Source organism: Thermobia domestica, chromosome 9 (assembly GCF_964235325.1).
Source record: "Thermobia domestica chromosome 9, izTheDome1.hap1.1, whole genome shotgun sequence".
Taxonomy (NCBI): Eukaryota; Metazoa; Arthropoda; class Insecta; order Zygentoma; family Lepismatidae; genus Thermobia; species Thermobia domestica.
Genome location: NC_137462.1, coordinates 221,534,934 through 221,679,112, shown reverse-complemented (window position 1 = coordinate 221,679,112; position 144,179 = coordinate 221,534,934). Strand labels below are relative to the sequence as shown.

At 35.3% G+C, this 144,179-nt stretch overlaps 2 protein-coding genes across 4 annotated transcripts; one reads left to right on the top strand and one right to left on the bottom strand.

Moving 5' to 3' along the window:
- Window positions 1-38,910: 38,910 nt before the first annotated feature.
- LOC145661156 (uncharacterized) lies at window positions 38,911-40,911 on the top strand. The gene is made up of 2 exons (XM_081726606.1): window positions 38,911-39,537; window positions 40,198-40,911. The coding sequence occupies exons 1-2, from the start codon at window positions 38,911-38,913 to the stop codon at window positions 40,909-40,911; spliced, it is 1,341 nt and encodes a 446-aa protein (XP_081582732.1).
- A 30,326-nt stretch (window positions 40,912-71,237) lies between these two features.
- Window positions 71,238-141,509, bottom strand: LOC145660610 (uncharacterized). Of its 3 annotated transcripts, none has more exons than XM_081725871.1 (7): window positions 89,600-89,974; window positions 85,904-86,138; window positions 84,317-84,541; window positions 82,712-82,942; window positions 76,261-76,502; window positions 74,659-74,818; window positions 71,238-72,813 (listed from the first exon to the last, which is right to left on the bottom strand). In XM_081725871.1, exons 1-7 carry the CDS (start codon window positions 89,687-89,689, stop codon window positions 72,584-72,586), a joined length of 1,413 nt encoding a protein of 470 aa, XP_081581997.1. In that variant the 5' UTR covers window positions 89,690-89,974; the 3' UTR covers window positions 71,238-72,583. The 3 variants fall into 3 exon arrangements, with proteins under 3 accessions (XP_081581997.1, XP_081581998.1, XP_081582000.1); XM_081725872.1 differs by lacking the exon at window positions 89,600-89,974 and adding an exon at window positions 141,141-141,509 and having other exon boundaries at window positions 71,239-72,813; XM_081725874.1 differs by lacking the exon at window positions 74,659-74,818 and having other exon boundaries at window positions 72,610-72,813; window positions 89,600-90,052.
- Between the last annotated feature and the right edge of the window lie 2,670 nt (window positions 141,510-144,179).

Genomic DNA, 144,179 nt, shown 5'->3' with positions numbered 1-144,179 from the left:
TTGATGTTTTAACTAAATTTCCCGGTTAGGTGGCTATGATCAATAAGTTACTCACCTACTCAATAGATGGTGTTGCATGTGGTATGTTTCAGAGTAATAAAAGCTAGAGAGTTGCGGACAGATTTTGTATCAAGAATTTTCTTCAAAGTGATAATCTTGAATCGAAAAAAGCGGGACAGACAACAAGCCGTGACAGCTAAGACAGACAGCCTGGACAGACAGCCAGGACGGACAGTTTTGGTGTTGTTATTATTACATACTCAGAAGTTCCAATGTTAGTACTGGAATCGTTCAAAATGAATCAGTGACAGATCACCTGTTCCGAAGTTGTATGTATTCCTTCTTATTGAGTTTTTAAAGCTAATTATTAACGGATTTTTATGATTCAAGTGTCAAATGAAAGCTTATAAACTGGAGATTAAGATGCAATAAATATATTTTGTTTAGGATTCCATTGTAAGTTTTTAGATGTAAGTTTTTATGATTTTTGAAGTCAACACCGGTTATAACCAGATTTTGTAACTAGATTTAGTGATTTTTTGAAGTCGAAACCGGTTATAACCAGATTTTTGTAACTAGATTTAGTGATTTTTGAAGTCAAAAACCGGTTATAACTAGATTTTGTAACTAGATTTAGTGATTTTTTATTTTTAAACTAGATTTAGTGATTTTTTGTAACTAGATTTAGTGACTTTTTTGTAACTAGATTTAGTGATAGAATGCATTAGAAGTTATTATGAGTAAGATAGAAGTTATTTGAGATGTGATAGAAGTTATTTGGGGGATAAAAAGTGTTAAAAATTATTAGGGGGTATATTAGAAGATATTTGGAAGCAGGGGTGTGCTATGTTATTGAGGGGTGGGGGTGAAAGTGCGCTAGAACATACATTTATCCCCTACTTACCTCATATAGCCTTGGTGCAGAAATGTGTACTAAACTTCAACCATCCAAACAAAATAATACACACATCGAGTCACAACAGTAGACATGTCATTTAATCTTCTCTTATAATATTTGATTTAAGTGAACTTTTAAACCTTGCCTCAATGAAGGGAAGTATTTACGTTTGCTCGAGGTCACGTATTCTAATTTTTATTATAACTTCTGCATTAGCTTCGCATACCTGTAACACTTAGAGCTTGACCATATTTCTGACCGAAATATGAATTTATTTTACGTTCACAAATAATAATAATAATAACAATAATAATAATAAACTTTATTTTTACGTGCTGAGAATAGCTAAAATACAGCACTTTGTCTTATTCTACATTATTTTAGCAATGAATATATAGTACAAATGATAAAATTATGATTACATCTATAACAAATTATTAATAATAAAAACAACAAAGAAGTGTCAAAAATTAAAAGTAAAAAAATAAAAACTACTAAGTGATATTTAAAATTCTAAAATAAAGTTATATTTTAAGATATGCATTCATTATAACTTTTTAAAATCCTACAGATTAAAATGTTTTCTATTATGCGGTTGCAATAAAATTTTTACCCTTGTACCATATGTTGGAACTTTAAAATCAACATTTTTTAAGATATAGTCTGAGGTACATTGGTTGTCAAGTAACTTTTCTACAAATACAGATTCAATCAATTTTCTCTGTCAACCAGTTGTTCCAAATTAAAATACGTTATCCAATATTCATACGTGCTGGAATAATAGTCAAGTCCTAACTTAAAACAAAGTATTCTAATAAAACACTTTTGCACCATCTCGAGTTTGTTTACGAGAGTTTTTGTTAGGCTGTTCCAAGTCACTGATGCATATTCTAGTTTCGACCTTACCAGTAATTTATATAAGAGTACATATGTATTTCATAGACAGAAAGCAGGCCATTGATTAAACAGGTAACCAATTATTTTTCTTGCTTCATTACATACATTTTGTATATGATCACCAAAGCGTACTGACCTGTCAAATGTTATACCTAAATCCTTTATTGCGTCAACTTTCTGTATTACAGTACCTTGTATTTCGTATTGACTTACATAGTATTGCCAGGGATTTATTTGTAGCCAGGGAAAACTGGGAATTTCCCCCCTTCTAAGATTTGGTTTCCCTGTCTCTAGGTTTAATTATATCTTCCCAGCCTGGGAAGATATTTTGCATCTTTCTTAGGCTATACAATCTGTTTTAAAGTACAATAATTCAACTCTATATTTTAGTAACAATTCTTTACTTTTTTTTTACTATGTTTATTGTCGCGAGCTATGCTGGTCTTGTTTATAGAATTGTTTCCCGAAAAAAATCTTGCAGCTGATACCACTGATTATCATACTTCATCTGAGTAGCACAGTAATAATAATAATAATAATAATAATAATAATAATAATAATAATAATAATAATAATAATAATAATAATAATAATAGAACGTTTTCAGTTATTAGTGAGCAGTCACTGCAGTTGTGAATTGGTAGTTTCTTCGTTGACAAGCACCTTAAAAAGAACATAAGGAAATGGATATTAGACTATATTTTAATAAAGGAAAAGCTCCTGACGGTTAAAAGTCAAGTAATTCCGGTACACAAAGCAAGAAAGTAGGAGGCTTTTGTGTTAATTGTGAATGAAATTCGTGTTAAAAAGACAACTGTGATATTTAGAACTGCCTATGTCATTGCGCAAAATCATCTGTCGTTTACCGTGTATCTTATTAAATAGTAAGAAATAAATGGAATGAACCTCGAACAAGTTCTCTACTCTAATGTTACGTGTTCAAATATTACTGACTTTGTAGCTACAGAAATGAACGAAAAATGACCCAATATCTTGCGAATTCCGATGAACCCTTCGCGCTAATGATGGACAAATCCTCTACTGTGTCTCATAAATCTGTTCTCATTGTGTATATCCGTACTGTAGTTAATCAGGTGTGTAGCAATATATTTTTAGGTTTATTTGAGTTATAGGTAACAATAGTCAGAGAGGTTTGTGATTCCATAGTTAAAATATATGAAAGTATGAATCTTTCCAAAATGATATTACGGGAAAGACTTATAGCAGTTTGTATTGATGGCGCAAATAACATGCAAGGCGAAATAACTGTTGCTGTGTCTTTACTCCAGCGAGAATTAGACACCAATTTATTGTGTTTCACTGCATGAGTCATAAGCTGGAACTGGCTGTTGACAACGTTGTAAATACGATTTCAGATATGGTTAATTTTCAAAGCCTTCTAGAGCGATTGCACGGTGTTTACTCAATGTCCCCGAAAACAGGAGAGAAATCGAATTAATATAACGAGAACTAAATATTCGTTTCTATAATATTACTAAAGTTTTTGATGTACGGTGGTTAGGCTCTTCATACCGTTCAGTAGAAGCATTGCGGAAGTCATACCCTGCGCTAGTGGAACACCTTCGAGAAGCTTCTACAAATTTGCAGAGAAGCTTTCAGCAGCGTGCAATACTTTCAGATCTGTACGTAAAAGTCACTAAGTGGAACTTTGTTTATGAAATTCCATGATCCAAGATGCGCTGGAACCTCTACATATCCTTAGCCTGTTTCTACAAGAAAGATCTGCATCTCTTGTACAGGTAATAAACAAAATAGAAAAACTGTACATATTCTGGAAGCGTTGAAAGAAAAAGGGGCATGTCCATGGAACAATTACGTCAGTTTAAAGAAACTGGTCAGTTTTGTGGACTCTCACTGGCAAAACCCTTATAAAATTCTCTTGAGAAGTACCAGAAAATAAGATTGCAAGGGTCTAGCAGATAACATAGCTCGAAGCGTTGAGTGGGGCCGAGGTTTGCTACAATCCAATTGGCGAGAAGAATTATCTGCAAGAAATTTAAACGGCGACAAAGAGGCAATGCATTTTTCAAAAATAAAATAAAATTAAATTAAAAAATAAAAGAATAAAAGAATTAAAATTTTCCTCTGACGATTCAGCCAAAATTCTGCAGGAATTTCGAGAGCATAAGACGAAACCTAATATTGGCCCAAATCTGCAAAATCTTAACATGGAAATCAGTGTTCTTCCAGTTTCTTCTGCAGAGTGTGAGAGAGGCTTTTCCAGCTTAAACTTACAACATACTGATACTAGAAACCATTTATCTGTAAAAACCCTCGAATTTATTCTTTTCATAAACGTTAATGGATCAGATATTACCTTGTTCAATGCAGAAAAGTATGCCGGATAAAAAAACGGACATCAAACTACTACAACAAACCAACTGGAAAAAAGACGGTATCCGATGTAAAACAACCTCGTATTGCTACACTATTCTACGTATTGCTAAAGTGAGATACGGTGTGAAAGTATTGTTAATTTCTAAAGACAGCGTTAGATAATATGCCGTAAATCATGCTTCAACTTAACCCTGTCTTTGTTCAATTCTGGATTCATTTTAATGCCAGTATGGTTTGTTGGCAAAAAGTTTACTTTTAGCAGAACATTGATAGCACACACCCCTGGATCTCATTTTATTGAGTACAAGGAGCAATATGGTACTAAAACTTATTTATGATAATGAGGTGAGACCTTTAGTAGCGTCTTTCCCCTTCTATTTAATAAAATTAGGCTCAAGTAATATGTGCACCTATCACTGTTCTGTCCAAAGTAAACTCTTACCTTTTGTTGTATTTATTGTTCGGGTGGGGAATTTGGTCTTTAAGGACCAAATTAGAACAGACTAAAGAATTACTTGTCATAGCAAAACCCTTTTACGTAGGAGTGTGACACTTGTTATGACAAGGTGTGCAGATTGCAATGCAACTATAGGGCTTTTACTGGATGCTCTACACTTGTCCTCAGCAGTAGGACAAAAAGTAGTAAGGTAACTAACGCATGCAATCTAATCTACCTAACCAAATCTTATCTAACGTACCTATCCGTATTTATCATAAAATTGTTTTTAAAAAAAGTTTAAAAAATGATGAACTTGGGGGTCTCCTGTCAAACCAGTACCATAATTTCAAACTAAGTAGGTATAAAAGTAACGTTGTCCCAACCCCACTTTAAAGTTGTTCTGTTATACGGAATACAATCTTGCATAAATATTCCCTCCTTCTACAAAATGCACAAATAAATCACTGAGTATTGCGATTTGTTACTGTAGGTCATGCACTTAGATTTCAGACAATTCATACTCATACCGGTATCCTTGCATTACATAATGATTCTATTTAAGTCATCTTGTAGCCTATCGTTATCCTCAATATTATTTACTACACTAAAAGCTTAATGTCATCAGCATAAAGTAAAACATTGGAATGATTTAAGACTGTTGGTAAGTCGTTAATAAAAATAGAGAAAAATAATGGGCCCAGAGGAGAACCTTGAGGAACACCGTTACTAATACTGGCTGAATCTGACATGACATTTCCAATTTTTATTTAGTATGTTCTACCAGTCAAATAGCTTTCAAAAAATTTTTAGATACAAGGGTGTTACACCTGTATTTGACAGTCTTTTTTAAATAGTAATCTATGGTCAACTGAATCAAAAGCTTTACTCATGTCAATATATATGACATCAGTTTGTGATCTACTTTTCATTCATAGTAGATAAAATCCGTTATTTCACAGAGATTGGTTACAGCTTATAATAATAATAATAATAATAATAATAATAAACCATCTCCGAACCTGTTTCAAACGAAAACATATTACAATCGGGTTTGGGTTTAACATCTTCTTCCAGCGCAGACGAAACCTATTGAGAAAATACCAAGCAAAATATACCAACCGATAAACAACAATTATATAGACCAGTCAAATTACATAAAAAGCGGGCCAAACCTAGACATTTAGAATAAAATGATGGGACCTTCTGAAATTTGTTCGCTATCTCTTCCTCATTAACCTCCAGGAAGTCCCAAAAGTCCAATTGCCATTTTGAATAAATAGTCTGCTATCTTGGATTTCTCACATGCACTTAGTTTCTGCCATATAACTTCTAAACTATTTAACGTCGAAGGATAATTCTTTCTTTATTAGACTTCTAATATTATAGGCAATGTAACAAGTTATTGTCACTTTTCTCCGAGTAACCATTTTTGCATAACTTTAGGATAAATTGAAAAATAGGGATCTGTAGTGGCTTACATATTCTTTTCATTGCCTCATACAACTTAACTGAGTAGAATATGAAAAAAGTGTTCAAATAAAAGCTGTTGGAAATATCATAAGCTTTAAAACGATGTGTATATATAGTCACTATATAAAATGTCAGAGATACACAATGAAGCTTCAAATGTCATCGGACTGCGCACAATTTCTGTAGAAACATATGAATGAATCATTTAACATGAAGGAAAAGATATTTAGTGATTTGAGAGGCTTTTCATTACAATTTCCGGTAAGTATCAACAGGTTTGGAAGTTCAGCTAGTTTAATAAATAGTTCGTAAACAGTGGCGCCGGCAGGGGGTGCACAAGAACCCTGAAAGTAGACTTTCGCACTATCTTTCTGTATGTAGGCGTGTGTGTCCATTGAAATTAGTGTTTGAGATAAACGTTTTAAAAAAGATGAAATCTATTGAATAATGTTTTACTGATCTTGTTATTCCACAATATTCCAGTTATGGGTTTTCTGCCTTTTTGAATAAATAGCTCTACTCCAGTGCAATTACAACAAAATCGACAAATAAGATTTTATAATATGAAACCTGTTAGAATATGTTATATGTGTTGATATTACACTAAAACAGTCCCAAAACTCTAGTTGTTGGTTTTCTATGATTTTTGCTGCCAATTATATGAGCAATATGTGAGGGTTTTCACAAAACATTATATTAAATAATGTATTTTGTTTGATGATTATGATGGCGGACCTAGCGTAAGGGATATAAAACACTGGACATCTTCAAATATGCCATGAATACAAGTAATCGTTGAGAATATCATCCACTTTGTTTGTTTATATCAACAGAAATTTCTAACACAAAGAACAAAGCCTATTGATATCACTTCTGACGAAATATCTCGAGAAATCTGGTTGTACCGTACATCAATCACCTGCAGATGTAGACACATTAGTTCTGAGCCATTCTATCCCAAATCGACCGAAGTATAAGCATTTTAAAATTTCATGGTGTCAGATTTTGATAATTTTTGTACATTGAAAGACAGAATTGAGAATAGTTATTTCCCAAAATAAAACTTTTCCAGCCCTCGTAGGTAACTAGTAATTAATTACGCAATTAGTTCCAAGGTCACGACTCAAACACTGCTGTTTCTGTGTTTTATTGTTTATTTCAATAACCATAAGTGCTATGAAGCTAAAAATTTTCATCCTCATGTAATTTTGTTTGTAGATTTCAAATCTGCAATCAAGACTAATGAATATTGTATAGATGTAGAGTTATAGCAGCACTTAGGTCCCAAGTTCAAGCCCCGGAATGAGCATGTGATGAGAGTTGTACATGTGTGAAATTTTAGCACAAGCTGAAGAAATACCTATATTTTGTGCGAACCGAATTTGCTTTTTGGTATTTGACCCTAAGGCCCCCCAAAATCTGATTGTGTCTTTTGCCTCTTAACGAGCTTCTGAAATAATGATATAGGCTATTGGATAGTATATAACTTTTAATACAACTATTCCACACATTAGCCTACAATCATGGGCACCCGAAGGGGGGCAGGCCCCCCTGGCTCACGTAAATGTATATGTAATATAGCAAACCACATATATTAAATACTAGACACAATATAGCAATCATGGAATGATCCTCCCTAGAAAATTTTCTTTGGGTGCCCCTGCCTGCAATTATAGTAAAAAATAACAATTGCCTTATCTACTAAAATCAGTATTGTGCAATGTATCAATGTTTACTGAAATACTTGAATAAGTCGTTAATTTTATTAACAGTCTCATGTGACATACTATGTGATCTTCCACTAGCCATGATAGAAATATGATATATTGCATCAATAAGAATGTGACCAGCTGGCACCCATACGATATCGTCGGTTCGATGCCAGTGAAAAGTAGAATCGGGCTCTGCAGGGTGTAAGAACTTCATGTTGTAGTCCTGATATCCCTTAGAATATTCCAGCACCATCCCAATCCACCATTTGCAGTGATAGACACACGCTATAAATTTTCCTGGATCCAAGACTTTTACTTCCGATGTTCTCTGTTTATGCTTTTATATCTACCCAAACTCTATGTAGCTTTTCCATTGATGTAGAGGAAATTAGTCCAATTTTTAAACTTATTTCACTATCAGGAATGAAAGTATGATAATTTCTTGTTCCAGGTATTGTTTTCACAGGGATAAACCTACTTCTTGAGTCATGTCATGCTGCTGAACTCTTCATTTGATACCAAAAAAAAAAAAAAAAAAGTATCTAATGGATGTGATACTGTCCACAGTCCATTTATGAAATTGCTGTGCATTTAATATTAAGTTCGCAGTTGTACTTTGTGAACTCGCACGAGTAACTAATCGCTTTGCCGTTCCACCAAAGCCATCGCAAACATTTTTACCATGTGAAGTGGCAAAGAAATACCACTTACATATAAAATCAAAATCTGATTTTTGCATACGAATGTTCCTGAAATTTTTACAATTTTTATATTGAGCCCCAGAGCCATCACTGAAATATGTGACATGTTTAAGGAATGGTAGTCCTTTTTTAAGTTTGAAAAGAACACTGCTAAGAATTCATGTACAGCCACACTGTCATATTTCAAATGGTCACTGAATACGCGATCACCTTCTAAGGCTCTTCTGGGTGATTTCCGTGGTTCATTAACCTGAAATAGCCATTTGAAGAATCTTGCAGATTCTTCCCTTGCAGATTCATTACTACTGAAAATTTTACTACATATTAGAAGTTTTATTTTTGCCCTTACGTTCAAATACCCAAAACCAAATTTGGTTCACACAAAATATAGGTATTTCTTCACCTTGTGCTAAAATTAAACACGTGTTCAACTTTCATCACATCCTCGTTCCGGGGCCTGAACTTGGGACTTAAATGCTGCTATAACTCTACACCTATACAATATTCATTAGTTTTGATTGCAGATTTGAAATCTACAGGTAAAATTACATGGGGATGAAATTCTTTTAGCTTCATAGCATTTATAATTATTGAAATAAACAATAAAATGCAAAAACAGCCGTGTTTGACTCGTGACCTTGAAGCAAATTCCGTGATTAATTATTAATTAACTATAAGGGCTGGAAAAGTTTTATTTTGAGAAATAACTATTATCAAACATGTCTTTCAATATACAAAAAAAAATGAAATTCTGAGATCATGAATTTTTCATCATTGGTTGATTTGAAGTAGAATGACTCTTGTGTTAATCGTAACAAATCTTGCAAAATCTGGCTCGTCAGTAACAGTGGGAAAGATTCAGATATTTTGGTTTTGATGGTAAGACTGTAACAGTCTAGAAGATGTACAGTAGTACCAAACTTCAGAGAGCATTGGGAGATATGATGAACTTCATTTTATTTCTGCATGCCTTCACTGGTTGTGATACAACTTCTGTACCACACAGTAAAAGGAAGAAAGTTATGTACAAAATACTGGGACAAAATGAAGAACTAAGTCGAGAAATGGATGTTTTCAACAACCCAACATCATCTGTTGATGATGTGGCAACTACTGGAGAAAAATGTTCTTAGCATTATATAAATGTGCAGAGAAAGAAAATCTGTATTGTACAAGATTCTGCATGTACAAAAAGGTCATATCCAAACAACAAATTAGTGACAATTTCAACTTAGCAGTACTATCTCCAATAACAGCTGCTGCAAATCAGAAAAATCTCCTTCAGCAGTGGAAAAACCAAATGGGGCTGGAGAATTTGTGGTGATTGCCTTCTTCTTCTAATAGCATTTAAACAACCAGCTGTAGAATATGTGTTAAAGTTTGCAGGATGCAACTGCCAGGCGAACTGCTGAAACAATTGGGTACAAAAAAGAGAGCTAGATTGTACACCATTTTGTGGGCAGAGTAGTAAACACGAATATGGTAATAGCACTACTTTAATTGAAGATGCAGATGAAAGAAGTGATGATGAAGCTGTCACCAAAACCAACTTCTTTGAGAAGGAAGTTAACAAAAACTGTGGATATTCAACTGCAAAACGCCATCGAGAAAAGTAAGTCTCAAAGTGCAATGGTAAATATAAAACTCCTGCTTAAGTACATTTATCATCGCAAGGCTTTTTACGGTGCCATATACACTGATCAGCAGTTGAATTAGAAACAGCAAGAGAATTGCAGAAGCCGCCCTGCAGAAGCTCCACCAGTGCATGTGAATGAAATGCATCGCGAGGGTACTGTTGCCGTGTACTTCCTCTTTCGGTATCCGTGTCAGTGCAATATGTGATGAGCAAGACGAACGACCTGAGTGAATTTGCCCGTGTTCAAATCGTAGGGGCCAGACGACTGAGTGGCTTGATTTCAGAAGTGGCTGCGGCCTCGGATATTCAAAGACAACTGTGTCAAGGGTGTATCGTGAATACCTGGCTTCCGGTAAAACCCATACCCACATGTACAAAGTGCCGCGGTCAGAGGCGTGTCGACGACAGGGTACACGCCGAGTGCTCGCATCATAACATCGATAGACGGGCCACAGTGTGTCAAATAGCTGAGAGGTTCAATGCAAGATAACAACGCCGTGTCAGCACCTACAACGGAAATATCCCTTCTAAGAGCACAACACAGGAAACAACGTCTAGCATGCACAAAGGAACACTGCCTCTGGATCGTGCAAATGTGGAAAAAGTTTGCCTGGACAGTTTCACGTTTTACATGCCGATGAATCCTTTAAGAGTGCGTCCCTAACCGCAAGAGGAAGTGAATCCATCGTGACAGCAGGGAACTGTGCAAGCCGGTGATGGTGGTATTCTCAACTGGGGAATGTTTATGTGGACTTAAATGAGTCTCCTAACACGTGCAACACAGTCCCTCACAGTTAAAGGCTACCACGATATTCTGGACGAGCATGTCATGCCATTTTCTTCGGCTGCTACATCCATGTGGTGACCTCATCTTGCAGCAGGATGATGCGCCGGTCCACCGCTCTAGGATGGCAGCAAACTGGCTTGATGAGCACTTCTCTGATCTGGCAACACATTCATCGGATCTCAATCCGATCTCACACATCAGGGAAGCCATTGAACGACGCCTTCAACTCTGGACCCTCTTCCAACTAACCTGCAACCTCTGTGGGAGACTTTGCAGCAGAAATGGATTGACATTCCACAGCAACAGTTCAGACACCTCGCGGAATCCATGCCGCGGATGACACCTGCCATTATCAAAGCGAAAAGTGGCGTTACATGCTATTAGGTAGGTGTCTATAATTCAACTGGTGATCAATGTATGTAGTCTTCCTTTTCATAACTACAATACTTGTGAGTTTAGAAGTTCAATAGATGTGCAGAAGAATCTAAGCACAATTATAAAAGCTAGTACCCAATAGTGAAAATCATGAAACAGGATATGATGGAATTTGCTGTAAATCGGATACAAAATTCATCTCCAATAATTCCGGTAAGTATATTTTCCTTCATTTTAAACAATTAATCGCTTGTGTAAATCATCATTTTTTTTATTTTTTCCTAAATTTATATTTTCAAGGACTAATAGATAAAATTTTAAGATAAACTGAAATTTTGGTAACGCGCAGGCACGTAGCCAAGAGGGAGGAAGGTCTGGTGGTCCGGACCCCCTTCGAAACAAGAAGTGACACATAGATCTACATAAATACAGAAAGTTGGTGCGAAAATCTTTCAGAGTTGTTGCGAATCCCCTGCCGACGCCACTGTTCCGAACTATTTATTAAACTAGCTGGACTTAAAAACCTGTTGATACTTAACGGAAATTGCAATGAAAAGCCGTCTCAAATCAATAAATCTTTTTCTTCATGTTAAATGATTTATTCATATGTTTTTACAGAAATTGTGCGCAGTCTGATTACGTTTAAAGCTTCATTGAGCATCTCTGACATTGTATATAGTGATTATATATACACATCGTTTTAAAGCTTATGAAATTTCCAACAAATTTTATTCGAGCACTTTTTTTCATATTTCTACTCAGTTAAGTTGTATGAGACAATGAAAAGAATATGTAAGCTAATACAGATCCCAATTTTTAAATTTATCCTAAAGTTATGCAAAAATGGTTTCTAGGAGAAAACTGATAATAACTTGTTACATTGCTTATAGTATTAGAAATCTAATAAAGAAGGAATTATTCTTCTACGTTAAATAGTTTAGAAGTTATCTGGCATAAACTGAATGCATGTGAGAAATCCAAGATAGCAGACTATTCAAAATGCCGGAAAACCCGCAACTGGATTTTTTTGGGATTTTCTGGAGGTTAATTAGGAAGAGATCACGAACAAATTTAAGAAGATTCCATCTTTTTATTCTAAATGTCTACCTCAAACATTATTTTGACAGCATTATATAATTTAAAAAATCGATTTAATAATTGTAAATATCTGCCTTATAGTTTCTTGAATCTGTTAAAGATAATCAAATAAATGCTTTTAAACAAAGCCTTGAGGCAATTCGGTCCTAATCATCTCCGAGTTCGATATCTCTGCTTTATACCCTGAGGGAAAACTGGTAGTAGACGATTCATCATGAATAATTTATTAGTAAGAAAATAACCTTTTTGAAAAGTTTACTAGTTAGACTTCCGCAAACCATGGAACATTGTTGTCAAACGATTCGCGAGCAATTCACTGCTTAGTTGAATACGCTAATATGAGTGTAACTGAAGCTGAAATTAGGTACTTCAGTTACCGGCATGTATAACACATCACGTATGAGGGATGACATCTATCGGCGACAACACTATCCGGGGAAGTGAAAAAGTAAGGGTGAATTTACCTTCTTCTCCCACATTTACCCTCTTGTGCTCTGGTATAATCGCTATTTTAAAATGTTTTATTTTAATGAAATATGGTATATATATTCTTTGAAGCTTTCAACTCATTACCTCTGTATGGAGCCCAGATCCTTGTGATGCTCCCTGTGTTCCCCGAACTATCTGCATATTTGCAATATGGGTTGTCTCACTTGTAAGAAATACATTTAAAGAAGGCATTGTAGAAATTCTATAAGATCATAGCTCAGTCCACGATTCTCATTTGGTTTAAGTCTGGTTTCAACAGGAATCCAATGTTGAATTAGTCGATTGGGGTTTTAGGTTTTTGATTTAAATTCGATGAAAAATCTACGGGCAAAAGTTACTAAAATACTACAAGAAAATTGGCCTGACAATCCACCAAGGAGAGCTGACGATATATTAGTGCTAGTTCTTGAAGCGTGGGAAGAAATTGCACAAGCTGTTATGTCACCAGCTTACTTAACTCTTTACCAAGGAGATTAAGAGCCGTCATAGAAGCTAATGGGTACTACACAATATATTAATCTTGAATAAAGCCTTCAATAATTTCCTAGCAAAGCCTAAAAAGCACGTTTTACAGCTGTCTAATTACATCCACTTTTCTTCTCACTTCACTTCATTTAAGACTTAAGACTTCCCACGTACTTCTAAACAGTATTATGATTAATTAGCATCAGGTGTTCATTCTTTATCGTAGATAAGTGGTTAGCGTTCTTGCTTTCAAAACCACAGGTCTATGTTCAAATCTTCGCGGGAGAAATTTTCTCGTGTGAACAAGAACGAATAACATTTGTTTTAAAATCATTCAATCATTTGTAATTTTGAATGTGAGATATTTGTAGTGAGAACATTCCAACAAATAAGAAAATCAGTGACCTTTCAATGTTGCCATTAGAAATGCCATTAAAATTCATAATATCAAGAAAAGAGAAAAACAAACTGATGAACTATACAAAATGTAAAAGATATACAAGAACACTAGAGTAATATATTGAAAAGATCAAACATATAACTGTGAGATAAGGGTTCACTTCTCTATCATAAGAACAAAGAAGCTATAGATATATTTTTTTCACTGCCAAATTGTCTGTCACTTGAAACAATGTTTTGTCAAAGAATATTTTGACAACCAAATCATTTCAACATGTTTTAATTATGACGTTGTGTATCAAGGAAATGAAATGAAATCTTTGAGTTTTACGTTCCACGATTATGCCGGTTAGGCTAAAGGAGACGGTGATGATGAGTAATGAATGAAATGGTGGAATGAAGAAAGTGGGAGGAAACGGGAGAACCCTGGAAAAAACCCACGCACATGGCGTTTGTCCACCACGAAGTTCACTTGGCGGGGGCTGGGATCGAACCCGGAGCCCTAAGCACCAGAGGTGAATGCTCTACCACTGAGCCACTGCGGCCCTAATTGTGTATGAAGATTTATACTTCAATTTCCTGCATTATCCACCCGCATAATATTCATTTTCATAGATTTTGCACTGAACACAAGTAGGAGTTCCAAATGCATATAGTATTTAATGGGCAAGGAATATGCTTATACATTTTCAGGAAAATTAGAACACACATCATGGATATGCAACGTAGTAATTGAGAGCACATAAACTGCCTTGAAACAATTATAACTCTCTTTGTCTATTATATATACTCTTATGCAGAGAGCAACACAGATAGTCTTGCGGAAATGCCTGCTCATCGCAGGAGAAGAACAGATTTATGGAAGACGTTTGCTATATGATTAACCTCTTTTGCTTCCCTTAGGAAGCTTACTAGAATAGAAAATGAAACAAAAAATTCCCAGCTCATACAAAACGCTAACTATTTTGTAAACTTTCATTTTAAACAGTTCAACGTTCCCCCGTAATATTGAGACACACAACGTTGATGTAATCTTTTATGTTGAAAAACACATTGTAGAAATTGCTCTCTCTCTTTCTCTTTTATCTGTTAGAAACGCAAGTTTCGCAAACGCTAGGCATATCCACTTCCTTCCAATAAGGATTTCATGTATCAAGTTTTCGCTCCGTAATATGAAGGGCTCGTGAGGAACCCTACTTTTGGTATGAACATAGAATCCTCCTCTCACCTTAATGAAAGTGAAATGATAAAAACACGACTCAGCCCAAGTGCTAAGTATGTTCACAAATTCATTCCAAAGGGTTAGTATTTTTCCAAACTAACAAACAACGTTGATTTCATTTTCATATAGCCAGATAATAACCATCAATAGTCCAGTCATTATTTATGGAAATAAATGGCCACTGTATGATCAATATCAATATCATGAAATTTTCGGGTAACCCTCAGGTTCTCTTGTTAAAGGGCCCTGAGAGGTAAGCATAATGCTCAAGCCGATTAATTCCCTGCCATTTTCCTATCTCAGTTTTTGTTTCAACCTTTTATCTTCAGTCGTTTCTGATTTATACGCACTGGGCGAATTCACAGACTCACCTTGTAGACACGATAATCGTAAAGAGGGCACAATGACTGAGTGATAGAACACTCCCCTCTGGTGCAAGGGGTTTCTGATTCGATGTCCGGTCACGTGAGTATGTGGTACCGGCGTTATTTTTATTAAACTTTATTCTCTTCCAATAAAAAAATTTTGTTTTAGATCTTAATGCAACAAGATTACGAAAAATAGAATTTGCTATCAAATAGTCCCGGAAGACGTGAGCTTTGATTGAGGTTGAGTTTGTGGTTAGAGAAACCATGGTGCAAAATCATATTAAACAGCTTGAAACCTTGCTCATATTGACTATTTCGCCTCGTGATTCTTAATCCAACTCTCTTGGAAGCTAGATAATATGCTGGGCAGCGACCTATAGTGGGAAATTCAGTCTTGCATGTTCATATTTGAAATTTTGTGACAGTTGTGAAGATCATGTTTTGTAAGAATTCTCTATGTGCTCTCAAATGATAGGACAAAATTGACTAATATGGCTAATGAAATGGCTAATGCTTGCATATGGCTAATGAAATGCTAAGCGAATATGTTCAATTTGTTTTGCAATACGGTTAATGCATATTTCGTGCAATCTTTAACGTTAACTTTTCAAAACTTGGAGAAACTTTCTATGTATAATTCAAACTTACAAGTCAATTACAAGTATAATTACACTCAATTACAAGGAGATCTCCAGCACCCAACTAAAGCCTCGTGGTTAAACAGCTAGCCTCTTCCCTTTCCGTGCCAGAGATATGAATTTAATGCCTGGTGGGAATAAATGTTGTTTGGAATTCACATGAAGTTGTAAGTTTACGTCGATCACATCGAAAAAATTGAATAACTAAGTAGCTATTCATGCACTGTTAATGAAGTACGCATTTTTGTTTGATTCCTGGTTCGATTCCCGTTTTAAGTACTTGTTGTTTGGATGAGCGTGAGATCAATGCCTCACAAACTTTGCTGCTAAAGAAGACTATCTGATGAGTAAAACTCCAGCAAAAGTAATTAAATAAAACTCATTTTTGTAGCTTATGGTTGCTATCTAGACATTCTATCTATCACGTAAAGCTTTAATAATTTTAGAAATGAAATGAAAGTGTTTGTTAAGCATTACGATTGTAGTAAAACAAAACGTAAATATAATATCTGGGTATTGAATCTTACTATTATACTGTGTTGTATACATTTGAAGATACAAGTTACAATAATAATAACCTCTCTTATCCCTCCTTCCCAAAATGAAGTCATTCTCCACACAATCTTCATTAAAGAATTTTTTTTAAATGAACATTTATAACGGCTCATATATACGTGAATGTAGACAGACTAAAGAAAGAATGATAGAAGACTAACTTTGTATGCTAAATACGTTTGGTTGGCTAGAAGTAAGTTACCTTCTAGAGCTGGTTCTCCGGATGCGTTCCAAATGAGGTGATTATAACGGCTAACACAGTCTGGGAAGAAAGAGACAAATAACCCTTGAAAGTTTGTGAAATCCTTGGGGAACTTTTCTCTCGTTATGAACGACATTTGCATGATAATTCTCGTTTCCCTTTCTATATCAAGATGAAATTGTCAAGCCAACGACGACTGCTTCTTCTGCTGCTTTTCCCTTTTATATACATTTTCATCTGACTTTCTTTACTTTGTCCTTTTCATGTTACAAGCAGCACACAATATGAAGGAAAAGGAATGGCAAGACCAGTGGCGATTTCCCTACGTTACCCGCTTGCCACTGATAAACATATAATAAAAATATAATTTATTATAAAATTCCTCAAAAAGAACTTTAAAATATCCCTGCTGCATTCATGACGTCCTCTGTGCTTCAGTTCAAGACAGATACAACTAACACAGTCTAGTGGATTAATAAGTTATTTAAGTACATCTCTACAGCACGGCGAGCAACCATCCTATTAGTGATGGGCATTATTGAATATTTTTTCTATCCAGTAAAAATTTGATTGTGGTGTTGAGCTATTGACAATATCACCCGATAGTTTGGAAGTTTTCATATTTACTCAGTGGTATTGTTTTAACCTGATTTCCTGCTGACAATACATTTCAGTAGTCTATCTCTTGATTCTACCATTTATTTTGTAATATCCATATACAAAACACGCTTCAAGTAAAGGAAGTTAAATATTTTATTGAATTACCTCATTATAAAAATGAAGTATTAGTTCTCCTTTTAACCAAAAATGTATAATGAAACCCTATTGATGAAAATGAGACAAGAAAGGTACACGTTTAGAAGGTAAAGGTTACTTGGTGATTGCTTTCTATGTGTAGTATCTTTTTACTTTAACTACAGTTCAGATCCATCCGATAATCTACAAAAATAGTAATAATATTGTTTTCCATTCAATAGTGTTATTTTAGTGGAGACCTTAACAACCTATTCCAGGCTCCTCTACTAACTTCGGGTAGGGGATAGATTATAAATTTGGGAGATTGTGCCTAATCATGTGGAGCGTGGGACGGACACCGCTGTACGTTCCCCAAATAATGCTTTGGTCACGGCAAGCAGAGGACCAGCAGTCACTGGGACACAAGTAACGTGACAAAAGTGTTTAAAAAGTGAAGATAAAAGTTACAAAATTTCAGTAAGCTCGTACATAATACGTACTGTAAAGAGGTCAGGCCGTATACCGTACGACTAAATTAATTTACGGGGGCCGCGGTGGCTCAGTGGTAGAGCGTTCACCTCTGGTGCTTGGGGTTCCAGGTTCGATCCCAGCCCCTGCCAAGTGAACTTTGTAGTGGACAAACACCGTGTGCATGGATTTTCTCGGGGTTCTCCCTTTTCCTCCCACTTTCTTCATTCCACCATTTCATTCATTTCTCATCTTCACCGTGTCCTTTAGCCTAACCGGCATTAACTGTGGGACGTAAAACTCAAAGATTTCATTTTTAAATTAAATTACCGAATGTGTGCGGTCATCCGGTCAAGACTGTACAACAATTGCCAACGCTAGACGAGGCATGCGTTTGAAATGGGATCTGGCTACTTAAGTGCGTTGATTCAAAATCCAACGAACCAACAGTATGCATTCTGGCCACTAGACTCTGAAGGTAACTTACGTAAATAAAAGAAACTAAATAATGTTAATAATAAACTATAATAGAATTTGTGACTGTAAGCTTGTTTATATTATGCATTGTATGACAGAGCTCATTTTTATTACTATGCTAAAGTTTCAATGCTGAATTCAAGCGTTTCTGCGTCAGCCTGCCCCACCAAAATGCAACGTTCATTCTGGTATGTTACTCAAAATATGAAGAAGAAAGGGCTCAGAGTGTCCAAGGCGTATTTAGAGAGGAAGTTGTAAGAGGAACTAAACAAAGAAATTTTCAAATTTATGATGCATAAAACTGCATTGTAAATCAGTTTTAAGTATTTTTCTTTAAATAAATACGATAACACATTCCTTTAGACTTTATGTTCTAAATTCGACCTTGATAGGATCAGGTAAAATTCTTCTCATAGTATTTACGCTCGCGTTATAAAATATCAAAAAGTAACATGTAGACTATCGAGGAATGATCTTGCGTTGTAAAGATTTTATTCTATATGAACTGCAGTAAACACGTACACATTTTCCGAATGTCGTCGGTATCACCTCTTTATGACTTTAGAGAAAAAATTTGTCATACTGTATCTATAGTCCAGGCTCCAGCCATAATACCGTAGGAACGGCGTGTCTGACGGCTGTTTTCTTCTAATTTGATGATCATGCTTAAAAACTAATCGAAAAATCGTGGGTAGACATTTTGAAAACCGGCGATTTGGTTGCAGTGTTGCTTTCTCTTACTTCGCATTTTTCCTCCTTGTCGGATATTACAGATTGAAATTTCCCTGCTATGTTCATGAATGGAATTCTCGCTTCTAAACCATTAAAAATAACCATGAGCAAACATTTTCAGAAAGCAGTTAGTTTGCAGTGTTGCCATCTCACGTCATGTTTTTTGCTCATCAGATGCTGCCTAAAAAATGTAGCTCGTTTTGTCCTTACTGTACTCTTCTGATCTAAAGTTTATGCCTCAAAACTAATGAAAATACGTTACTTAATATTTGGAGAACCATTTTCTACTTGTCGGATGCTGCACGAGAATTTTTAATCATTTTGTGCATTCCTGTTGTTAAGTAACGTAATTTCTTTGTGAAACTATTATTCAGTTGAGAAATGCCTTTCTAACATTAAATTTATAACACAAATGAAATTGTAGAGTCGTTAAATATATTCACTTTTACCACTTTTAATTTATATCTGGGACTTGAGAAAATTCAGAAAACAAAATAATAGTGGTAAAAGTGTGTGACAATTGTAGTGACACTTACAGAACCTATCCAAAGAAATAGTATAAATGCAGCACCTAATAATCTGTTCCAGATAGGAAATAGTAACAAAATATCGAAGAAAGAATAAATTATAGTTTGATACTTGTGTGTAACACTTACATCGGCTTCGAAAACCTACACATATTACTGCATATTACGAAACCTACACATTGGTACACACAATGGTGGGAAAATTACTATTAATATTCCATTTGAACCGATAGATGGAAACACGGAAGACTACTTATTTTTGCAGGAAAAGTCACACTTGCAGTAGGATACACAGAATGTTGACGATTTCCGGCATCGACGCCTTCTTCTATTGTAATGTTTAGAACCACACATTATTGTCAAATCGTCAGGTAAGATATTTAGGTTTGAATCGGGTAAGAGATCCATTTACAGAATTCCATCCGAAATCTTCCGGATTCAATCGTACAAATGACCTTATAGCGGATACACACGTGTACGCTTGGTACAACGAAAGTTTGATGTGGCCATGCGTTGTAGATGAAATAGGTAGTAGTGTGAACAGATTAACAGTCCTACTGGTTTGATATGTGTGGACACGTAATTCATCACCGGATTTACACACTGTGCCTGGTTTCATTACTTGGACGAAGTACTCCACCGCGAGCTTATAATCCTCATCTGTTGGTGGTATACGGGAACCAACATATCTAAAAAATCTCTCAGGATGAACCCTCAGAGCTGCTACTTTTGTTCTCCCCTTACTAGTCACATCACAACCTGTTAGTATGTGTGTCGCAAGGATGACATCACATAATTCGCTACATGAAGTCGCCAGGGTATGGGTCGGAATAATATTCGTTTTTGACTTACGGAACCATAAGTCGGACAAACCTATTCTCGGAACATTCGATGGAAATGAAGCAGTATAACAAGGATATCCGTATCGTTTAGCATTACTTTAATGCGTTGTACACCAGTTTTCAAAATGTGTAGTGTATGTGGGGTTATTCGCAAATCTGCCCTTTCGTTGGGGTTTGTCAAGTCTTCGATTGAAGTCTGTAGTGTAGTAGTGCTTGGAAGTAGGAGTTGGGGCATCCTTACTAGCTAAGTCACTAAGTTCTACATTATAAGATGAATGTGACATGTGAATGTCAAGGTATTCCAGTGCATTTTGTAGCATTACTTTATTATCAGATTAGATGATGCCCAAAACTTGACATCTGCACTGGCAGTTCAGGGTCTCATGTGAGCGCAGTAAGTTGTAACGGATCTACAGACGCTCTTCTTTTTCTCTCTGCATTCTTATGGAAAAAAGTTTTATGTCCCACGTTTATGCTGGTCAGGCTAAAGGAGACGGTGATGACAAGAGATGAATGAAATGGTAGAACAAAGAAACTGGGAGAAAAAGGAAGAACCCCGGGAAAACTCACGAGCACGGTGTTTGTCCACCACTAACTCCATACGGCGCGAGCTGGGATCAAACCAGGGACCCAAAGCACCGGAGGTGTGCATTTTTATGGAATGAGCTATATAACTATCAAATATATAATTTTCACGTTTACGTGGACAGACATTTCTTACACGATTTATGAGAACTAAAAACATGTCTGAAATTGTCTGAAGAGATTATGTTTGCGTTCGTCGTATCTCACACATAACATCTATTACAACAGCAGTGGATGTAGATGAAGAAAGTACTTGACGTGTCTCAATCTCCGGAAGTATCTTTCGTAATTCGATCATCAGAGCAGATTTCGCAGGCTTACTAGTCGTACCGTTAGTTGCGTTGAGTTGATTTTAGTTTAGCGTCCCTTTCAGCAGCGAGGCTATATGAGACGTAGGCCTACTGATTAACGTGGAATCCGAACCACATGAGCTCCTGCCGGGAATCGAACTTGGGTCTCCCACGCCAAAGGCGCGTATGCTAACCGCTTAGCCACGAAGGAGCTCTGTCGTACCGTTAGTGTTGATGAGGATAATGTAGGGTGTAAAGTCATATGAAATAATACCTCCTATTGACAGATCTCTCTCTTTAGCAATGGAAATAGATCTTCCTAGGCGAGTTACTTCCCTAACAATGTTCTCTGTTTCCTGAGCTACAGTTGTAGGTACTATCCGAGTTGTTGAAAGTATTGGAAGTTCGTGCTCATGCATCACAGCTGAGAGTGACTTCTTTCTAGTGCTGAATCCTTTTCCCCTGAATTTTAAGTATTCTGCGCTCGCATGAGTGACGTAATTGGGTAGCTTCTGTGAGCATCCCTTTGACAAGCATTCATTAGTCAAGACATTGTGAAGCATTGGTTCTGAATTATCGCTGTATGGATATGAAATGGTATATGCGTTCAACATTTTCCCAAACTTCCTTGCAAACTTCGTAAATCGTGATGTAATTGAAGCCAATAATGTTCATTCAATACTCCGAGCACTTCGTTGAAGCGTTCGTAACAGCAAGAACTTCATGATAAACAACTTCCCACTCAGCTGCATAACCCTACTGCCTTGTTTGTCCAAGTATGCGTCCTGGAGACTTCTGGGATCTGTTTATTATTTTATTGTATACACGACTCCAAAAGTACATTACCATCTGCAATTCTCCTTTTCCTGCATTAGCAGGCAACCCAAAAAGCTAGGCGATTGGGTTGGTTGCGGATTCGAAAGGCATTGGACCAAACCTCAATTTTGCAACAAATATTTCAGTGTGGCAAATTGCAAATAAGAGAATAAAACAAATTGTTAACAAAGACAATTTTATTATCGTGACGGAGTTGGATGACATCAAAAGGTACAAAATAATCATACATAAGCTGTTCAAACAATACGAATGACAACAAGCAAATATCAGAGGAAAGCATTTCCCTCCTTCCCCCGAAAAAAATTATTTCATAAAAAAGAAAAAAAGTTACATAATGTTGTTAATATAAAAGCCCAACCAAAATTTTGAAAGTTGACACCCGAAAGGCAAGAACAACTGAACCGAAGTGAATGAAACTGTTCACAGATAATGCAGACGTAAAACGAGGGATTACAGATTTCATATTTTCCTGGAAAAAAATGTTGGGTGGGGCACGGACCCTTCCAAACATTTGATCACGAATATCAAAAGTGCTAGTAACAGTATGTCAGATGTGTGTAAAGGACATGAAGAATTGCAACGAAACTTTGTGTATGGACAATATGCAAAAAATAAGTGAATTCGAGTTTTTATTTTCCGCGGAAAAATGGTATTGGGGCGAAACCTCCCACCCAAAATTTTGAAGGTTAACGCCCGCAGGAACATGAAGATGAGTGAGCAATACAATCATAGTCTAACTTACATCAAGATCGTAACAGAATAATACGATCTACACCTCAGGTGCGGTAAAACGTTCTGCAGTGTGAAAAACAATCGCGTATCCTGTAAATGCCGTTTTATTAAAAATATCTTCTTTTCTTCATGTGTTCGAAATTTTTGTAAGTTTCAAGAGATATATTGCTGACCAATACAATATAATTTCAATATTTTTCTTTAACCCTTAAACGCATGGCATGAAGTGTACCTTAGTTTCCATAACATGGGTCTTTATGATGGGTCCATGGGTCCATAACATGGTCCATAAGATTAGTCTGTTCAGAGTATATATTTCTAAAAAAATCCAATTCAAAGTACAAGACTAGTAGTAATAATACTACTACAAATATAATAACATTTTAGTAAAACAAATATTAATTTGTTATAGTAAAGAACTAATCTAATACTACTATAAAGATTAGTATTAGTATTATATACTAATACTAATATATAATAGTAATCTAATACTAAAATATACCGCGGGTCAGAAATGACCCATGTTATGTATACTACGTATAGAAATATATATAATAAAATGTAAAAAATAAATACAAAACCAAAAACTTAAATACATTATTTTTATGTAGTAAACAAACCAATAGAAGATGTCACGGAGAAAAACTACTGTGCAACAAATATTGCAGACAAAAATCTATACATAAATTACTGCTGGGTCATTTTTGACCCATGTTCTGCGTTCTAGGGTTAAGCAATAATTTAAAATAATCAAATTAGAAGGAAAACGTAAATATAGCAATAATTTAAAATAATAACAGTGGCTAACTTTGGTCCACTGTTAATATTTTAAAAGAGCAATTTCATAGAGAAAAATTGTACTAGTCAACGCTGAACTTTGAAACTTCTCTCCGAAGACCAGGACTATCGTGAACTTACATCTACATATGAAATATTTTATCGTCTTATTCACTTTTTATTTGTCATGAAATTAGTATTGGTATTGCCTGCAGTATCCAAATATTTGTATACTCGTATACTAACATGTATATATATATATATATATATATATATATATATATATATATATATAAAGTGAAGAATGTAAAATTTATATCGAAATATGCGAATAGCAAACCTCTCTAACTTCTTCCTTTGTAATCCAGCAAATGAGTCGTGTCAGCCAATATAAAGAGAGTGCAGCAAATAAGTTCCAGCATGAAGCTGAAGAAACCAAAGATTGGACACTCGTACCAACCACAGGGCTGATGAACACTTTTGACTCGAAGACACAAGTCATAGGTTGCCATAAGAATAATGTTAGATTGTTTTATACGAATAACGACGATGCACCTACGATTATTATGCCGCCGGTCTTTGAACTGAAGTGTGCACTCAGTATATTAGGTATATTAGCATACAGTGTGGCCATAAAAATCCCTTTACAATTTGAAGCCCGAGACGACGTATGTGACGAGAAATGTGACTGAATTTTTTTTTTTTTTTTTTTTTTTTGTATTTACTAGTACAAACGTTTGTATTAATAGTCAATTTGTGTATTTTAGGTAACATCATAATGAAAGAGAAGGTCCACATTTGAGAATGGCTACTCCCTAAGAAAAGGCACAATGTGTTTCGTTGTCCACTGAAACAAAGTCGGACACACAGAAGCAGAGAAACTTCAGAACCAAGTATGGAAAACAACTACCATCATGTCCATCAATTCCTGAACGACGCAAGAAATCCATAGGGACAGTCTCAGTTTTTGGTTAAAGGAAGGAGTGGACGAAAACGAGTTTTAGATGAATCCACTGAACCTTACCCTTTCATAGGTACCAACACTTATGACACCTAGAAGATTATGCAACCGACATTTCTTAAAAGTTTTGAGGGTATCATATGAAATTCACAGCCTGGTATGATTTTGTAGTTTTTAGCTGAGAAGTGTATTGAGGGATTGTTCTGAACTAAATGCTATTTTATTCTTTTGCATATGATGTTTTGATTACATAGTTAAGTATTGAATGTCTTGAAATTGTTCTTCTTGCTTTTTTAATTCAAAAGAATAAATAAAATATGAGTTAGAAAAACTATGAAATATTAAGTTTAGTTTATAGAATAGTAATATTATAGCAGTTATGGAGCTTGCTGATTTTTTTTGTTTTGTTTTGTTTTATGATAAAAAAAAGTATAATATACCGATTATTGAAACTACTAACTAAGAAAGAAATAATTATGATTTCTGGAATCCGAGGGTTCAACGCCGTATTCACAGAAGTTCGTCATTGCCTTTGGTCCTTAGTCAAATAGATTTAATTTCTAGTTCGAATTCCTATTTCTAACAGATCCATTTTAACATTGTCTTCATATCAGCAAATAGGTTCATAGATTTTCCATTTTGGCTACATATTTGAGGCTCTTAGTTTTGATAACCTTAATTAATGTTAGGTAAACGGTGTAACTTTAATAACTTCGTGTTTATTACAAAATAAACACCAATATTATTTAAAAAGTAGTTTACAAGGAGCCAAGGCAACATAATAAGTCATCAACTACCGTTGAGTTAATTCATCTAGCCGCTGCCTTAACTCAGATTTGTGGGATATTCTTGCCAAACTGTAGTTTTTATAGTTAGCAACACTGAAAATTCTTACGATTCGTATTTTCGGGTGTAGAATAATATTATCTATTATTGTGGTGAGTTCCATTTGATTTACGAAAAACGGACAGAAGAAAAATGTATCATTGTTAGTAGTCTGCCTCCTTAAAAGAAAAGAACTCGTCTTCCTCCTTTTAAGTAAAATCCACACCAATTTCTTTATGAATTTCTTTGGTATATAACTTTGAATAGAAATCAGACAGTCCGTTGAACGTTGTTGTTTCGTAATTTTTAAGGTATTTATATTATTATTATTATTATTATTATTATTATTATTATTATTATTATTATTATTATTATTATTATTATTATTATTATTATTATTATTATTATTATTATTATTAGCTTTGACAACTTCGTTCCTCAGATGCAGCTGTAATGGAAATGGTGAGGAAGAATGCGATAAGCTACTGTCATATAATATTAGGATATAAGAGACAAGATAAGTAGCGAATAGTTTAGCATTTGATGTAGGCACGTATGCACGAATTTATAACGAATGTTTTCCAAACTTTCAGGGGAATCCAAATTCATCATAAGAATAAATTAATAAAATCTGTAAACAGATTTTATTAATTTATTCTTATGATGAATTTGGATTCCCCTGAAAGTTTTGGGAAAACCATTCGTTACTCAACTCCGTGCATACGTCCCTGATTCTGTGCGACAATGATTGAAACAATAGCTCCAATGTTAGTGTACAATAAACTCTTGGCGAATTCCGTTGCTTAAATCCTTTGTAAAAAAAAAAAAAAAAAAAAAAAAAAAAAAGTGTGAAAGTATAGTGAAGTGCCTTACAAAATGATGGTTCATCATCTCTAAATGTCTTTATTCCAACAATGAATTAAAATAAATTGTTATTTTTCTTAAACAGTCTATCTCTTCCCATGGCGTTAAACCCAGTGTTTCTTCGAGACATGTTTTTCTTTGGGGGGAGGCATAATATAATATAATAATAAATAGAATACTACCAACAATTGCCCCCCGGAATACTAAATGTACCCCCCGGAACACTTTTTCTGAAAGAACGACTAGTTAAACCTATACAGCACAGAGTGTGGAGCGAGCGCCTTTAATTGTTTCACTCACGGGATGTTCAAATTACAGTATTTCAGGACCTGTACAACGTTATTCACAGATGTAAGTAATTAAATCTTTGGCACTAGCTCTTTCAAAGAAAGATCCGTAAGGACCACAAACGATTTCGTTTGATGGTGAGTGGAAATCAAGTAGGTTTGTTGTTTGTATGTTAGCTTGTCACTGTATTAAGAATACCATCATAGAGAGAGAGAGAGAGAGAGAAAGAAGTCGCCCAGATATGTTTGTTATCTGTATCAAATGAAATGAAATGAAATCTGTAAGTTTTACGTCCCACGGTTATGCCGGTTAGGCTAAAGGAGACGGTGATGATGAGTGATGAATGAAATGGTGGAATGAAGAAAGTGGGAGGAAACGGGAGTACCCCGAGAAAACCCACGAGCACGGTGTTTGTCCACCACAAAGTTCACTTGGCGGGGGCTGGGATCGAACCCGGGACCCCAAGCACCAGAGGTGAACGCTCTACCACTGAGCCACCGCGCCCCCCTATCTGTATCAAATAAAGGTCCAGTAGCACTATATGAAAACGGTTAAACATAAATGAACCAAATAAAAACTCAAAGAGGAAAGCCATGAGGCAAATCGAATGATGTCCTGGTGATCCCAGGGACGCCTTTCATGGGGGTCCAGGCCCAACTTAAGAATTTTAAACGAAAATATGGATCAAGTGATACCTCGTTCGATAGATTTTCAAGCACTAAACAGCGTTGTGGCCAAAGATTGTTCATATGGGTCACCGTTTCTAAAATTGCCGCCAAGACATGGTGCTTGTATCAGATAAAACGTCCAGTACCACTAATATGAAAACAGTTGAAGATGGTAACGGATGAACAGAATAAAACTCCTATAGGAAATCACTGAGAGTATTTATCATTCCACGGCTCGAAAATGTTGCAACAGAGGAGATGATGATTAGAGTAAAAGTGCCATAACACGGAGGAAATCTAATTCCTAGAAAATCATCGTTCCAACGTCCTCCGTAAATGTGTGAAGCGGGAAGGGAAGGAACGGTGAAATTGGAAATGAGAACCTTAGTTTTTGCAAATTGTATCAGCACAACAAAATTATCTGAAGTGTGTTTTTATAACAGATAGATGTCTGTAATGGCAAAAAGTAGGTAAAATTCTTGTTAAATGGTATTTTCCATTTTGGTTGTCGGCAATGATTTGTGCAACAATGAATCAACTGAAATGCGAAACCAATTTGCCGAACAATGTAATTTTATAACAATGTGTACAAACATTGGTTTTGCTCAATAGTCGTCTGCACAATATTGGTTCATTACAGTACCAGTCACTTGTACACCCAAGTGCTTCAAACAAGCCATACCTATTGCTAGTAAAAGTGGGCTTCTCATTTGAGATTCCACCATTCATTCCCGCTTCACCCACTTACGGAGAGAGATCGGAAAGATAATTTTCTAACAATTAGATTTCCTCTTTAGCATTATGTCACTTATATTTTAATAATATTTTTCTCCGTTGGATTATTCTTGAGAATGGAATGATAAATACCCTCTGTGATTTCCAATAGGAGCTGTATCCTGTTCATTTATCTCCAATCTCCCCCATGAAAGATGGTCCTGGAAGGGGGGCACCGCGACAACATTATTCGATTTGTCCCATGGTTTTCCTATTCGAGTTTTTGTTTGGTTCATTTATGTTCAACTGTTTTCATACTAGTGCTACTGAACTTTTATCTGATACAGGTAACATATATTGGCGGCCATTTTAAATACGGTGACCGATATGAAAAATCTTTTGCCACATTGCTTTTAAGTTTTTAAAAATCTATTGAACGATGTGTCACTCGCCCCATGTTTCCATTTACAATTTTAAAGTTGGGCCCCGGGCCCCCTTGAAGAGCGGCCTTGGGTCCACCGCGACATCACCATTCGATTTGCTGCATGGTATTTCCTGTTCCAGTTTTTGTTCAGTTCATTCATGTTCAATCGTTTTCGAGATATTTCCGTGTAAAGATTAAAATGGGCCACCCTATATATATATATATATATATATATATATATATATATATATATATATACAGAGAGAGAGAGAGAGATCATCACAAACTATTGAACTATTGCTTCGCGTTTTGTACACGTGTCACTGGTAGTTGTTGTATAGTATGTGGTCGTCCTGAGTTTCAGGGGCAAGCATGGAATTGTTTCTTTAATCTATATATAGAAATATGTCTACACGATGTGCGTGATATTTTCTCTATAATATCGAAATCGGGGGTGGTAGTAATTTCTACCACTTCCGATTGTCGTAGAGATTAAAATAAGTATGACATATAGGGCCTATTCTTGGGCGCACTTCTTGCTATCTATAACCGTTTTCACTCTATAGTGATCACCATCAAAACCGGAAGTCATTCATTTTCTGCCACATGAAACCGCTTCCCGATATCTATTACAGTTTATATTTTATGAAACGTCATTAACGTTAAGCCCTAAAGTTTTTTTTTATAACTGAAACTTTCGGTTTCAATAGGTGAAGTGAGAATCTGGTACCTATATTTGGAATGCAAAACAGATTCAAATAAAACTTCTCCCTATCTCTTATTTTGATTTGTTTAGATTAATATTGAAACTGAAAATTGTAGTGGATTTTTCCCGCTTCCAGCTTTCATAAAGGATAAAGTATATTTGCGAAATTTATTCTTGCGATGATTAATTAATCGCAGAAAACCTCTTCTCGATATCCATTACCAGTTTTGCTCTATAGTGATCAACGTAAGAGCCGGTAATGTTTTATTTCTATCATTTAAGGTTTGAATATTACATCCGTAAGAGACTTCGATTCCTCACTTTTGACTCTGTACATCCTGATCAAGTTTTGTGGTGATCATCACGTAAATCTTTTTTTCTTCTTTCGGACGGACGGATACAGAAACAGGGTAAATATATAACGGGGTGTTAAAACTGTGGTATCTTTATCTCACGTTAGACTTGATTTCGAGTCAAATCTAATTTTCATTTTAATGATATAACTATACGAAACAACAGAAAATATGGAACTGAGTTCACTTGTAAATAACTGTATGTTAAGAATTGGAACGTGATCTAAACACTTTGTTAAGGAATTATGTCTGTGAATTCGTCCTATGCGCAGATGACGGTTTTACGTACAAAAGGAATGAATAGATGTTCTACTATAGAAAGCTGGTACAGATATATTTTTTACTTTCTAAGATTCGAAATTTGTTCTGGAATTTGTAGAACTTGGAAATGTTTTCCCACTACTTGCGGCTTTACGTCACGTCCACGAACATTTAGATTGTGTACTTCAGTAAATATCCTGATATAAAATCTTAGGTAATTTTAAAAATGGCGTCCAGTGGTAGTCAGAAAATAAATGATGCAAGGATGTGTCCGTGGACATATATTAAGCTAGTATTTTCCGTTTAACAGGCTTAATTTTTAAATGAAAGCCGATATAGAATGATATATTTCATAAGTGAAACAGTATTCATCTTACGATCATTACCGCCGAAACAGTGGCAGATCGGCATGATGTACAAAGGGATTAGTAAGGCATTATTATTTCGTCACCGTGATGTCTAATTGCCATCAATCAAGACTTCTACCAGGATCGGAGCTGAATGATAATTTATAAAGTGGAAAGGAATTCTTATCACCGACAATCAATCAACCAGGTATGTGTGTCAGAGTCTATTTGTGCTAGATTTAATTCAGTGTATAAGACACTTCGCTAGTCAACACTTACATTCACACTCTAAATTAAACTATACTTAAACATTTTAAAGCTTGATTTATGAGATTTTATTGTTGTGCCTCTCACTAAACACCCTCAAATTTGAACCTAGAATTAAAGTAAACCTCATATTTCAACATAGCGGAGAACTTGTGTTCTTGATTTCAAATATATGGGGAATAACTATATTAAGAATTTTAACAGCTGTAACCAACATTTCAACATAGTTGGAGAATACCGTGAGAGTTTCGATTTTCTTTCTCGGTCTGAGACCAAGGCTGCTAACTGTATGGGTTTTACCCGTATTGTATTGAACTCAAATATGGGTGTAAGGGTTGCTATTCAAAATATACTTTCGGCCGAGGTCACGTATTAAATAGCCTCTGTGCTCAAAAGGGACGCTGAAGTCCAAAACAACCATCAACATAATAGCAGAACAGAAAAAAAAGAAAAAACATCGTTTTTCGGCTGACAATTGTTGTCTTTATTTGTTAATGTACTATTTTTTTTAAAAATAGAGTTAATACTAGGGATGGCCGGATCCGGATCTGGCCGGATCCGAAGATCCGGATCTGATCGGGTCCGGATCCTTTGGATCCGGATCTCGGATCTGGGTCCGGATCTCGGATTTCGGATCTGGATTTGCATCTCGAATCTCGGATCTGGATTCGGATCTCGGATCTGGATTCGGACCTCGGATATGGGTCCGGATCTCGGATCTGGATCCGGATCTCGGATTTCGGATCTGGATCCGGATCTCGGATCTGAGTTCGAAATTCGGATCTGCATCCGAAATCCGGATCTCAGTTCTTGATTCTTATCCAAACCCACATCCCATCCAAATTGTGATAAACTTGAATATCAAAAATCACCGAAAGTAATTTCACGAAGTCCTGACAGTGAGGGAAGAAAACAGAAAATTAAGACGGATATTGACAAGCCTATTTGTCTCCTTCATTCTACACTAAAGATCAAATGCTTGCCTTACTAAAAAATAATCTGATTTGACTCGGATGAGAATTCGATTGTCGAATCTAGGTCCACCCGGTTGCAGGATGAGGTTTACACACATTTATATTTGAAACCGGAATACAAAACTCGAATATTTAAAATTCCTCAATACACCTATTTCTTTGACAGTTAAGAAAACAAACAGTTAAACAAGTATTGACTAGTTTTTACGTATATTTATCTTGCTCAGTCTGCTCTAAATATCAAATGTATGTCTTACAATTAGATTTAATAATTATTTAGTAAATCACAATATGAGCACCGAGAATAAACTATGAATTTTGGTGCCCCTTATCTAGATTTGAAATTTCGGATTCATACATGGAATCAGGCTAAAAGATAAATATTTGAGATCTGGACACCGAAACAAGTGCTAGTACCAAGATCGTAGCCGTTTTACCTAGGTAATGCGAGCGGAAGGCGAGCACTAATTCCGCATGTACCGGTACTTTGGGGAACACGAGAAACTAAAAACAGATAAATATTCTTTTTCAGGGGCAAGTTGCGCTTTAACATGACTTTTCATGAGTTTTGTGTTCAAATACGAAAACTGTAATGGCAAATTGTTTGAAATAAGTGCCTTATCTTTTCTGGGAATAAAGTTAGGTACTTTCACATTGAATAAAAATTAGCAAAGCACATTTCACTGATTAGAGTGCTGGTTCTTATGCAAGCTTTCACACTGAACCGAAGATTTCCTCATGTGGGTATCAGATTGCCACAATTCACCTTGTTGAAAGACGTTGTTTATCAGGAGGTCGGCCAAGATTCTTCTGGACTTAGCCTGTAGACTGCTTCTGGTCTCAATTATTCCCATATAACAAGACTAACCATATATAAAGTTGGTTCGAAATGATTTAAAATATCACTAATTGACCTTAAGGGGATAATCGCGATTTAAATATTCGTAAGTCAGATGAGATGTCAAAGTTAAGCGTTAAAATAAATCCGATAATTCCTAATGCAACCTAATGATAGCAATAAAACTCCTTATGTAACATTTTCAAAGCTAAGATTAACAGTTTTGTTCCTGAAGAGGGTTTATGGCAACATAGAATATTATAAATCCAATTATCATAAGTAGTACCTCTGACAGCCTGGCATTTCACATCGCTCTCCATCCTGACAAGTGGGCAATTCACTTACCCACTATGACTTTTCAGGCATTCCAGTGACATTAATATCTCAGTTTGGGTTTGGGATCATGCTTCGGTGAACCTTGACTATCATCATCAGCAGCTATTAGAGAATCAGAACTTATTTCTGTATTAGACAATGTGGGTAACTATAGCTTTTCGTCTATAGAAGACAGAGAGCGTGTCTTAGGTGCCCGTGGTCATGGGTTCAATTCCCGGAGAGTCACTCAACAATTTCGATGTTGACCCAGTATCGTGAGGACAATTGGGGAGTTATCTTAATTAAGAGGTAGCGGACTGCAGTCTAGAAAGCCGGCATTAGGGACTTCGGGTGTCGATGCGTTGACTACACATCCCCACTTTCAATGTAAGCCCGCTGGTAGGAACCAAAGGACTGTCGTGCCAAGAATTTAGTTTGTTTTAATTATCATAAACGGCTTCTTTATTATTAAATTTTATCCAATATTTTCTTTTCAACTAGTTTGGGAAACTCAGAGCTAGCTATTTGTTTTCTTTTTAATTCATGTTCATAGTTAGCACAACTAATCACTAAGGAAAAACAATCTTTTCAATAAAATTCGCCTCGTGTCTTTCGTAGCTCTAAGTTTAGTTATTTTTAGTTTTCTTTTCTTTTTTTTTTTCAAGTTGAAGGGCGGATTATCATTTTCCCCTCGCTTACCCTATTCTTTTTTCTAGTTTTACCTATGTTTCTTTGCACAGACATTGCGCCTATACGCACATGCTTAGTGTGTTCGTTTTCAAAAGCGGGCCATTTTCCTGCCACTATAGAAAGTAAGAGTGCACTGTATCAGAGAAATATTAATTGACGTATGTAAGTGAATATATCTGTGACGAAGTCATAATTACTCAGTTTTTGCATCGTACATAGTTTCCTCATCCTTGTTAATCTCTTCACCCCCGCTTCCTGAATTCCAGTTCTAGTATTCTTTCTTAATGGGGGACTGATCTCTCATGTAGGCTTATTAACTATAACATCAGCAATAAAGAAAGTACGGTTTAATTTGCACTAATTTTAGAACATTACGTTAATTAAATAATAATAATAATACGGGGCGAGCTCAGGCTACTTGTTAGGATTCTTGCTTCGCAATTGGATAATACCGGGTTCGAATTCGGAGACCAGCCATCCTGACTGAGGATTTTCCAGGGTTGTTCCTCAGTTATACTGGGCAAATGCTAGGTTAGTACCTTGATCTAAGGCTCTGGAGACCTTCCTTTCATTCCTTTTCCAGTGTTTTTATCTGTTGATTACTACAGTGTAAAATGGCCTCTGAGGATGTATCTGGTAGCTTATAGTAAATAAACAATAACGACGTAATATATCTTCACGAAACGTGTGGGTTAATTTAACTACAGCCTTACAGTCCCAATAGATAGCTAAAGTTTTAATATCAAATTCCTGACTTTTATATACTATTTTCATATTGTTTCAGCTTTCAATTTTCTCATGTATGTCCCCACCGAGAAATGAACCTGAGATCACATGAACAAATGCGAATATGTTAAATATTTTTGAACACTTTAATATACAAAACACAAAACGCTTCAATGATACGATGCATGGATATGTTTTGGTTACGTCCTGCAATGTATGATTAAAGAAGCCAGGAGGGTGAAGAAAATATAACAGAAATCTCTTTAATATTTACTCCTTCAACAAACTCCCGACCTCAGAAGGGCAAGCCATAATTTAGGTAACAAAGTCACAGAACGAACAACCATATCGCTCTCCTGAAATTCTCGTGTGTATGTTTAAAAATCTACTGTTGTTCCACGCCAACCAGTCTATATTTTTTTGTTGTATATACCTTCGAAGTGAAAGATATTCATTATTACATTTGTTGGTGGTTGGACTCGTGAGTCAGAAACTACTATTAATAAAGAGTTTGTTTTGTCTGCTATCCCTGCGATTAGAAGGGCCTTATCTAAAAGATATTTCATTTGTACAATCCGCGGCAGAAAACCTGCAACTTTAGGGTGTAAGTTTATTGTGAAACTACGCATAACAACACAGGGAATGAACATAACGTCGAAGTGGAACGAATCATGCCAGGATAAACGTCGGCCTCCTCCTGCGCACACTTATTTTGGAGCTAAAGACTTCATTTTACAATAAACTTATATGCTCATGTTGCAGGTTTTTTGCCGCGGATTGTACATGAGAAAAGAAGAAAGTTTATTTTCTAAGAATAAAATAAATATTTTCAATGTGAAGCTAACATTAAGTTTCGAAGAGGAGCTAAACAGAAGAATTTGTTACCATTTACATCAGTTTTCAGACAGTTCACTATACTCTGAAATGGGAAGAAATCAAACTGGGAAACATTTTACTAAAGAGACTTCGACAGAAAGTGCAATATGTAAATATTGCAAGGTTAAAATAAAATAAAGAACAAAGGTAACACAAACGCGTTATGGAAACATTTAAACGCACAGCAACCTACTATATCAATGAATCCTAAAAAAAAATTTTAACGAATTTCAGATATTCAATTTTATCATCACAATTTCAGATGCTGGTTTGGATACGAATCAAGATCTGAGATTCGAATTTCGGATCCAGATCCGAGATCCGAATTTCGGACCCAGATCCGAGATCTGGATCTAGGTCTGGATCCGGCAAGATCCGGATCCGGATCTCACTGGATCCCGGATACCCGGATCCGAAAAGTTTTGGCCATCCCTAGGTAATACGAAAATCGTTGAACATCAGGGTACTCATGAGGTTAAAAAGTAAAATCATGCTCGAGATGCAACAGAAATATTTTTGTTTCTCGTACAATTGATAATATTGTGCACGTCGTTGATATTCTAGAGATAACAACTGAATGTTTTCTTACATAAAGAACAACTTAAATAAAGTTATCTTGCCATGGAACTCTACCTATGTCGCTTACAAAATAATCAGCCCATCTGTTTCTGCTTCCGTTTGCTGCATTGCTTCCTTGTGGTGTGATACACGTATTCGGGATTTCCTCAAAACCTTCTATTGTTAAATGTCACAATTATAAAAATGTTTCCTTTTTCTCATCTTAGAAATGGATTATTCGGAAACACTAAATCCATTATTTTTATTTAAGAGTTTACATTAGGAATTTCACATCTCCAATCTAAGCCAGTCCTCATATTGAACACTTTCTCAATATATAGGTGAATGTGCCACTAGTCAGCCCCTCACCAGTAGTCGGCCACTTACGCATTATCGAAACAAAAATAAGGAAACGTTACGTTTTGACCCTTATCAATATGAAGCTTAGCTTTTAGACATTCATCCTCTACACAGCCGATCACATGTCACACCGAAATGTCACCTAGTGTCGCAGCAATAGGTGGACAAAGAAGACACTATGTTGTAATGCGTGAATCTGCCACGTAAAAAATAACAGACGAGACTTTTTGTTAAAAGCGTGTGTTTGTTATCTAATGTAAAAATAATAAATATTCTTTTTATTTTTTAATTTGTATATATTAGGGAAATGGAAACAGAATTTTTTTGTAGATTTTGAGCATTTCGTTTGTATAGGGGGGGGGGGCGAGTACCGGAATTGAAAAATGAGTGATTTTCTAATAGTCAGCCCCCGGGGCTGTGTACTGGAATTATCGCATGTGTGTTCAATTTCGTCCATCACATGCCCAGACCAAGTATTCACTTCCCTTCTGTTACTACATACAGCATGACTCCAAATCTTTGTTTTTCCAGTAGTCAGCCCCGGTAAAAATGCAAAGGCCGAGTACTGGTGCCTCGAAAGCCAAAAGTCAGCCCTGTTGGTAATTTTACTGCAATTTTAAATATCAATATCCAAATTTACAAAAAACCAGGTTCCCACTTACTCATTTTATGGAAGTAAATATAAATGAATGAAAAAGGAAGAAAAATGGAAGTTAAGAAATGAAAACGGTGATCAATTCATCAGTACTTAGAAGAGTCTCTCTACAATGCACTGAGGGCTGTAGAAAATGGAATGACTATACGTGAAGCTAGCAGAACATTCAATGTTTCTCGCAACACACTAAAATAGCCAAAGTTGGATTTGGGCAAAATAAAATGGATATATTGAATACAGTATACAATATTGTAAAAAGTGACAATAGAAAGAAACTTTTCAAAGAGAGCCTTCTAGGAGAGAAATGGTATAAATTGTTCTTACGAGGAAACCCAGAATTAGTTTGCAGAGTTCCCGAAGGCAAGAGCAACAGTCACCGAAGAATTTATTCGGAAGTGGTTTAAAGAACTCGAGGTACCTCCAAAGCATTAACGCATCCGATATTCTGCAAGATCCCACCCGAATCTTTAATGGTGATGAAACTAGTTTTAGCCTTTGTCTCGAAACTGGTAAAGTTATCGTATCGAAAGGTTTGAAAAATGTTTATGAAGTCCGACGTGCAATTGACAAACAATCACTGTTCTTCTAGTTTTCTCTGGCAAACGGCGAAACTGTATTTCCAACGGTTATTTTCCTATATGTTAAACCATCGCCTGACATCGTAGAAAGTATGCCAAAGGTCTGGTATTGGTGAAAATCAGAAACAGGCCTGGATGAGGATTGATACTTTTTATGAGTATATTGTAAATGGTATAAACAAATGGCTGGAAGAAATAACGTTAAAAGACCAATAATTTTATTTGCTGAAGGGCATCGCACTCATCCAACTATGGAACTTAATGTGTTTTGCATCGAGAACTGAGAACTGAATATGCCTTACCACCTAACACAATACACATACTTCAACCAGCAGATGTTAGTGTCTTCAAACCCCTCAAGAGAGAATGGAAGAAGACAGTTCATGACTGGCAAAAACAACCCAAAAACATAAATGTGTAACAAAATCTCATTTCTCTTCACTCTTGTCAACAGCAGTAAACCGTTCTTTTCTCTCCGATTCAATTAGAAATGGTTTCAGGAAATGTGGCTTGTGTCCTTTCAATGCAAATACTGTAGACTACTCTAAATACATTAAAAATAGCTTAGTGAAAAGACGTTTGGAAAAAGATTGCAGTGTATCGGCTGACTGATTTCCTCGCATATTCCTTCTCTATTTCCTTGTCAAGCAGATCGTACTGAAATATTGATCCATAATGTAATGGAAGATGGTACGGTGTTTTGAAAGATGGTACATTACTTCAAGTTCAAAGCGACAACGATAATATTGAGAAGTCATAGACAGTCATAGATAAAGCTCCCGAAAAAAGTTCAAATAACAGTAGACAAGTCTCACCAAATTTTGAAAATAATTTATTTTGGCCAGAACCAATTGCGAAGAGGCAATGAAGCAAAATAAATTAACAAGTGCCATATCGTCAGATGAATGGAGAAATATAATGATAGCCAAGATCTTAGAACGGAAGAAAGCAATTAAAGCCAAACAAAAAAAAAGAAAAGAAAGAAAGAAAAGAAAGAAAAAGAAAGAAAGAGCAAAAAAGAAAATTCCAACATTCTGGAATTTTTGTGAAAAGACAACTACTACAATTTTATTATTATTATTATTATTTGTGAGAAGTAAATGCTTTATTTGAGTTATCTAACTTAATAAAGGTGTTCAAACATGGTGATAAACTGATGGCTGTGACATATTTCTACTCTAGTTCTATCAGAAATATTCCTAACTTCGTAAAATTTTTATGAAGACATAATTCGATTTTATTTCATATTTTTGTGAGTTTTTTTCCTTTGGCGTTTTCTAACTTTCAACTGGAGTGATCAAATGATATTGCGATATACTGGTCATGTAATTTAGCTATGATCTAACAACTTTAGTTCTATTTGAAATGTTTTAGCTTCATGGTTTCTTATATTTTTACGAAGGGTCCGCTCAATACAATTTTGTTCCTGTTTTTCCGAGAAATAAATAATGTGTTTTTTTGTTAGACAATTATAATGTAATCTGTTATATTTGTAGTGTCATGTAGCAAAATAAAAAAACGCTCCATCATATTACATCTGTTTTTATCATTAGTTTCAAATTTTGTTGGCTGACTTTAGGTTCGTTAATGACTGAGTTCTCCTGCGGGAGAAGCTGAACTCCCACCAGGCGCCTCCCCAGGTGGCAGATTGGGGAAGGCCTGCTAGATATAGCAGGTACCAAAAAATTCGGGGCGGACCAAATCAGCACTGCTGCCTGCAGTTGGTAGGAGGACCTACAAAGGCTAAGGGAAGACGACCCTGACAGAAAACTCCTAGTCCTCCAGGTTGGGGGTTGGGCGCAGGGCTAACAACCTTGTCTCGGAAAAACAAGATGTTCAGAAAACTACACCATTGCCTCGGATAGGACAGAAGAATGGAGACGACGGGAGAAAGAAAACGGACCTGATACTGGCAACCTGGAATGTACAAACAATGTTACTACCTGGAAAAATGGAAGAAATAGCAAACGAAGTCACAGAGCACAAAATAGACATCACCGCAATTCAAGAGATAAGGTGGCACAACCATGGAAGAATAGATAAGAAGAACTACACAGTCTACTTCAGTGGCACACCCACAAGAACAGGACAATATGGTACAGGCTTCATAATACGGAAAGAAATAAGAAAAAGCGTATTGCAATTCAATCCAGTAAATGAACGCATATGCACATTAAGGATCAAAGGAAAATTCAGAAATATAACCTTAATATCAGCACACGCTCCAACAGAAGAAAAAGGTGAAAAAGAAAAAGAAGAATTTTATGATTTACTGGAGAGAACATGTGACAAGATAGCCAAATACGACATGGTGATAATTCTAGGAGACCTCAATGCGAAAATAGGAAATAAAGACACGGTTGACAAAGTTACTGGAAAATATTCACTCCACGATGAAAGTAACCAAAATGGAAACCTACTAAAAGAATTTGCAATACGAAACAGAATGACCATAAAAAGTACCTATTTCCCGCACAAGAGAATACACCTTGCAACATGGAAATCACCAGATAACAATACTATAAACCAGATAGATCACGTCATCACCAACCAAAGACATGCTACATCGATAACGGACGTAAGATCACACAGAGGATATAACTGCGACTCCGATCACTTTCTAGTTAAAGTCAAACTCAAAGAAAAAATAAGCAAGATGCAAAACACTCAAAAGAAAGTAAGAAAAAAGTGGAACGTAGATAAATTTGAAACAAAAGAGAACATACAAGCATATGAAAAAGAAACAAACAAAATAGTGCAAAATTGGGAAACAAACGAGAGAACAACAATAGAAGAAAAATGGGAAAGGGTAGAGTCGGCGCTGAAAGAAGCAGCAGATAATACAATCGGACAGAAACACAAGGAAGAGACTAGAGACTGGTACGACGAAGAATGTAAGGATATAATAGACAGAAAGAATAAAGCAAGACAAAAACTGCTACAGAGAGAATCACGAGGCAACTATGATAGGTACAGAGAGCTAAGAAAAGAAGCTAATAAAATGTGCAGAAGAAAGAAGAGGGAAAAAATGAAACGTGAAATACAAGAAATAGAAGCATTGAGCACACAAAATGAAGCAAGAAAGTGTTATGCAGCAATAAAGAGAATAAACAAAGACTACTTACCAAGAAACATAGGATTCAGGGATAAAAGTGGAGAACTGATAGGAGATGAACAGAAGATACTACAGAGATAGGTAGAATATTTCCAAACACAATATGGTGAAATTGATGAACAGAACAGCTCCAGTGAGGAAGGAACTCAGCAAGAGATAGATAATACAGACAGTGATGACAATGAGAATAAACCTACAAAAGAGAAAGTGGATAAAGCCATCAGAAAACTACGAAACAACAGATCACCAGGTGAAGACGAAATAGTAGCGAAAATGCTAAAACACTCCGGAACCCGAATGAAAGAAGAAATACATGGGCTGATAGAACAAATATGGGAAGAAGAAAGGATACCAGAAAAATGGAAAACAGGAATAATCATACCATTACACAAAAAAGGAGATAAAACTGAATGCTCCAATTACAGAGGAATCATGCTGTTAAACACAACTTATAAAGTTCTGACAGGGATAATCAATGAAAGAATAAAGAAACACACTGAGAAGATACTAGGAGAATATCAATGCGGGTTTAGACCTAATAAAAGCACAACAGACCAATTATTCACATTGCAGCAGATCATTGAAAAGCACTATGAACACGGAGTAAAATTGCATATCCTATTTGTAGATTATGAGAAAGCATTTGACAGCGTGAACAGAAAGCAACTTATAAAAGCCATGACGGAATTCAAGATACCTGGGAAACTGATAAAACTCACACATATGACATTAGAGGAAACCTCAGCAAAAGTAAAAATAGAAGACAATCTAAGCGAAGAATTCAAGTACTATAAAGGAGTAAACAGGGTGACAGCTTATCCACAACATTGTTCATAATAGCACTGCACACCGCGATCTGCAACATATATAAAGGAGGAACAATATTCACGAAAACCACACAAATATGCGCCTATGCCGATGATATAGCCATAGTAACACGCACAGAGAGAGACATGAGGAAAACATACACACGGCTAAAGAAAGAGGTTAACAAAATAGGACTGCGAACTAATATAAAGAAAACAAAGTAATGGTAATAACAGCGTACGCAACAGAAAGAAATCAAAAATCAATCATAATAGAAGGTAAAGAATTTGAAAAAGTAGACAAGTTTAAATATTTAGGCCTAACAATCACAGATAAAAACTCCATAAAAGATACAGTAAAGGAAAGAATACAACTAGGCAACAAAGCATATTGCTCAAATATAAAGTTACTAAAAAGTAAAAACACAAGTAGGGGAACAAAAATGAGAATATACAAAACGTTAATAAGACCAGTAGTAACATACGGCTCCGAAACATGGCCACTGACAAAAGAAATCGAGAAAAAACTCAGAACTTTCGAAAGGAGAATAGTAAGGCAAATTTACGGACCAATTAAAGAACAAGAAACCTGGCGAATCAGAACTAACGAAGAGATCAACGACATAATAGAGAATCAGGATATAGTCACGTTTATAAAATCGAATCGACTAAGGTGGCTGGGACATGTAATAAGAATGGACAGCGACAGGATGCCATACAAAATCATGAAAGAAAGACTCTACTCCAGCAAAAGAAAAGGAAGGCCAAAAAACAGATGGCTGGACGGGGTGGAAAGTGATTTGGAAAAATTGAAGGTTCGAGGATGGAAAGAAAAATGCAAAGATCGGGAAGAGTGGAGGCAAATAGTGGAAGAGGCCAAAGCCCACCCAGGGCTGTAGCGCCAAGTGGTAAGGTAAGGTAAGTAATGACTGAGTTCTAGAATGTAGTGGCTGAGTACTGGTATTTTTCGGCATTTTTAGGAAATTTATAAATATTGTTAAAATCCTAATAATGACATTAAAAACACTCCTTTCATTGTAAACTAGACTAAATAATGAATACATATATCATGAAGAAGTCTCATTTTGTTCAAAATTAAAATCAAAAATAACATTCGAACTTAAAATTTGAGTTAGGAGGCTGAGTACTGGCACATTCACCCTATAACGGGAAATGTCACTACTATAGGAATGAAATGAAATCCTTGAGTTTTACGTGCTCCATTATTTTTATTATCAGTTTACATGCCGAATTTTACATCTCTAACTGAAGCGAATCCTCACATTCGGTAATTTGTGAATAAATAAAGGGAAATTTTACTATTATTGAAACGCCCCCTCTTGAGCGGGATACTCGGGAAGTCTGAAATAAATGTCTCATTTTTAATTTAAAGCCACCAACTATGTCAAAAAATTGAAATTAGTCACGCAATTGTTAAACTACGCCATTGGCCGCTAATAACATCTGAAAATGTCTATGAATAGGTCTCCGAATGTTTAACTTTCTGTGCTTTTACAAACGATAATTAGTTAACATAATTAACTTACCTTAATGTAACAGCCAGAGCTCCTCCGTGGCTAAGCGGTTAGCGTACGGGCCTTTGGCGTGAGAGGCGCGGGTTCGATTGCCATCGGGAGCTCATATGGTTCGGATTCCACGTTAGTAGGTCCACGTCTCATATAGCCTCGCTGCTGAACAGGACGTTAAACTCAAAATCAACTCATTAATGTAACAGCCAACATTTCAATTGGTGGTATCGCAAGTCTCATGAAAGTGTCTTCTGCTTTAATTTTATCACTTATTTTCGATAAGAGTTCATCAAATGAAGTGATGCTCATGCGAAAATAATTAAAGAACTTTTCTTCGTCATTGCGCAAATCAATAAACATGGAAGAAAATTCACCTTTAAGCAGTCGTGAGCTTACGTACGGATGAACCCAGTATCGTCTCTGTTTCTTCCTTAGGATTTTACTGGCTAAGTATACAAAAACAGCACGTTTTCTTTTTTCAATTTCCATCTTCATTCAACTGCAGCTGAAAATAAAATGAGCTGTTTTCTATATCTATGTGAAGTGGTTGGGCTGAGACTCCCGTACGAGTCTGCTGCGAGTCTGTTGTCGGCCCGCAACATACTTTTCTGCACGTCTGAACTGAGCCTAAGGGTTCGGCTGTTGCTAAGCGAGAGAGCCTTAGCGAAAGGTAGAGGAATTCCTTCTGCCGATAGCAGCGCTAGGAACGAAAGACTACGTGCCAAGTCAATGTGGTATTTCTATAGTTAGATAAGAAACAAGTAATTTTTTGGTAAACAGAAAATTAAGAGCCAGATAGGTCTTTTCCGATAACTTTACTGGGAGATACGTATTTATTTAGACACAGTCTGAGCTGAGCGACAAGCACAGTGAAACCGCCAAAGCACCCAAGAATATATAGGGTAAAAGCTTCACTCTTAAAGCATTAATTTTCTTTATTTTGTCCATTTAATACTATGATTTCTAGTAACTATGAAACTAGTAACTATTTCTAGTAACTATGAAAATACAAAATCTACTTACTGACGAACAAACTATTTCTAGGAATCAGAATAAAAATATTAAGTTAACTTACTATTACATTAAGTATACTATTTCATATTAGAATAAATAAATGAGAATTTTTAGCAGTACTTACGTACTGTACACGTATACATAGTTCGATAATGAATCCTAGACAGACTTACTTACCTGAAAAGAGAGGAAAACAATTACAAGATTAAACAAGAATGATACACGGATATTACTATATTATAAATTACTGGATAACATATTGATTCCTATAAATCTGTGACAATCAATACAGTAATATATACTAGTGCACGAACATCATCATAATACTACATATTTGTGAAGAATATATGAGAATATTAAATATTAAATACAAGTGTCATGTAATTTCGATACAATGAATATAATTAAATTAATAACTGCATACACACAGTAGTACAGTATAATATTAAGATAAGGATTCTAGATAGTAATAGATGTAGACCCTAAACTAAGTACGTGTCAGTTTCATTGTTTTTAAATGTCATTTTTGGGTCAAAGAAAACAATTCTAAGAATTGTATGAGATTTTCAAATTGCTGCAGGTAGTTAAAATATGATATGATTTATTATAGTCTAGCGCAAAGAGCTGACTCAGGATATCATATTGCAGCTATATTCTTAATAATACTATTAATATAAAATTAAATTCTTATGATTTTATTACTCAATAATTGACTATTTTATATCAGTGATGTGCCGTAAACTATAATTTTACGTCTACGCGATTGTCTACTGTAATCTAAACGTAATCTACATTACACCTTTTCCCGTGTAGACTATGTAGACAACCACTATCAAATGTAAGGAAGAATTTCTTTGCTCGTTTGTTCATATTTCCTCATTCAGTTGTTTTGCTTCGGTGCAAGGAAAGATTAGGGAAACGACTAACATATAAAAAGTAGAGGGAATTATCTAATCTGTATGTTTACTCTGCTCTGCACATACCACTTCCTTAGATTTTCCACTTCGAGCACTGCTTTTATAATAAAATTTACAAAACTAATTCTCACCTGTGGGCTTTCAGTCTTGAATCTGCTGTATTTGCCAATTTTTTCTTGCATATTTTACAAAATGCATAATATTTTTCATTTTCCTTCATCAAGACGAAACTAAATATTCGAAAGTTACTATTCGCTGGTCTAGGCATTTTATTTTGTACGCAATTTCGCAAGGTAACGACAAAATAAAGTTCCTTTATTCTCCACGATGCCATATTAAATTACGTGTTGTTGACATATTCTACATAGTCTACGTTGTTTACATTGTCTACGCATAGTTGACACGTAAACGTAAACTATCGTTTTTTACGCGTAGACGCACATCTCTGTTTTATATATTATTATCAGGAGATTGGAAACACTTGTAAGTTTTATTCTATTTAGTTGCAAGTTACATTTTGGACGACTGTAAGTGAATTTTGCTGACTTTACTGTTTCCAATACAAAAGAATTTGAGTGGTCACACATTCAGCGATTTTTAAGTCCAAGTTTAACTTTATACACACACACACACATTATCTTTACGTTATAATTCTCATTCAGAGAACCAAAGAACAACAATAGGACATTTCCTATCTCTGTTCCTAAAGACTGCCTCAACAATTTGCGAAAAGTACATTCCATGAATTACCAGCTATAAAACTGTTTATATGAGTGATATTCAAAAATTTCCTGACCAGAATAGCAGTGTTGTTTTTAGCAGAAGGCCTTGCTGTTGTGTTAATCTCAGTTTCTAGAGCAGCGCGATGGGACAGGTGAGCGAAGAAAATCCAACGGTTTTTAAAAGTTACAGTTTATATGGTGTAGGTAGCCTAATTTGTTTGCGCTTAATAAGGAACGCCTCAAATTATACTTCTGTATTATTCTTATTGAATGCAAGAATGGTTCATCATTGCTGAAGTAACGAAGATGTATTTTGGATAGTGATATATACTGTACATGGAAATTACCAATTAAAGAACAACATAGAACAATTAACAATTCAGTAAGCTTCTACCGTGTATTGAGCAGGGGCGGATCCAGGACCGACTTCTGGGGGGGGTTGTCATACTGTTTCTTTTAAGGGCTCCAAACTTTGGGATGGGTTTTATTTATATATATAAAATAAGAAAATCTCCTCTTCTGGGGGGGAGGCGATTGCCCCGATCGCCCCCCTGGATCCGCCCCTGGTATTAAGCAGTTTGTATAAAAATTGATTACATTTTATTCGATTTCATTATAAAACAGGAGCAACCTCTAAAACGCAGGAATGATGATGACAATGAATAAACGATTAATGTAGGGTTGATAGCTTAGATACTTGAGCAATACCGTGTAACTGTAAGTTTAAATCAAGGTTGTTTTAGGTGTATGTTTATCGGTTGACAAATAAATTATTTTATTGGGTTTTAGCAAGTGAAGAATTCCGATACGTTTCCACTTGAGAACTGTGAAGGTCCTCTCCGGTGATCTATTGGCTAGCGCATGTGCCTTTGCTGTACGCGATTCTGGGTTCGATTTCCAGGGCGAGCTTAAAAATTAATTTTACAATCCTTCACTTTCGTTAATCATCTGTTTCCTCTAGCATAAAGCTCATAATCATAGGAGGTTAAACTACAGAAATTTCATATTTTTTTTTTCGAAAGTTTGAACCCTTTGGGGGAAAAATAGGTAAAGAAGAAATTTTCCTTCATTTTTTAAAGGGTTATGGGATTTGATAGCTTGCCTTTCGAGATTGACTTGTAAAATTTGATTACAGTGCATCTTTCTTTTAGAATCATTATCTAAATCGAGCCCTTTGGTAGAGTTGGAATAAAAGCATTGATAAAACATCAGCGTATTGGTAATGTAAGCGTAAGTCTCATTGCTTCAGCATATGCATATGTCACTGCATGCACTCATATTCAGAACTTTTATTGATGAGGACAGAAATTCCTTCTGGACTTCCTCTGATTTTCTCTTAGGTGACAAAATAATAATAATAATAATAATAATAATAATAATAATAATAATAATAATAATAATAATAATAATAATAATAATTCTACTCTTTTCACACACAGTATAATTTTAAAACTTCGGAACCTAGTGTTATATTTGTGTCTGTAATACATACTAACGCTGATACTTTGTTCTTTTGAACATAATCTTATGATATTTGTTGATTGACTTCAGAGGACTGAATTTAACCTGTAAGCTCGAGTTGACTATAGTGCAAACATATCAGATGTACAGTCTTGTTTAATAAAACTTGCCTTCGTCCTCCTCTATCTGAAGAGTCCTGTGTTGTTACCCGCATATTAAATTCGAGGACAAAGTCAGTCATCTTAAACCAGTTGTATTTTTATTTCAATTCTAAGTATTAAAATGTGCTATATACGGCTGCAAGAGGTTGGGTGGATTTTAAACACTGAACTTAGGTACCTAACATAGTCGCTCATCTTTATGAATTGGTGTAACAAGCAGCCGCGTAATTTCCAGCTAATTGTTTCATCACAGGTATATTTCAGCAATGAGGTAACAGTGGAAGACAAACTTCGTTCTTCTCAAAGTTGATACTTTGAAAAACTTATGCAAGTGGTTTTGTCATTCAAGTACATATTCACTCTAATCAGTTTCAGAAGTACAGTAGCATTAGTCTTATAGTAATACAATGCCTGTAAGAGATCCCTGAAAATTTATTTCGTATGTTTTCTGATTTAATACGTAATTCAGAGATTTTTCTGAATTTCACTGGTGTTATAAGAACTTTCAATTTCCCATTTTAAATAGGCACCCCATTTCAAACTTTAATCGCTTCCCACCGGCTCCAATGCAAGTTGGGTATATTTCTTTTAAATTTATTTATTTATTTATTTATTGTAACAACAACACAACAGGCGTCCTGCCCATTTACAGTGTTTGTTTACATATATGGTAAAATATCATTATTTTTACAGAAGAAAAACATACAGAAATTTTTATTGTTTCATTAATTAACTCAGCTCATCATACTACAAATTGTGTTCCTAAACATTTTTTCAGACATATTGAATATGTCTCTCATTTCACACTTTTCTTCAATATTATTGTAGTGAGAGCTCATTCTCCATAAAGGGGATTTATACAGGATGTCAGTGCGTGCTTTCTTACAGTACATGGTACTACTATTGCTTAACCTCGTTCTAGACGTCGGAACATGCAGAAATATTTTAGAACTTAGTTCTATGCAATCAATTTTATTATTTATTATTTTATGTAGAAAACTAAATCATTAACATACCTACGTTGCTCTAATGTCGGTATATTGAAATTGTTTGTTAGTTCTGGGTATGATATGTATGCTGGGTACAGTCCAGTTTTTTTATACATTAGTAATCTCAAAAACTTACACTGCACTCTTTCAATCATTTGGATATATTTTCCATTATGAGGAGTTCAAATAACAGAAGCGTATTCCAGTTGGGATCTGATATACGAATAATATGGTTTCAAAATTGTCATGTGGCTACGGAAGTCTCTACTTACACGACAAACAAATCCAAGATTCTTATAAGCATTGTTTGCAATAGTTTCAATGTGATTTGCGAAAGTCAGTTTTGGGTCGAAGGTAACACCAAGGTCTTTAACAGTTTCCGGCCTACAAAGATTTATACCGTCAATAGTATAATCATAATTTATGTATTTTCCTTTTCTAGTAAATGTAATAGCTTTACATTTAGTTATGTTTAGGCTAAATTTATTCACGTGGCACCAGTGTTTTACATTTTCCAAGTCTTCCTGGAGGTTTTTACAGTCTTCAAGTGATTTAATTTCAGTATATAATTTTAAGTCATCTGCAAAGAGTAAAGTATGCGATTTCTTGATGTGCTTAGTTATGTCATTGATAGTGATGAGGAATAATAAAGGTCCAAGGTTTGATCCTTGCGGTACTCCCGATGTAGCATTAAAATTTTTGGAGATATGACCTTTCTAAGCTACAGATTGTTTACGATCACGTAAGTATGATGTGAAAAGTACTAATGCTTGCTTAGAAAGATTCATAAGAGCTAGTTTTTCAAGCAAAATGTCGTGGTTAACTAAATCGAACGCTTTCTGAAAGTCTGTATAGATTACATCCACCTGCCCTCCTTTGTCTAGTTCTGAAGCTATAAAGTTTGTTATAATTGTCAAATTAGTTGAAGTGGATCTATTCTTGAGAAATCCGTGTTGGTATACAGAGATACTGGATCTAACATGATTAAGTAAGCGATTGTGTATTATATATTCATAAATTTTTGCAAATGGGGATAGAATTGCAATTGGTATAAAGCTTTCTATATTTTTAGCATTGCTAGTTTTTGGAATAGGACATATCAAGCTTTCTTTCCATCGGTCTGGAAAAACATTATATTTTACGGACATGTTTAATAGTATATGTATAGGATGTTTTATGATATCAATAGTTCCCTTTATTATGTAGGGTGGGATACCATCAGGGCCACACGCTGTTCTAAATTTCAACCTTTTAATGGCATGTTCTATTTCTGATATTGTTATTTCAGTGATTTGGAAAATATCGAGTGATATACTTCTAGGTTCGTGTGACATTAGAGGATCAGTGTTATAACTCACAGGTTCATGATTGTAAACAGACTTAAAATAATGTGCAAAAGCCTCCGCAATATCCCTGTTACACTGTAGATTTTCACCATTATACATAAGGGGGCCATTAGTCAAATGCCTTGTTTTATTTTTGATAAAATTCCAAAAGTTTGTTGGATCATCTGCTATGCAATTCTCGGAGTTAGCTACGAATTCTTTGTATGCTTTCGCAATTTTTGTCTTTACCTCCGTCCTTAAACTACAGAATTTATCACGGTAATATGTATTGTTGTCTATTATGTTCTTCCACTTTTTGTGATAGTACGATTTTTGTTTGATTTTTCGAATTATTTCTGAGTTAAACCAGACAGGAAAGATTTTATTACTGGGATTCTTTTTAGTTGGAATGCATTGTTTAAATACGTCGTCAATTAACTGATAAAAAGTTTCTACAGCTTTATTTACGTCATTTAAACATGAAAGGCAATTAAAATTAACTTTTGAAAGTTCTAAATACACTTTATGATAATTGGCTTTTCTGAAATTAAAACCAGATGATCTATTGTTTACTTTTTGTTTTGGAAAACGTTTAACTGAAAGCGCTATAATTAAGGGGGGATGGTGATTGTCTATAGGTACCAATGGTGAATTTTCACGGTTTACTTCAATTTCGCATGCATTCGAGAGTACTAGGTCCAGTGTACGGTTATTGGTATTTTGTATATTATTATACATAGTTAAATTATAGAGTGACAGGAAATTGAGGAGGCTTTTACATTTAGTTGAGGAATGAGTGAAGTCAAACATAGAATTGCTAATTTCCGGGAGGTTGAAGTCCCCAATACAGAGAATAGAGCTACCCACTGGGCAATTACTTTCAATGAATTGATAGAAGTTTTCGTAAGTGCTTATTTTCGATTCTGGCCCTATATACAAAGCACAAATATACACAACTAATGATTTGTTTATAAGTTTGATTAGAATATATTCAATTCCTGCATCATATGAATTAACAAACTGAACATTGAAATCTGAATGTATTGCTATTATTACACACCCTCCCTTTGATGTCCCAAATAGTTTCAAGTTCCTGTCTTGGCGAAATACCGTGTATCTGTCATCAAAATATTCAGAATTATAGTAACCCTCACACAACCAACTTTCAACAGCTATAATAATATCATAGTTAGAAGATAAAACATTACTATAAAATATTTCACTTTTACATCGTAAGCTACGACAATTCTGGAAATATATTTGCAAGTTAGTTCTACCTACTTGTGTTAACGTGTCACCGACCTTCTTTTTTAAACATTCTGGTACATGCATATTTTTATCTATTATCTTACTTACAGATGGAGAGTCCTTGATACACATTTTTCATTTGACTGGGTTTGTCACAATAAGTTGGTTCTTGTACGAAGAGGGGGAAGATAAACTCTTCTTCCTGCTCCCTGTGGCGCCTTCGGAACTCAGCTGTTGGATTTCTTTAGCCCCGGGCTGTTCAGGTGGCACACTATCACTTTGGAATGCAGTCATTGTTGTTTGCTGCTGGTCTCTTTCTTTCAAGTCCCAAAGGGTGAATCTCTTCCCATCTACGAATAAAAACCGAAATTACATATACGCGAAGCTACCTTTCCTTCTAGCCTCATCTAAGAAAAATTGAAGTTGCTTCCATTCGTCACGCACCTTATTTGAATAATCTTGGTCGACGTATATTTTAGTGCCTCGAAGTTTGCTCCTATTTTTTAACACAAGTTCCTTCTTTTTATCACTAATAAATTTGCACACAATAGGTCGGTTTCTTCCTGGCGCTTTCCTTCCCACTCTGTGCGTTCGCTGTAGGTCTTCTTCTTGTAGTTCAATATGGAGTCTATCCTGAATCACTGTTCTCACTTTGGTTTCGGTTTCTTCCCAAGTTTATTTTACACTTTCTTCTATGCCATATATCACTAAATTTTGTCTTCTTGAATGGTTTTCAAGATAGTCGATTTTGTCTTCTAAATATTTCGCATATTCTCGTAAATCACTCACTTCACTAGACATGTTTTCTAACTGTAATTCAACGTTGTTGAACCTGCTTGTTAGTTCACATACACTCGTTTTTAATTGTTTTATTTCTACGACAATTTGTTCGTTGGAACTGAGAACATTGTTAAGGATTTCCTTGATATCTGCCAATTCAGATTTGTGAGGGGGCCCTGGATTGCTTTCCACACAACCAATTATAAGCATCGTAACTAGAACCAAACCGTATACAAAATATGCATTTTGGCGTTTGGTACCCCTTTCACACTGTACATCAGAACTGTTTTTCACTAACGCAGTAAAAAGGCCTATTCTGGCCCTCCACGCACTTATTGTATCTCCCATGTTACGCTTGGTCGCACTCCGGAGCTCGCTGCAGGCACGTCTTCACTCTACGAAGGCACACACACTTTTTTTAAAATAAAGTTTTCAAAACGTTGCAGAAATACTGATTTTTTAAAATTACAAACCATGCTAAATAATGACAGGTTAGGCATGAAGGAAAGTTATCTTTATATACCATCTCAATAATGGGCGGATCCAGGACTCCTGAGGAGCCGGTTAAGGGTGTGGCGATGAAAGATTTACAGTTTTCTCTCTCACCACACTTTTGCAGCACATCCGAATATGATTTCAGTGCAAAAGAATTTTACTATTGAAGACACTGTTAGACAGTCGATCCGAGATCTATGATCCAATATGGAAGTAATTTCGGAGACGCCTTCTCTCAAAACTAACAATAGAATTTGTTTTCAACAATGAAACCTTAGTTGCCAAATAGATAACTTTGATTTACAAAGATGAACTTCAAGATTTCTTAATAGGAGGAGTAGATATTCATTACACTCGAATGGTAATCGAAGGTTATTGTTGCGTTACTTAACTGAAAGGTAAACGAAATGTCATCGATATCTCACAAATCCCCGAAAATTGTTTTCTGTTCTCATAGTAAAAGTACTATTTTTAAAGTATTAAAATCTTGTCAAGAAAGAAAAAGAGTGGTCTGTTAATTCCATTGACTTAAGCAACGGTACAAACAACTCAAGCTGTAGGTCGAAGTGAAAGAACAGTATTAAACATGCGTCGAGACTTCGAAAGAGCCGAAAGGTCTGAATGAGAGTAGGAATTCCTCGTATACCCATATTTCAAAAAGGATATATTGTAATGACGTTGAAAAGTCTGTTGTGCGCCGAAAATTTTTAGAATATTATTAAGTACACAAAAATTACCACGTTCAGATAGTTGTTTGATGCGCTCAAAGAGGATATTATTTTTCCAGGTAAGAATGAAACTTTACGTAAGCTGCTAAATAAAATAAGATTCGGCTTCAAAATGTTCAAAAAAAAGGTCAATTTTAATGGAACATCAAGAAGTCGTTGCCCAGCGTGCCGCGTACTTAAGGGCGCTTCGAAAAATTGACAAGAGGCCCAAGGTACCACTTGTCTACACAGACGAAACATGGATTAACACACATTACACGGTGAATAAATGTTGGCAAAACAGTGGTTTATTGGGTGTAATGAATAATGAGTGCTGGAGAAAGATTATTCCAGCTTTCTTCAAAAGGTAAAGGATAACAGTAAGAGGAAAATAGGTCCATTGTTTTTAAGTATGATCTCAATGCAAAAGAATTTTGTTACTCAAGACACCGTTTAGACAGTCGATCGGAGATCGCATGATCTGATATAGTCGTGATTTCGGAGACGCCTTATCTCAAAACTACACAACAGCATTTGCTTTAAACAATGAAAGCAAAGCTGCCAAATGAATAACTTTGATTCACAAAGATGAACTTCGAGGTTTTCTTAATAGGAGGGGTAGATATTCATTACACTCGAATGGTACGGAATTTGGTGTTAGAAACTAACACTATAGGAATCAGCGTTGCCAATGTGTGTGTAATTACACAAAATGTGTGCAATTTTTCCTTGTGTGTGCATTTTGTGTGTAATCCCAATCTGTGTGCATTTTGTGTGCACTTTGGTCAATTCAAAATTTTTATTATTGATGATTTTTGCGAAGTTCCTTTCATTTCAATATTCATTATTTCTATTTTTTTCTAAAAATTGCCTTTCAAAAACTACGATTGCCAACGTCTGACTTCAGGGCTTCGCAATAAAACATATCTTGCTTCCTTGGTACCTCATTTCTCGTTTTTCAGAAGAGGGTGTCACGACCGTTAGCAAAGCCTCTTTGTTCAAGCCAAGCAATATGAATGAATGTTGACCCTCGATGTTGACCAAAACATGAGGCGGACGGGGGGGATAAGAAGTCTTTTTTGTCTTCTCAGTACTAGTCAGGATAATGTTATTTTTCAAGCAGATAAACGACAGAGTGAACGAGAGGGATGGGAGTTCTCTTATTGAACAAAGGTTAAAAATAGAAAAAAGTGAGAGAAGTTAAATCAAAGATTCAATACTCTTTCTGTGACAATGGGCGGGAAGAAGGTGTCGGTTTTGCTATAATAATAATAATAATAATAATAATAATAATAATAATAATAATAATAATAATAATAATAATAATAATAATAATAAATCAAACGCTGAATCTTTGAACAATGGTTGGTCGATGTACGTATAGGTATGTACATCATCAGACATAATATACATATATATAGGTTGTTATGTATTGTGCAATTTGGTCGGAAGGTGTGTGTAATTTCGCTTGCCGTGTCCGACAACACTGATAGGAATATCGAAGGTGAGAAGTCCAACTTAACTACGATGCAGTGATTGGTGTACGGTTTGCGTTTCCTGTGGAAAAGATCGATTACTTACTTGAAAGGTAAACGAGATGCCATCGATATCTCACAAATCACCATAAATTGTTTTTTGTTTTCATAGCGAAAGTATTATTTTTAAAGTATTAAAATCTTATCAAGAAGAAAAAGAGTGGTCTGTTAATTCCTTTGACTCAAGCAATAGCAAAAGCAGCTCAACCTGTAGGTCGACGTGAAAGAACAGTGCTAAACACACGTCGAGACTTCGAAAGAACCAAAAGGTGCGGAATGAAAGTAGCAACTCCACGTACACCCTGATTGTGAAGAAGGATATTTCGAGATGATTTTGAAAAGTCTGTTGTGCGCGAAAAATTTTTAGAATATTATAAAATCTAGAAAGAAATTTCCACGTCGAAAAAGTTGCTTGTTGCACTCTAAGAGGAAAGGTAAGAACTAAACTTCACGAAAACTTCTAAAGCAAATACGATTCACCTTCAAAAGGTTCAAAAAAGGTCAATTTTAATAGAACGTCAAGATATCAGAACACGACGTGTCGCGCACTTAACCCTTAATTGGTGACTTGAGGTTCCACGGACGCTGAACACCTTTTTTTCCTTCTCCCTCTAGCAGACGATTGACCTTGATTACGTGCCACTCCCAGTACTTTTCTCGCTCGCAAGCGCTACAAGTAGCTCTAGAGTCCGATGTCTAAGAGTCACTGTTACGTTTCCCTGCAGTTAGTGGAGTCCCAGGGACCACACGTCACTAATTGTGTTACTATTTTGTTTCATGACAGTGTTCATGAGTTGAATTGATTTTGAGTTTTAAGTCCCTTTCAGCAGCGATTCTATATGAGACAGGATCTACTGATCAACGTGGAATCCGTACCATATGAGCTCCCTCCGGGAATCGAACCCGGGTCTCCCACGCAAAAGGCGTGCACGCTAACCGCTTAGCCATGAAGAATCTTGCCAGTGTTCATATTTTATGCATTTTGAAAACTTTATAATCACTTTTTCTCGTTCAATATATTTGACAAACCTGGCCCATCTAGTGTGAATGTGTATGATTCTGAATTTACTGAAAAAAAAAATAATTGCCTGTTTCATGTTACATGTCATGTCAGAAAGTAAAAGTGATGCAGTGAGAAGTAAGGTAGAACAGACCTTTGCAAAATTGGCGAAACTAATATATACTTCAAACATTTCACAAGTTTGTAAATGTCTTGCCTTCCATTGACAATAAATTTGAGAAGTTCATTTATTATAATTTGGATATCAGTGTCAGTGTAACCACATATTAAGCTATCTATATTCACATTAGAAAACTTATACCAGACTGGTTTGAGCATGTTTTATCATGCACATTGCTATATTTCTTTATTATGTTTATGGTACATTATGTCCTATAGCTACAATGTATATTTAAAACAAATTTGTCTTTCAAAAGTAATTGTGTTCCTTTTAATATTTAATAAATTAATAAGGAGACCCAGGGACCTCATGTCACTAACTATGTACTAAAAATTCACTACATTAGTTGAGGGATAAAGGTGCTTCGAAAAATTGACAAGCGACCCAATATACCAGTTGTCTACACGGATGAAACATGATTCACACATATCATACGGTGAATAAATGTTGGCAAAGCAGTGATATATTGGGTGTAATGAATAATGAAAGAGCTAGACAAAGATTAGTAAAGCTTTCTTCAGAACGTGAAGGATAACAATAAGAGGGAAATTGGTCCATTGATCTCCAAGTATGCAACAAGAATGCAAAATTATTTATTGGCGTAATCAGCACAATCTCTAATTCGAATGGCTTTAAGAAAGAGGCGCGGTGGCTCAGTGGTAGAGCGATCACTTTCAGTGCTTGAGGTCCATGGTTCGATCCCAGCTCGCGCCGTGTGGACTTTGTGGTGGACAAACATCTGCTCTTGGGTTTTCTCGGGGTTTTCCCGTTTCCTCCAACTTACTTCTTTCCACCATTTCATTCATTTCTCATCATCACCGTTTTCTTTAGCCTAACCGGCATAAAACTGAAATATTTCATTTTCGCATGGCTTTAAGTTTATTCTAATAGAAGACGATAACGCTTCTAGGTGTTTTCCTAGAAAAGATGAGCTCGAAATATTCAGCAGGATAGGTTTCCCGGAAACACTCTACTTATAACATTTCTAGTTTTTGTCCAGAAAAATTAAGTTGTTTCTATTCGGACTTGGCATTGAACACATAAGAATCAGTCCTATCATGCGAAAGCCAATATTTTGGAGAGGTTTGTGAAAAATCTGAAATATTGTATCAGAGCATATTGTTCCAACAGAGTGAGCGCTCTCGGCTAATACCGAAATTGCAATTTTCTTTGAACATTTGTAAACACTAAGGACTTACGTCTGTTCTAGCCTAATTATTTCTTGAACATCCAGTTTTAACCCCTTTGGAATCTCATTGGAAGATTAATAGTCCTAATAATCTCATTTTGAAATTTCAGAATTGGACGTACGCGCTTGAGAACATGAAAAAGCGTGGCAAAGGACAAGAAATACTTTCCAAGTATAACAAACCGGTGATTGTGAATGTTGGGGATAAAGTACTTGCTAAAACTCATATTAAATCTTCATTGACGGAAAAAATATCGAGGTCTTTATGCAATAAATAGGAAAGGCAGTACATTAGAAGACATCAAACTTCTAACACTGCCCTACTGTCAGATCTAGTTCATAGTAGGAGTTCATATCGCCGAGTTCATGTATCCAATATTAAGATTTTCCTAGAAGAAATGACGAAGAAAATTTTTAGTACTAAACACACAATTTTTTTAAACAAATTATAGTAGAGACTATTTGTACAAAGGTAAATATTAGAATGATTAGTGTAGTTTATAGTACAAAGAAATTATAAGAAATTGTTAACCTCAATTGAGTGAATTTTAAAGTAATATTAAAACTTTAATTTGTTCATTACATCTGATATATTTAATGAAAGTTTTTATACTTTATTAATAATGATAAAAGAAACAGAGAGAAGTTGAATTATGTAAGGCTAACGGAAGATTTAAAAAAAAGATTTTCTATTTAAATATTTGTGTATTTAATTTTTTAAAAAATTTTAAACTCATTCTCATCTTTCGTAAACTTCCGTGTGCGTGGGTTTCCTCGGAGTTCTCCCGTTTCCTCTCACTTTTTTATTCCAACATTATAATCATTTCTAATGATCACCGTCTACTTTAGCCTAACCGACTCATTACCGTCTCCTTTAGCCGTAAAACTTAAAGATTTCATTTTTGTAAACTTTCTGTTATGAGTTTTACAGTGGAAGTATAAAATATTGTACGAAAAATTACCGATGGAAAATTTTCTTTCTTTGGTCTGAGAGAATAGTGGTATCGCTCTCTCGACGCCCCAATGTAGTATTAGGAAATATTTTCCAGGAGCTGTGGAGAGATAAAGAAAGAATATTTTTATGTGTAAATTAAATATCCTGCCACAGCTTACGAAAGTATAATGAAAAGATTATTGAACTTCTTTGAACATTGAAGATTCTAATATAGAATTCAAGATTTTGTTAGCAACCAAGATTTAGTATTCTTGCGCATACCTTTGTGACTGGCGGGGTTTCCAACGATGTCAATCGGAAGGATGAATTTCGACTTACCGGACAGACACAACTTGCCTCGTACGTTTAATTGTTTATGAGTCAAGTACGAAGGTGGAGGTCTAGGATTAAGGGACGAGCTCGTATAGCTGCCCTTTTGTGGAAAACAAGGATTTTATTGCCTAGAGTTTTGTTTTCTTTCGTCATTGCTTGTTTTGTCTGATTTTTCTCTTCGTTTTATTTCTTGGTGTGGAACATTGAATGGAAATAAGCAAATATTGAGAAGACAAAGCCCAGCAGTTAAATCCCTATGATAAATATAAAACTATATTTCTTCGAGTATTCCTTTTTTTGTTAAATTTGTGCTTGTGAACTGGTTGTGATTTGCAATTCATAATATTTTGCTGATAAAACAAATTTTCTCCGATTAAATTTAACTTTAAATATCTCTGTACCTTTGCATTTGTGTATAACCGAATTTTTGGTTAAGTTTCATCTTGTTTCTGACAAAGTTAAGCAAATCTCTTTAAAAATTGAAAGTACTTTGGAATTAAGTGTTATCGACTGCAGTAAGTTTACTGCAAAGCAATTTTCACTGATAATTTTAGATTGTAATTTCCATGATTTTCGCATCATGGAAAATATTAAAACCGGACGTAACTGTAAATTTGTACTAATTCTGGTTATAAAGGAATAAAACCTCAGATGGAAACTATGGATGCGATACTGAATCCACATAGAAAAACTGAATCCTCCTGTTACCATTTTGCACTATGATGATCAGCGTTAAAATCAGAAATTGTATGTTTCGTTAGTTTGTTTCAGAACAGTGATAAAGGTGGAATTGAAACTCTTTTGAGTGCTGAATGAACACCATAAAGTAATTCATAACTCACAAAATTTTCCGTTTTTCTCTCTCTGTCGTGTTCCACTTTTCTTTCTATGGAAACCGGAATTAGTGATGTATTGCAATCACTTCTACTTACAACTGTGAAATGAAGTCGAATATATAACAAATTCCTAAGGTACTGATACCATACTAAAACAGTGTTCCTCTTTATTTATCCTCTTACATTATTTTGGTCAATGTTGAAGCCGTAAGCGATAGATTGTCACTTTCGGTTGGCAAGCAGGGATAAAGGTCGAAATAGTTGTTTTCTTGGGATTCTTAATTGATACCGAAAGACGGCTTTTCGATATTTCTTATCGTTTTTGCTCTATGTAGATATATATTTAAACCGGAAATGGAAAAAAATATCACTTCTTTTGTTAGTAGAGATTTACAGAAGAAGATTGAATCTTTCCTGAGGATCATGAATCGATTGGAACAGTCAGTTTGTCGCTATCTGTTGCTGTTTCTGATTTGTAGCGATCAACATTGAAACTGAAAGTAGTAGTCAACTGCGAGTACTTCGGACATATCACAGTGACGGGTGGAGTTGCTGTTTCAGTTGGTTTCAAAAATCTGCTTTTCGCTACGTATTCCTGTTTTTGCTCTGTGGTGATCAACGTTGAAACAGGAGACAATGATTTCTAATACTTCCGGTTTGACTTGAGGGTTAAAAATTCCAATCAGCTACTTTCTGGGGATTAGTATTGAAACAAAATTTATGTACTATTAAATTTCTACCAATTCTACCTTTAATAGAGTGTAACGGACAGAGGTGATATATTTTCTTGAGACGCTGAATCGATTAAAGAAAGAACACTTGTCTTTATGGTAAGCAATATTGAAATCTGAAGTACTAGATAATTTTTACTACGTCCAGTTTGAGTAAAGTAATATGGATGAAGATGATATTGAATTTATTGAGACATTGAATTTATTTTTCTGAGACATTGAATTTATTTTTAAAATTTGCTAGACTCTATCTATTATCATTTTTGTTTTCTGGTGATCAAATGTTCATATCGAAGGCGGTAATTTCTACCATTTTCAGGATGAATAAAGGGTTGATGCAGAAGACAAACTCTGTTTTGTATGCTGAATCGACTTCATGAAATCGTTTCTCAAAATCCCTAGGGAGATCGATATTAAAATCGAATTTCGAAGTAAATTTGTACAATTTCCAGGTTTAGTGTTATCGGTTGAGATAGTGTCTTTCCTTGAAATGCTGAATCGATAATGAAACGACTTGTCGCTATCTATTACCACTTTTGTTCTATTTAGGACGATCAATGTGGAAACCAGAAGTATTAGTAAAATTTTATCACTTCCGGTTTTAGTAGAATAGTACGAGTGGAGATAGTATCTGTCTTGAGACGCCAAACCGATTAGAAGAAACGGCTTATCGCTATCTAGTACAGTTATGTTCTATAGTAATCAACGTTGAAATCGGAAACTTGATTTCCAAAACTTCCAATTTGTCTGGAAATTTAACAGAAGAGATAAAATTATTGAAGCGTTGAATGTTTTGCAAAAAATCGTTTCCTAGTATTCTATTCCATTTTGCTCTATGGAGATCAATATTGAAACCTCAAATACTAGTGAATTTCTGGCATTTCCGGTTCAAGTATACTGCAAGATAGAGAGTTTATAGGTCTATTATCTTCAGATGTAATAGGTTTCCTTAGGATACTTAATCGATTAAAAAAAATGCTTGTTGCTATCTATGACCGCTTAAGTTCTCTGCCTATCAACGCTGAAACAAGTAACGATAGATTTCTATCACTTTTGGTTTGAATAGAGGGTTAATAGAGGAATCAGAACCTATTCTTGGGACGCTGAATTAAATTCAAGAAACCGCTCCTTGATCACTTTAACAATTTAGATCAAAAGCAAAGTCGGAAATGCTAGTAAATTTCCACAATTTTCGGTTTTAGTAGAGTATTATGAGTGGTCGTGGCATGTTTCCTTAAAACGCTGAAACAAATCACATGCTGCTTGGCGCTATCTACTACCTTTTTCGTTCCAGAGCGATGAACTTCGAAAACGAAAGCATTTCCGTTTTGATTATTGGAGTAACGGAGGAGTTGAAACATATTATTGGGACACTGAACCAATTCAAAAACATCGTTCCTCGATCAAGGGCGGTGGTTTCTCTGTAACTTTGGGGGAAGGGACATTCAGATACAGAAGTCATATATGAGAATTTTAAGATAAATTTAATTCAAATTATGCCAAACATTGCATATTCATAAATGCAATGCAGGGGGCCACGTGAACTTTGGAGAAGGCCGGCCCCCGCCCCGCCCCAACCCACGATCGGCGTCCTTATCATCGATATATTTCACTGTTTTTGCCCTATGGAGATGAATATTTAAGTCGGAAGTATTAGTAAATTCTATCACTTACAATTTTAGTAGAGGTTGAATATGGAGTATTTTCTTGAGACCCTAAATCGATTCCAAAAAATTGATTGTCGCTATTTATTACCGTTTTCGCTCTATTGCAATCACCGTTGAAACGAGAGACGACGGATTTATACCACTTCCAATTTGAAACCTATTGTTAGGATGCTTCTCGATATCTTTAATCGTTCTTGTTCTATGCAGATAAATATCGAAATGCTGAAAGAAATCTACGATTTTCGGTTTCAGTAGAATCTGTAAAGGTGGTCACGGTATGTATTCTTTAGACGTTTAATCGATTACAAAAATCTGAAATCTGCTTGTCGCTATCTTATTGTTATTGTTTGATTGCGAACAACATTGTGATCGGAAACATTGGATTCTACCACTTCAATTTTGATTATAGGGTTAACGGAGAAGTTGGAACATTTTCTTCGGACGCTGAATCGATTGCACAATACCGTTCCTCGACACCTTTTACTGTTTTGGTTATGTGGATATGAATATTAAAATCGGAAGTATGCTTACTGGTAAATTTCTATCACTTTTGATTTTAGTAGTGTTAGAAGTGAATATAGATGTTATCTTGAGAAGCTAAATTGATTCCGAGAAAACTGGTCGTTACCATTTGTTACCGTTTTCGTTATATTGTGATCAGCGTGAAAACCGGAAACATTTTATTACTACCATTTCCGGTTTAATGACGGTTATTGGAGATGATGGAACTTCCTCTTGGGGTTCTGAATCGATTCCAAAAAAATGCTTCTCGATATTACTTACCGTTTATGTTCTGATAACCGTTGACAGACGAACGGATGGAAATACCCATTCTATAAGACTTCCGACATTTATGCACATTAAAGTTTGGAAGTTTAATTCCGATATCTATGGACAGGGGCGGATCCGGGAGGGAGCGATTGCCACGATCGCCTCCCCCCGCAGAAGAAAAGACTTTCTTATTTTAAATATAAATAAAACCCATCCCAGAGTTCGAAGCTCTTAAAAGTAGCTCTAAGTAGCAGTATTACAACCCACCGCCCACCCAGAAGTCCGTCCTGGATCTGCCCCTGCCTATGCATAGCATGCTATGGAAGTCTACAAATTGACATAATTGTTGACAGTCAAGCAAGACAATACCAATGTTAAACTTGTGAAAGAGAGATACTCACGGACAGACAGAACCACAAATATAATTTGATACGTCGCTCACTTCAGTAATTTATTATGTAATTTAACTAGACTAACTTTGCTGCTAACCCGGAGGTTCAATGCCGCGTTCACAAAAGCTCTCCACTGACTTCTATCCTTAACTAACTGCATCCAGTTTCTACTTTGTATTCCAATCTCTGCGAGATCCATTTTAATATTGTCCTGCCATCTGCGCCTAGGTATTCCTAATGGTCGTTTTCCGATTGGTCCTCCAGTCAAGACTTCGAAAGCGTTCCTACTTTCTTCCATTCTAGCTACATGACCCGCCCACCTAAGCCTCCTAGACTTCACGACCCTAACAATGTTGGGTAAACTATATAAATTATGTAGTTCCTCGTTATGAAGTTTCCGCCATTCCCCATTCCCGTTCCTCTTGGGTCCAAATATTCGTCTCAGAATCTTGTTCTCAAATACTTTCAGTGTATGTTCTTCCCTCAGAGTAAGTGACCATGTTTCGCAGCCATACAAAACAACAGACATGATTACCGTTTTGTATATTTTAAGCTTCAAATTCCTCGACAGAATTCGCGACGACAAGAGATTTTGAACCGAATAGTAACACGAATTCCCTGCTTTTAGTCGACATTTAATTTCTTCCTGAATATGATTTTCCTCTGTTAATATTGAACCTAGATATTTGAAACTATCCACTTTATCAAAAGTATTATTTAATATTTGAACGCATCCATAATTTGCTGTATTCCGGTCTCGACGCAATTCCATGTATTTAGTTTTATCTGCATTTACTTCTAATCCCATGTCCCTGCAAGCGTTTAATAAGATCTCTGCATTTCTTTCTATTGTTCTCCTATCATCACCTATTAAATTTACATCATCAGCATATGCCATAACCTGGTGAATACCGTTCAACTGTAGGCCCTGGTTGCTATCTTTGATTTTCCTTATAGCGTATTCCAGAACGAAGTTAAATAATAATGGCGACAATGAATCTCCTTGTTTAAGGCCATTTTCGACGTGAAAGCTCGTGGACAAAAATTTTCCTACCCGGACTTTACTTTGGGATTCATTTAACATATCTTAATTAATCTAATTAGCTTTCTCGGTATTCCAAGTTCTGTAAGAACGTTGTATAATGTTTCTTTCCTAACCGAGTCGTACGCCTTTCTAAAATCAATAAATAGTTGATGTACCGGGGTATTGTATTCCCACTTTTTTTTCGAGTATTTGGCGAATGGTAAATATTTGGTCGATAGTTGATCGATTCCGTCTAAATCCGCATTGATAATCTCCAATAATTTTATCTGCGTATGGGGTCAGTCTTGCTAATAGAATATTTGAAAGGATTTTATAGGATGTTGACAGAAGAGAAATGCCTCGATAATTATTACAGTCAGTTTTGTCGCCTTTCTTGTGAATTGGAACAATGATTGATTCTTTCCACTCTTGTGGCAATTCTCCCTTGTTCCAGATAAGGACAATGAGTTTGTGTATCTTGTTCCATAATTTTTCGCCTCTAGCTAAAATTAACTCAGCCGGAATTTCATCTACACCCGGAGATTTGTGTTTCTTTAATTTCTTTATAGCAGTTTCTACTTCTATTCGGTTGGGTTCTGGAATATACGGTTCTGCGGTGTGTATCACCTTTTCTCCACGCACACTAGTTTTCGGTTGCGTATTAAGCAAATCGTCAAAGAAATCTTTCCATCTATTTAAGATGCTATCCGTGTCAGTGAAAACTGTACCGTCAGATTTCTTTAATATATAAGCACGAGGTTGATAGCCTTTCTTAAATTCGTTGATTCCCTTATATATGTCCCGGATGTTTTTATTTTTACTATTATCTTCAAGTTCCTTAATTTTAGCTTTCAAAAAATCGCGTTTCTTTGTCCTAAAAGTTTTGGATGTTTCCCGCCTGATATCTGCGAAATTTTATGTAGTTATTTCATTCGGAGTTTGTAGCCAGCGTAATTTTGCCTGTTTTCTCTTCTCTGCTAGTTTTATGCATTCCTGGTCGAACCATGGTTTGTTGCTACGTATTTCCGCGTGTCCCAATTTTTCCTTTGCTGAAATTTTAATGCTATCTCTAATTTCAATCCAGGTATCCTCAACACTAGTGCACTCCGAATCTTCTAAAGCCGAGACTGATAAAATTCTAAGTTTTGCGTCAGTGATTCAAAATATGACCATTTTTGAAAATATTTAGTATACTGTGACACACATCTGTACGTCATACACCACATCCATTTATGTAAAAAGAAACTAAAAAATCTGCTTTGTATTACCGTAATATAAAACTTACATACTACAGTATTCATTTTTTATTAGGACAAAAATGTTCATTCACGTGTTCTAGGGGTGTCCTCCTATTTGCGCACATTCCTACTACTTCCGTACATGTCGAAAAAATTCCCAATTCCGTACAAGTGCCAGATGCAATGAAATGTCATGATTTAAAAGCGAGATAAGAATTCCTATTCCCAATACAGGTTCTATAGCTGGCCCTACTTCTGTGAATGTTTCTTAGTTTTTGATCAGAGTGGGATATGGAATCTAGAGGTTTCATTTCGAGTAGCAGCCACAGCCAAGAGTCCTTGAATAGTTTCATTTTGCAGGCTGCCTAACAGGGCAGCACAACCTTCTTTATTGATACCACGTTTAAGAGCTGCAGCAAACTTTTCTTCGAAATTTTTGTAGTTCATGTAGTTATTGGAGGTTCAATAGAGGAAACTAATGTGATTCCAGTGGATTTTGGCATTCTCCTTGAGTTGAGTTGATTTTGAGTTTAACGTCCCGTTCAGCAGCGAGGCTATATGAGACGTGGACCTACTGATTAACGTGGAATCCGAACCACATGAGCTCCCGCCGGGAATCGAACCCGGACCTCCCACGCCAAAGGCGCGTACGCTAACCGCTTAGCCACGAAGGAGCTCTTTGGCATTCTCCTGAACGAGAGAAAGCATATATATGAAAAATTCTTTTTACTAATAAAGAAAGAAGTCCTGAATTGGAATCCCGAAGCTGTAATGGTAGACTTTAAGGAAGCAGTTTTCCTTTCAGCTTGCATTAATGGATACAGTTTTCACTTTAACCAGTGTCTTTGGCTTAAATTACAGGATTTAGGCTTGGTTACAGAGATTACAAAAACAATGGTGATAAAAGATTTCAGGTTCAAATGTGCGGCATTAGCTTTTCTTCCGTTAGAAATGATCGACTATGGTTGGTTGTCTATTCAAGAAGATATATCTTAAGCTTGAGCAGTTCTATAACTATCTCGTTGACCAGTGGCTTGAAAATTCTACAGTCCCAGTAAGCATGTGGAACTGTAATGAAAAACGCCATAGAGCAAATAATCCTGCAGAGAACTGGAATAATAGATTGAATACTCTGCTAAACAAGCAAAATCCTCAGTCATCGAATTAGGCCGTTTTCTCAAGTTCAGAACAAGTCCAGGACATCGAATTAGTCCAGATCCAGGCTTACGACAGAAAGTATCTCACCTCAGCTTGTAAGTTAAAAGAAGAAAGAAAGTATATGTGCAGTTTGACACAAAAAAGAGAGAGAACATTTTGGGTAGTTTTGATGTTTCAAAAGATGTTAGAAAATGTTTGGTTGCACTTTCATATATTCATAAGTTGTCATAAACTGTAAATCGTGTATATATATTGATAAGAATTAAATATAGGTGGTAGCAGGCCCGTATCCAAGGGGGGCCTAGGGAGGGCCGGGACCCCCTAAATTTTTAGGGCCCCCGAAAAATTTTCACGGTAGGCTTGCAAATGAACTATAATATGGTGATGACATATAATATGGTTCGATCGGGCCCCCTTAACTTCTACCGGGCCCCCCTACATTTTTGGTCTGGCTACAGGCCTGGGTGGTGGTAACAACTGTAAACAACCTACTGCACATGGACCAAGAGCATAGAAGATCCAGATACTAGTTCGACGAAAACTCTTTATGAGAGCCGACTTGTATAGTATACCTTTGATGTGATTTGTGAATTCATATCAAACACATTTCGAGGTGAAGAGTTAAATTAAAAAAAAGAAAAAAAAAGAAAAAGAAAAAGAAAAAAGAAAAAAAGAAAGAAAAAAAGAAAAAAACTTACAACAGTATGGAAAACATGTATGTATCTTTTCGTATTTCCTTGAGCATACAATTCCATATCCTCCTCTGCTCAACTTTCTTAAAAGTGCACGGAAATAGTGTCAGTTATGAAATTAAACATGTACGGAAGTGGAAAGTGTTTTATCAATGTCAAAATATATCATGTCATGCCCATGGCACTTTTACGGATTTGGGAAGGATTTTGACATGTACGGATCTGGGAATGTACGCGTCTGGGTGGTAATCGTTCTAGGTAGGTCCTATGTAGTTCCCATTCCACATACAAGTATAGATTTGTATCTCATATCAGTAGTGTCATTTCAGATTTTGTTAGTGGGACAAGATTAACACGTTTTCTGTTAGTATAGTAGTACAATTTATGAAAAAGCACGTGTTTCTAAAACTCAGAGGGCCAATTGTCATCCCTACCTGTTCTCAAATGACGCCCCTTTCTAATATATGAATGTAACTAAGTTGAAAAGTACCGTAAAATTTCAACCACGCAATCATGAATCCTTAAACTTCAGATAAGTACTGCCTAGTCTGCTTAGTAATAGTGCTTCATAAGTCTAACAAGGTACATTTGCGAAGTATCCCCTCGGGATTCGTATAAAATTGATTCAAATGCAAAGTTCTTCGCTGCCCAATATGTATTGTACTAGTTCTAGCGGCTCATAGCGGTAATTTGCGTATTTATGGGCCTTCATATATACGGAATTCAATCATACATCATTATAACTCTAGGACACAAAATTGCGTTTAGTTTCTTTAGATAACTGGACATGAATGTAGCCATATTCAAAACAAATTGGATCAAGTACTGCTTCTCTGACACATATTATCCACCCCGCCCGCCACCTTGGATCCACCATAAGAGATTCAACTTTCGGTTTTTCAGATGGGGATAGGTGTAACTGATTCATCAAATTTATGTACAATTTTCTCGGAAATTTACTTGTGTAGTAAATTTTACCGTAACTTATACTGTTTGCTAGGTTTTGCATGTTAAATCCCTCCAGGCGCTTTGTGAATAGATATGGCAGAGTAATATCATTGACGCTTACGTTTTTGATATTGACAAATCAAAAAATAATTTCTAATTGGAAAAATATTGTAGGTATAAACAAACTCTTTACAATATTGCTGCCATAAGCTTATTACACTTCTGTGAGTGATTGTTATTACTTCTATATTATACTATTACGAGGAAGTATTGTATTACAGTCAAAATGCCTAATGTAAATCCAGATAAGCTCAAATTTGGGTGAAGATTGACGTCTGTCTGTTCACAGAATATTTTGTCAACGATAAATCACGTTAAAGATTACATATACACACGGGGCCTTGCACAACTTTCTATTTGGTTCAATATTCTTGAAGTGCCTGACACTTAGCATGCAATATCTTGCAAATGGTACAAGGTACGGTAAAACTCACCACACCAATGAAAATTGGACATGAATTTTATGTATCACTTGCAGCTATTCCCATTTGAGAAACCTAAAGTTGAATCCAATATGGTGGATCCAAGATGGCGGCCGGGGTGAGCAACATGTGTCAGAGAAGCAGTACTTGATCCAATTTGTTTTGTATATGGCCACATTCATGTCCAGTTACATCTGAAGAAACTAAGAGCAATTTCGTGTCCGAGCATTATAGTAGTGCATAATTGAATTCCGGTATACAAGAAGGCCCATAAATATGAAAATTACTGGTATGGCCCGCTAAAATTAGTACAACACACATTGGTTCTTGAAGAACTTCGCATTTGAATATATTTTACATGAATCCCGAGGGGACACTTCGCAAATGTAGCTTGTAAGTTTGTTCTTTCATTGTTTCGGTTTAGAATTTACGGTTATATTAGTGAAAATTCCCAGAGAAAATTGAATCTCGAATAAATTATATCAACAGAAAGTTACCAAAACTCCTTAGGTAGTGATAAATTTGAAACTCATAACATCAATATATATGTATGATGGTCGAGAACTTCGCCGAAAAGCTTCGGGACGTGATTTCTCACATCAAAATAAGGAAAAACACGTTCATATGAACCTGGGATTTAAAAAAAAATGCTTAGTTTCTGAGTTATAGAACGCTGAAAACGAGGAAAAGCAACTTTAGACCGTTATAGCACCACGAGCGTGAGTGATAGAGCTAAAGCGGCCTTGGTCCTCTCAAAGAAACCAAATCTGCTCTATGCAAAAATGCATATGTCACAATCATGAAATCCGTGCAAAAGGGTTAAACCTATAAATATATTAGAATTTACATATATTTTTAGTTTATATTTTACCCCATTCGTAGAACTCATAGCTAATTTCTTTCTTGAATAACGACTTGAAAAAATCTATAGCAGAAACTTATCTCATTATTATTGCTATATGTGTACATATATTGTTTAAAATCTGATGATGTAAAGAAATTTGGTAGTTCAATATAAAATGTTGGAAGTTAAATTAATACAGAACTAAAAATTCGCTTCAAACAGGTGCACTTAATTACTTCCTCATATAAATGTAACTTAGAAGTTGTCACATACACTCTGTAAAGAAAAAATAGCGACACGTCAATTCTCAAGGTAATTTACACAGAAAACCATAGTTGCAGCCGGCTAGAAGAGGAATAGAAGGAAATCATGAGTGTGATAGTTCATTTGCATTATTTGTGACACCTGTTGTGTACAAGGGTGCTTACTAATTATTTATGTATCAGTAATATTCTCTCCAGATGGCACCTCAGAGCGTCTCGTAAGTTATTGGAGTGAGAATTCTGCATTGCATTTTGTGATGTGTAGGCCCAGATAATTAGCATTTTGTGATTGTTCTCTGCTTTGTCATTGTTTGAAGTGTCAATTGGCAATATTGTTGTTGTGCAGCGTTGTTTTGTATGAAATTGTTGCTACATGTGGACTGTAAACAAGTATGATGGGTAAGAAATGTGACTTGTCGCCACGTGAGCAAGACATAATTAATTCTTGCTTTGCACAGCTAAGTTACACCTCTAAGGGAGACGGCTGGAATACTCAAAATCCACCATTCGACGGCAGAAAGAGTGATTCACAAGCAAAGATATAAGAAATCATCCCTTCGTCAACAGTGTGATAGAAAAAGGAATGCATTACCCAGAGCAGATCGCCAAATAAAATCAATAGCACTGCAGAATTAACGAATGACTTCCCCACAAATCGTTTCTATAATTTGAGATGATCTTGGAACTGCAGTTACTCGTACGACTGTATTGTCTTAACTGTATGAAGAGGATATTACGAAAAAAAAAAAAAAACGCCTGGAAAGTCGAAACTGAAAAAAAAAAATCAACACGTAGGTTTGTAAGACAATATGCTACTTGGACTTATGACAACTGGAAGCATGTTGTTTTCTTCGTTAAAAAAAGCTTAGAATAGTGGGAAACGATAGTGGTGTAAAGTTGTGGATAGAATGAGCGATGAACTTGATAGGATTTTGTTTAAGAGATGCAAATATTCAGTTACTGAGTGATGGTATGGACTTGCTTCACCGCCAAAAAGTCAGAACAATGGATATATGTGAAGAATCATTTGATGCACAAAAACGTCTTCAAATTCTGGTACGTAAAATTCTTACAACAGCTAAAGATAACTTTTCTGAAGAAGATATGGACTACTTCGTTTTCCAGGACGTTAATGCTTCATGTCACCGAGCGAAAATCGTTAATACGTAGTGCAAGAATATGACTATTCAAAGACTCACGTGGCCTCCAAACTCATCTGACATGAATCCAATTGTAAAGTTTGGGTCAATATGAGCAGAAGACTCAATAGACAACTATCTAGGATAGAATGGAACTCACGGAATAGCTAATCCGGGAGTGATTCCATGAAATCAAGGTTGCAATTTGTAATAGCTTTGTCACCAAAAGGCCTCGACGATTCCCTGCACTTCCTAAAGCCCATGGTCCACATACGAAATCTAGTTTGATGTATTGTATCTCTCAATGTTCGTACACAGTATATCTTACTCTTAAGAAATTACATTTTTTGTTTTGTGCTATTATTGTTGATCTTTCATACTTTTACGTATAATTCTTCCCACAGCCGTTTCTGCTGAAAACACCCCAGTAGCACAGTTGATGGGCCGATGTCGATCAACATGGGAATTTTTGGTGGGATCGATGTCGCTGTCGATGACGATCGATGCAGAATGGCAAACATTTTTTCGACATTGGCCAATATCGGCAAATCTATGTCGATCGACATCGGCGTCGATGTTGATCTATGTGGGTCCCATGTGGATTCTTCCAGATCAATGTTGGCCCCACATTAATCCATGTAGCCCCATCTAGATCTGCCTTATATCAACATAATCGATCTTGGTCCCTGGTTGAACAATACCGGCCTATGTGGGATCAATGTCGGCCCATCTAGATCTGCCCCATACCCACATCGTCGTTCGAGCTCCCTAGTTGACCTATGTGGGATCTATGTTGAACCACCCAGATCTTCACTGAACCCATATCTTCGTTCTAGCTCCCATAGTTGATCGATGTGGATCTATGTGGGATCCATGTCGGCCCATCTAGACCTTCCCTATACCCACATCGTCGTTCTAGCTCCCTGGTTGACCGATGTGGAATCTATGTTGAACCACCCAGATCTCCTCCATACCCACATCGTCGTTCTAGCTCCCATGGTTAACCGATGTAGCTCTATATGTTCATTGTAAAAAGAACGGAGCTATTCAAATGTATTTGAATCGCCCAGTACTTTTCACAAGGAACATAGAATAGGCGACATTTCTGATCGTCCAGCTTCTATACACAATTGCGAAACGTACGAGCTCAGCCTATTTCTTTTCACACTAAATGATTAAATATGAAAAGTTTTATTCAAACCTGAGTGCGGATATGTTCTTTTGTATTGCATGTTGTAGATCTGGGTTGGACCCATATAGAGCTACATCGGTTAACCATGGAAGCTAAAATGACAATGTGGGTATGGGGAAGATCTGGGTGGGAGATCCCACCCACATCGGTAAACCAGATGTGACCATATAATTTTTACAGATTTAACACCAGATGGATATGTCACCATATCAGATTTGAATAGGGCCATGTACTGCATCTCTGGCGCACGCTACATGCTTGTCCACCATTTTGGATTCAAGTTATGTTTTTCTAATGAAAATAATAGAAAATGACATCGGATACATCTGACATTTTTTCAAAATGTCACTGGTGCAAGTAGTTTTGCCGCACTTCTATCTATGGCGGATCCAAGAGGGCGGTCGGACATTTAGCGTGTTTCAGAGATGCAGTATTTAGACTAAACAAAACAGTATATAATAAAAACATTTTCAGATTGAAGTATTCACATTTTTATTTTTTAAAAAAATAATTAAAATAAAATTTATACAAAACATATTCCCTAACTTTTTTTTTTTATCGTGAACTTCACTCATTGCATAGAGGTATATATTGTACAATTGTTTTGCTGTTTCCAACATAACGAATGGAAATAAATACTTTTAAACACGTAACTTATTATCATTAATATAGAAACAACATAAAAAATGAGTGAATCTTCTCTTGCATCAACTTAATAGTTACCAAACGTTGACACTGTCTTCACCATTTTGTTTCATTCCATATGAAGAGTTCGCAGGAAGGACTATGAAGGGCACGTTTTAAAATGCTCAGAAAATTCTTTCTCAGCACCAAAATGTATAATTAAGATGGTGAAAACACGTCGTAATTCGCTCACGTGTACATTCGCGAGTGGACTACGCCCTGTTTTCACCAACTATTTTGCATCTTTTGGTGTGGAGAAAATATTTTTTGAGCATATTCAAAATGTGACCTTCACTGTTCTTAACGCGTACTCTTCATATACATCATTGTTTCCTTCCACCGAAGAAGGAACCAGCTCTTGTTCCGCGACGTGTGGAAACTATTTAGTTTATTCAAAAAAGGGTTCACTGATAAGTGGCTATTTTCCTGACCCTTATGTCAATATATCATATGTATAATAAAATTAAACACGTAAAAATCATATACACTCTACGTCAACAAAAGCCACTGTAAATAAATTTATTTCAAACATTGAATTTTTCCGCTACACATCCCGACTAGGGAAACTAATATATAATTAAAGAAACTATGCAGATAATATTTATCTTTCTACTTAACCTGAAATAATTTAGAGAAAATTTAGGAAGTTCTTTTCTTCTGTAAATTATTAGTTTCCCATAAATTTTAACTTCTCAAAAGTTTTTTTTTTTTTTAATCCCACTGTAAAATATCCGTTAATTCGCACACTGGTCTGTAGTGTGGACTCATCCCTTACACTTACACAGACAGCACGGAAGTTCGGAAAGCTCATTATATTCAGTAAAATATGCATGCCACTATAAAGTTTTAATTTGGATAGGTTCTTTGCAGTAAAATACAACATAAAACTTATAAAAATGTATCACTAGGAAATATTTCTGCAAATTAGCGAACTGAAAGTTACTGTGATAAATTAAAAAAAAAAAACTATTAATAACGGTTACTTTCATGAAGTTTATAATTCTCTTGTACTTTAACATATTATTGTCTACTATTTTATTTACAATAAGACATTTCGTTCATATAAGTTTGTTTATATCGGACACGCTGCTGAGGGTTGACCACAACTAGCCGCGGGACCGATCACCCCACGGCTTTCTCTCCGGGGCGACTCTGCAAGGTGAATTCAAGTGGTCCTTGGACTCTTGCGGGTTCCCCGCGGAACGACTGTGCATCTTCCCCTAAGTCTTGAGCCTGTTCTCTTCTCCGATTACATCTATAGCCATCCCAATCTCGTGAACCACTTAAGACTTTCCCAATCCGTCGGACAATGTCGCTAGTTTGTATATCAGGAAATCGGAGTTGTACTGCTCCTGAAGAAGAAAAAATGGTAAAAACTCAATGCAATAATACTGTATCACCAGAAGGGACTACACATTTAAATAGCAAATGTCATCATTGAGAAATAACAGATTAATTTTGAAGTTACATAAATAAAATTCGAACGAAAATATAACTTTCTCCTAAAATAGAAAGAAACCTTTTATACATTGCACAAAAAACATCCATTGTACGCATGAGCGCATTATTACGTGCTCGAAAGGCTAATCTAACAGGACATTGTCGTTCGGTGTCAAACAGAGGAAGTAGGGAGTGGAAAACGATATGTGGATGGCTCAGAATATCCACTCGTTTCAAGTCAAAAATTGAAAATTCACTTGCACGGTGCGATTGACAGAAAATTACAACTTCTTTCAGAGGCATAAACAAGGAAAACAATGATACCAGAGTTACGAGGACGGGGTATGGGAGATATTACCGCAAGCTTTACTTTTACTAGGATAATGCGAGAATGGCACCTAAACAAAGGATTTCACTGGTAGTAATCCCCCTCCAAAATTCCTAAAAATATATACTAAAAAACGCCATACATCCGAAAGATGAAATTAGACTCTAGTATATATATATATATATATATAACAAAATTCTTTAGGAACTCAGATCCTGCACAGGCGAATCAGCGACACCATCGCGAATAGGGCTTTTCCTCAGTCTCATCCGTGAACGGCAGAATGCTAGGACCTAAAATTATTAGGGGCCCCGAACTACATCGTGGCGTGAATCTAGTGCACATATCTTGAAGTGAGGTCACTTTACTACCTGTTTAAACCATTCCATATTCGTCGCACGACAAAAATCGAAGGATAAATGTGTTGTTTCGACTTCATTAGACTTTTATACGACGCATAGAAATTATATTTACAGTAAAATTTCTAACGGACATCTCAAAATAACGGACAGTTTTCAATTTCCTGGCAGAAATACATTGGGTGCAATGTGAAAATTACTTCTGAATAGCTGACATTCTCAATAACGGACGCGGATACTGAAAACTATTCCCCAGCGTCTATGTAGAACTTCCAACTAACGGACAGCCTGAAATAAAGCTTTGTTATTTTCTTGAATTTCAAGCAATAATAGGCAGGATCGTTAATGTACCGCGCATTGTTGGATGTGATAATCGAACGCAAATGTCTCCATTTATTTGTTTTCAACATGCATTTAGTTTAGTATCCATTTTCAGCAAAAGTTTATTTAATCTTTGTCTATTTGCCTTGCTGCAAGTTGTTAATTTCGAAGAGAGAAAGAGTATTCTTTCCGAACATAATACTATAGAAAAAAAAAAAAAAAACTGTATTAGCTCATTATTAAACAGAAAGACATTTTGCCTACGTTATGTTGCTTATACGAGTAGTACGTTAAGTTTATACTGTAATTTTTTTTTAATAGCGGACATTTCCCAATAATAGGACAGTTATATTCCCTATTTGTGTCCGCTATACAAAAGTTTCACTGAACTAAATCAAACTTAGTAATTCTTCTGTCAGTCTCGTTCGATCCCTAATCGTAATCAAATGCACAGGAACAGGCTGATTTAAATCATTGTATAACCATGTCGTATGTCTATTATCGAGCGATAAAAATCGAATGGTGTATTCAGGCACTTATACCGTACTTTCTCAATAAAAAAAAAAATAAATAAATAAATAAATAAAAACGCCTGGGCCCACGTAGACTAGGACTTTTCATTAAATACACATTCCTAATGAGACTTTTCCAGCGATTTTACTCTTACACAAAGAAATCCTGGGATACTACTTTTAAAACTAGACCTGGATGACTTTTGCCCAATGAAATACAATTTGTACATGACGTACCTATAACTACATGGAACAGTTGTAATCCACAAAATTTTTCCTTCCCACGTAATCCGTCAATGCTAAATTTCATTGCGACGTCCCTCGAAAATACTGTCTTCAGAATGGACAATGTCAGTTTTTTGTAGTCCTCTCCACGCCCATTGGAAAGATAATGACACTAAAAAAAAAAATAAAATAAAAAAAAAAAAAAACAAAAACATAGTTAGTACATTACCATATGAAATACAACAGCAATATGAAATAAAATTTTATTTTGTCATCAAGCATTAAAAATTATGTAACATTCGTTCATGCAGTTCTCCATTCTGAACAATCTTCTATATTTTCTGCACAGGTCACTAAAATACACTAAGACTACTTTAAATGATTGCAGATGAAGTCGAGAATTGCTGAGATCGTATTGCCCGTTTGTCTTACAAGTTCGCTTCCTGCAAAACCGTGACATCATCATAGTCACTGATTCCACTTACCAAGTTGGAGATGGGTGCTAGAGAACTTCAAAGAAAGTATCCAGGACTTCCCGAATTCCCGAAAAGTGAAGGGACTTCTCAATTATTTGCAAAGCGAAGGCTTGGAGAATCCATGCACCTGTGGAAGTTGCCCTTCAACACTTAATTTTTATGAGAACCCGCGGATGGTTGGAAAGGTTGTAGAAGATGGTACCGGTATTGCCAAACAAGGCATAACTGTAGACATGTCTACGACACGAGGAAACCGTATACCATCCTACCTTATGATTTTGTTGTTGAAACACGAAGGTGCTATACAGTGAAAGCAAGATTTTCGAACTAGTATTGGATTGCATTATTATTGGTAGTAGTAGTAGTATTTAAGATCCAATATGGACACCTAAATTATAAGTCCTAAGAATTCACAGTCCAAACTGCTACCGCTAGAGAAATAGTTGATTCGATTTTATTTGATTTGAAAGTGTATTATTAAGAATACGTCACAATCAGCTTTGGATTAAAAAATAAATAAAATACATAAAAATAAAAAAAATACGTCATCTCCAATCCAGTTTCGCTGATGTACCGTACATGTACGCAGCAATGTTATAGGCTCATGACATATCTCATAAAAGAAGTCATACCTGTTCTATATAAAAATGCATGTTAAAAGAATGTGCATTGCGTGCGAAAGGACTCTTCAAAGGCACCGAAAAGCCGAAGTGTAAGTCATTGTCGGCTTACCATCACCTTGTAAAATTAATTTTGTATGCATTGCTGAATTTTGAAACATGCATTTTTGCAATAGAACACCAACGACTTCCTTTATGAGATATGAAGCTGCACTCTCTACGTTGATTGGACAGTGTTTGAATTTTAGGCTTCTGAAATTTATTTTCCCACGCTTTCGACGGCCTGCATCTCCCAACCTATTGATCGGTATGCACATGTCACAAAGCATTTTCTTGTTTCCATGTCAGGTACCCACCCCTACATTGTTTGGTACGCATAATTTTAACAACCTGTACATCCGAAAAAGCATCTGGCCACGAGATCTATTTTTAAAGAATAAAAGTTTTCTTTTTCAAACAATACCTGAAGGATATTTACAAATACTTCGTGTCAATACGAACTTAAGAATACCACTCACCAATTTTGAAGCCATCTCTCTGTCTTTTAAATCTTCTTCTAAATTGTGAACCATAGACAAACTGCGTAAAGGGAGCTTGTCAGCTAGCAGGTTTGCATTTTCTATAGATTGCAAAGCTTCTTTACCACTACAGGGAACTTGGTGCAGCTCATGTATTTTGGCTTCCATTTTATCAACTTTACATTTGAGATGTTTCATATCTAGCTGGATTCTCTGCAGTAACTGGAATATTTTTTCAACGGCTGAAATATCAAAAGAAAGAAAAAAAAGTAAATTAATACAAGACCAAGGAGGCAATGGTACACATTGTTTGAAATATTTTTTATTCTACATTAAGATAGTGTGTGCCGCAACTACCATTAACAAAAGTCATCTAGGTTCTGACCGGCACATAGCTCATATTGACCCTGAAGTCGATACCCACAGCAACATACGGGATGAATTTTAAATCACATATTGATAAAAGCTTCATAATCAATGCATAAACAGTTTTATTTTTATTTTATTTTTTTTAAGTCTATTGCAAGAAAACTACTAATTGCTATTTGAGGGCTTTCCTAATCATTACACCACATTTGGGTCAATTTTATATGTCTGTAGAGCATTTCAAGTGTCTTAATGGAATAAAATAGCCTGCTCGTGTCAATATCTAGGCATTCTACCGTATACGGAAGTTCTGCTGAAAAAGGTTACTGCAAAAACTCCTGTTGCGAGAGAATGCAGTTACATTTGATATTTCAACTTTCAACTTAATGTAGTATAAGAATGATATGCTCCAATGTTTCTCTGCAGAGCCTCCGTATATGGAACAATGTCTAAATATCGATACTAGCAGAGTAACGGTTTCAAATGGGGTGCGAGGAATGCTTAACATTCAAAGAACGTTGATCGCGTCTCTGTGGTGTGACAATTAAGACACCTGAACGGAATTTGCCTAATTTGGGTTCCTTCGAATCTCAGCCAGAGCAACAATAAAAACTTGAGTGTGTGTTGGTAAGCAAGCGAAGAAACCAGGAGCGCCACGAGAGGGCGTATCAGTGTTGCCAGACCGATCAGTTGATAAAGCAGAAGACTCGAAGATAAAAAACAGGAGAAAGCAGTAGACAAATAAAGCGGCGGCATTTGAGTTCAAATCCAGGGAGAGAAAAATTTTGTCATTATTAAGGGGACAGTGGTCAAAACAAGCAGTCCAGAATTCATTATTACTTCCATTTCAAAATAAAACAATACATGCAAAACATAAATATGAATTGTAATTACTTCAAAATGTTTTCCAATGATAAGGTAATCTTTTGGAGATAGAAAGACCCTCATGCCCCCTTTAGATATATTAATAATGTTTGATACAAACGTGTGTGAAGTAAGACGTAGTGTAAGAACAAAGTGGGGTGGGAAAATGTCTTATCATACACCTAACTATAGTATAGCTATATGATACAGTCACACGTAAACGTAACATAAGACGGTGTTTCGCTGACGATCGTGGAGAGGTGATCTAAGCTACTTTTCCAACCAGGGGTAAAAGTGGTTCTGAAAAGGTAGGGTGACGCACCATCCCTTGTGCCTATCTTTGCCTATTATAATTTTTTTAGGAAATGGGGGGACGCTATAGATATTTTTTGGAATTGGAGTAACGACGTTCAAACACTTCCAACCCAAGTACCAATCTAAACAGCACGTACTCGTAAATCTTACAGTAAGAATTAAAGAACGCCTACCATCTATATATATAAAAGAGAACGTACAATTCTTTGTCCGCTCATCACGCTAATACGGCTGAACCAATTTCTTTCATTTTTGGGGGGTTATTAGGATTTGGACCCTAGATGGTTTTTATCATATCACTTTAATTTTTAATTACCAGTGTCTTGAGATAATTGACCATTCAGGTGTCCACAAATCCTTTGTTAGTTCATCATAGGTAAAAATAAACGTATTTACATGCAACCCGCATGACCGTGTCACTCGGCGGGTTAACATAAATGACAGGCGATATACAGCGGAAAATAGCTTGAATCTTCTGTTTAAAATTTTTTAATTGATTTGCTTATTTTTACAGACACTTTTACAATATGCCAGCACCGGGATGACCGCAGCGAAGCGGGACGGGTTAACATAAATGACAGGCGATATAATGTTAAGATTTACTGCAATCTTCTATGGTTTTTATCATATCACTTGAAAGCGAAAAAGTAAAAATTATTTAAGTAACAAAGTTTATTGCGTTCCGGGGTGACCGCAGCGAAGCGGGGTGAACGCTGCTAGTCATGCATATAGAAGATGAGCAAAGCCCAATAACTATATGCTGTACAGAGCTTTGTGGATGCATACAGAAAAATTTCCTCCTTTCATATAAGGAAAAAAATGAAAATTCTATATTAATAATAATATATTTCTTTAACTTCTCGAAATAAGGAAAAAGCAGGAGATTGTTCACTTTTAATTTTCTTTCGCAGTAGATCAGTAGAACGTAGAAAAAGCAGGAGATCTCCTGCAAAATCAGTAACTCTGGCAACACTGGGGTGTATCGGTGTCGACTTGACAATTTTGTCTGCTACCTGCGCACAGGCAGTAAGAAAAAACAAATGACTAACAAGACGCTGTTTTGTACAAAAATATAAATTTTTCTGTTTCATAGTACAAACTTTATATCGTCAGCCCGTCGGTTTAGCATTCAAAAGGTTGGGAGTTTAATCGCTCCTAACATACGCTTGCCCACAAGCCTCCTCTAATATGGAACAGAATAGTTCCAAAGCAACCATTCCAACAGGATGCGCTGCAAAACAAAATGTGATAAAACTAGAATTACAGATTATATTACAGCGATATATCCCTATTATAGTTAATCTGTACCCATTTTACCAACACTGATCAGAGGCGCAATAATTAAGCATATAGCTTAGATGTAATTAAAAGAAAGAACGCTGTTATTGACAGGACATGTTGTCATGGTTAGTTGATATATTTATTATAATAATGTAGTAAATTAGAGGTACATAAACGAATCAGGGCTAAAGCGAAGTGTTTTTATAATATATTTCGTTTTATCTGGTGCCGAAGACACGGGACTATACTATACTATTTAGTTCCGAAGAATAGTAAGAACTGAGTTTATGTGTATACGTATTTTATGAGTTTCACTACTTTGAGAAGTGGGAAGAGAATCCAAAGAATTAGCAATATGCAGGATTCCGAGATTGAAGAAGTACCCAGTATTTCAAATGAAACCATATCTGGAAATGCCGTAACTGTGTCTGAACATTCCTATTCTAATCTTATTGATATGTTTAGTCAACTACTAGATGAAAAGCTAGAACAGAAATTTGATCAACAACAAAAATTGTACGATGAAAAGCTAGATAAAAGGCTAAAACAGAAATTTGATCAACAACAAAAACTGAACGATGAAAAGCTAGAACAGATACTAGTGCAGCATAAATCTCTTGCAGATAAAGTACAAGGTGTGCAAGAGAATTTTGACCGCTTGCAACACAATTTGAAAGAAAATTTGCAAGTATTAGCTGATGAAGTTACCATCAAAATTACAAATGATATGACACGAGAAGTTGATACCAGGTTTCAACAATTTAGTAACAAATGGCAAGATAGACAGGATCACCTAACTTTAGAAACCGAGTCGATAAAGAAAGTCGTTGAAAACATGGAATCGACGACAGCCCAACAAAAAAGTCAGATAGCGAATATTACTGCCCAGGTCAATTCACATAGCATACTGATATCCAACATACAAGAGGAAATCAGATCGTTACAAGAGAGGGAATGTGACTACAATAATCCTATGTATAAGGAGGCTTTGGGTACTCCCAATCAACAGGAAACATTGCATCATCAACAGGAAACATTGCATCTTCAACAGGAAGCATTGCATCACTGCCCGAGAACTCCATTAATAGAAACTGACGGGATATCTTCTTCTAAGAGTTCTACTGATGATGGTTTAGTTGTGGAAAACCACAGAAGGCGATTCCAAAGTCCAGATCGCAAAAGGAGAAAGGAGTTAAATAAGTGCGAAAGGGTTCCAGACCATTATCAACGCCAACAAAAACATAACTATAGCAAAATAAACGTTAAGGTCAGTGAAATTAAGGCCATGACTAAATTCAGCGGTAAGTGTGACGAAACCGCAAGCTCATTTTTAGAAAAATTTGAAGCAGAGTGTGAAATTATGGGTGTAGATCAATCTAAATTTATGAAGTTGTTACCACATCTGTTACTTCCTCCTTGTTCCTTGTGGTTTAAGGCTATTCGCGACCATATAAAATCCTACGAAGAATTTAAACGGGCCTTGTTGGCTAATTACGAAAATGATTTCTTGTTAGCTAACCGTGATGCGATGGTGCGAACTCGACACTATTCACCTCGGGTCGATAAATCTCTTACGGATTTTACAATCAATGCATATAATGAACTTAAACTCGTCAATCCGTTTCAGCCAGAATCCAGAATAATCGCTTCCGTACGCATTTTATTGCCGTATAAATTACAACAGATTCTGTTGTCTGCTCAATGCGTAAACTTCAATCATCTGATAATTTTAGTCCAGAACTTCGAGAATCAATTCCCGAACCCTAGCGGAAGTAATCGTAATCCATCCAATCCAATTCCTGTCAGAAACCTGAATATAACTAATGAAAATACCGAAAATCTTCGCAGCGATGAGAGGTCACGTGACAATACTGGCATTGGAATTAGTGAAAGATCTATTATACGTACTGGAACTGGAGCTAATGGAAGATTCAATTCTAGCGGTAGAAATGGAACGAATTATAATAATCCGAGGAACAGTTGGATGAACGGGAGAAACTTTCGTGGAAGACGCAATTGCAGTAACAATGTGATGCATACCAGTGTGACTCAAAACAGATCCAATTGGAGATCTCGAGATGGCAGGAACTGTCGGAATAGGACCGAAGTAATAAATGAAACAGGAAATGGATCAAGAGAAAATAACCAAGATTGTGGTGTTCAATGTACTTTAATTGACTCGTTTATTAATCATAATTTAAACTAAAACCCGCTGTTAACTAAATTAAACTTGGATAACAATTCTTAATTTATTCTCTCAGATGTTATGAGTTGTGTTATGAATACTTCATTTGGACTTTATATTTGAGCAACATGTTATGATGTGATTAATTTATCTTATCTTTGTATTAACTTTGAATGTTGTGTTTACCTTTATTTTACTTTACATGTTCAAAAGAGATTTGATTATGTTAACTTGAAATCCATGACATTGATTTTAAATTGAAGCTTTTAAACGTAATTATTGCCTTCTGATCTTGTTGTTGTTTTGATAAGATGACGATCTTAATTATAAATAATGTTGTTTGTATATGGATGTTATCGCTCAATGTAAAAGAGGAACAATTAACTAGTAACTCTGCGTAAGTCATCAATTAGTTATAATTTTGAATAGATCCATAAATGATATTTGTAATGAATCGACGTTTTATGATATGTAATTAGTAATAAAAGAAAAATGTTATTATAAATGAATTGATATATATATATATGGAGAAAGAAGAGAAAAGAAAAATATTTATATTGATGTAATAATAATAATTAATACGAGGATTGATGTAATAATAATTAGTACGAGGGCTATTCAAAAAGTGAGTGTTTTGAAAATATCCAGGGTTCTTTCCTTCACCGTAATACTGTTACGGAATTCCCGTTCTGGGCGACATTTACAGCGATATATCCCTATTATAGTTAATCTGTACCCATTTTACCAACACTGATCAGAGGCGCAATAATTAAGCATATAGCTTAGATGTAATTAAAAGAAAGAACGCTGTTATTGACAGGACATGTTGTCATGGTTAGTTGATATATTTATTATAATAATGTAGTAAATTAGAGGTACATAAACGAATCAGGGCTAAAGCGAAGTGTTTTTATAATATATTTCGTTTTAATATGTTCTGAATTTTAAAGCCAAGAAGTACTTCCATTACGAAAGGAACGCCGGATCTAGAAATACTTTCGGAGGAGATCTTAAACACTAAAGGTTTCACTGTAAAAAGTAAATCTTATTATGATATATATGTTTTAAAATGTAATTAGTACGAAATTTATATTAGTTACACAAAAATCTATTTTTGAGGAAGAGAAGGGTCCGGACCCCCCCCCCCTTCCTTCGCACGGCTTGGAACATAACAATTTCAATTTCCAAGCATAAGTTTTACCATAATTTCGTTTTTCATTAACAAAAATTGGTGATAATCTCGGAGACTACTAGGTCAAGGCGGCCACACTAAGTGGTCGGAGAATATCGATGCATTGACTACGTGCTACCACACTCTCGAGCTAGCAGGGTTCAAAATGTCTCTAAAGAAGCAATATAGTCTTCATTTTGTTTGGTTATTTAATAATGACGACACACGTAACTAAGCTTAGCAATACAGTTTAATCTTTGGATACTTACTACTGCCAATTCCTAAACGAGCTGATGTGAAGGTACTGTCTGTATCTGCACATGAAGTAGTGGCAACTGACGACGCTGACATTCTGCATGGAGTTTGGATTTGGGAGTGGGATGGTGAAGGTCCGTTTGGACTTTTACGATGTGATGCAGACGAGCAACCTCCGTTTGAATTGTGCACCATAGATGATACGTTTACCTCCGCAGTTCCTCCTATAGATACTCCAAGCGACTCTGAAAGCAAGTAATGAAATTATACAAACATCCAGTTTTTACTAGACTGTTAGGTATACAATAAGCAGGTGACAACTTATGGTTTTAAAAGCATGTTTAAAATGTTACAATGATTACATCCAGTATTCTATCTGTAGGGGGATGGCTGGAACTTCCTCCTCTCTGTTTCTCGAAATACCTCTCAACCTTGGATATGGTGGAAATAAAACCCACTTTTTTGAGCTATTGACGAATTTATCCCCCTCTCCGGAAATCGCAGAAATCGTACATTGACTACATTAACTCACAACGTTAAAAGATACTAACGCTGTTTATCTGCTTGTTTGATCTTGTCCTAAATAGACTCCCTATCATAATTAAATGAATATTTAATGTGTACGTTATTTTTCATTTATTTATTTATTTATTGATGTATACTCATAATAGAACCAATTTAACGACACAGTTTGCATTACGAGCCCGGTTTTTCTGTAGTTAACCATCATGAGAAGATAGCATTTATCCGATAAAAGGGGAAAGTATTAACAACCTCGTTAAAAAAAAAAAAGAACAAAAACAACTAGCAAGCCTTTTCATAGAAATAAATTACTTGAGACTAGATCTGAGTCTGAATGATTTGTTACGTAAGACTTGCTTGAATATAGCAAGTAGCCAATTTTGGACGCCAAATTGAAAAACTTGTTTATAAAAATAAACAAACTAGACATCTTATTTTTAGTTGTTAGGGCTTCTCACTCCAAGCTTGTTGTACACATTACAACAACTACTCTGCACATCTAACGAATAAATTGTTTTCAAGAGGTTCATAAAACATTGTAGGTTACTTCTATCTGTCTACTATTTCAGCCAGCCTTACTTTTGAATGTTTTTCAGACGAAGTAGCAATAAACTTTCTCCAAAATAGTATATAGTTTCACATTTAAGTAACGTCTGCACTGGCATAGTAATACGAAAGAACAGTGTTTCTTTCAGGCCTGTTTTTTTTGCCCCCCCCCCTCCCCCCGGACGTAATGGTTAAAACGTACTGGAATAGAACCAGCAGAGGGAAATATATGGTTTCAGTCCCTCCGAATACTAAGAGTAACCCCCGGAACATTTTTTTCTGAAACAAACACTGCGAAAGAAGGTCAACTCTCTGGCAATAAAGAATCGCCCACGAAATCTTGATAATTTTAACTTTCACACATTTAAAAAAATATATATTTAAAACGCGATTCAATACATAGTCCTATGAAACAAATCAGCTACGAGCTAAACTTTTAATTTGCGTTGAAATTACTATCAAGAGAGATATATATATGAGGAGACAAGCAGTGTTCTTGAACGAAATTATGAATATAAAATATATTTAGCATGAATATAAAATATAATTACCTTTCCGAATAGGTGCTGGGGGACTTGGAACACTACATTCGTTAAAAGTTTCATATGGTCTTTTCTTAGTTCCTGGATATGAGTCATCACTGTCCTCTTCAGACAAATATCTTTGTGGCTTTCTGCGACATCTTCTTGAATAAATTTCTTCGTCAGAAGAATCACTACTAACGTTTGAAGTCAGTAAAGCTTTGTCAGCCTTTGCTGCAGCTTTTTGAAATGAATCTGAAATGTTAAAAAATACATATATTCTACAGTTACTGATAAGGGAAAGTAGCTGCGAAATTATTCTTGGCATGAAAACCATACACGATAAGAAAGCAACATGGTTATGGATCTACCCTCAGTTGTGATTTCTTTGCTAACTGTAAAACATTAATATTAGAATATCCCAAATAAAACAAATCTGTTTACGAACTAAATACTCTTGTTTATGTAAAGTTATTCACGACTGAAATTCGAGAGTAAGAAAGCCTGTAACAGAACTAAGAATAGAAGGCCTAAGAATACTAGCATTTTTATTTTATTTATTTATTTTTTAACTTTATTTAACGTACCTTTGACATTTCCTGCTCACGATAAGATAGTGCAAGGCTGGATTTGGAGAGAGTTATCCAGGCCTTGTCTTTAAGGTACTATATTCAGCATTTGCCTGATTTGACTGAGTATAAAATCCCGGAAAAAACTCTAGCATAGTTAACACAAACACAAACACACACACACACACACACACACAAAGAAAAAATCCTTCTTATTTCTCTGACTGGAGTTGCTACTTTTCCCTGACTTCTTTATTTTCTTCCATATACTATTTACTTTATTTAACGTTATTTCAAAAGCACTTTGGGAATCCTATAAGAAACGTCATGGATTCTAAAAGCTAATTTAGTATATAAGGTCCTAACATAAAAAATTCATTTTAGGTCATACAAATATATATCAACTCATACCAACTTGTAATGTAGAGGACACCATTTTTTCTTTTTTCTTCAATAAGACTGTATTCCAGCAATGTATTAAAATAGAAGACATTTTATAAGCATATTTGTCACGAAACAACTGGTGACAGGAAGCTATGAATTTGAACAAGCTTACTTTATGAGTTTTATTTACCAACTAAGCTTCTCGAACTGTAGTCACAAGTATACAAATTACAATGGAATTAAACCTTTAAACTTTTCCTTGTTTTGACGAAAATATCCTCACAAATTTCGACCTGTAACGCTGGAGCGTCGAACAGGTGAGTTCACCGTTAGTAACCGTTATAAACGAATAAAACAGGAACAAACGTAATCCGAAACAACCTCTTGCAATTTCCCTGGCATTTATGTTTATTTCTTGTTTTCCTGATTTTCCAGAATGCGGACATGGTGTCTAGTCAGGATGGCCAGCCACCGGGCTGAAATCTGCGACCTACCAAATACTAAGATAACGCGCTACCAACTGAATCACGGCTGCTCCGTATGATAGATCTTGCTATTCAATGCAGAAAATAGTGAAATAATATTACATTTTGACTCAAAATTGAGGTATAAATACTCAAAAACACAACGAGACAGATAAAAAGAAAATACAAATAGTACTCACTGGATTGTCCATAGATTTTTATGTTCACAACTGTCCAATCAGCAGATGGCTCCTTACAGTCCCTGATAAAATTTTGAATACGCGTAACGGATGATGTCTTAGGCCAAAGGCATTCATTTTCGTTTTTAAGCCATTTACTAGGTATAACTTCTAATGCTCCGTCCTCGTCAGTGAAAGCTGCTACGCAAAACTTTTTTCTTCCTGAGCTCATGTTGATTCTGTCCACAGATATGCTCTTAAAAAAAAAAAAAAAAAAAAAAACCTGAATGAGAAAACACTGCAGCGTATTTCTCTTCCAAACACACAATACATTTTGATGTCACAGAGGTAAGGGAAGCACGGGATATCTTATTCGACAGTTTGCCACACATAAACAAATACCAACTGCGAACTGCATGGGAAGGAATAATAGTCACCTTCTATCGGAACATCCAAATATATCAACCAAATGGATGGGTGATCATTCGAACTATTTGTCTCAATAATATTAGTAACTTTGCCTATTTTCCCTGTAGTGACTTGAACAAAACTGTCCTTATCAACAGAGATACCAATCATGAATCCACTGTAACTCACTGCTCTATATTCTTCACCCACAACCGCTAAACATATGGTCCTCCGCTATACGGTTTTTTCAAAGCTAATTTGCGGTATTCCTGGAAGTGAACTCACGAATAGATCAGGGTTGGCAAAAACCATGGTTTTTATTGAAAAAAAACTGTTTTTTTTTTGTTTAAACCAGTTTTTTTTATTTAAACCAGGTTTTTTGGTTTAAATAATTTGCTCCATATATTCATATCATATATGGACAGAAATAAGTTTGTTTCGCCTTGATGTTATTATGCAACAACCGGGTTATACTGGAAGGGGTCACATAAGCTTAAAGCGGAATAAAAACCGCTTCTCGAGTTACATCCGAGAGAAATTGTCCTCCATTTGAACTCGGAACCAGGACTAATTGGCCACAAATGCAATACGTCTGCCGACGCACTCACGAAGGAATCCTGATAAAAATACGTTGTACTGATCTTTACATGCTTCTTAATATAACTGTCAAGAGTCATTTCAGAAGAACAAAAAGATAAACAGTTGCACAAGTGAAACCATTATACAGAATTACATATGGACAATTTCAAAGTAGTACGGAGTACAGTAATTTAGTTCAAGTTAGTTAACAACGACTTTTATTGGTCGAAATTAAAGAAATACAACGACTTAATTTGCATATCAATAAGAAAAGTGATTAAAGATACGAATTATTTGAGTCCACTTTGGCTCAGACTCATTTATACATAAATAGATATCAAAGATACTTCTCATTTCACTAAATGCCTCTCGTGAGGTCTGTATGACCCCCCTCCCACACACACACACACAAAGTACGGCATTTCGATGTATTTTATCAATAGTAAACATTGAAACGAAACAATATTTAGAATTTTTCTTTGATTGCAATTACATAACAATAACAACAACTACATAAAAAATCACAAAACAAACATACATAAACTTACTTTAAAAAAGTTGCTTTTGTAGTATAATCTTTTTGAGTAATGAATGGGGAATTTAGGTCTGAATATAATACGAATAATATACGGGAGTGAAACGTAATAACCCACAAATGTGTGTTTATCAAGATTTTACAAACACTTACACTTTTACGAACATTTTTCGTTTTTTGGTTTAAACCAGTTGGTTTTTTTGAAAAAGAAAAAAAACAACAAACCAGCCAACCCTGGAATAGACACAATCATATTATCTTCGTAGCTTTCGCTTAAACATCCGCAGCGTTGTGGACGGAAAATGCACATAGATGAAACAGTAAAAAAAAAAAAAAAAAAAAAAAAAAAAAAAGTCACGTTTGTTTTTCTTCTCTACTGTTTCATCTATGTGCATTTTCCAATCATAACGTCGAGGATGCTTATTATTTAAGATAATCTGATTGTCTATTCGTGAGTACATTTCCTATTTTCCTTATTTTGGACCATTTTTGTCATTAGGCTCCGTTTTTATCCATGTGATATATCCACTCTACTCCTTATCTTCCCTTCTTAGGCAATGAAGTAAATTTTAATTCAACGACATCGAACGTCTAAAATTGTTATGACCAGACTTGCCCCGCTTTTTATTCGCATAAAAAATATAGCATCTCTAGTATCTAACCCTTATACACTATATTAACTGTGTTTCGACCTTAACAATGTATTTATACGGCCTACTGTTTCTCTCATACAATATCTGGAATATGTTTGCTACCTGTACATGATGTATAAAAGGTTTGCGGTAACCACTGAAGCACCGTAGCTCAATGGTAGAGCGTGGGTAGCATTCAGGAGGTTCTGGGCTTGATCCCAGGGGTTGTTCCCCGTAGATAAGTGGTAACACTTGCTACCTTATAATCCATGATTCCGGGTTAGATTCCTGTGGGGATAAAGGTAATTTGTATCCCACGTAAAACTGTAGGTCCCGTCCTTGGAAGCTCAACAACTCGTTCAAAACGTTAACTTGAATCCACTCACACTCAATTACCATGGTCCACTATTCAAACAGTTTTCTCACTTATTTGCCAAGATCAAATTCAATGACTTTTCCAAGTTTTACACGTCACTACCCAGAACTTCACTGTACTGTTTCCTTAACTTGTTTCATGGTTGGCACATCATCCTGTAAGTTATTTCAGAAGAGATCTAACCAACCTAGCTAGTTTTTAGGCAAATCTAGTTTCTGAGTGACAATCATAGGCTAAGTAACCTACGTGTGAATCTGTATTTTCATGGCCAATTCTAGTTTTCAAATGGCGGTTACAGGCAAACCAACGTAGTGGCAGACATAAACTAACCTAATATGACCTAATCGGCAAGACCTTATTTTGATTATTTATTTACTCATGGGAAGGACAAAAAGGGATCGATCCTTCAGGTAAAACTAGGATTTGGACAGGAAGTGGCCCTGGCCTTTCAAGAGAACGTACTTCGCATTGTGGGAGGGAGGAAAGCCTCAGGCAGGCCTGCGCAGGATTCCAACCCACGTTCGAACTACCCAAGTGCTGCGTGACAGGCGGATGCTCTTCCCCTAGACCAACAGCTGGGTTCAAGATCTTACGTTGCGCAGAACAGCGAAAGTATGCGCTCACCTAAAGTTTATTAAGTACAAGGAGCAAAATAGTAAATTAACTTACTTAAAATTGAGTTACAAGTTATATTTATCAACACTGTGTCCCTTGTACTTAACACAAATCAGTTGTGATGCGTGTGCATCTACCACTGTTTTATACAAAGTAAAATCTTGCTGATCTTAACCTAACCTGAAACTATGCGAAAATGTGCCAATTCGGTAGTGAATAACTCGATAGTACCTCCATTTGTCATAATCTCTCAATTTAAAGTACTTTTTAACGCATTTTTAAGTAGTAAATAAACTTGTTCCAATATTTGGCCGTCTCGGCCTGAGCCTCCTATGCCTGAAGACTATAAATCAAAATTATTCACGACTAAGTATAGTGATATCTACACATGTTTGCACCTGTAACAACAAAACCAGTACCAGATTTGTTGCATCGAGCGCGGACTATAAACTAACCAAAATTTATTTGGAACAGTTTATGTGGATCTCTTAATCTATAGTCGACATCGTTCATGCAAATCAAAGATAAAATATGCATTCTATTAATGGAAGAAAAATAATTTTAATACTCACCTTCAATAATAAATACGAATTGATGGTAAAACCACAACAAACAACAGTCATTCCTGCTTTTCCCTCGCTTCGCACCGCTTGTGGCGCCATACGGTGTTATGGTTTTAAAACTGTGAACAGTTGACAAACAATCTGCGTACTCCGATCGACATCGATTCGACATAGATCGAGGCCGAATCGAAAAATTACTTTTTCAAATAATTGCCACAGAACCATCAAAATGTTAATTTCATGTGTTTCAAATTTATTCATTGTAAAAAGAAAATGTTTCCATGCTTTTTTCTTTTTGGTGGGCAAGCCTATTTATATCCCACGTGGGACCTATATCGGTAAATCAACATCGGCAAGCCCACCAAATTCCCACGTGGGACCCATATCAGTAAATCAACCTCGGCAAGCCCACCAAGTTCCCATGTGGGACCCATATGGGAACTTGGTGGGTTATTGTGGGCCAGTTTAGATCCACGACGCCGACATTGGCCGATGTCGCACAAATATGGGTCCCACGTCGGCGTGCTACTGGGGCACACATGGCTACTAATATATGTATATAAATTCATTATATGCATATAAAAAACCTGAAACTGTGGCGCAAGTATTAAGAATGAACTACTCATTAAAAATATGTATTGTAGTATTATCATCAATTCATGTAAAATCTCATATTGGTATGTTGTGAAAACCATATCCGAGCAAGTGTCGCTATTTTTTTCTTTACAAAGCGTAGAATATTTCTTCTTAAGAACAAACATATAATCGGAAAAAACACATGACGGTCCGCAAATACCCCTGTGTACTGCGGATTTTGGGCGTGGCCAATTTTATATGATCAAGACTGTACAAACTTTTAAAAAGTTTAATTAGTCATTACATGCATAGGTAACACTTCGTATCCGAATTAATTGGTATTTACTCATGAAATGACTGACTACCGTAGTTGGATGCTATGGAATTTTGAGGGAAAGTTCCACGCGCTTGCAATCATACTAGTGGCACTTTTATCCCTGGGTAGAACGAAACTCTTACTTCAATATTCTCTCTCTCACTCTAACACACTCAACACCACCCCATTACGTATCTCTTTCCAAAATGCACCAGAGACTAACGCTTCCTGTATAAAAGCCATTCTCTTTCTCTTTTAAATAAAGGTGGTTTTTCTCCTCCTCTTGTAATGCTTCTGTCCCTCCCCTTTCTATCACACACACACACACATCTACTCCCCCTACATACTCATCTACTGCCCTCCCCGACACACAGCTGTACGTTTCATATCTTGTGTGCTTGTAAATGTTTGCCGGTATCCTTTTCCCCTTGACTCACTTATTCACTCACAAAGTAGAATCATGGCAGCTAGTAAAGAAGGCATGTCAAATGTGGTAACTTGCAGCTGACTAGAGCGTCACAGCAAATAATGGCCGTCCTTTGACCTGCGCAGCTAATAAACGAAACTTCATTATGTGAAAGCCCTTTTTATATACAAATTCTTCACCTTATATTATACTTATCCTGTTTTCCAAGAGAATATATTAACTTAAAGGACTTTCGAAAGATATAAAATTAATTGTAATAATAATAATAATAATAATAATAATAATAATAATAATAATAATAATAATAATAATAATAATAATAATAATAATAATAATAATGCTTTACGTTAAAATTGCAATCATAGTGCTGCGTGAGACGTCTTACAGTTGCTTGATGGATAAGTTTATGATATATTTCAATATTGTACTGCCTCATATTATTATTATTATTAAGTATTCTGCCTTTTGGCAGGTCCTGGGGCTAATAGGGATTTGTTTTTCAATTTTAGATTTTGGCCTGGAATGTTTCTTCCACTTTTGTCGATCTTCAGCTTCCTCTTTTAACTCACAATATTTTCTCCTATCTTTCAAATCATCGATCAGCTGTGTTCTTCTACTTCCTATTCCTCGCTTCCCTTCCATCTTTCCTTCTATGGCGGTGTGAAGAAAATTTCTTCTCAAGATGTGTCAATCCAATTGGCCTTTCTACGAAGGATGGTGGCTAGAAGTGTCCTCTTCTCTCCTATCTGTTTTAAAATATATTCGTTTGTTGCTCTCTCTGTCCATTTTATCTTCTCCATCTTCCTCCAACACCACATTTCGAAGCTCTCCAAATATTTCCTCTCTAACTTCCGTAATGTCCAAGTCTCTGAACCATACAGTCCAACGCTCCACATATAGCACTTGACCAACTTCTTCTTAAGTTCAATATTGAACCTACTAGTTAAGAGTGATCTTTTCTTGTCGAATGTTTCTTTAATTATGACAATTCTTAACCTGATCTCTTTGGCGCAGTAAGCATCTCTCGTCAAAATACTTCCCAGATACTTAAAATTATCGACCTCTTCAAGTTCTCTTTGATCTACTCTGATTCGTAAGGGCGTGTTTCCACTTGATATTCTCATGACTTTCGACTTCTCGATGTTACTTTCCATTCCATACAGTTTTCCACTGTCAACTATTTTGCCAATCACCTCCTGTAGTCCTCCTTCGGTTTTAGCTAATATAACCGTATCATCTCCATACCTGATGTTAATGATCTGCCCTCCAATCTTGAAATCTCCAATTCCCATTAATGCTTCCTTCATTAAACATTCACTGTTAATGTTGAATAATTGGGAATACATACTACAACCTTCTCTGACTCCTCTTCCAATCTCCACACTATTGGTTTCCCCTTTATTCAAGCGCAGCTTCACTCGTTGTCCTATGTACAGGTTTTGAATGAGTCATCGATCTCTCCAGTTGACTCCGATTTCCTTAAGTATTTTCAGAAGTTTCGTCCAATTCACTCGGTCGAAAGCTTTTCGCCAGTCGATGAAGCACAAAAACAACTCTTTCTTTTCATCAAGAATTCTTTCTGATATAATTCTCATCAATCCAATAGCATCTCTGGTTCCTTTTCCTTTCCGGAATCCAAATTGATCTTCTTCTAACCTCTCATCTATCTTACTTTCCAGCCGCCTATTCAGTATACGTGCAATGATCTTTCCAGTATAGGAAATCAGGCTAATGGTTCTGTGATCGCTGCACTTCTTTGCATTTGTTTGTTTGTTTGTTTGTTTGCAATGCAATCATTCTAACATCAAGAAAATCCTTTGCCTATTTTCCACTCAGGTAGATCTTGTTAATAAATGAAGTCAGTACTTTCATTTCGTTGTCTCCTAATCTCTTGAGCAAATCTACTGGTCTTCTCCAGTGGTCTTTCTCCTTCGGATGTCTTTGATTGCTTGTACTACTTCACTTTTCAATATACTGGGTTCTTTTTCTTCATCATCCACCTTTTCCTCTTCTTCGATCGCAATATCTTTGGGGTGATTCTTCTGATCATACAAATCTTTTATGTATTCCTCCCAAATTCTAAGGATTCTTTGATGGTCAGTGGCTAAATTACCTTGTTGATCTTCAATGCCGAACGTTCGTATACTTTTGTTAGCTTTCCCTCCTAATTCTTGTGCTTTCTGGTACATTAGATCATATCTGCCGCGCCGTTGAAGTTCCATTATTTCTTAACATATCTGTTCCATATACTTTTCTTTGGCTTTGTTTGTCTCTCTTCTCAATTCATTATTCAGCCTTCTGTATTCCTTGATGTCCGTGTTTTTCGCTCTTCTGCGTTCTTTCATCTTCTTAAGCATTGCTTCAGTTATCCATGGTTTTCTCGGTGCTCCTTCCATCCTGCCAATGTTATTGTGGAGTGTGTCAAGTAGAATCTGTTTAACTTTTCCCCAACTATTCTCTATATTGCCAACCACATCGCCTTTTGCACAGAATTTTTCTTCAATTTATTCTTTCACATCATCGTCGATATTTCTTAGTCACTCCAAGTTCCATTTTTCTTGATCGACTTTAAATAGGTTTGCACTTCCGCCACCAGGAGATTGTGATCCGAATCAATGTCCGCTCCTGGCAGTGTCTTCCCGTCTCGTACACTATTCCTGAAACGTTGATTCACAAGAATGTAATCAATTTTGTAGCGTTTCGTATCTCCTGAACTTTTACACGTGTACAGCTGGGTTTTTCTTTTCTTAAACCACGTGTTCATGATTAGAGATGCAAGGGCTCGGAAAAAACCGGCTTTTTTGGAAAAAACTCGGTTTTTTCTGCTTCGCTTTTTTGCTTGGGAAATTTGGTCTTTTTTTTTTTTTTTTTTTTGAAAATTCTGCTTTAAATTGATAAACCAGATTTTGTTTCGCTTCTCTATAACACAAAAAGTAATTTAATTAGTGGTTGATGACGATAATAATATAAAACCTCGAAAATAAACTACGAATTTCGAAAAGATATTTCAAACAGTTTTACTTCTCAACATATTTACATTATGAATTCCAAAGGGTTAACCAATGTATATAATAAGATTTTTTAAACCTCCTACATACAAAAGTAAGTAGGGTTGGCAAGAACCATGGTTGTTTCTGAAAATGCCAAAAACCCGGTTTTTTGGGGAGTTTAAACTAGGTTTCTTTTGTTTAAACCAGGTTTTTTGGGTTTAGATATTTTGCTTTATGTATTTATATTACATATTAACAGAAATAAGTTTGTTTCGCCTTGGTGTTATTATGCAACAACGAGGTTATGCTGGAAGAGGTCACATAAGCTTAAAGAATTCTGGTCAGTAAATTTCTTAAATTGAGAAACTCCCGCCCTAGCTATCGGGAAAATCCCGTCATTACTCTAAATGTAAAACAATAACGGAAAAATTCTTTTATTGCTTTGCATGTAAAATTTAAAGGTCAACGTATAATCAGTACGCTAAAACTGAGGTATTAAATTACACATTTAGTCCGTACATATCATTGAAAGTACAATCCAAGCTAATGTTGAGAGCTACGTAGGCAATCGATAAATTTTGCCAATTTGTATCAATATATTTAAGCAACCTTGGCTTCTTTATAAAACCACAGGAGTTCAGGCATGCAGAAATATACAATTTAGTTTCGTTTCATATGTTTAGGCTTAACATCCTTACGAAATACCGAGGTTATCAAGGAGAAGACTTTCGCTTAAAGTTACATCCGAACCGCTACTTTGTTTACGCATGAAAGAAGGGTTGTGGTTCGATCGAGAATTGAACATGGGACACCTTGATTAAAAGGTGAAAATAAAATAAAACTAATGCAGATGGTTTGATGTGGGGAAACGTCACCATGAAGTTCACACGATTCGCATTTTTCGTTTTTTTTTTTTGGTTTAAACCAGTTGTTTATTTAAAAAAAGAAAGAAAAACAGCTAGTGTAAACCAGCCAACCTTAAAAGTAAATACTTCTTTAAAAAATACACAAATAACTAGGAAAATTCTATGTAGTATTTTTCAAGATATTCCTTACCCTCTTTTTGGAACAAAATAAAATTAAAATAAAACATAAGAAAAATACTTAGATTTATATGATACACTTAAAGGCTGCACATCTAGAGCTTTTGGTTTTGTATATTCTTGAAATTCCACAGTTTTATATAAGCACTATCACGGTTTACTCAGTCCTCAAGTTTTTTTTTTTTTTTTTTGTATTTTTAACAAGAGGGATCCAACATATGTAGGGCGTGAGATAAGAACATGGTAACCCACAATTTTACTAAATTAAGAAATTAAAAATTTTCTGCTACACAATCCATTTTGAAAGTCGGAAAGCTGAGTTTTCACATAAGACTATACGTGAAGAATTAAACGAAGCGGTATGCGTTGCTGTCTATCTAGTGCTGCATAACTCAGCAATGAAAATTTGTTAGTTACCATGTTCTTGGCTCACGCCCTTCATATCATTATGGAACTCCCCCCACCCCACCACCACCAAAAGAAAAAAAAAGGACTACGGAATATATATAAGTTAAGATAAATACAACTGCATAACAAATATGACTGAGTGGAGCTTTTGCGCTTCTATCGGGAAGTCCGGGATTATGCGCTTCTATCGGGAAGTCCGGGATTCAACTCAGCATTCGACCATTCTGACAAAACTTTTCTTCATTCCATCTATTAAGTAGAAATAGTGCATGTACTGTGAGTTGGCCGACTTCATTTCTTATTGTTTTTAAATCATTATTATTACTAATTACCAGCAGTGACGGTTTTGCGAAGGTTAGGAGGATGGTCTTTCGGACTGAAGCCTGTTCCCCAAAATTACGGAATGTCTAAAACAAACGAAATATCTATTAGTTATGCCTTTACTCAAATCGTCAAATAAAAATTACGAATGTTTAGAAAAACTAAACATTAGTAAGAAAAAAACCTCCCAAAATACTTTTGTAAATCCGCCACTGATTCTCAGTATAAAATGATCTTCAAGATTGTATCCGGAAGATTATCTCTAAATATATAAACGAAACAAAATACAGTATTAGTTATGCCTGTACTCATAAACTTCAAGCTCTTCCCAAATAAAATTAGGACATTTTAGAAAACGAAACAATCAGAGAAACCCGTCCCAAAGTACGTTTCTAAATCCGCTACTGATTATTTGTATAAATTAGTATTCAAGGTTGTATCCGGAAAATTACTGCTAAATCGTTGCACAGCTACAGTATAACAGAAATGTGGAAGTACGGTTAGACGGATATATTGAAAAATGAATGAATGAATGAATGACTGGGGGTTAATGGGGACGGGATATATTGAAAAACGTACGCTTTGACGGATATATGGACAAACGTAAGTTAACTTTTGCGCTAGAAGCTAGAGTACTAAGCTCTTAGAAATGAAACACAGATTACAAACTGAAATGATCCCGAGAAGAAAAAAAATGTTAAATGTTAAATAAGAATGCTAAATTTCACAAAAATAGTGTGAAAACTACATGTTCTTCCACAGCTGTAGAAAAGTATTCGAATTATGGAATGGGCTGTGTGTATATATATACATATGGGCGGAAATAAGGGACTATAAGGGTTTTATCTCCAAATTTGGACAACATAATGACAGTTGAATTCACTAGACAATAGGAACATCAACTACAACCTAGCCACTAGAAGTGTTCTAAACCCTGGTTAACCGGTTTGGTTTCGGTTTAAGGTTCAAACAGAACTTGTCGGTTTATTTCAGAAACCGATCCGTAATTTGGTTCAATTTTGTTTGAAAACACACATTATATTGCACTTTTTCGAAACATTTATACATATATTGGAAAAGTTCCGAAAGATATGTGATGGTTTTGTTTTAAGTTGAGGTATTATGAATCTGCTGTTTTACTTTTGAATAGAATTACGATACTCCATATTTTTCTATAAATATACTTTTCTGAAAACACGTTAATATCCAATAAAAATACTACTTTTTCGGTTCGGTTTGGTTTCGGTTAACAGTTTGAAAATGAAATGAAATCGTTGCGTTTAATGCCCCATGATTACGCCTGTTACGTTGATTGAGACCATGATTAAAGCAAATGAATTGTGATGGACGGATTGGTGGAATGAGAAAGTGGGTGGAAAAGGGTGTGTCCCGAGAAAAGGCCACCTCAACCTTATTTGCCTTGCGAACTTATCAGGCACCCACCCACCAAACACTTCACTGTTCGGGGTCCCCGGTTCAATTTACAATGAGAGAGTTTTTTGTAACTTTAAATGTCATCGATGTATCTGCGTTCGTGTCCCTGTTGTTCAAGGTTACTGGAAATAAGTGTAAAACGAGTATAACTGAGTATAATAGAGAAAAATTACGGAGATACCTTCGTTGAATCAGAAAAAAGTGGTTTTAGGTACCAGGTTCCAGTTAATGGTTCGAAGTACTCTTAAGACCACTTTCTCCTTCATGTTTTTGCGTGTTCATATGTCTTTTTAAAACTGAAATTTTCATTCCCTGGACAATAGTATTTTATCATGACCAAAATCAGGGTGTTTAATCGTTAATAAAATATTGAAATCGTAAACGTGTGCAATTTGCTACATGCACAAGTGTTTTTGACTCTTACGAAACAGAGCAGTCTTAGGGTAGTGACTTGAGCATTCCTCTCGAAATTTAGAGGTCATGGATTCAATTCACGCTGACGTAATGAAGGAAATTTTTTATCATTTACGATGTTGATACTTCCTATGTATAATAACATGAACAATATTCAATTTCTCTCGGTCTTACAAGTTAGCTATCTTCACAGGGGTCACATGTATAAAACCTTGATTCGTACTGTCTGAAAACGTAATGTGTTTAGCAAACAATTCATGAATACATAATGGTCGTCCTCAGGGCTTAGTATGAGTAAAAAATATGTCGGAAATTGTATTGTTTCGTAGCAACGGTGGAACTGTTTCTAACTTCTTTCAGTAATACTAGAAATAATAATGTTATTTTCGTTCGCCATTTCCAACACGTTCTATACATGTGTTCTATACATATTATAGTTCATCACTATATTATAGTTCATTTGAAAGCCTACCGTGAAAATTTTAGAGGAGCCCGCAAAAATTTAGGGGGTCCCGGCTCCCCCTAGACCCCCCTGGATACGAACCTGTATACAGACCATAATTCGATGGGCTTCGAAATACGAAGTAACAAAATTAGAGTATAAGATTCAGTCTACACAGCAATTGTTACTTAAAGAATGGACATAAACTATTTCGAAAATCGAGGTAAGACGAGATATTTTTACAACAGTTTTCATCTTGTCTCGGTTCTCACCTCCAAAGCAAGACAGCAATTTGTTTTAGCCTTGTCCCGTGTCGAATCCAAAATGTTAATTATCACCTCTATTTTGTTTATTTTGTATTCAAACGAGATGAGGAATTTTTCTTCAGGATGCAACATTAAACAAAACCGAAATATTCTTGCCAAAATCACGTTTCTGGCTATAATGGTATGACCTAAGCGATAATAAGCTCTAACTTAAAATCTTCCACGAGGTAATTATAATTATTATTATTGTTTATTATTACTATTATTATTATTCATGAAGATTTTATAGTTCAAGTATTGAAAGATCCGAGTATTCATATATCTGAAGATAATAAAACGTGTCATTGCCATTCAATCGCCACCAAATATGCTAAAGTAAAGAAAATAATACTTCTTAACGTGGATCCGATCCGACAATCTCCAGATAACTGGCAATGAGCTTTGACCACTGAACCACGATTACTGCGCCATAAACGATTCGTGTTTACGGTGTTTATGGTAGGTATCTTTGCCTCCGCTTACAAAGTAATACGTTATTTTTCTTCGTTTCAAAACGTCTTTCGTATTTCTTTTATGGTGCTGTAAGTCAATAACCTTTGATATAGTTTATATTAATAACTTGAGCTGTTCTTAAATCTTTGGTTCACAATTCACTTTCTTCTCCACACCAAACTACAGATATGACAGATTTAACTATCATACTCTGCATTTAATTCCTTAGCAGTCGCCACTACCCGGTCAAGAACTTACGTCCGGCACGATACATTTGGTGTAAATAACATTAAAGGAAGAAGCTGGTTCGTTCAAAAGCTGAAGTTACTAATATTTGGGTTTTAGATTCATGTGGCATGATTCTGAGGGGTAATGTAGCGGACTTACAAGCAATACAGTTATCCAAATCCTGTTCACGCCCAAGCTTTTTTTTTTATGAAAGTGATCGTGAATAATCGACTTCTCATACTAGACGAACAATTCTTAAGAATGTGGAAGCAAACACCTGAATCATGATAGAGACGATTTACGAATGTTTATTGGGAAAGGGCACAGACATAAACCCCACACTATCTGTTAAGCAAAGTTTAGGTACAGTAATCGGTGGAATAGTGGTTATCTTACAGGACTTCCACGTGTAAAATCTCGGTTCGATTCCCCGCCAGGTAATATCATTTTTCGCATTAAATAATAGCTGCAATTGTGCGAATCACAACGTTATATCCGCAATAGATGAAATCGACATTGGATGTTTGGAACAGATAAAGCTTCGGGGATGACTAAAAATGGCTCCCTCTTGATTATTTCAAAACAAGATTTTATTTTCATTAGTTTGACTTAAAATTTGTTTCCATCCTATAATTCAACGTGTTTTATTCATATTTGGAATTTGAAACATGCAAGGTCCGCTACATCAGTAAGAAACATCCCATTTTATTTTTGAACATTCGTAACTTTTCATTATGATACAGTTTGGATTTTTAATGTAGGGTATTTCTGAAATGTAGCAGTAAAATAGCACTCATTCTTTTTCTCTTTCTTTCTTTTTCATTACTTTCTTTCTTTCTTTCTTTTTGTTCAGTAGTGGTCTGGAAGGGAAGATATGACCTACGTTACCTACTGGATTTATTATAATGTATTTCAGATACTATTGAATTTGCAACCGAACCACGCGGAAAAGCATGTATTAAACGTTTGACATAATCCTAGATGTGTCTCGGAGATCTACAGTTCAATTTGAAGTGAAGTATTTTATTTGACCACCAATTTTCGTATTTATTTTGAAAGTGACTTTATGAATGCTTTAAAAATCCTCTATATATTATTATTATTATTATTATTATTATTATTATTATTATTATTATTATTATTATTATTATTATTATTATTTCACCATTTCTCGAATCTAGACCCTGTGCGATATGTCGATCTATCGATATCGTCGATATTGATATTGACATATATCGACATTCGATATCGTGAATATATCAACATTGAAATATCAACATACTAAATTTTCGATGTTGATATTCGGGGGTGGAGTCTAGGGGGCCCCTAAGACTTGCGATGGATGAAGAAATAAAACTTAATTTTGACAATAAAGTCTTCTAGTGACAATTTCTTTATGGCCACAAGTTGCAATTTAAATAAATCCACTTGCAAACCTACAATATTATATACTGTAACTTCTCAACCACCAGAATTTGTGTGTTCCAGGAAAAAGGAAACAACAAAGCACCTGTGAAAAGCAAGAGCTTACGTTAAGAAATTTTTTGTTCCTCTCTCTCTCGGAGATTTCTATTCCTTTTGGCTTTCGAAACCGCTCATTGACAAAAAGTGCACACATGACCACTATGTGCAGTCATTCTATTAGCCAGAATCAGATATTTTGAAAAGGAAACGAGTTTTTAATAATAATAATAATAATAATAATAATAATAATAATAATAATAATAATAATTATTATTATTATTATTATTATTATTATTATTATTATTATTATTATTATTATTATTATTACAATCGGTTTTACAACTAGAATCCCATCTGTTTATTTTGCATGTGTGGGCCACAGGTCTGCTACGCCACTAGTGTCCCTTATTGTGCGTTTGTCTCTGTTTCCGTTTAGTATGGATGTTTATTTTTGTGCTGTTAAGCTTTTCTATTAAAGCTTTACATTATGTAACCTTTTCCCTCATTTACGAGATTTTTTTTGGGGGGGAGGAGATAAACTGCTTTTCTCTGATATCTATTTCTTGCCATCGTCTTGTTTGAACTGCTTAAGTAAGAACATTCTGTAACTTTTTATGTCATATGTTGCCCTCTCGATAAAAAAGGACTTCATTCTTAACAATTTATTTTATTCTCTTAAGTTGCAGTTTGCTGTACTGATATATTTGTAACAAAACTGAGGTTTGTCCAACGGCTTTCTCATTCTCAATCACCCTAACGACCGTGTTTTTCGGGAAAGGGAGAATTGCAGGTGGCAATGCACTTTTGGAGTTGTCCATACAATATTTTTGCTTTGATACTGTCCATGAACTGTAGCCTTTTTCACTCTTTCTTCTCTTTTTTGCCAACTACCCTCTAGCACATCTGTCAAGATAATTTACTTATCAGCCAATGTCCCAACAGCAGTTTCTCTTTCTGTTTTTAATTACTTCTAAAACTATTATTTCTTCCTCCATTCTCAAGTGCATTCTCCTCTTTTATTTCTTCCCCTAGCCTTAACACATACTTGTTGGTTTATATATAGGTCTCTTATGATTCTTCGATCTTTACGTCAAAATCCAAACTTATGTACATCTCCCAACAACAATTCCCAGTTCATGCGGTCAAAAGCCTTTTGTAGATGAATAAATGTAACATTTCTTTTTTTTCTTTTTCTATAAACATTTCGCCGATTATCCGTATTAAACCAATTCCATCTCTTATGTCCTTATCTTTCCTAAACCGTACTTGGACAATCAATGTTCCAATATTCGCATGATCTTTAAAGAAAAAACTTTCTTCGACAGTGTATAAATACTCTTCTACTACAAACGTGACATCATCACACTCAATTCAGTAGGGTATATTGCTACGGAGCCCGCAATATTGTGATTGATACTTGTATACTCGACGATACAAAAACGATGCATATAGGAACAAAACATAATAGGACTTCTAATTAGGTAAATGCCTAAAACTTCATACACGCACAAAACTGTTTCCCTGAAAAATTACAAAAAATACCATACATTACTCGTTACATGGTATAAATGTCAAATATATATAGCTGTTCAAATATAAAATAGCTGTTCATAGCAGAAAGTAAGAACTAATGCATTCTCATTAATTCTCATTAATTTCTCAATGCAATTCTCATTAAATTTCAGTTTTAACATTAAATGTTTATCATATATCAAAATTTAATTCTATGATCATACTTCAATCATAGGAAAAGGAAAAAATAATTCCGTACTTCAATTTAAGTACCAAATATACCACAAACAACTTAAAAAATGAGTCTTTCATACTATAAAATCAGAATTATTTGAAATCGTACGATGTTTTTTATTTATCAAGTTCACTTCTTTGATAAATAAAAAATTACACTTAGCAACACTACATAATTTACACTTAGCAAATACTTTCAAAAAGTAACGAAGTAGAGCTCTAAAGCTATTTAAGAAAGTGAAACAATTGAAGAAGTAGATACGCTGAAAATCAACTACAAATTGGTATTTACTTCCGGACACGCTTCTGTATGTAAGGAACTATGTTTAAAATCCATCTCTTATGTCCGATTTCTCTTAGCTTTATATTTATTTATAGAATAATTAAATAAAACTGTCTTCCATATCAAGTTATGTTTTAAGTAAACTGAATTTGTTTAAAGAAAAATAATGAAAGAAGCAGTTTGATATTTAGAAACAGAAATAGAGATGAAAAAAGGGACGAAAAAGTAAAAATGCAGAACTGTTGGGGACATATCAGACATGAAATTTCAATAATACTGATTTATGGAAACCAACTTCCCTCGTAATGCTGATCCACTATGGTTAAACTAATTCTGATTTACGAACTCTGGTTCTCGCCTTGTATTAATGCTGAATAATGGCGTTTTTTTTCAACAGTTACGGATGGAATTTTCCTTCATACAAAGAAAGGGTTGAATGAAATGAAGTGAGATATCAAGTTCTTCCAATATATCAACTGTAGGTAACTCGTCTGCGCATATGTCCAGATATCCAGACACAAACGGTCTTTTACACAAATCATTATGTATTATTCAACATGGAGAGTAGAACTGCAAAATATCCCCGACGGTAACCTATATAAGATTTGCTTCGCTTAATAATTCTAACAAAATACAAATGGATAATCAATTTAAATGAAATTTAAATCAAATATTCAGCTGAAGCGTGACTTTCAGAAATGTAATTTTCACGCAGTTGCAAGAGATTCTATCCGTCTTAATTATTTTGATTTACAAAATTGCATAGTTCCATTAAGAAGACTTGCCAGGATGAACTATTTATTTATTTATTTCGGAAAAACAACAGGCAAATGCCTAATTACAGTTTTCCCTTATTGTGAAATGTATTTAATACACTTTAAAATACACATATAATAACATACTAATATGACCTCAATTCTATCGTAATACACACTAAAATACACATATAATAAAATAATAATATGAAAGCAAAATATACGTTAAAATACAAATAGCACGATATACAGAATACAACAAATTTATGTAAAATGAAAATTTTGTTTGCAACTAAAAATATCTATATCTGGGTGTTCTTGTGACATCTTATTATACAATATACACATTTTTCTGACAGGCGATACATCTAATGCATTAGTCCTTTGCGCTGAGAGATGGAATATGTCATTATGGGGTCTCGTTGCTCTATGTGGGACGCGAATTTTTATTTCTGATAACAAATATTCTGAATCTATTGCACCATGAATTATTTTATGTAAGAAAGATAATATGAAATGACTTCTTCTGCTTTCAAGAGATTGTAATGAATATTTCTTTCGAAGACCTTCGTAGTTCTCAAATTTTGGATATATACCTGTTTCTTTATATGTCAAAAAGCGCACAAATTTATTTTGAATGTTTTCGATTTTATTTATATATTTCTTACTATTAGAACCCCATATTATCGCTGCATATTCCACCTTAGACCGTACATAGGCAGTGTATAATGTTTTGAGAGCATTAGTATTAGAAAAATCACCTCCTAATCTCATCACAAAGCCAAGATTCCTAAAGGCCTCACCAATTACTCTGTTGACATGAATATCGAATGATAGGTTTGACTGCAGAGTGACTCCAAGATCAGTAACATTATCCACTCTCTCAATTGGCGTTTGATTAATAGTATACATATTACGTACATAGTTTATTTTCCTAGTGTATGATACTACTTTACATTTTCTAATATTTAGTAGCAACTTGTTTGATTCACACCATTGGGAAATAGCATTAATGTCATTTTGCAAAGAAATTGCGTCCAATTCCGTGGAGATACTGCGATAGATTTTTAGATCGTCAGCAAACAAAAGTTTGTTGGAAGATGTTATTACAGATGGTAAATCGTTAACAAATAGTATAAATAACAGAGGTCCTAAGTTCGATCCCTGAGGCACACCAGAGTCTACGACATATTCCTTAGTTAAAATATTCTTGTATCGAACGCGATGTTTCCGTTGGTAAAGATAGGATGCTATAAGTTGTTGAAGATTTTGTGAAAAATTGAAATTCACAAGTTTGCTTAGAAGTATATCGTGATTAATTACGTCGAACGCCTTGGAGAAATCTGTATAAATTACATCTACTTGTTCCTTTTTATCAACTTGATTAACTATAAAATGTGTAAGTTCTGAGAGATTAGTTACGGTTGACCTCTTTGGCATGAAACCATGTTGAAAGGGAGATATTACTGACCGTACATGTGAGTAATTTTTTTCGTATATAATAATTTCAAATATCTTAGTTGGGGCAGATAGTAGGGTTACCGGTCAATAATTTTTTATTTGGTCTGTAGGACAGCCTGTTTTGGGAATGGGACAGACGTCACCAATCTTCCATTTCGTAGGAAATGTAGAAGAAGCTATTGACTTATTAAAAATAACTTGTAGCGGATGTTTCAGTATTTCTGAGCAGCCTTTAATTATATATGGTGGTATTTTGTCCGGTCCACAAGATGACCGTGGTTTAAGTTTTTTAATAGCATTCTCCACATCTTCGATTTCTATAAAGTTAATGTTTAATTTGTCCAGGATTTCCGAATTATTGTGTTGCTTCGCAGGAATAAGATTGTAGCTCGATTTATTGTGTGTCACTTGAAAATTTGCCATAAACGCGTTTGCAATATCAGCATCGTCACTCAAAGTTTGACCATCATAATGAAAGATATTACTTCCCGAATTACTCTTTTTATTCTTAACATACGCCCAGAAAGTCTTAGGATTATTTATAATATTGGCCTCACAGTTGTTTAAATATATATTGTATGCATTAGAAATTTCTTTTTTAGAAAGAGCTCTCAATTCTTTAAATTTATTGTAGTGATAAAGTGCGTCCCGAGAACCCTGCTTTCATTTCTTATGGTGATATGATTTGCTCTTAATTAATCTAATTATGTCACTTGAAAACCAAGTAGGATAATTGAATTTAGCTCTTTTTCTCGGGATGCATTGGTCAAAAATAGAATAGAGTGTATTATAGAAAAAATCCACAGAGCCATCTATAGTCAAACTATCTGTGATAGGTTCCCAATTTGTTAGTGATGTTTCGCGGTACAGTTTATCAAAGTCAGCTTTAAAAAAAATATAGTCTCTTACTTCGCTTTTGTTTTTACACTTAGCATTTCTAGAGTTAATACATTTATATTCAGCTAGGAGGGCTGGGTGATGAGCATCCTCCGGTAAAAGGGGAGGGTGTTCGTGTGTGACCTCTACGCTGTTAAGATTCGAGAGTATTAGGTCAAGCGTTTTGCCATACGATTTTTTAATATTATTGAAAGTTTGTAAATTATAAAAATTCATTAAGTGAAATAACTCTTGACAGGTTCCAGTAGATGTTAAAAAATTGAAATCAGTTCCCGTGACCTGTGAGAGATTACAGTCGCCTGTCAGAAGAATGTTACTGTTTGGTTGTAGTACACTAAATATGTATTCAAAATATTCTCTATATGTTGTTTGATTTGACCCAGGTGCAATATATACAAGACCAATATATATACAATTAACAGTATCTACAAAAACTTTTACTGTAATACAATCAACACCAGGAATGTCTGGGGAAGGAATTTTCTGCACACGATATTTTTTATTTACAGCTAATACAACACCACCACCCAATTTCTTACCAGAAGTAACAATATTTCTGTCAGCTCTTACCACGACATACCGCGAATCAAAGAGTTCAGAGTCATTATGACTGTTAGTAAGCCAAGATTCAGTTAATGCAATTGTCTGATAATTGTTATTTAATACATTTTCGGTCAGCGTTCTTAATTTGCTACGAGTTCCCCTTACTATATATATATATATAAAAACAATATTCCGGAAGTTCCATAGCCTCTTTGTGTCAGATTTACCTATATTTCATTAATAGATATTATTAGCGTGTTTTAAAAACCTCAACTTTACACTTCGTAATTTATAATAAGTAGCGTTCTAAAAGTTGTTACCCTTTATGACGTTTCATTAATCACGCGCTCACAGAAAGGAAACGAAATAATGTACGTGCCTACTAAGCGATCAGAAGTTAGTTTGACCATTCCCTTTCAGTGATATACGCACGTTGCGCATATACAGAGTGTGTCAAAAGTCCCATGACATAGGGTATCTCTGTTATTATCAGAGCTACAACAAAATGCAAGAGGGGAAACCGTCTCCAGATATGACGTTTTCAATCTAAAGTGAAGGATTTTTTTTTAATCGGACGAGCCGTTTGGTTGTACATTCTTTATACGCCCTGGACATACTCATATTTGATCGCTTACTCAATGGTAACGAAACGTAGGTCCTCTATGACAATATCAAGCGTACCAGACATTGGTGGTTACCACGTGACCCTTTTCCTCACACCTAAACACCACCTCTGCACCCATAAAAGGTTATGCTCTCTGTATGGTGGAATTGTCGGCAAGTGTGCATTACGAGTCTTCTACCTAGTCAGATCATCACTCCTAAACTCTCAACAGTTGCAAAGGGTTCACCGTGCAGTGCGGCAGAAGATACCGATATTGTTGATTCGCAAGGGAGTGCTATTCTTGCGCGACAAAGTCAAGCCACATGTGGCAAAAGAAGACCCAGGAAAACCTTCAGCAACTTGCCTGGGAGACACTGTACCATGCGCCATATTCACCTGGTTTTTGTACGGTTTTAAACTGAATATGTCGGTTTATTTCAGAAATCAAACCGTAATTGCTTCTGTTCGGTTTGAAACAGACACTGGATTGAACTTTGTGAGAAAATTCTTATATATTTTGAAATAAAGCCCGAACTATATGTAATGATGCCTCTCTAGATTAAGTGATTGTGGATATACTATTTCACTTTTGAACGAAATTACTATTCCATGATGCTTTTCCTCTTAATAACTTACTTAGAGGCGCGGTGGCTCAGAGGTCAGTTTAGCGCTTGCAACGAGGCGAGTAACATCGTCTCTGTCGTCGCTCCAGTTTCGAGTGTTTGTTTACATCGCTACTTTCTTGTGAGAACTTAAAGTTTCACTGTGCCTTATTTTCAGTTTAAGCGTTATAACTTTATAAGCCTTTTCAGTGCATATTTATTATTGTTCATAGTTTGGTGACGTTTATTTTCGAATTACTGCCATGAGTTTCATACGAGCAAATACATTGTGCATCAACTTTATCACGGTGTATCAAAAGCCAACGTCTAGTGCCGTTCATGAATGGATAGTAAGGTATTTAAGTTAACTGTTGATCAGGTGTTGTCCATTGAAATGGACTTTATACGTACTGAAATTAATTAACAAAGTGTTATGTGAGCTAGTAGTACTAATGGAGTAGTGATATACTCAGATAATAATGGAGACCATGATTATTAGGAAACCATGACTATTGATTTGGCGGATAATTTTGTTGTGTTAGTCAAGGTGTCCTTATGCCCCATGGAACTTAGTGACATGCAATTAACACGTGTGCTCTCCCAATATGGCGATGTCACTAGTAATGTCGACGAACAATATTCAAAGGAACATGTCTATGCTACCTGAACGGATCGTAAGCTTGTTAAAATGACTATTAAACGAAACATTCCTTCTTTTATCACGGTCTGTGGTTTACGTTTGTTTACCAGCTTTCCTGGTCAAATTCAAACTTGCGCCATCTGCAACTCCCCCAACCATTTTGTTCAAGGGTGTTCCGAGAAGAGGAATTCACGTCTTACTGTGCCATTTACATCAACCAATTCAATTTCTCCCATTGTACGAGTACCTCATAATTTGCCAGTGGATCCATCAGCTCCTGACACCGGTAGTTACAGTGTTTTTCCCGTGCTTCATAAGGATGTTCTGAAATCAACTTCTTCAAATCCACCGAACGAAGAAGACAACCAACAGATTCAAACGTTCATTCCGAATCGGCTCCTGCAGTACCTGTATCTTCTAATACCATGGAAGTGGAAGAAACTCAGGATACTAAAATTATTTCAGCACCCATAACACCCAGCACCGCACCAGTTGTTTCAACAGTCGCTACATCAATTTCAACGGTAAGTGATACTGGTTTAGTCGAAGAAACTTGTGCCCTCTCTCAGACCGTAACTTTAGCTGTTCCACCAGAATTAACTCTCAACTTACGATCACGCATTCGCAGTAGTGACTCTACAAGTGACTCAGATACAGAAATTATTCATAGTGATAAACGCAAACTCAGTAAACAAAAATTACTCAGTAGTGTGTATAGTAAGGACTTGGGTCCTATACAGATCTTTCTATCAATCATGCACGCCAAACGCGAGCTTTCACAAAAAAGTTGAAATCAATGGTTAATTCCGAAGGAAGGGGTATCTAAAACTGAAGTGGCATCATAATATTGTATTGTGTCATTTTTCTTTCTTCTTTGTGCAGTAATATTGCCTCCTATTTATCATGAGTTGTTACGCTCGCATATATTTCTTGCCTCGTTTTCATGTTTACGTTCTGTTTAGCGACTGTTAGTCTCAATAAGTTCACTTCTTTAGTTAAGCACCATGCCCTGAGTGATTTTATACATCAAGAAGAAATCGATGTTTTGTTCGCTCAGGAGGTCGCACTCACGGAATTCCATTACCTACCCAATCATTCTCATGTTACCAGTGTTAGTGAAACAGCTTCAGGAACCGCATTATTTACCGTAGCGATCTCAATTTTTTGGCACCTTTACAACATCCCAATGAACGTATTACCACCGGATATTTACAACATATTCGTTTGTGCACTGTCTATGGTAAATCTGATTTTTTGTATAAACGTGAACAAAATAATTTCTTTGCTACTGAACTCCCCAGGCTTTGTATAATGGTCGTTCCCCATTCTTGCCGGGGATTATAATTGCACACTTTCTCCCCTCGATGCTTCTCCTCATTTCAGTGATTCGTCTGCTCTACGTCAACTAATAACAACTTATGACTTAGTGGATGTATGGCGCCATTTTCATCCTAATGAACCAGGACATACATTCTTCACGTCTGGATCGTCTTCCTCTTGATTGGACAGATTCTATATCAGAAAATCTCTTCTTGGTGGGTTTTGGGATGTACAAATTACACCCATCTGCTTTAGTGACCACCTGGCAGTTACAATGACCATCGATCTACCCGTCTCAAAATTTTTAAAACGAAGTGGTTTTGTGATATTTTAATATCTCAAACCTACAGAAGTATGACTATATCCATCTTATTCACGAAGAATGGGCAGCCCTTTTACACCGTCATCAATATTACAAAGGATCCCTTATGAATTTCTGGGAAAAGCAAGTCAAACCGAAGTTTCGAGTGGTTATTCAACAATATTGTCGGGATCGGAATGCTTCATATTGTACTCAGTATCAATATTACACCACCCTCTTAAGAGACTGCATGAAAGAACAACTTCAAGGTAGTAATTTTCGACCTCAAACTCAAGAAATCAAAGCCCACTTATTAGCCATGCACAAACGCCGCATCCAAGGTTTCACGAGTCGCAGTAAAATACATCAATATGACGACTTAGAAACTCCTGGAATTGCGCAAATCAACAAAGAACTCATGCGCGGAAAGCAGAAATGTATATCTCAGCTTAAAGATGCCGCAGGTCACGTGTATGTAGGTGAGCAAGTAATACATTGTGTCACAAATCATTATAAAAAGCTGTATGCTAAGCCTACTTCCTTCTGTGACAATCCTGAAATTTTCAATTTCTTCCTACAGTCTTACAGGAACAGGATCAAGAATATCCACCTAGTCCATTTACAGTAGAAGGGATTAAATCATCTATTGCTTCTGGCCGTAGAGGAAAATCTACGGGGATTGTTTCCCTACCTCTAGAATTCTATATAACCTTTATTGATATATTAGCACCCTTTCTTACAAACCTTTTCAATGAATATAGGCAGACTCTTGTTCTAGGTGAATCTATCCGCGCAGGTGTTGCAGTTTTAGTACCTAAACATTCTCGCACTTCCAGTGTGAATGCTTTAAGACCTATTTCCCTTCTGTGTACGGATTTAAGAATTTTAACACGCTGTCTTACTGCACGACTTAAAGTATTTAGTGACAAACTGCTAAGTTCACATAAATATGGAATAGGCCAAAACAACCTGATCTATAAGGCATTATCAAATCTTATATATTTCATTTCCTATCATGAATCCACTGCACCTTCACTCGTTGCTGTTTAGCCACGGATTATTCTCAAGATTTATTTTTATTTTATTTATTGAACAAATTCCCAGATACAGCATAACTTTGCCATTTTACATAGGGACATGCTAACAAAAGAAAGAAAAAACAAGACAACAATAACAATAACATAGAAAAAAGTGTGTAAAAGTAAAACTATTCCGTCAAAACTCGTTTAATTGCTATTTCAAACACTGGGTAGCTCGAAAAAATGTTCACATCACTTGTTACTTCATTATAACAGTTTGGTATTCTATAAAAAAGAGACCTCTGTATAATAGCCAACCTAGGACGGGCAAGATGGAATAGGTGGGTATTCCGGGTGATGCGGGAAGGGACACGTAAGGATAGTTCCTGAAGTAATACTAGTAATATTTCCGATCTTAAGTTTCCGTTAACTATTTTATGTAGATACTTCAGGTCAGAGGTAATTCTGCGTACTTCAGGAGTCTGAATATTAAGATGTCGCAAGAGTTCCTTCTTAGATAATGATGGAAGTGTAGGAACACGAAAACGGACTATAGCGATGAAGACATTGAGAACAGAATCAAGTCTGGAGAGATGTGTAGGTGCTGTCATGGCCCATATGGGAGAGCAGTATTCGATCTTGAGAGCTATTAAAGTTTTATAAAAAGTTGCTAATGAAGAAACAGTGCGTATTTCGGTGAATCGATAAAGAGGTCCCAACATGCCCATTGAATTCTTTAGTATTGAGAAGATGTGGTCAGAGAATATGAGTTTTGAATCAAAGATGACATCAAGATCATTGTGACTAGCAGAATGTGTGATAGGGGAATCGTTGATATGGTATGTGGAGGGAACTGGAGACTTTTTCAAAGTAATAGTAATATGGTCACATTTCATACTGTTGAGTTTCAAGTGCCACATTTCACACCAGCTTATAAGGTAATTATGTCTTTCTGTAGAGCAATTGTGTCATGGGGACACGATATTTCTCTGTATAACTTACAATCGTCAGCAAAAATCAGAAGGTCACTAGGTTGAGCTGATAAGTGCGTGTAGAGATCATCCATATACAGGACAAACACCTGAGGCCCAAGAATACTCCCCTGAGGCACCCGTGAGATCACGGGTTGGGGGTTAGAAGACGTCCCTGAAAGAACAACTCTCTGTTTTGGTCCTTCAAATAGCTTGTGATTAGAGAGAGAAATTTACCATGTACATTAAATCTATTGGAGAGATTATGAAGAAGATGAATGTGACTGACAGAATCAAAGGTCTTCGAGAGATCAAAGTAAATAACATCTAATTGAGAATTGTTATTCATACATTTGACTGCACAGCACAGAAGAGTACTTAAATTTGAGAGACTTGAGCTTTTAGGTAGAAAGCCGTGTTGAGAACTGTGGATGTAAGGTGAGGTGAATTTAAGTAGCCTGTCTTTGGTTATTTTTTCGCAGATAATTGATATTACAGAAAGAAGAGATATTGGCCTATAGGAGGATACATGATCTTTAAGTCCTGATTTATATATTGGGGTCACGTGAGCTAGTTTCCAACTGGTGGGATAATACCCTTCCTTGAAGCATCTATTGAATAAGATAGATAGAGGAACCGCAATAACTGAAGCAGTTTTGTTGAGAAAGAGAGGACTCATTTTATCAGGTCCAAGTGATCTATCAGGAGATAACGATAGCAAGAGAGTCAGAACTTCGATCGGGTTGGCAGAGAGATTGGATAAGGTTTCCGAACAGATGGGGCGGAGAGGGGGAAGATGGGTTGTAGAGGGAAGGGAAGTAAATGTTTTGCAGAAGTAGTTATTGAAGAGACCGGGTCTTTGATCATCAGTCGCTTCAGTATTTTCATCTTGAACTGTTGCCGGTATCCCCGGAGATTTTGTTCTAGATTTAATTACAGACCAAAAGATTTTAGGGTTACTAACAGTAAAATCACCAATTGAGTCCATGTATTCAAAATACTTACGCCGCTGTACCTTCTTGGCTAGACTTCTAATTTTAGCAAAGTTTTTGTGTGTGTAATCGCTCGGGTGTGATTTCCAAAGAATACAGGCAAGTTTTTTTTGTTTTTAAGGAGTTCACGAAGTTCATTGTCGTACCAGACCGGAAACCTGTTCGATTTTAATGCTTTCACCGGCACAAAGTTCTTTATAGCTGAATTGACAACAGATGTAAATAAGGATTAATCTTAATAGGATTAACCATGAATACTTATTCAAAGTTCTTGAGAAATATGGTTTTGGGTCCTCCTTTATTTCTCATGTACGAGGAATTTATACACATAGATTGACAAAAATTAAAGTTAATGGTGGCTTAAGTAACCCAATAAACATTAATAATAGTATTTTGCATTGTGACCCAATGTCAAATCTATTATTCAGTTTGTCCCTTACTCCACTTATGTACGCGTCTCTGTCTACAATACCAAACTAACTGTACAAGGTTATATTGATGATGCCTACTATTGTTTACAAAATCCGGCCGATATGAATTGCCTACGACGTTTATTAACCTTGTATCAACAGGCTTCTGGAGTGCAACTGGATCACAGAAAAACAAAAGTAGTATGTATTCATCCAGAATACAATGCTTCATATAGCAACTACTATGACACAGTTCAATGTGTCAAAATACTTGGTGTATGGTGGTTCAATAATATCAACCAAACCGTGGAACATTCATATCATCTTACAGCAAATAAAATCCGAAGTCTTCTTATCACTAATAGACAGAGAAACATAAACTTTTTTAGTAAAAACTTATTTCTCAAAACGTTTGCTTTTAGTATTTTCAGCCACATTGCAAAGATTTTACCAATGCCAGTTAAAATATGTAACCAGTTAACCAGCCAAGCTTTGTTTTTCTTATGGCGTTCCAAAACCTTATGAGTGGCTAAGAATCAACTCTACCTCCCCTCGCGTGAAGGAGGTGTTAATACTTAAAATATTTATTACTGCTTATCCAACTGTTATAACTAAACAGTATATGTCTAATCCTATAGCAACTATATTAATCTTATTGTATGTACAATGAATACTTGTGTTCTTCAATACATCTTTATTAGTATTGTGTGCCCAGTTCACTCTTTACTTATCACAATTCATCCTTATCCTGTCCACAGCTATTACATATTTAATATCCACAATATCTACATAATAATTCATATCGCACAGATCCGCGGGATTCCAAGGAACAGAGCCTGTGGTCGGGGGTCCAATTCCCCAGAAACTGTCGGATTTATTAAAGAATCGCATATTTGGTAAGAAAGTCCTATAACCTCATTCTCTCCTTCTCTCTCTCCCCGTCTGTCCTGCCACCATACCCTATAGCACGTTCCTCATGATACAGTTCCTTCTTAGCCAATGTCCTAATCAGCTTTTCTTCCTCTTCTTAGTAATATCTGAAATTATTTTTTTCCTCCCCACCATTCCTAACACTCTCTCGTTCGTTTTCCGCTCGACCCAACTAATTCTCTTCACTATTTTTCTACACACACATTTCGAAAGCTTTTAGTCGATTTTTATAATGTTCACATTTCTGTCCAATATAGTACAATATTCAACACAAAACATATTATAACTCTTTCTCTCAATTCTTTATTCAAAGTCCCACAAAGTAGTATTTTATTCTTCTTAAAGTCTTATTTTGCCATTCCTATTTGTGTTTTTATTTCACTTTCACATTTCATATCATCACTAATAATGCTACATAGGTATCGAAAACTAGTCACCTGTTTTATTCTCTCCTCACCTACTTCCATATTTGACACACATCTCTTTGTTTCAATTACAACGGCTTTTGTCTTTCTAACATTTATTTTCATCACATATTGTTCACAATCCTCCCTCAAGTTTTGTAACAGCTTACTGATTTTCTCTTCAGAATTTGCAACAAGAGCCATATCAGCTACAAACCGTATACATCTAACCATTGTACCTCCTATTGAAATGCCGTCTTCATTTTGTAGGATCTTTTTCACTTTCTCTTCTTGACAGATATTGAATATTCTTTGCGAGAGACAGCATCCCTATAGAGCTCCCCTTCCAATTGCACTCTCCTCTGACATTTCCTCCCCTATTCTAACACTTACTTGTTGGTTCATACATATGTTTTGTTATGAATCTTCCTATTCCAACTTAACCTTCTTCAGAAGTTTTAACATTTCCCAATTCATGAGGACAAAGCTCTTTTCTAGATCAATAAATGGCACATATACCACTTTCCCTTTCTCTATAAACCTTTCACCGATCACCCATAATGATCCAAATGAATTCTGCCTACAGAAATTGACCAGGCCTTATCCTCTTTCATTTCTTTCGCCTCAAGTATATTTGCCTACGACACTACCCTCCTGTTTCTCTCCCAGAACTGCATTCAAATCTCCCATCACAATTACACATGCACCTCTCTTCTCCCTGTCTATAATTTCTTCTATTTTTTCATAATTTTTCTCTGCTTTTTCAATTCTATGCAAAATCGTCTGTGCATATGTCTGTATCACAACTAGATCCTTCTTTTTCTTTTAACATCATGACTCTATCATCCACACATTCTACTTTCACTACCTTCACTTTTAACCCTCGGAATACCAACAGGGGGATACTGTGTACCCTCCACAGTATATTTTTTGTAATTTGTCTTCTAATCTTTTCTTTAAAATTGTAAGAAGATATGCTAATGCTCAACATGTTTAGCTTAAGCGAATGCCATACGTTAGTGTGTCTCATAAAATTTGCCATTTTAAGTTTGTGGGCACCACGTGCCCCCCCCCCCCCCGTTAGTAGCATATGTGACTCACATTTAATTGTGTCACTCCTAGATGGTAGTATAATAAATAGCGGTATCCCGTTTTTTCTGAGTTTGACGGTTAGCTTATCCCGTGCACTGTTCAATTTGAGAGTTTCACGTTAGTGTGTCTCATAAATTTGCTATTTTATGATGGTGTACAAAAAGTAACCCTTGTTGGTAGGAGATGTCACTGACATTTAGAAGTGTCGCTTCTAGATGACAACATAATAAATAGCTGTTAGTCTTATCCTGTGTACCTGTGTTCACTTCAGTCTCTAGATTTTTTTGTGAAAGTTACTAATTTGTATTTTTTGCGAGATATACAGTATTTCTATGGCTTGGTTCTAAAAGGACCAATGTCACTTTTTGACAAAGATTAGATGTTCATCTAATTTTAACGCCTATAAGTGGATATTTTCTTGTGCAATAAAAGCAAATGTTAATATGAATGCTACATATCCCGAACTATTTTGTGTTGATATTTGCTCTTCTTGTACAAGAAAACACCCATTTATAGACGTTAAAATTGAAGAGTATCTAATTTTTTGCCAAAAGTGACATTGGCCCTTATAGACCCAAGCCACAGATTTAATCTTAACAGGTGATCACAAAATAACCCTGCTTGGTAGTCCGCGTTACAAATAATACCTAGGTAATGCGAGGGTTAAGCGCTTACTAATCTCTAAGATTTTTCAATTTTCCTCCCTGTAACACGTACGTTCCATGCCCCTATAACAAACCTTTCGCTCTTTCGGAAACTATATGGCACTGCATCACAATGTAAATCAGGAGTGTGTCACATTACTCTAGAGGGGTATAAAAATTTGTCCCCAAGCAGGTTCTTCACGTAAGTCTTATACAGAGATGGGCACGCTCAAATACCTTGTCCGTTACAACCTCATTTCTCTACAAGGATAAGTGTAAGGAAGTTGAATGAGGGTGAGAATAAGTGAGTGTGGGGATTTCAATATTATTTGAGGGTGAGGACCAGTAAGTGTGAATGTGAATGTAAGGACGAGTTGATGAATGTGAGTGTACCATAGTGTAGTTAATCATCTATCCAGATATCGAGTTTGTATTAAAAATATGGTATTAAACTTATTTCGTGCATTCTCCGAGTGAGTAGTCTAATCACGTTCCAAATTATTTTCAAGGTTTAATAGGTACGTTGAAGAATGTTTTGATTCCTGCAACATACTGTCAAGATTAATTATTTATAATGTAACGTTTCGTTCTACATAACAAATTGGGACATGAACATAAGAATAGTTCACATAGTATCTATACTATAAGGTGTACTACTAGACAACATACCCTCTCTCCGACTAGCTAGTGGCCTTGATATGTGTGGTTTCGGGTTTGATTCCTGCTGTCACAACATTACAATGATTAAGGTTCTACCGCAAAATGTAAATCCACGTTTCATATAGTCTCGGCTAGAATGAGACGCTACGTGAGCAACGTTCCCACCCTGTTAATATTAAATTTACCTTCGTATGCTGGAGGTCTGGTTTTTAATAGTATTCATGATTTTTCTTATGCTTTAGAAACTTTCAGTACATCTTTACTGTTATGACTTTTATGCGTTCATCCAAGTAACTAAAATTAATACTTAGCTCAAATTTAACTAATCTAACGTTAAACCGTACTGTCATTTATTTATGTACACCAACATTCAAGCAAAGTATTTAAAAATTTCATTTTAGTCCATCTTACTCGTACAATACAATGTAATCTACTCAATAATGTAAACAATAGATAAAAAGTACGAGCGATAAAAGTAGGAGCCTCTGAAATAATAATGTACTAATCAGCAAATGCTAATTGGATTACAAAAGAAATATGCGGGTGAAAAATAAAATTTGGCGTCCAGGTAACAGATACATGATCAATCAGATTGTTTGTGCATGTGTGATGTGCACAATGTTTATGTCTGATGCACGTGGTTTCAGGACATGAACGTCAATTTTTGTTAATTTTATTTCTAAAGCCTAATCATTTTTACAAGTTGATTTGATAGCAAATTTAAGATTTAGCTACTAGCTATGATATGACTAATACTACATTTAATTGTGAATTTGTAGATATTTGTCTTTTTAGCAAGATAATTAATAATAATAATAATAATAATAATAATAATAATAATAATAATAATAATAATAATAATAATAATAATAATAATAATAATAAAAGTTTTATTTACAGTGTGAAACTAAGGTAGACTTCCAAAAATATGCGAAATCAATAACCAAACTTGAAGTAGCACATCTATACCTGCAGGATCCAATAAAGGAAAAATCAAAGAAGACCTGTTCCTCAGACGCTGAATCCACATAAATATTCATTACTCGCTAGCTCTTACTGTTTTGGCTCTATGGAGTTTAACATTGAAACTCGAAGTGCTAATTGATGTATATCACTTTCCATTGCTATGAAGAAATAAAATCAGGGGTGAAACATTCTTTCGGTACTAAATCCATATAAAAAATCGCTTGTCGCTATCTATTTCCGTTTCATCCATTATACGATTAGTGTTGTAATCGAGAAATATTAGATTTCCACCACTTCTAGTTTTAACAGATATACAAAAGTCGAGACAAAACTCATTCCTGGGACGCTGAATCTGTGTCAAAAACCGTTTTCCACGATCTCTTACTGTGTTTGCTCTATGGATATCAATATTAAAACTGGAGGTACTAGTAAATTTCAACCACTTCTAGTTCCTGTATAGTGTTGTGGGTGATGACAATATGTTCTTTTGAAAAACTGAAACGATAAAAAAAAAGTTGGTTGTTGCTATCTATTACCGTTTCTGTTCTGTGGTGATCAACGTTGAAACCGGAAATGGTTGATTTTTGTAGTTTCTGGTTTGAATACAGGGTTAACAGAGGAGATAGAACCTGCTCTTGGGACGCTCAACAATTCGCAAGAAACTGATTCTTTATATCTATTACCGTTTTTCCTCCATCAGGATCAGCATTGAAATCGGAAATGATGGATTTCTACCACTTCCAGTTTTTACAGGTTTTGCTCCGTGAAAATAAGTATTGAAACCAGAAATACTAGCATACTAGTAAATTTGAACCACTTCTTATTTTGTTAGTGTGTTGTGAGTTATGATAATATGTTCTCTTGAAACAACGTTCTTATTCTATGGTGATAAACGTTTGAATCAAAAATGTTTGATTTCTATAATCTCTAGTTTGAATACAGGAGATTGACGGAGAAAATGAACCTATATTTGGGACCCTGAATACATTACAAAAAGAAAATGGATGAATAAATAAATAAATAAATAAAAGATTTCGATATCGTTTATCGTTTCTGCTATCTGAAAATAAAGGCTGAAGCCGGCAATAGTTGATTTCTACAATTTCCAGTTTGAATAGAAGGTCAAGAGATGGAACCTATTTTTGGGAATCTTAATGTTGAATCAACTGCAAAAAAAGGAAAACGACCTCTATATTTATTAGAGTTCCTGCTCTATGAAGAGTAACGTTGAAACCAGAAATGATGGATTTCTCCCACTTCCGGTTTAAATAGAGGTTAATTTGAAAGGATGGAACAAATTCTGAGGACGCTGAATCAACTGCAAATAAAAATGCTTCTGAATACCAACTTAGACCGTAGATAAACATGTGGTAATTTATATATTATATATAAATGCCAGCCCTTCCTCTCTTAACAGCGGAATCTACGAAAGCCTTGAAACATGTTCTATTGTTTTTATATAACTTTCATATTTCGAATTTCACGTCTTTAACTTAAGATACTTCCACACTCGGCACTGTGTGAATAAATAAAGGAAAATATCAGAATTATAGAAATGCTTCCATTTTCGCACCTTAGAAGCGGACTATTCGGAAACATTATTTTTATTTAAGTGTTTAAATTCGAAATTCCACATTTCCAATTTACGTGAATCCTCATATAGAACACTTTCTCAAAATACAAAGGGAAATTTCACTACTACAGAAATTAAATGAAATCTTTGGAAACGAAAATGAAATGAAATATTTGAGTTTTACGTCCCAGGATTGTGGATGCTAAGCTAAAGGAGACGGTGATGATGAGAATGAATAAAATAATAGAATGAAGAAAGTGGGAGAAAACTTGAAAAGCCAAGAAAACCCAAGCACACGATGTTTGTCTAACACAAATCCCACTTCAAGCTACCCCGTGGCTAAGCGGTTAGCGTACTCGCCTTTGGCGTGGGAGACCCGGGTTCGATTCCCGGCGGGAGCTGATGTGGTTCGGATTCCACGTTAATCAGTAGGTTCACGTCTCATATAGCTTCGCTGCTGAACGGGAGGTTAAACCAAAAATCGACTCAACTCAATTCAACAAATACCAGTTGATGCGAGCTGGAATCCCACTGCGAACCCCTACTAAAGAAATCCCCCTTCCCCCTTCAAAAGAAATGTTTTCAAAAATGCTGAAATCTGTGCTCCATTGTTTTTATTTAGGAGTGTACATTCCGAAGTACATCTCTAAGTGAAGCGAATCCTCACATTCTTCTCTTTGCAAATAAGTAAAGGGAAATTTTACTATTATTGAAATACCCCCTCTTAACCCAACTTAGGAGCGGAATAATCGGAAACGCTCAAATAAATGTTTCATTTTTAATTTAAAGTTGCCCACACGTCAAAAATTTGTAAGTAGTCACGCGACAGTTAAACTACGGAAGTGACCGCTAATAACAACTGAAAACGTCTATGAATAGGTTAACGAATATTTTACTTTCTCTATTCATGCAAACAATACTTAGTTAACAAAATTAACCTTTATGTACAGCAACATTTCAATTTGTGGTATCGCAAGTATCATGATAGTATCTCCTGCTTTAAATTTATCAATTATTTTCGTTTAGAGTTCATCAAACGAAGTGCTGCTCATGGGAAAATAATTATAGAACTTTTCTTTGTCAGAACTAATTATAGAACTTGTGTAAATCAATAAACATGAAAGAAAACTGCAGCTGAAAAGATAGGGATGGTATCGAGACCAGACGAGACGAGACTTTGTACAGTCTCGGTCTCGTCTCGGTTGATTAATAACGGTCTCGGTCTCGGTCTCGTCTCGAGTAAAAAATCACAGTCTCGGTCTCGGTCTCGTCTCGGTCGACAGATGCTTGTCTCGATCTCGGTCTCGGTCTCGAGTACTAAATCTCGGTCTCGTCTCGAAAGTCTCGAAAGTCTCGAAATAAATAGTGTGAAATTAAAATAGGGAAAGTATTATTCTCGTACAGTCTGTCGTTTCCGCTTATTTTTTCCTTTCATTTTGAATTAGAATTATGGTATGGTATACCTCTTCATAGCTAATTTGCTAGTGCTAATGCTTTTATTCCAGGTTCAAAGATCAGTGTGTATATCACCCTAAAACCGCAATAGAACCCATATTTCACTTTCAGCAATAGACGTTGTCTTATATAACCTCAGAACTGCCTATACAATTAAACTCTATTAAATTAACTCCAGTACTATACAGTAGTTTATTTCCTTCCTTTGAATCAGAATTGTTCAATACCTCCTAACGGATAACGCAACACATAGCAGCACGAATGTATTTAATCGTACCGAAATTGAAACTTTAGAATTTCTCATTATTCAATACATTCTGCTTTGACTGTAATTTTAAAAACAGAATATAACGTTCATTATCTTAACAAATAGGGTAAAGTATTACTACAATATACGTATTTTGTTTGAAATTGATGAAATGCTTTATTACCGTTTCACATCTCCGTGTTTAATTGACACTTTATAACACGAACGTCCTGAACCTTGTGGTGGGAGCTACTACACTCATCTTTGTTATGTGAGGTTTCGACTTGGATCACAAAACAAGTTAGATTCAAAGTCCGATGTTTCGCATAGTTCGCGTCTCATTGTAAGTGCATTCTGTTCTTATACTAGTTCATAAGGTCGTAATGCATTACGTAAGCACATATCCAGTGCCGTAACATAGATTAATCTTATTCTTGAGCTCTCAACGGTGCATGCGATCTTTATTTGAGAAAACTAATCTTGCGTTTATTACGTTGAAATTTTATAATATATACATATTATATAAGTATGTTAGTATACAGATAATTCGAGTTATCTGTATCTATTTTTTCTCACTCGCCAAAACAAGTGATTCTTAACTTTCTAGTTTTCTTTTGTATTAATTTTCGTAGTTTTGCTGCAACATGATGGATTGAATAGTTAAAAATAGGGCCTACTTTTTTCGCTCTATGATTTTCATTAAATTTTTGGATCCATTTTTACCCTACCTTACCTAGTAAAAGTTATATATTTAGTCTTAGTTGAGGAACCAGTTTTTCGCTTCTGTAAAATTACGAAATTATGACTTGGTTTAATTTACCTCCGAGGTCCAGATATAATAAAATATCACAATCATCATAATCAACCATTATCAATCCATTGCTGGATGAAGGTCTTTCCAAGTCTTCTCCACAACTATCTCATTGGCAATTCTTTTCCAGGTTACTCCTCCAGTGGCTCTTCATTTCGTCACACATTCTTGTATGCGGAGGTTTCCTAGGCTGTTTTTGTCTCGTGGTATCCAGTCTAGAATTGTTGTCGTCCGTCGATCATAATTTCTTCTTGCAATACGTCCAGCACACTTTCCAGCTCATATTAAATTATTTCATTAGCACCATCAGTATTCATTCCTATATATTTGGGCTACAAATAGTTCGAATTCGCTACTTTCGGAGTACAGACACAATACTTTTTAATCATCGAATCTGACAACACTGACTGAATGATTTAAATCAACACAATGTGAGGACCCCCATTTGGTCTAGCGGCTAGAACTCTTGATTTCGGTTCGCGTGGTGCCGAGTACGCTTTCCCGTAGGGGTAAAGTTTATCGACCGAAGTGGTTCGGATTCCACTATAATCATTAGCTCCACGTCTCCTGTAGCCGCCCTAGCATAACTGTGGGACGTTAAACTAAAACAAAACAAAACAAAAGTGAACACTGTGTATTACTAACTGTAAATTCTTGAATAATTGCATATAGCTATATGGTATGGATGGAGTTTGAGGTGGTCGGTGGTCAAACTAAAGCAAGTGAAATGTAATTAGGAGGCAATTAGAACTTTTAATTAAGCACGATCTTAATCTAAAGTGTACACCGGGCCTAAGGCTTAAGGGGAACAACTAGTGTTACTGAAAATGTATCAGTTACATTTAATCTCAGTTACAATTTGCATTTACATGTATTGCTGGAACGAAGATTTAAACATTAACATTATAAGTAGCCCAAATACTATGAAAAACATCGTCTCTTGAAAGCATTCTTGCACCATAAAACAAATTACGAGTAATTTTAAAATTTTTGCAGTTTATCTACGTCATTTGCACATATTTAGAATAACATTTAGCTATCTATTTACTGTGTATTTCAGATGTAAAGCATCACGGGCAATAGCCAATGGTGCGCGATATTCCACGCGGTGTTGCCGGATCATGGACTCCCCTTTCCCTTCTCGCTCTTCCTCCAGTTGAGGTTATGACACATACATTTGCAACATTATTCGCAATATAAATATACTATTCCAGCAAACTCAAGAATTTTGACTGTGCATCCTAGAAGTATATATAGCAATTAAATTACTTCCTATTAACTTTTCCAGTGGATATGCTAAACACTCGTCTTCAACACTACTTTCACTATCGTCTATGTCAGTTAATATTTCGTCATTGTCTGAATCTGAGTCTTGTAAATTTATTATCATGGGCTAAAAAAAAATGTAAACACAAAAAATAATTCTTCGAGACTGATTTCGCAGCACTTTATTTTTTATTTTTATTTTTTTTAAAGAAGGCTCCGCACTTGTACTCGGTTTGCTTAAAGACATTGTCAACTATAATTTCGGAGAAGAAGCGAACTACCACGAAAGAAAGTAACCCAGACACTGATGAATTCTGTTTATGCTAGAAGAGAACTTACGTTCCAACACAACTAACACCTTTGTTTCCTTCTCAGTTTTCATAACAAATAACTTTCTTGGGCTTGGTCTAAGTCACACAAAAACAATCCGTCTGATTCCTTAGCAAGTCCATATGATCGAGTTTGTTTTGGGTTACGATAATTTACGAGACCATTCAGACTCCTGGTGCTTTTGAATCCCTGTTGGAGGAGGAAAGAGGGAATAAGTGGTCGCATATATGTAAGGTAGTGAAACGTGAAGAAAAAAAAACATTCTGCGTTTTTCTGTCGAGTAAAGAAGAATTTATCCCGAAGTATTACTAAATTTCAAAACAATATTACGAACTTCCCATACTTTGTTCTTACGATGTTAGGCATATTGTGTTAGGCATTTGTCAAGTTTGTCAAAAGAAAAGGCGTTCTAGTATGCATAGTGATACATACGAGTCAGTGTCTCCATCTCTCGCTGAAATCTATTCACTTCTTCAAAGTTTGAAAACTGAAATCGGGGAATTAAAGAAAAATAATAGTGAAAGGGAAAAAGAGCTAGGGAAATCTTTGGATCTCGCGCACGAAAAACTTGATGAGACCATGGTGACAATCAAAAAGCAATGTGAGAAAATAAGTGAGTGTACTAAAGTAATAGAACAGTTGAAAGGTGAAAATTTGCAGCTTAAAAAACAACTAAAAGATACTCAAAGTGAAGTAGAAGAAATTGAACAATACGGTAGACGAAATGTAATTGAAATATACGGTATACCGGAAAAGCAGAATGAAGACACGTTTGAAATTGTAAAGCATATTGGTAGGGTATTAGATGTAGATATTAAACGTGAATCAATTGATGTATGTCATAGGCTTAAAAAACTCCCTCATCAAAAAGCTGGAGGTATTATTGTCAAGTTTATAAGAAGGGAAGATAAAGATAAATTCCTTGCGAGGAGAAAAGTAAAACGTAACTTGAATATAAATCAACTGGGTTATATGAGCGAAGGTATAGTTTATATTAATCAAAGTCTAACTACCTATCGTAAAAAGATTTTTGGACATGCTAGGAAAGTGAAACAGGAAAAGAATTATGCTTATTTATGGGTTGACAATATTGGGCGAATTCTTCTGAGAAAAAATCAAGGGGGTCCTGTAATTCAATTAAAAACTATGGAAGATGTTGTAGCATTGTCGTAAGCCATGGAACTGAGAAAATCTTTGAACATATGTTAAAGTCATGTATACGGATAAGATAAATAAATTAAATATATGTTATCAAAATGTTAGGGATTTAAGAACGAAAATTTATGATTTATATTTAAGTACTATAGAGTGTGACTTTGATGTAATTATTATGACAGAAACTTGGCTTCAAAGTGACATTATTGATTCTGAAATATTTCACAGTAATTATAAAATATTTAGAAAAGATAGGGTAGGCAAAAGAGGTGGTGGAGTACTTATAGCAGTTAAAAATAATTTCGTTACAACCAATATAAAAATAGAAAATAATCTTGAGAACTTATGTGCTAAGGTGAATGCATATGGCAAAACTCTTTATATAGTAACTATATATATTACGCCTGGTTCACTTTTAAGCCATTATTCAGATTTTTATAAAATATTTGAAGAAAATTGTTCTTTAACGGAAAATAATATCTTGGTATCTGGTGACTTTAATATGCCATTAATTAGTGGTACGGATTATGATCTTTTAAATGGGGATATGTACTGTAGATCTTTGGCTAATTTTATAAGTTTACATAATATGTTATCTTTAAATAATATAAAAAACTGTAATTCTAGAACATTAGATTTATTCATTAGTAATATTGGAAATGATGTTTTCGTACAAAGATGCGAATTTTCACTTATAAAAGAAGATTTGCATCATCCTGCACTAGAAATAATTATTCCATTCAGGGATCATAGCCGTATGCTGAAAAATGAAGTAAACTTTATTTTCAATTTTCATAAAGCTGCTTTTTTAAGAATGTATCAATTAATTCGAGATAAAGATTGGACTATCTTAAGACAACTTGACAACATCGAAGATGCAACAGAAACTTTTTATACGATAATGCGTGAAATAATTACTAATACAGTACCTAAGAAACGAGAATGTAGTGTAAAAAAGTATCCATGTTGGTTTACTAAAGAGATAATCGGTATGTTAAAATTAAAGGAGTATTATAGAAAACATATGAAAGGTTCTGCATATAATAGTGATATGTATAAAATAATGAGAAGGGATTCAAAGAAAATGATACGTAAAGCGTATGAATACTATGTTAAAGAAAGTGAGAAGGGAATTAAAGAAAATATAAGGTCATTTTGGTCTTTTATAAAAGGTAAAAGAAATAGCAGTAATTATAGTAATAATGTTATGACATTGAATCGTACTGTATTGGATACAAACAAGCAAGTAGCTGACGGTTTCGCAAATTATTTCCGATCGGTATATGATAAAAATGTAGCATCATATAACTGCTCTGACCCAATGCAAATGGAAGTAAGTAATACTTTGATAATGAATAAAATCTCGGATGAGGAATATAAAAGAGCCACTAAAAAATTAAAACCCAAGAAAGCATGTGGACAGAACGGAATTCCTCCATATCTGATAAAAGCATGTTCAGAAATTTTACATGACCCATTGATTACATTATTTAACTTAGTGCTTAAAACACAAACATTTCCCAATATTTGAAAAACAACTAGGATATCGCCAATTTTTAAAAGTGGGGATAATAGCAAAGTAGAAAATTATCGACCAATAACCATAGTTTGTGCACCGGTGAAACTTCTTGAACAAATATTATATGATCGTATTTTCAATCACATAAAAAGCTACATTTGTGAAAATCAACATGGATTCTATCCTGGTCGCTCAACAGTAACAAATTTACTTAATTTTACCCAATTTGTTCACGAGGTTATTCATAATCGTAATCGTGTAGATGTAATATATCTTGATTTTGCAAAGGTCTTTGACATGATTAACCATGACATACTTCTTACAAAACTTTCAATCTTAGGATTTTCATCAGAGTTACTCAAATTATTTATATCATACTTGAGTCAAAGAAAACAATATGTAAGTTTTCAACAATCAAAATCATTTTGCTATAATATGAATTCCGGGATACCACAAGGCTCAAACTTGGGGCCCTTATTATTCATACTCTTTATAAATGATCTGCCAAGGTATGTTAAGAACTCAAAATGCATATTGTATGCAGATGATGTTAAGTTGTATAAAGAAATACAAACGAATTCTGATATATTAAAACTCCAAGAAGATTTAAATAACATATACACATGGAGTATAAAAAATAAATTAAATTTTAACATTAAAAAATGTAAGTTTATGATATTTACAAAACAAAGAACTGTAACTGAAATTCTGCCATATTCAATAGGAAATCAATATCTGGAGCGTATATTTACATATAGGGACTTGGGAGTTACATTTAGCAGCGAAATGTCTTTTATTAAACACATTTCATTGATCACACAAGATGCAAGATGCCTTCAAGCAATTGGGGTTTGTAATCAGAAGCACTAAACTGTTTACGAACGTAAATGTCATTGGAACTCTTTTTAAAACTCTAGTACTGCCAAAATTGGAATATGCGTCAGTGATCTGGGCAGCTAAATGTAAGACTCAAGAAAATCAGATAGAAGCAATACAAAAAAGATTCCTAAGGTACTTATATTATAAGAAAACAGGACAGTCTGCTCTGGTAAATAAAATATCTTACTCTAATTTGTTAAGTGAATTTAATTATATTAAACTTTCTGCTAGATGTATCATTGCACAAGAAATATGTCTACACAAAATAGTAAATGGCATATTTGATAATAGTGAATTTTTACAATACATTAAATTTAATATCAGTGACAGAACGTTAAGAACAAGAAATCTGTTGTGGTATAAAACATCCAAAACAAATACATACAAAAATTCACCATTGGTCAGAATGTGTAAGCTGTATAATAATATAGCACAAAGTGTAGAAGAATTTGACCTTAATCTTAACCAGCAAGTGTTTATAAAATTAATCAAAAATAAATTTTTACTGAATAATAGTTCAGGATAAAATAATATAGGTGTAATTATGTACTTTATATATGTATTGATGTCTTCTTGCTTTCAAGTATATTTGGGTGTACTTATATGTGTATGTATTCATATAAAACCTATATACTTGTAGGGTATGTACTTCAATATGTGTACCTGGAAATATTCAGAAGCATAAACCATAACTGTTGTTTATAGCGATATCTATTATCTAATTTTGTGTATCTGAGAAGAATGTTTCTTGTCATTTTTGTGTTTTTGAGTGTGTTTTTTTTTTGTATTTTTATTTTCATTTTTCTTTTTAATGCTATCTTTTTTCTTTTTTTAATTTTTATCACTTACTAATCTAGTAATTGTTCCTTTAATGTATGTAATAGATTGTAAGAGCCTTCTGCAAATGGAGATTTTTTCTCTGTTGAAGGTAAATAAATAAATTTATATATATATATATATATATATATATATATATATATATAAATGAATCAGATTCCAAAGGCGTGTAGCCACGGGGGAAAGGGGGGCCCTGTCATTCCAAACTATTTCCAACTCCAAAATGAGGTTCGTGGTATGTGTTTAATAAACTTATTTAATAGTTAATGCAAATGAAGGACGTTTATAATAAAATTGAATTTTTTTAAAAAAAATCAAACATCATCAATACGGTTTCTGTACCTAATTAAAACAACTAAAATTAACCATATGCTTTATATTCACATTTCCCTAACTGGGGCCACACCGTATGAACTCTCTATTAGATTATTGCATAATAATATCTGAGTTGATATTTTTTCGAATTTTTTTTCCTTTACTGTTTTAACCCATATAAATACAAAGTCAGATAAACAGACTGCTATAAACAGCATTTGTTTTCTTATGAATAGGTTATTGATTCATCTACAATCCGGTTTTTGAACTCAGTACTGTCAACATCCGTCTTTTTATAAGGTAGCATCGTGAAAATATAACATGTGTATTGTATGTATGGTGAGTTAAAATGCTTTCATATTCTGAAAGAGATCATTTGTTCTCTTTTAAATGTGTGAAAAGCTTTCCTCCCCCTGAAAGTAATGTTCCCCTAGAACAACCTGCTGGTTACACCCATGATTATTCTCTAATAAAAGTTGAGTTCTGTTTCCAAATTGAAGAAAAATCCACTGGAAATTAGACTCATCGCTCGTTTTACTAATTGTTTTATATGGAAAACTTTAAAAGCGTGTATCATAACAACCAGTTGACATAAGAAGATGTAGTTTTCACGTATGTGTTCGTAATTCTTTTCTCTACTTCGTAAAGTGAGCAGTTAATGTGCTAATACAATATTTCTAATAAGCGCCTCTGGTATTGTCAAGATTCGCAGTAGCGCGAGAAGTCAGCGTGCAGGACTGCTTGTCGCGAATTGTCAACACCGCTCAAAGCCAATTGGACGCCGCGTGAAGCCAAATCAAGGCCATGCCGCTTATCATTTGAAATCTGTTATAAGTGGGCAACACTGCTTAAAATAATGTAACTGCGACTTGTTGTAATTAAAACCACCAAAAACTGTTGTAATGTTATAGAAGCAAAGGAAAGCAATAATCATTATAAAAATTTAATAAAAATGCGTCATTTTAAGCAGTATAACGATCACTACCAATGTGTTTGGTATCTCTGAAACGATTTGAAATAACAATTGTTGTAAATGGCGTTATAAGCATTTAAGTCTTTTGGAAGCATCTGCATGATGAGATGTGATATACTGTGATCATATACTGTGTCCGCGGCTATATATATATATATATATATATATATATATATATATATATATATATATATATATATATATATATATATATATATATATACAGGATGGCCCATTTTAATCTTTCCACGGGGATATCTCGAAAACGGTTGAACATAATGAACCGAACAAAAACTCAAATAGGAAATGCCATGGGGCACACCGAATGGTGTTGTCGCGGCGCCTCCCGGGGCCGCCTTTCATGGGGTACCAGGGCCAAACTTTAAAATCTTAAATGGAAACATGGGGCGAGTAACACCTCGTTCCATAGATATTTAAAAAGTAAAACGTGTTGTAGCAAAAGATTTTTCACATCGGTCACCGTTTTCAAAATGGCCGCCAAGACATGGAGCCTGTATCAGATAAAACGTCCAGTACCACTAGACCCCTAATATGTAAATAGTTGGAGATAAATGAATAGAATAAAACCAGTGAGGTGCCGTAAACTATAATTTTACGTCTACGCGATTGTCTACTGTAATCTATACGTAATCTACATTACACCTTTTCCTGTGTAGACTATGTAGACAACCACTATCAAATGTAAGGAAGAATTTCGTTGCTCGTTTGTTCATATTTCCTCATTCAGTTGTTTTGCTTCGGTGCAGCGCAATCTGATTCGGCCTAGTTGCTTCGATTTAGTGGCAAATGCAGCGAGTCGATTTAGTCGTGCTACTAAATCGACTAAGTGTAAACGCCCCATAAATCTCACCTGTGGGTTTTCAGTCTTGAATCTGCTGTATTTGCCAATTTTTTCTTGCATATTTTACAAAATGCATAATATTTTTCATTTTCCTTCATCAAGACGAAATTAAGTATTCGAAAGTTACTATTCGCTGGTCTAGGCATTTTATTTTGTACGCAATTTCGCAAGGTAACGACAAAAGAAAGCTCCTTTATTGTCCACGACGCCATATACGTGTTGACATATTCTACATGGTCTACGTTGTTTACATTGTCTACGCATAGTTGACACGTAAACGTTAACGTTTTTTACGCGTAGACGCACATCTCTGAATAAAACTCGTATAGGAAAGCACAGAGGGTATTTATCATTCCACGGCTCGAATACAATGCAACGGAGAAAAGTATTATTAAAGTATAATTGACATGATGCAGAAGAGGAAATGATAGAAAATGATCTTTCCGACCTCTGTCCGTAAGTAAGTGAAGCGGGAATGAATGGTAAAATATCAAATGAGAACCTCACTTTTTATTTGCAATAGATATGGTTTGTCTCAAACACTTGTGTATACAAATGACTGGTATTATAATGAATAAAAATAAAGTGAAATAAGGTGAATAAAAATAAGGTGAAATTCAAGCTTAACAACATTTTACCCGCCCCTTCGCCTCTGATAATTTAACGCATTGCGTGCAAGATTTTTGGGACATATCTGCATCAGTATGTACAGTTTCGTTACTAAGGATCACAACTGAAATTACCGTTGAAAGTTATTCGGAATGTAACTGTGGACATCTCAGTGAAACTCATATTCTACCACATGCAAGAAGACATAGAAGGAAAAGAAGCGAACCAATATAATGCAGACGACTGTTGAACAAAATCAACGTTTGTAAACATTGTTCTAAAATTGTATTGTTCGACAAATTGGTTTTGCATTTCAGTTGATTCATTTTTGCATCAAACTATTGCCTGCAATCAAAATGGAAGGTACCATTTAACAAGAATTTTACATACTTTATCCCATTACAGAGACATTAATCTCTTATAAAAACAAATTTCAAATAAGTATGTTTCGTAGATACAATTTACAAAAACTAAGGCTTTCATTTGCAATTTCACTGATCCTTCGCGATACACTCACTTACGGAGCGAGGTTGGAGCGATTATTTTCTAGGAGTTAAATTTGTTTCTTTCCATTATGGCACTTTCACTCTAATCATCTATTCGACTGTTGCAATATTCCCGAGCTATAGAATGATAAATACTCTCTGTGGTTTCCTATTCGAATATTTGTTCTGGTGTTTTCATATTAGTGATACTGGACGTTTTAAATGATGCAGGTACCATGTCTTGGTGGTCATTTTGAAAACGGTGACCCATATGAACAATCTTTTGCAACAGCACTCTTTAGTTTTTAAAGATATGTCGAACGAGGTATCATTCACCCCATGTTTCCATTTACAATTTTGAAGTTTCGCCCTGGGCCCCCATGAAGGGTGGCCCTGGGAGTCTCCGCGACAATATCAATCGATGTGCCACATGACATTTTCTGTTTGAGTTTCTGTTCGGTTCATTTATGTTCAACCGTTTTCATATTAGTGGTACTGCATGTTTTACTGTATCCGATAGAAGCAACATGTCTTGGCGGCCATTTCGAATACAGCGCCCGATATGAAAGATCTTTTGCCACAACGCTTTTTAGTTTTTCAAGATCTATCGAACGAGGTACCACTCACTCCTTGCTTCCATTTAAAATTAAAGTTGGGCCCCGGGAACCCATGCAGGGCGGACCTGGGTGACACCGCGACCATATATATATATATATATATATATATATATATATATATATATATATATATATATAGAGAGAGAGAGAGAGAGAGAGAGAGAGAGAGATTGAGAGGGAGGGAAAGAGACAGAGAGAGAGAATTCTATTCGCATCAGCAGTGGATTTTGTTTCGGGAGAGGCTTGAGAAACGAGTGAGAAACATTTGCGTTGTACGTGCAATGCAAAAAATTATCACAAATTTAGTTCGGGAGGGGTTTGAGACCGATAACCACCCCCCAAATACGCCCATGTACATCAATCAACCGTTCTTATATTATCTAACACAGCAACGAAACAAATTTTGAGTGAAGGAAATTTTAGTATTTATCTATATCAATATTCGAGACGAGACCGAGACTTTCGAGACTGACCTAAGTCTCGTCTCAGTCTCGTCTCGATTTATAGAGGTATGTCTCGGTCTCGGTCTCGTCTCGGTATTTAAAAGTCCGTCTCGGTCTCGGTCTCGTCTCGGTATATAAAAGTCCGTCTCGGTCTCGGTCTCGTCTCGATAATTCGAGACGAGACCGAGACGAGACCGAGACTGGTCTCGGTCTCGGTACCATCCCTATGAAAAGAAAATGAGCTGTTTCCTATGTCTATGTAAACTGGTTCGGCGTTGGGCTAAGACGCCTGCCCGAGTTCGTTGCGAGCCCGCAGCAGACTTTCCCGCTCGTCTGAACTGGTTGATCTATGACGTCCGCGCAAGTCTGCTGCGACTCCGATGTGGGCCCGCAGCAGATTTTCCCGCTAGTCTGAACTGAGACAAACTGTGGGCCCACGTCTCACATACCCTCGCTACTGAAAAGTTACGGTAGATTTCAATAACCAAACCAAACATTAATCATATTCCATCACCATCCGTAAAAATATGGTATTTCACAGTACAAAATGTCAAACTTTTCAATTTTTCACAAAATTAGTATGTGATAGATGAAAGGTAATTATAGATTTGATTTTCTCCCTTGGAAAAATACATAAGAAAAATGTTTGCATGTAAAAGACAATGTTGCACAGTGTTATTCCCTACTAGCAGCAACGCCCGTTCTTCACACAGGAGAATAATATTTAATCATGATATTTGAATGGGAAAAGGAAAAGAAAGGAGAGAGAAAGAAAAGAAGGAAATAAATAATTAAGGAACAGTGAGGTCTTCAGCGCTGCCCTTGTGAATATAAATGATATAAATAAATAATAATAAGTAAAGATTTGGACGTGGATCCTGTCACTATAAGTGAAATAAATGACGAAGAGCAAGATCTTTAATGTTGTTCTGTACATATGAGTGAAATAAGTAAATAAATAACGAAGAGCAAAGCCTTCAGGGTTACCCTGTCAACTCCAGAGCCAACTAGCATATCTCTACTTGCTTGAACTTCATCTTAAATCTCATCCCTTGGTTCGATCTCCATCCAAGTAAGTTTGTATTGGACATCATCCTGTCCATTTGTTTTCTTGGAGTTCTCTCGTTTTCTCTCACATCCTCATTCCACCAATTCTTCCATCGTTATTCACTTTCCTTAATCATATGTCTCCTAATCATCTGTCTTTTTTAGCCTAAAAGACATAATCGTGGGACCTTAAACTGAAAGATTTCGTTTCATTTTTATTTCTTAAATCTCATCTGTGTTATCACCAATCATCTTTGGAATCCTGAAAACTATGGATTCAACACTAATATCGGTCACTCTAGGCATATTATCCTCCATGACGATAAGGGCTAAACTCGGACTTCAACAGCATAGCAAACGTCAAGGAAAATTATAGACTAGACACTAATATCCGTTGTCTTACGCATTTACCTTCTCTTTTATGTAAATCTGCGTTACAAATATTAATTTCATACAATCAAAGAGGTTTTAGAAACAGCTAAAGGCATGCATGGATTTTGACACCCTGCCAATACCTCCGGCCGAAAATCTGAAAAGCTATATTCTACGCGATTAGACCTGGTTAAGATATATCTATGTATAAAAATTGGTGGTTCTAGGTGATTCCTTTCTATGTGAAACTGTAGTTTATATACAAATTATTGTATTAACTAGAATTAAACACTCGTCGCCATTCGATCTTATCATCTGGTGTTATTTAAGCCTGCACAACGAATGTGTAGTGAGTTGCAAACAGGCAAAACGTTCTTCAGAAATGTACATGAATTTTAACCCCCCTCCCTTCTAATCGAGCCTCTCAAGATGTGATATCGAAAAAATAAATATTTTTACGACTAAATCTTTGCATACATTTTGCCGTCTCTTGGTTACACCTTTCTATGAAAAAAGCTTATGGCAAACACAAACGCCCATATTATTTGATTATCATTAAAGAAGAGGGATAATCTAAGTCAGCAATTCGTAGAATTTAAATATGGTAGGTGACAGGAGAACCTCGGAAAAAACACTGATATTATGTCGACTACTAGAAGCGCACATTGCCTGGGATTAAACCTGTAGAACCTCGTGCTTGTAAATAGTTCAATTTTATTTAAAACTAAAGATCAACATGTCTTTGTTTTAAGGAGTCAGGGGACCGCGCTGAAAACCTATTAGTACAACGATGCAATGGGCTACAGATAATAACTTTGTGCTTCGAAACTTCGAAGGCTGGGAAACATAAGTAAATAAACAAATAACATTATTTTCCTTTATGTAGTAAAAGTAAATAAAAGCTTGTTAAAGAACTGGAAGAGACCTGAAGAAAATTTGCAAGCAGAAAGTGAAATACAACGAATAATAATAATAATAATAATAATAATAATAATAATAATAATAATAATAATAATAATAATAATAATAATAATAATAATAATTTAAGTGTTGCGAACAACTTATAAGCAAAAATACAGCACTTATAAAATATTATATATTAAAACCTGGCGCAATAGGCTACAAGCAAAATGATGATTATAATAAATTATAAATCAATTGTAAACTTAGCAGGTCAGGAACTTTGCCAGAAAGTAAAGATGTACAAATTCTTTAATTCAAAATGCTTTCAACATCAAGATAAAAAAATAATCAACGTTCTAAAATGCTATTTTCTAAGCAACGTAGTTAAAATTTGATTTAAAATACTTAAATTAGTCTATTTTTCTACACTTTCATCCAATATTCATTACAGTACTTATTTTCTAATACCATTTAAATGAATGAGTTATCGAATTTTTTTTTTTTTTTTTTTTTTTTTTTTTTGTGAAACCGACTTTGGAGTCTCCAATAATTCAACCAATATTCATAGTAACGTTTGTCAACAGAATTTAAACCTATGTCACAAGCAATGCGGATAGTGTCCTCACCTAAGTCGAGCGGCTGAATTCGAAAATAAAATCGAAAATAAACCTATCGGATTAGGTTTTCTTGTGACATGGTATCCCCTCCGTATCAAAATACTCTAAATTCCTTGGAAACACTACATATGGGTTATTCTGTTGTGATTCAATTTAAGCAATTTGCAGTCGAAATAAAGGGGAAAAAAGTCAAAGTATGTACTAGGAATTCTGATACATGCTCCTGACAAGTAAAGGGTCCATATGGATGAATCGAGTTGCGGAATGAGACATACTGCGCCTGATAGAGGATGTGCAAAGTTATAGCGGCTGAGCGGCATAAAAAAAAACGGAGGGGGATGGGGTCAAAGTTGGTGGGAGAAGGGCTGTGCTATGTTATAAAAATACTTCAAATAAACTGTTGAATCGTAAAAATAGTGAAAGATAAACAGTGCAAACGGTAGTAGTTTCATATATTGGCAAAAGAAGAATGGGTAGAGTAGATCACGAATCTCCACCGCCATCTTGAAATCCGCCATTTTAAAATCTATGATTTTTTTTTTTTTTTTTTTTTGAAATGGAAAGATAGTCATATGATATATCAATTAGGGTCAGCATGTTCTCAAAAAGTAAATTATGAACTTTAATGATCGTTATCTGTGCTTATTTGGAAGATTTAGGATTATCTTTATAGTTATTTACGGAAACCTAGGAGCCTGATATTCGTATGTTGAAAGTTTGGATTATCACGGAAACAAATGTAAGTTAAACATCCAAGCCAAGAAAACTAACAGTGAAATTTTATATCCAAGTTGCATAATGTTACATTATTATTTATGACATTACTTTTAATTTGATTCATATAGTTCCAAAGAGAACTGTTCTGGTCTCGAAAAACCGTTTCTGCATTTTTCTTTTACTTTGTTTTCTTTGCGCTTTTGGTCGGAAACAATGTAGAGTTTATATAGCTACTTTTTGTTAAATGACGTACTTACTAATAGACCAAAACCCAAGGAAATATGACAGATTGGATTGCGGTTATTACGTGCTGTACGTAGACCACTAGTTTTTTCATCATTTGCTATAATTCTCATTGAACTTCCTTTGTCCACCTTCGTAAGCAATAGCAACTTGGGACAAGCATAGCATGATATGTGGATGAAAAGTGGACTTACTACAGTCGAATGTGTTTTCGTGATAAGCCAAACTTCAACATACGAGTATCAGTCTCCTAAATTTTCGTAAATAATCATAAAGATGATTCTAAATCTCCCAAACAAGTGCAGATAATGATCACTAAAGTTCATAATTGACTTTTTGAGAACATGCTGACCCTAATTAAAATATCACATAACTACCTTTTCATTTCAAAAAATCTCACAGATTTCAGAATGGCAGATTTTAAGATTGCGGAGATACCTGATCTACTCTGCCCATTCTTCTTTTGCAGTATGTGAAACTACTACCGTTTGCACTGTTTATCTCTCACTATTTTTGCGACTCAACAGTTTGTTTGAAGTATTTCTATAACATTTCATAACCCTTCTCCCACCAACTTTGACCCCGTCCCCCTCCATTTCTATGGCGCTCAGGTGAGCTGTAACTTTGCACATAAACATATTTTCACATCCTTTATCAGGCGCACTATGTCTCTTCCTGCAACTCGATTCATCCATTTGGACCCTTTGCTTGTGAGGTCCTGATTCAACTCAATCCTTTTTTTTTCTGTTGAGTAATTATTGTTATCTATTCTAAACATTTTTGTTTCATCTATGTACAAAATGCTTTAGAATGTTTGATTTTCCGGGTAATCAATTATAAATAAGGAGAAAAGAAGGGGTCCTAAAGGAGACCCTTTGAGTATCCCCTTCCCTACTTGGCCCTTAGTAGATGATACATTGCCAATGTTTACCCTTAAAGTTCTATCTCACAGTTAGCTTTCAAACCATCTAATATATGCTAACGATAATCTGATATTAATTGATAACTTATTAAGAAGTAACATGGTCAGTAAATCCGAAAGCTTTTGACATATCGATATACGCCAAATCTTATATAACATCAACCTGTAAATTACTTTTTAATGTGAAGTCAGTTAAACGAAAAAGATTAGTTACAATCTATCTGCATTCGTAGAATTCATAGTTTCTAATATGTTCACAATCACCTGATTTGTAAATTATCACAATACATTCGTTTCCATTTTGAAGAGAATATTCCACTTCTTAATGAAATATTAAAAATGTTCGATAAATCTATTGTTACATCATTACTACAGTTTATAATTATACGCTGCGGAGTATTATCTGGACCAGTGGTAATACTCTTTTTAATTTTTCTGTTTAAATTACATCAGTTTCCATGATACTCGGAATACAAATCGACATACCTAAGTTGCTACTAAATTTTCTCAAATTCATAACCTCATATTTTGGATATCGAGTAGAAACTAAATTAAAAGACTCTTGTAAACAAGAATTTTAGGAATGATCCAAACAAATGGATCAAAAGATTGCGATCTTGGACAAGAATTTTAAGAATGATCCAAAACATGCATCAAAGTTTGCGATCTTGGACCAATAATTAGTTTTTGCGTCAGGGGCACAAAATCTTTGAACGGCCACTAAATCGAGTTTTCGTATTTTATATGGAATAAGCACATCATACTGAGTTAAATGATTGTTTGGGTTTAGCTACACTATATGTAGTTCTCCAGATATAATGCGTACAAGAAAATTTTTGATTGAAATATATTGGGTTTTCTATTCAAAACTATTTATTTCGAAATATCAATCGTCTCTGACAATGACATATTATTATACTTCATCTGCCTTGGAATTTGTTTGTTATTCGATTTTTCTTAATGTTTTCCAGAAGTATAAATTATCCTTATTAATAGCCTACTGTTCCCCAAAGTTGAGCGGTAAAATATTCTTGCCTCAAGATATTTCTTTCTAACAATCTTTCTAACCTCGGAATACATTTAATATCAAATATTATTGTTTGACTGTTTGACCTTTAAAAAGTATTCAGTTTATTATTACTATTATTATTAATGACTTTAGTTTTCTGCTCATCCACAGATCCTTATATTCCTTATTATTATACGATTTATTACGTATATGATCGTCAAGCACATCATATATTTTATCATACAAGTTTCCTGTCATTTCGTTGACATTTTTTGCATGACCATTGATTTCAGTTATTGCCTTTTTTTCCGTAATCATTTCTTTTAAAATCATAATTAGTAGTCTGATATGCGTTCTTCCTTGAGTCTATTATTTTTTTTAAATTATTATACTTCAGGTAGATACAAATTGTGTGTGAAAGCGATCAACTTTCGTTAGTGAAGCAACATTATGGTTTGTTGTGCTAATAGTAAGAAGAAGGAGGAGAAAAAGGAATAATTTTAATATATTTTTACTTTTTCTCCTTTGATGATAGTGTTAACAGTGTTAGTTTAGAGGCTCCAAATAATTTCTTATAAGGGGAATTCTACCGATTTCTCATTTTAAGTCAGCAGCGTAGTCACAAACACACCAAGCGGCTAATAATTACAATTTTATATTTATCTATCTGTATACTAACCATTATGAGTTTTATACAGCATACATATACTAGCCTAAGAAGATCATAAATATAGTTTTGGAAGGCGATGCATTGACAGCTCTTTGTCGGCTAAAATGTGCCCCATATGGCTGGCAAGATTCACATTCTTTTCAGCTTTTAGTTAGGTATTGAAATAATAACGAAATTAAGCTAATAGATAAAACAAAATACAGAACAATCTTCTTTCGACTACAGTTTATGAAATACTCTGGTCGGTCAGATGGTGCTCTCAGCTCTCAGGAGCTATTATTTCTGGTTTTCTGAAACTAAATTGGTAGACTTAATTCAGGTAGCTCATCAACTGCCTAATGACTCTGGGTAACTGAAATATTTTACATAGTTCTCCCGTCAGTATCAAAATTGAACGCGTTAACAATTTCGCTAAATAGAACTTAGTAATATATTTTTCTTTAACTAAGAATCCACTATCTTTCTCTACATACTCGTAATGATAAATTTTGATGGATATGCTAGCGAGAAAAAGTTCAAAAAGATTAAGAATATAGGCCTAGTGCGTTTCACTAATTTATTAAAATCTTGTGAAAAATTAAAAATAGAACTTCAGGAGTTTAGTTTCTAAATATGACTGATTTTTTTTTAATGATAAATTAATAAAAGTTGGAGCACTGGGATCACAAATGCTTACAGCATGTAAGCAAAATCCATTTTTCATATCGCTCTACAAAGGGGAGCTTGAGCCGGATCAACCCTCAGATACGCCACTAGTCTTTTCAGGTGAAGGAAATAAATTATTACAACTGAACTGATGGACTGACTGCACTTCAGGAAAGCAGTATAATAAATGGTGGTGAAATAATTAATGAGTTGCTTTTATTGCTTGTGTACAAGAGCATTTCAGATCTTGTTTAGGGAGGGAAAGAGGGTAAGATTCTCTACTGACATAAGTAGACGGATGGATGGATGGATGGATTGGAGTTTAGTGTACCTTTCAGAACCAAGACTATATAGGTGTGGACCTATATTTTCATTTGAATTCCGAGCCACCGTAATGTGCTCAAATTTCAAGGCTTTATCACCAGGAATCGAACTCAGAACTCATATACCAAATGTATGCGTACTAGCCAATAGACCAGCGGGGATGACCGATATAAATAATTTCACGTTTCCCTTTAGTATATTACTTTATATATCAAACTCAAGGGGTAAAATGCTTCCCCTGAACTACCCTAAATGACACACTTGTTTATGCGTGAATAGTTCTTGTGTGAGTGCTCTGGGAAGCTATTGTATTGTTATTATACGAAATATGTTCCTCGCTTTCCCCACTATATGTTCCGTTTTCACTGTTACAATATATCGTAGCGCTTAACTAATACACTTCATTTCTAGCTTTGAACCATTAGGTGTTCATAAAGGATTTAAGCCAAACGTTGAAACGCAGTATTCTGGGTACCTGCTCTCCTGTCAGAAAGAGGTCGATCGACTACAAATCTTCAGTAGAAATCTTACTGCTAAATATATTGTCCATTATATCCACATTTTGTAAATAATGTACGTATTTTCCTGAGAACTTGTTATACTGTACTGACTTATTTCTCACCAAACGTACTGAAATTTAAAAAGCTTTTCGGAAAACGAAACGCAATTTTCGTAGCTATGTGCAATGTTATCTATATTATCTATACTCAAAATTTATTTTGCGTAAAGAAATTGCATTTATGCATTAGTTTGCTTAAATTCAATCTAAGCATCTAAGGGGGCGGGGCTCCCTAAGCAATGAGGAATACAGCTGTGTAGCTATAACATGTCATTTAAACACATCGGTTGTGCTTCACAGAACGAAGGAAAAATAAAATAAAACGAAGTACATAAATTATTTTAAATGGTCTATAATAAAGTAATCATCGTCGAAGTATTAAAAAATCTAAATATTGTTTCTGATTTATCTTATTTATAATCGTAGGATCAAAATATCCGAAGTTTGTTCACTTAAAGTAATATTGTCCTTTATAGTCCTTATCCAGCTGTCAAACTTTGTACCGAACTGATCATTAAAAAAATGTTGCATAGAATATATATATACATCTTCCATTTTAAAGTTAACCTGGTACTCCACAGTATGGATTTCTTCATTGTAAAAGCAAACTTCTCTTAGAGTTTAAGAACACGAAAATTGGCTGGAAATCATTATAATTCCGTGAGTAGGATACATATAGATAAAAGAAACCTGAAAATAAAATTTAAATTAGGTCGTAATGAAGGTTCACAGAACTTCAATTAGCAGATGATTGAAAATGATTACAATAACATTATTTTAATTATCTCAACTAAATTACCTTTTAAAATCTTGATAATGTGAGAAAAAACATAATTGATCTCTTGATGTTGCGGTTCAAAATGCGTATTTTCGTGATTACCTAGTACTCTAACGTTGTTTGAGCAAGTAAGGAAAGCAAAATGAATTGATTATTTAAAAAATAGAATCAAACTATTATGAATTAGTGTATTAACAATGAAATTCATTATAAAGTCGATATATTTCACAAGCAAAATAGGTTGTTTGTTATTTCGAATCATTTTCGGGATTGGGCTAAATTAAACTAAATAAAATAAGATACTTACATGGAATGAAGAGAAGAAATACACATGGTACAACGTAAAGAATTATCCAATCTTTCATATTCTTCTTCAAAACAGTAATATGTACATGTAGGTTGTGTTTTATTGCTCTCATATAGATTACACCAGGATGCGGTTAAAACCTCAAAGGAGACACACACAAATAGCCAAACAGATATCACACGCAATTAAAACTGCAACAACACTCCATCACAGAGGATATTTTTGACACAATCACCATACACACGGTTAAAACCACGACAAATAATAAGGGGCCAAGCCCTGGGACACAACTTATCACTTTCTGTATTCACCACCTGCACAACGCTCACTGATCAGGGAGAACAAGACGAACGCTTCGCCTCGCTTGCCACCCATCTAAAGAGGAGAGAATATGGCAAACGACGCATGCGTAAAACTATCTCCCCTTCTCATCAAATACCCCCTATGGAATAGAGTAAAAAGGGGAGAGAATCAAAATACAAGAAAAACTGAAAGTTTCCCTGCGTGGAGGGAAAAGATGCTAACCAATAGTTTGCAAACTGAAGTTGCAGAAAATCTGCTAACACTGAACATTTGAAAAAAATAAAATAAAAGAGAAAAATCTTTATTTAAAATGATGGTAGAACATCCTTACCCCAATTTGATATTTCACACCTCTCTTAATGTTACCATTATTCGTCTATATTCGTACTTCAAGTAAATTAGACTTCATGGCTATATTTTCACAGATATTTACCTATGTACCAGAATTTTGCAGAAATATTTGCAGCCACTAAATTATTGTGTCTGGACGTCGCCAGATGTACTAATGTGATTTAGTACGTAATCACTACTGTAAATACTTGCAACACAGATTTCTAACTAGTATGTAGGGTCACTTTAAGGCGATGCAAAACCGAGTTGCCACAATTCTTTAGGAAGTATTTACTTTAATCCTACTTTCAATATCGATTTATGTTTAATAATATTTAAGAACATTGAAATGAAGTGATAATTCATTCAATACATCTAAACTCTGCACTTTCTTACCAGGTAATGAGATTTGCAACAGGATTAAAATTCTGTTATCTCCTCTAATGACGTTTAACGCTCATCGATAGCCTAATGACTACCTTTTGCTGTACGAGATTCCAGGTTCGCTTTCCGTTGGGAGAAAATAGAAAATCCAGTTTCTATTTGAAACTGTAGGTCTTATTCTATATAGCCTTTCTGCTTACCAAGGACGTAAATATAACACAATCAATTAAATAATTGACCATATGCGTACGGAGGTGGGCCGCGGGGGCTCAGTAGTGGTAGAGCGTTCACCTCTGGTGCTTGGGCTCCCTGCAGTGGCGTAGCAGCTGCCCCCGCAAGCCCCGCAGTGCGGGGGGGCCCCGAGGTATAGGGGGCCCCGAAGTCTTGCGATGAACAAGGATTTAAAGAAGTAGAACTTCAACCTTCTGTCGGCTTTACAACTAGGGCCCCTTCTCTATACTTTGCGGGGGGGCCCGCAAAATTGTGCTACACCACTGCCTCCCTGGTTCGATCCCAGCTCGCGCCAAATGAACCTTTGTGGTGGGCGAACACCGTGTGCGTAGATTTCCTCGGGGTTTTCCTGTTTCCTCCCACTTTCTTCATTCCACCATTTCACTCATTTCTCATCATCACCGTCTCCTTTAGCCTAACCAGCATAACCATGGGACGTAAAACTCAGAGATTTCATTTTTATTTCATAAGCTTACGGAAGTTTAATTTGATCAACAACCGATGAGTCGTTCTTTAGCTTCTTTCGATACATAAAAAAGCATAGAAGTATATTTTACGTAATTTTGATACATGAGAAGAGTGTACTCATGAAATCAATTATATTAAATCATAATATGTAAAGGTGGGCTATTTATCTTGAAACTCTCTTGTAAGTTTTCAACCAATAAATAAACGCGTAAATTTTGCAAGATACATAAGAGAAATCGTTTAACAGGAGTGTACTTTAATAACATCAGATTAACAATACTGCCAACCGAATATAAAGTTGGTTATTTTTAAGTGGGTTTACGTGAAATCACTCGACTTCCAACCGATATACACTAAAATTCATCAAAATCTGCATACAGGTTGTGCACTAAAAATCAAAAATATTCAATCAAGTATGCTGTTAAAGACGGAAATATACACTAAAATATGCATTACAGTGCTAAATATTCAATAACCCTACTCTTATCTTTTACTCAGCACATTTATTACATCTGTTGATACAAGTGAGTATGTTCAATGTGAGTGAGTTACAGTAAAAGAAATTGGTGTATATGTACAAAAATCTAATACGAAAGAAAGTGGCTTGTTTATGTTGAAACAACGATTGGACATGAAACACACCAACATATTTACTGAACCTTTTATTTGCAATAAATGATTAAATATTCTTCATATTTATTTTTCTCTCTACTTGTCGTTTAACACATTTTATACACATAAAATGTTCTTTCTGTCTCACAAGTTGTTAGAGGCCTAGGTTTCAATTTGAAAAGTCACTTGCTGAAAAATTGGTATATTCTTGATCACTGAATCATTTTATTTGTATCTGGTATAAATCTTAGACTTGAAATTTTTGTAACAATTAACTCTTCCTTTCATATAAAAATATAACAACTGTCTCTGGAGGTAAGTATTTGCGTTGTTATACTGATCAGAACAGTTCTAATGTAATGAAGATACTTCTAGGATTCATTCTTTCAATTTTGTTACACCCTAGTGATATTTAGAGCTGTACAGAAAACGTTCCTCTCTCAAAATTTTAGTGATGCAAGATCCTGAAAATCTTCCTCCCTAAAATTTCGCAGGGGTATCTTAACATATGGGTTCACATCTCATATTTTCGGCAATAATATTGGCTTTTAAATAATTTGACACAGTTGATACATTACGCTAAAAGTTTATGACTATTAATCCCTTGAAATGTTTGGTACGTGTTTTGTACACAAATAAAAAAAGGTAAAAACGAAATAAGAAGGGATATACGTCTTGTCCCTAGTGTATGTCCTTGTTTAGCACAGATGT

Bases quoted from the DNA above. Each gene is read 5' to 3' on its own strand.
- LOC145661156 (XM_081726606.1), top strand. From the start codon at position 38,911: ATGGAAGAAATAGCAAACGAAGTCACAGAGCACAAAATAGACATCACC. The intron at 39,538-40,197 runs GTAAGATCACAC...ATTGATGAACAG, and splicing joins ATGCTACATCGATAACGGAC to AACAGCTCCAGTGAGGAAGG.
- LOC145660610 (XM_081725871.1), bottom strand. From the start codon at position 89,689: ATGGCGCCACAAGCGGTGCGAAGCGAGGGAAAAGCAGGAATGACTGTT. The intron at 84,542-85,903 runs GTGAGTACTATT...TTAACATTTCAG, and splicing joins AAAAATCTATGGACAATCCA to ATTCATTTCAAAAAGCTGCA. The intron at 72,814-74,658 runs GTACGTCATGTA...TTTCTTCTTCAG, and splicing joins ACTGTTCCATGTAGTTATAG to GAGCAGTACAACTCCGATTT.